This window comes from Oryza sativa, chromosome 4 (genome assembly GCF_034140825.1).
Source record: "Oryza sativa Japonica Group chromosome 4, ASM3414082v1".
NCBI lineage: Eukaryota > Viridiplantae > Streptophyta > Magnoliopsida > Poales > Poaceae > Oryza > Oryza sativa.
The window spans coordinates 12,686,630-12,829,287 of record NC_089038.1 but is presented as its reverse complement, the minus strand read 5'-3'; the positions used below and the strand labels follow the sequence as shown (position 1 = coordinate 12,829,287).

The following is a 142,658-nucleotide window of genomic DNA, read 5'->3' as shown; positions in this document are numbered from 1 at the left end:
ATGGAGAAACCAACAATCCAGTAGCTCCCTGTATTTTCATGTATATATCATACTTGATGTAATTTGCAGTAGAAGTACAGCAATTGTAGATCAATTCAAATAAAATCAGAACAACTTAATCATAATTTATTTGTGTGCTAATAGGAGCCTATCTTCAGTGTGATCTGAGATCTAAGTAATGGTACAAACTTACACTTTATGAGCTTACATATTATGACATGTAGTGCCTCATGGAAACATTTCTATATTTTTCTAGGCTGTTCCAAAGCAAAGGTTGACAGGGTTGGCAAAAGAGCAATCATACTTACAGTGACAGGTCGCTCTGGAAGCAGCATACAAAATGAGCAGTTGATGTTCTTGTTCAGCATAGACAAAGGATTGTTGCTCTCACTGTCCTCTACGTTTTCCCCAACAGCTTCAGTTATTGCAGCCCCTGCATCACCGGCATGGCCAAGAAGTTCCTGGCGACGACGAGCCTTCTCTTGGATGGACAGCACCGGATCAGCCTCAATCACACGAATCGCAGCGATGAGGCTGCTCTCCGGACGAACAACATCAGATGGCGGGTAGCTGGCTGTGACATCACCGGAGCAATCTGGACAGACCCAGTGGGCCACATCTGTAAGGGGCGGTATGCTGGAGAGGCAGGGAGTATGCCATGGCGTAGCACAGGTGCTACAACGCAGCTGCTCTACCTCTGTTGTAAGCACCTTGCATAACATGCATACACCATCACTAGAGCAGGGAAGATTTGATGGATTTGATGACGAAGCCATCTGATTACGCGGTTCTCTCCCCCTCTACTCTCCTGAACTTCTCAACTCTCTAGATTTCAAATAGCTAATTTTCAGATGTCAGACTCTCAATATCCCTAGCTTTCTCTCTATCTCTCTCTACTATATAGAACTCTTTGTCGATCTGAAGTGAGAGGAGAAGGGGATGGGGTGGGGAAGAGGTGGGACATGTGAGGTGGGAAAGGGGAGGGGGGGTGGTTTTATGCTTTCAAGAAAGGCAAACATGTTCAACATGCCTCGGATACATCTAATTTATTATGAAAGATTTGGTCATACACCCTCCCTTAATTTATAATTCTTGGACATACCCTCCTATATCATCGATATATGAGTCATATAAGGTCACTGACATATAAGCCAATAGGTTTTATCTTCAATTTTAATATAAAAGAAGGGGGTAAGTGACAAAATTTTGCATTTATTTATTCTTCACTGGGACTAGTTGGCTCTACATTAATTGCCTCTGTTTTTGCTATGCATTAATTGCCTCTATTTTTAAAGATTTTTCATTCATGGTTCACAAATGTGAAATGGTTGGACGATGTGAGAATTAATTGTTTCCTTATATGAATTTATCCTAGCCTATTTTCTAATTATGATATAGTTGGACGATGTGAGTATTAATTGCTTCCTTATATGAATTTATCCTAGTCTATTTTCTAATTATGATATGGTTGGCCGATGTGAGTATTAATTGCTTCCTTATATGAATTTATCCTAGCCTATTTTCTAATTATGATATGGTTGGCCGATGTGAGTATTAATTGCTTCCTTATAAGAATCTAATATAGCCTATTGTCTAATTATGATATGGTTGGACGATGTGAGTATTAATGGCTTCCTTTTATGAATTTATCCTAGCCTGGTTTCTATTTTTTTTGCATTAATAAATTTATTTGCATGTAAATAGCTAAGACTTGAAAAAAATATTTATCATTTCAGCACAATGCAAAATTTCATAAACATTCTAATAAATACTCCATCCACCCAAAAGTCATATTTCTTTTGTCACCAAAATCATGGAGGAATTAACTCATCCTCCACGTAACAAACTAATGAAGTATTTGCAGATAGTTGCTTGGGTTCTAGTCAACAATTTAACTATGCACATGAAAACTACAAATCTGACCATCTCAATTGGAAAAAAAACCAAAAAATAAAATATGCTTAAGAATTTTGGATAGAGGGAGTATGAAGTAGCATCCATATAGCCATCTGCACAAATTATATAATTTTGTCAAATACATTGGTGCCTATTTAAATTTGTTAGTAAGGTTAAATGTAGAATACAACCATACACGGCTATGCAATTTTTATCATGTGTTCACCATGTGTGTTCACTGTGACCTCCTGCCCTTATAGTAAAATTAACAGCAATGTATGTACAGGTAGCGCATGAGTGGAAGAACCTGCCATATGTTTTCATCCATTTCACATCTAATATTTCAGTCACTTCTTATATCCACCCTTGTCAATGATGCCTGGGGCCATAGACCCACATCGAGCCAATTGCTGCACCCCTCTCGCTCTCTCGCCTCCTCTTGCACACCGCAACCTCTAGTAGATATGCAAAGGCCGGCGTATCTATATATGGATGGTCCAAGTTAGAAGTATAAATTGATCAAATATGCATCATAATACATTAATAAAGAAGCTTTTTTTTCTTTTTTCAAAATTTTATTTTCACATATATATATACATATATATGCATTGAGCTAGGATTTTTTTAGGTGGTCCTGGGAGCACGGGGACAATGAGGACCACCCCTAGATCTGCTATGTAGACGTGTACATGAGTTCAATGAACTCATGGCCCTTCCCAGGTGGACTACACCCTAGCCACACTGTTGTTTGCCAATGGCTAGCACAAACGGACAAGCCACCATGCATGTCTTGCTTTGGTTCACCGACAGGCCGGTGGAGCCCACTCGTAGTCAGTTATTACCTACATAGTATAAGAAAACTACTTAGTTTACCACCTTAAAGAGATCAAGATTTCTATATATAGTTGTTCATGCATAACCATTATTTCTATCGACAACTTAATCAGATGTATGTATGTAGTCCTTATTTTCCTAAAACCAGAAAAGCAAAAACCCAGAAATCAGCGGCCGACTCCTGCCGATCAAATTTCGGTCCCATAACTATAGGTGACTGACGTTCAAAGCGGAAGATAACTCGGAGAGTAATTGAGTTATATAAATCAGTCATTCATCCAAATGCCACCATTGCCATCAAACCCAACCAACACAGACATCGCCATAAGGATGCCGCACCAATAGGGAACCTCTAATGAGACGCCTTGTAGCAGGCTACGACATTGGGAATGTCACTATCGATATTTCACATATCACCTCCATGATGGTGTGTGGTGCCTACTAGCGTCACCGATATCTGTGCTTGAGCGACAAATGACAGTGACGGTGGCATATGTCTGGCCGGTTGGCGGCACCACAGAAGCCCAAGCTAGAGGGCTAGCCCTCCACCGCCACATCCATCGTTGCTCCGTGTGCAGCACAGCCGCCTCCATCACTACTGTTGTCGTGTCCTCCAGACCAAGCCCGGCTGGAATTGCTAATATTCCCCCCAAAAAAATTATTTAAATGTTGAATTGCTCATGTTTGGGTCCGTGGTCATCAAAATGTTTTAAACTAGTCATTTATGAAAAATATATTCCACTTAAGCATATTTACGCTTTTGGTTCCCATGAAACATATGTCTTCGTGTGCTAACATTTTCAATTAATATATTAGCATTGTTGGATTGAATCAATGATCTTTAAATATATTTTCTCAAGATATATTCAAGTTATTTCCCTATAACAATTTCCAATTTTCAAACGATTGTTGGTAAGGATTTCTATATTGGACATTCCATTTTTTTCTGTGCAAGGTGGTTTTGGTATGCAAGAGCTTTTTCATCGTAGCAAGTGCTTCATGTGTCATCACAAGGTGACAAATATGGTCAGCTTTTCCAAGGGATGTGTAGCAAACAACAATAATAGCACAAAATTCCCATATACCAATAAAGACCTTTTTGTCTTCATCTCTACCTCTTCTTGTTCTTATGTTTGCAAACCTTTCCTCAAGTAATTGTGCAATATGTTCATATTTTGATATAATGCAAGATGTTAATATTTACAGAGAAAGATATGGAGCAAAGCAATTGATATATGTAAGATGAAACATGTTAAAATTCATTCATGATTAACCTTTCCTACAATTAGGTGATAAGGATACAATTTGTTCCTACGAGCTCTTCCAGGGGGAATGAAAGCTGTTTTAGTTGGGATTTGAAAATGAAAAGGTCGAAAAAGCCCCTTAAATCTTTGAGGCTGTTTCATTATAACCTTGAAGTAGAAAATGCCCCAACAAACAATTAGTGGCCTGGCCCCATGACTGCACTGATGAATATATGCTATAAATGCCAAGCTGGATGTGCATATCTCCAATTTGTAGTGGCCCATGACCTATTTATTAACTGTATCTGTTGTTTCTAGATACAAGAATATATCCATATTAATTATGCACATTAAAGATCATCATATATTCCAAAACTGATCCCGAAAAGAAAAAAATATCAACTTCCAGAGCAAATTAAACCAAAGCCTTGCCATTTCACTATATATGAACTATCCACAAGCCAAGGGACCCAGGTCACCTTGCGCAACATCTCCCATTCTCAACGGTGCGACCAACAGAGTTTCATGAGGATTGGGCATCTGATGCTTATGGCCCTTGCCATCCTGGCGATGAGTTCAGGTAACTTTAATTTGCACCCAACTCCAACACTGATTTGCTGAACAAGCATATCCTTCAAGAGTACTTTTTCACATAAATTTGTTGCATTTTTTGGCCACAGAAGTGCCGGCAAGCAAGTTGGCAGCGGACCAAGCGCAGAACTGCACAACGGTGGTCATATCTCCGGGTACGGCGTGTGATCCGCAGACGTGTGAGGTGGATTGCTACAGAATTTTTCGCAGGCATGGGACCTGTATTAACACTGGGTGTGCTTGCCTATTCTGCCATCCAGGGAAAAGTAACGAAGGAAGAAGCTACCAAATATAGCTTTGATATATATAATGGCTACATTTCTTTCAATGGTTCCATGGTTGCAGATGTAATAATTAAGTGAACAGTGGGAAATAGTTAACTGTCCCTGGTTTAGATTTATGATACTATCTATACATCGCTTATTTCCCCTCTTCACATCGCACAAATTTTAAGATTCGTGCAGCACCCCCCACCCCCCCACCCCCCCCCCCAAAAAAAAACTACCCCATCATCTTCTTGCACCCTCACTACGCGTGTCACCATTCTCCCCCGGATCACCCCACCTCCTCTGCCTTCCAGCCCTAGCATGCCACTGACCCACCACCCTTCTCTTCCTCTTCCCCTAGCTTCACTTTCCTCCGAACAGTAGTAGAGTGCCCCTGCACCTTCTTCCCCGTCCTTAACGATTCGCCCTAACCACTCTAGATCCCACGTCCCCGCCAACACAAGTCCACCGACCTTCTCTCCCACTGTCGAGGCTACTGGTACCACCGCCTTGCCACTCCACCATGGCCACCAGCCCACCATCCCTTACTCTCATCCTCACCTCTTATCCCTCTAAGTCGGGAACACCTCCTACTTCCTCTTCCAAGTTCATTTTTTTGTCGGGCCGGTCAAGATAGACCAACCAAATTTATTTAAGATTGAGGAATATGTACAAAATTTGCCAAGTTCATCACTCGTCGGAGCTCAACAGATAGAGGACGTACAATGAATCTAGAAGCATAATGGAAGGTAGGGAATTCGTGTGATTTGCCCCCTTAAAATGTGTAGAATGATGTATTACCATAACTGTATTTTTAACTCAGCCATCACCGACCATCAGAATTTCATTTTGTTTTGTTTTATTTTCGTGAAAAATGAGTGTTCAATGTGAAAACTGGCCCATGCCAAGTCTGGTCCAGCTGCTCCTTCTACATCATAAGAAAATTTCTGGATTCGCTACAAACCACACAACTACCTTGCATTTGTGCCAAACAAAAGAAAAAAAGGCCAATTTTTTAAAAAATGTATTTTTTTAATTTTGTCAAGATTGTTGTTCCTACTTATTCAAGCAACAGTGATAAGGTGTCTGCAACACCGATCACCAGGTTCTTTTATCGGGCGGAAGGGCATGTGACCTGAGTAGCACCTCAAGGCTCTGAGTTCAAATCTTTATATGAGCGAATTTTATATTGGGTTGTTTGATAGGCTAAGTTCCTAATGTAAAAATGTTATCTGAATTCAAATCTCCATATGAGTAAATTTCAGATTGAGTTGTTTTGAGGGGTTAAGTTTCCAATTTAAAAAGGCTCACATGCATCCGATTGGATGTAGAGGCCAGGTAAAATATAACCTTGTAAAAAAAGTTCATTTATCCGTGTTTGGGTCGGACTTGGGAGAGAGTAGAGTTGTTCGGCAAGATTATGGGAAATGGAGAGGTCGAACAAATCTAGCTCCGATGACAATACATATTTGAATCCTCATCGCAGCTGCCATCATTAAATCTCCATATTTAATTATCTTAGAGTATCCCTTTAATTTTCTTTGGAGCATGTTTCATATATTTCTCCAAACATTTGTTCCAAAAACTCAATCACTCACCAGAACCATCGATCGTATGTACTACATTTCATTGCGTGTCGTGTGTCGCAGAAACAGATGAGATCATTGTCAATATGGCCGCTGGCCGACGATGTTGCCCGGCGGGTAGTAGTCGCAGACGGCGACGGTGTCGACGCCGTTGCGGCAGGTGCGGCGCGCGCAGCCGAGCTGCGTCGTGGCGCGCCACACCACCTGCGTGTACGCGCCGCAGGTCCGGCCGGGCGGCGCCGCGCACCGGCCGGCGTCGCGGTCGTACCACCGCCGGCCGTCCGCCCAGAACGCCGCCACCTCCGCGCCGGTGTGGCGCCGGCCGTACGCCTTGAACAGGTTCCGGCCGTAGACGGCGGCGCCGTCGCCGGTGCCCCGCGCCGCGGTGGGCGGCGGCGGCCGCAGGCTGCATTCCGTCCGGAGCTCGCCGGCGTACCGCGCCGCATCCAGCTGCAGCGTCCCGTTCCACGACAGCGGCGGCACGCCCACCGCCGCGCGTGCCTCGTTGTGCACCCGCAGGAACTGCACCGGCGTCGGCTCGACGGGGGTCTGCACGGCGGAGACGGAGATGGATGCCGCCGCCACCGGCGATGCGGAGGCCCGCGGGAGGCACAGGACGGCGACGAGACAGCAGTAGAGTGGAGACATGGTGGTTTCGGGGTGAAGTTGTGGTGAACTCGCGATTGTATATATATAGCGGGGGTTCTTATTAATTAATGGCTGCCGTTTTGTGAGTCCTTTGGCTTTTAATTTGTACTTTTAACTCATGGTTTTTTACTAGGGGAGTTATGCTACACCGACTGTGAAAGTGTGAATAGCTTTCATATGCAATGGTTGACGGTCTTGCAGTTATTATATTTTGAATGTTGCATCTCTCTGGAACATCTTATGAAGCAAATTGAAACAATTTTTTATAAGTGATAAAGCATCAATTAATTATTTTCATTAAAATATAGTTATGTTAGATCTTGTTGTAAAGATTTAATTAAAAAAATACAACTATGCAATCATATTGCATTATTTGTATATGGGATTAATAATTTAAGAGAAAAAATAATTTAAACATGTTAAGAAAAGCTAGATATGCATCGATAGGGGAAAGTGAGGGTAGTATTGGATATTGCATGTAGCTGAGATGTAGGCATAGGAAGCAAGTAGCTGGCATGCAGCATTCATGCAATGAATGTGTAGAGGGGAGCGCACAGGAGGGGGACCCGATTTTTCTCTCAAAAATCCGACGCCCGATTCGTAGTTGCCTCGCAAAGATATAGTAATAAAAGAGGAGAAAATAAAATTAATGTCGGGACCTAGGGATGGAATTCCGGAATATCCGAAGAGTTTAGGCACGATGATTCGCTAGTACACGTATCACAACCTTATTATCACATCCACACAACATACACATACGTAGAAGCAATAAGATTTTCATAACTTATTAAGCACATGTGGCCGACCGACCAAATAAAAGATATAAAATGCAGTGAAATATTTTTTTTCCTTTAATTGATTTCCTCCGTAATTTCCTAATTCCTCCCATGCATTTAATATAAACAAGCATATAGAAGCAAGAAACTGAATCGATGTATTGCAGCACTAGGCAGCGAGCAAAAAGGTAACAAAGCAATGTACTATCATCATACAAGCAAGCTTGATACTCTGATAAAAGCAGAATCAGGATGGATCAGGAAAAGCCAGGGCCGGCCCTGGGGCTATGTAGCCGAGGCGATCGCTGGGGGCCCATGATGGTGGGGGGCCAACACCTAATACTAGTAGTCTAGTATCTGCCTATGGCCTACCTAGAAGCAGAAATGCCCGAGAGACGAGAGGAGTTGCAGCGTCATAGGCAACTCGACAAACGACATCGCATTGCACAGGGCACAACCGTACAGGCGCACAGAAGTGCAGATCCGATAAAACAGCCCTCACCTAGATGTGGAGACGTTGCCTTTGCTTTAGTGCAGGTGGAGGAGGCGTAGCGGAAGAGTAGGTAGAGTGCGTATCTACCAAGCACCCATGGCGGCACTGCTAGATATGGCGGGTAATATAATGCTAGCACTGGTCATTTCCAGTGGATTAAACTCGAGGAATTAGAACTATGAAGTACTTGAGACTATCTATTATTATGGTTAAATGATTTTTCGTAAGTGATGTCTGAAACACCCATCTGTAAAAAAGTTCTCAAAAGTGAATGTCTTCAATAACCACCTACGAAAACTCTTTTCATAGGTAGATGTGTCAGAGCGTCACCTGTATAAATCGGTGGGCCCCGGTTTGTTTTTAAATAGTTCAAAATATTTAAACTAGCGGACTAGTTGTCCGTAAAAAAGAATTTTGCAGACGGTTATCTGTAGAAGCCGTCCACAATAATAATTTCCAAAGTTTTGAAAATTTTATCTGAGATGTTGTCGCTGTTGTTATCCTCCTAACTAGTTTTCATGCTCTGCAGATGGAGTGGTGAAACCCTGTATGGCTAGAGTGAATGGGGAGGAGGTCATGAGGCGCAGTAAGTGAGAGCACAAGTGGGTGGCGATAAAACTCCCATTGTCCTCAGTCCCCTATTTATTAGAATAAAAATATGTGGCATGGGAGATAGAGAGGCGAGCCATGGTAGTGGAGGACGTGATCGGCGTATAGCGGTTCATCTTCCGAGGAGGAAGTGACCAGCATGGCAGCGTCCACGCAAAAACCGATTGTTTTGAATGTCGTTGAGAACATTAAGTAGTGGCGTGAGGAATACGAACCGTAACAATCATTTCATTAAAAACGTCCACGCTTGTACTGTGCTTTAATAATATATAAAAAAACAGGGAGTAGAGTTCTTCAACAATTAGAACGTGCTTCTCAGTTTTTTGACGGCTTTATATGTAGTATTAATTTGTCAAACATTTGTTCCAATGCAAGAACAAAAACGTTCTTGAAAGTTGATCACGCACGTGTTATTACACCACAACATTTTATGAGCTCGCACGTGCATGTGCTACATATATATACCGCGGCATATATATGCGTTAGTAAGGGCGCTGGCCGGCGATGTTGCCCGGCGGGTAGTACTCGCAGACGGCGACGGTGTCCAACACGAGAGGGCACGTGTCGCCCAGGCAGCGGCACAACCAGCGCGCGCACCCGATCTGCGTCGTGGCGCGCCACACCATCTGCGTGTACTCGCCGCAGCACCGCCCCGGCGGCGCCGCGCACGAGTCGCCGTCGCGGTCGTACCACCGCGCGCCCTCCGCCCAGTGCGCCGACGCGTCCGCGCCCGCGCGCACCCGCGGGCCGCTCCCCCTGTACAGGTTCCGCCCGTACAAGCCGTCGGTGCCCCACGCCCACACCGGCCGCGCCTCGCAGCTCGCCCGGAGCTCGCCGGCGTACCGCTGCGCGTCCAGCGCGATCGTCGCGTTCCACGCCAGCGGCGGCACGCCCACCGCCGCGCGGGCCTCGTTGTGAGCCCGCAGGAACTGCTCCGCCGGCAACAAACTGTTGGCCGGAGGCTCCGCGGCGGCGGACACCGAGATGGACGCCGCGGCCGGCGACGCCGACGCCAGCGACAGGACGGCGGCGAGGCAGCAGTAGAAGGGAGACATGGTGTGTTGGTTGATTAATTTGTTTGTGGAGAAGTTGTGGTGAACTCGGGGTTATTATATACTGCGGTGATTGATTAATTAATTGCTGCTGTTAATTTTGTGGGGGTTTGGCTTTTGAATTTTACTTTGTATAGTTAACTCATGGGATTTATTACCGGGGTTATGCAAGGGGGAGTGTTAATTTCGATTGATTAATGACTGTTAATAAGTTGTTTATTACTTGGATTGATCGCTCGTGGTTACGAGCAAACTAGACTCGAAAGTCGAAACTGTTGAGACGAACAAGTTCGTAATGACAATAATGCGGACATTCTTAATAGGATTTCAGCGCCATCTCTAAAAACGGCATATTCTTTTCTTTATGTTATATTTCTCGTAAATGGTGGAAGTATTGTTTCACGATTTCTCCGATTATTAGGGGATTTTACGAAAAAAACATGTGTGCGTGTCCTACATGCATGCCCTCACCGCCCATATCCAGTTGACAGAACCGGACACGAGGGGATCACCATGCACAAGGGAAACAATGCCATGGTCGCTGGAACGGCGTGCCACCGGTTCCCCTTGCCCAACTCCAAAAAAACTATATGACAACCAATCCGAGAAGCCAAAATAAATTCATGTAACTGTGAAAAGAGTGAGGGTAGGGGAGTTATGAGCTGTTGATATTATTTCCTTTCAGGTCTCAAAGTTGTATGAAGTTGTGCCTCCAATCCTCCATGAGATAGGCAAGGTAAATGTTCTACCAGGTTTATAATGATATATCCTCTAATTTCATGTTTGTGGTTGTTATGGTCATCATGTTCTGGCTTTGTATCTTCAGGTCAAAAATCCATGGCCCAATGATGATGCTCACAAACAACCTTACCCACATGCTGACATAACATAAGCAATCACAGACTAATAGACACCAATACAAAATAATACAAAATAAAAAACTCATTCTATTTATGAATCTCCATTCGAATACACGTAACATCTTGTATTTGTCCTTGGCATCTCTTTGAGTTTTGTGTCGTGGCCTCGTGGGGCAACGCTAGGTCTGTGCATACCCCAGGTTGCGTCGAGGCACAGCCATGTCTGACACCACCGCTCTCGCTGGTGCAAACAAATATGCTAGTCTGTCTGATTGCCTCTAATTTACTTCATCCTGTCGTGTAAACGTATCGTTTTGAACATTTACAAAGCCTTCAGTATAGCAATAATATCCATAGATATACATTCTTCACAAAACCTGATGATAAAATTATACTGTTTCATGCCTATTCTAAACATAAATTGTCATGTATATATCTAGTCTAAAGTATTTAAAATATATATTGATATTCTATGCTTTGAATATTGTTTGGTTCGTTGTTTTTCAGAAAAATGAATACGAGAGCATAATCTTCACAATTTAGCTCAAGACATTACAGATCAAATTGTACTAATTCAAAATTAAATTATATTTGAAGAAAATATATATAATGCACAAGCATTAGAGCACAACGGCTTATTGGGCAGAATAGTAATTCACTCGCATGCACAACGACCTACACTCTCTGTCCCATAAAAAAAATAACTTGTAAAGATGAACACATACATATATTGGTTCAAATTTGTCCGTATAAATTGATTTTTTTTAGGACGGAGTGAGTATGTGATTATTCTCCGGGGCACGGCACTATATGTATAACACGATCAGTATGGTCGGCCGGTGCCGTAGTTCCCCGGCGGGAAGTAGTCGCAGACGAGCAGCGAGTCGCCGGAGTCGCACACGATGCGGCCGCACCCGACCTGCGTCGTGTTCCGCCACACCACCTGCGTGTACCGCGTGCACGGCGACGACGACCCGGACGACGCGGCCGCCGCCGCGCCGGCGCACGTGTTGCTGCCGTAGTCGTACCGCCGCCGGCCCTCGTCCACCCACGCCGCCGCCAGCGCCGGCGCGTTCCACCGCCGCCCCTTCCCGACGAACGCGTTCTCGCCGAAGTTGAACAGCGGCGAGCGCCGCGGCGCGCAGTCGCCGCGCCGCGACGCTGCGTACCCCTTCGCGTACCGGGCGATGCCCGCGCTCCACGCCAGTGGCGCCACGCCCACCGCGCGCCGCGCCTCGTTGTGCACCGCCAGGATCCCCGCCACCGTCTGCGCGGCACGCGCGCGGCGTCCGGCGTCCGCGCCCGAGACGCCATTGCCGGCGCCGGTGGTGGCAGCGAAGCACTGGGAAGCCATTGCCAGGATTACAACGACAGCGACATGGGACACGTAGGTGTTAGACATTTTCGTCTCTTTCTTGTCTGCGACTTCTGATTGTTTTTTAGAAGGGAGAGCAATGCAAAGCATGCGATGATGGAATGTTTTGGGTTCAGATTTTGATGCGAATTTATAGACGATTTTGCGTGAGAATATTTTAAATTATTGCGATTTCTGAATTCGCGCTGTGGATGATCCAGTACGTGGATATAGCTTTGAACGCTCGCATGGCGGCTAGCTAGCTACATAATTAATTATGTGTGTGATCTAGCTTGTTCTTGCATAACTTCTTGGTACCTAAGTAACAAGAGAATCTCACACATTGTTTGATGGTGATTGTGTGATTGACCAGATAACCGATATGAAGAACATGCATGCATGATTTGTATATTTATTTGTTGAGTGTAGAGTAGGCATGCATGGTTGCTGGTTTTAGGGGCTGATGATGTGTGTGTGTTCCTGTCATTGATCACAGCTGAGAGCGAAGATTAAGCACTACGCCAGAACCCTACATCTATGACGGCACATTAGTGACGGGTTTATAAATTGGTCACAGATGACCGTCACCTTTGACGGGTCGTTAGGTTTACCGTCATTGGTGAGGCATCTAGCCGTGGCCCGTCACAGGTATCACCTCACCTGTGACGGGCCAGAATTTTAAGCCGTCACAGGTAAGACAGTGACAAGTTTGACTTCCAACCCGTCACTGGTATGACCTCATTTGTGATGGGCCAGGGAGTTACAACCCGTCACAGGTGATGGGCCGTCACCTGTGACGGATATGACTTCTGGCCCGTCATTGATTTTAAGTTTGCACCCGTCAAAGGTGATCAATTTTGACATATAAAAAAGGAACCCCCACCCCCCACCCATGGGGCCCACCGCCACCTGCTCAGTCTCTCTCCTCCTCCTCTCAGTCTCTCTTCTCTTCTTCCCACCGACCGCCGGCCTCCTTCGCCCACCTCCAAAGGTCGCCGCCTCCTTCGCCCTCCGCCCCATGGTCGCCGCCGCCGTCTCTCCGCCACCCCGTCATCGGCTCCTTCGCCTACCGCCTCCGGGTCGCTGCCTCCTTCGCCCACCACCCACGGTCGCCGCCTCCTTCCCGCCTCCACCACGCCAGATCCAGGTCATATCGAGCCAAAGACGAAGACAACGCCGGTGCCAGGACCATCGGCCAATGGGGCACCACGCGGCTGCCCAACGCCATCGACAAGCCCCTCCGTCCATCGTCGCTTATCTCCGGTCGACGACGAGCTTCTACATCCCCCAGCCTCCCCCTGACGGTCCCAGCAACCATGAACTCGGGGGCTCCAGATCCGGACACCCTGAACTCACAGGTCGCGGATCCAACCATCCCGAGTTTGGGTGCTCCAGATCCTGCGGTCCTAGCTTCAGCGATACCAGATCCGTTCGTGAGGTAAGCGGTCCGCCGTCCACACCACACCACGTCGTCGAGGTCAACCTGCCGTGGGGAGAGCAGGCGTCGGCTGTCCCCTTCCACCCCATCCTCGGTAGTCACCGTCGCCTCATCTATTTTACTCAGTTTAGTGCTAAGCAGAAGTCACCCTTTCCTTCTCTTGCATCCAGATCTGAGCTTGCAGTCAACCAATTCCGGCGTCTCCTGTGGTTCCTGTGGCTAAATCCTTGTCCAAGGATGCATCTAGCTTTAACCCCATCAAAAATCATGAGCTATTGGATCATTAGTTAGATGCTCTTTGTGTACTAGTATTTTGTTTGGATAGTGGGCATGCATGTTGTTTCGCTTTGTTTTCTTGTTCTATTTAAGTTGATGCATCACTAAATCTGTTTTTATTTTCCTTTTTAGACCTCTTACCAGAAGTTTCTTTTGGTTGTGTTCTTGCATACTCTACAAATCCCCCAATTTCTATACTAGCTGAACAAATTAGACGCTAGTTCTTTCTACAAATGGTGAGCTTCCTCTGCCAGTTGATCTATTTCCGTTTCTTTCAGATAATATTTAACTACTGACATGCATATGGATGACTATCAAGGATGGTTGAAAAGCTAGCTAATGAATACTAATCTGAGGTAAACTTATTTTTGCCTTCTCAGTCAGAGTGACCCCATTTTAATTTGTTGTTTTGGAGCAGCTTATGCTGATTATCTAGCTGTTAGGCTATTCTTGCATAGTTATATGCATTTGTAACATATCGAAGCTGTTCCTGCTACTGTCATCCCATCTGTAACATATATCTGGTTGTTAGGCTGTTAGGATATTGTTGCATTAAACTTCTCTGAATGATGTCATTACAGGCACTGGGGGCTGTACTTATGCTGATCTAATTGTAAGTTTGTATGTCATACCATATTCGTCAGGCTCAGAAACCAAAGATGGAAATGCTATGTTCAAGTTTGTGGCACTTAGGCTGTATTTCTCATTTTTCAGTATTTTGGCATCGAAGTATGTTCTCTTTTTTTTCTGGATTTATTTCTGGTGCTTTGAAGCATCGGCTTGGCTCAATTTGAGAACTTGCAATGCATGTGTGTGAATGTCTATGGATTTTCGGTGACAACTTGGAATTCATGTGATGTTAGTTTGAAACTTTTAATGCAATGGGCTGAAACTGGAGACATATATATTGCATGTGTATGTTCTGTTTTTCCAGAGGCATGGTTAGCAAATCCTAGGGGAAATTATTTTTTTTTCTAGATGTAAGCTCACCACTGATGGTTCATATTGCAAAAGCCGTCACAGGTGACCATACCAGTGACGGTTTTGCACATACATGTCGTCACAAGTGACATAGTTTTTTACTCTGAGCCGTCACAGGTGAGTCATCTATGACGGGTTGCAAAATGGCATGGGTTAGCACAGACACTTACCTCTGACGGGCCGTAGAGTTCTAGCACGTCAGAGGTGACTGTCATCAGTAATGGTCTTCCACCCGTCAAAGGTGACCGAACTCACTAGTGACCACTGATCACTGACCAAGCCTAAAGCCATCAAAGGTGAGGGTTTGGGCCCGTCACTGGTGACCTTGTCCAGTGTAGTGAAGGAAGAAGGAAGCCATTAACTTCAGTTCTTCACCAAGCGGTGCGTCATTCTATCCCTTGTTTTTTAGACATCTAGGCTCTAGCCGTCTAGCGCATAGAAAGTTTGACCGTGGATTACAGGGGGGAAACGGCCATTTCTGAAACTCTCACTTAGTTTATAAGTTTTCAGAATTTCTATAAAAATTATAGAAAGGGGTGAAAGTGATATATTTTTAAAGAAAAACTAAACCGATAGGAGAAATGTCAATTTCATTTCAATTAATTAAGCAAGAGTAAAACCCAGACACTTTACAAGGAAAAGAAAAAAACAATCTCTCAACAAGAAGAGACTCGCCAAAAGCACCTCAATCGCAGCTAGTAGAATAACCCAACACATGGAATACCACACAACTCTAACCAACTACCAACTAAACAACGATGAAACCCAACGGTGGACATCAATGTCAAGCTAGCTAAAAAAGCGGCAAACAGCTTCAACTTCGCAAAGCAAGTGTCAATGTTGCCGAGGCCTGAGCTTGCTGCCTAGTGACGCAACAGGTTTGACTCCATAGAGATCACGTCATCGTTGGCAAAGGCATCACCAAAACAACAAAACGACGCACCATTTCCTCCACCCGGCTAACACCAGTACCCCCCAGAAAGAGACTGCAATGTGTTATCGTTGCCAAGCTTCATCGCACTGTAACAATGTAACAACTTCGACTCCACCTAGCAAAGACGAACGAAGAGAGCTGGATGCCCACCACGAACAAGAAAGTAGCCAAGACGGCTAAGGCCATTCCAAACACCTAGGTGTACAGTGCTTCGGAAGCACAAGAGTCCATCAACGGCCATCGTTGCATGGGTAGATCTCTCCAAAACAGCATCCCCATGGAGGACATGACGTGAAATGCTACAACCGCTCGTCGGCCAGCGACTGGATCAAGCTTTTCACTTGGAGATTGGTAGAGACATAGAAAACACCATAAAGACCCTTCCAAGGAAGGGAATAATGCCTAACGGTGTCGACGCCAGCCAAAGGCCATGCAAGGCTTTCACTAGCGCTTTCCCATCTAGTACACAATGACCATCGCCGAATTCGAACCACCACCCTGTTCCTCCAGCCACCAAGCCCAGTCGACCAAAACAGGAATCTAACCTTAGCAGGGAAGGAGATCCATGGAGAGGAGGTTCCTTTGGCGATAACCGGGACGTTGAATCGTCGCCGCCACCCAGCCGCTTGCATCTCACACCACCATGTTAACAACCAAATTTGGTAATATCAGCATCGGGAAAGAAGATTAGATCGAAGCAAAGTCTGAGGCGGAGATCGAGTTCAGAAACAGAGCAGGAATCGGCTGGAGTCCAGATCGGCTACGATTAGGATCGGCTGGGTCTGAGTCGGACTAGGTAAGCTGATACAACCGATTCCGATAATGCAACTTGATGTATGATATTGGGTTGAATTAAGGCGCTTCAAGATGATTGCCGCACATGGATAGAGTCTTGAGAAGTCAATTGTATCTATTAATTAGGATATTTTATGTAATTTCCTTAGAGATATGCTTGGGCAAAAGTCTGCCGCAAAGACTTATAGTATCTTAGAGTTTGTTAGAGATATTAGTCGTGTCCGTTATGGGCATATCTTGTAATTCTCGGGTATAAATAGACCCGAGCCCTATGTAACTTTTAACACACACGTTCAATACAATTTCGGCGCATCGCCACCCTTTTTGCTTTAGTTTTATTTCGACGAGTTCTTGCTTTCGGGTTGAGCTGCATCGGTTTCGATCTTCAACAAAAGGTAAAACTTGTTATGACGACTTGTGTTCTCGGGATTAGTGCTTCCATCTTTGTGATACTCTGATCTCGTTTATGTAATTCGTCGAACTATCATATATCTTACATAATCTCTGGCAATACCACTATCTAATCTACAATCGGCTAACATCTGTCGGTAGAGGACAGCCGATTAGGTTAGATTTCGATGTTGACGTAGATTATATAAGATATCTACCACTCTATGAAACTTCCAGCAGCTTGATTGTCTAGATATTGTTCTTCTTTTCATACTTAATGCTGTATCAGTTGAGTTTGATCTATTAAGTCGTGCTTAAAAAATCAACCTCTAGCCTGCCTTCTAGTTGCTGATTAGGGTAGCATCAGAGTTTCAGCCGATCTTATCTGATTTAACTATATTTACTCTATATGCTTTATTGACATGTTAAATCTGCCCTTTATTTTAAGATCTTATTGCATTTAAGTATATTAGGCCTTTATTTGATATATTCTACTTGCTTTAATATCTTAGTATAGAGTGGTATCGGAGTATTAGCCGATACATGCTAGATCTATATGATCGGCTATGCTATGAACATATGTAGTCCCATTATTAATATATATTTCGATTTAAGTGATTTATACTGTCTCGGCATGGCGTCCGATCTATCCCAATCACTTGATTTAAGTATATATCGATACAAGGAGTATATATTGTGAATACTTACAGCCGATCGAGTAGATTTAGTTCCTTCTTATTTATTCATGACTGCCGATCGATACATATATAACATCGGCTCAAAGATAAATGATATGTCATCTGCACCTAGCCGATCGACTATCATTTATAGATTTAACCGCGGTTTCTTTGCTTCTATTTTTTGTTGATTACAGGATCAAATCAACTGGCATGCTCATACATTCGAAGGCGAGCTTTGGACCTGCACTGGAGTTAAGCAGATCTCCCAAGCCACGTGTTTTCTATCAACACGCTTTTGGCATGCCTGGTGGGACCTTTACGAAGTCAGCCAACAATTCTTCCTCTTGGCTGAGAAATAGCCACCACCACCATCTTGCCCAGACTCTGTTAAGGACAAGATGCTGAAGTTAGGATTGCTGACGTCAATGAAGGAAACGTCATGCCGATCGATCAAGAAAAATTCACACCCGAGCAGAAGAAAGAGTTTGAAGCAAATTTTGCAGCAAGCACGGGATCAGTTCTTGAACTCATTCATGCAGACCCGCAAGGGGACACTTGTTTAGAAGTACAAAATAAAAGTGGTCGCTGATGATCCTAGGACCAGTTCTTCTAAGGAGGGAGATGGGAAACAAGCTCCAGACGGCTCGGCTCAGCCGAGTATTAAAGGTGCTACCGACGGCTCTCTAGGAAATCAAGGCGACAATTCTCAAGGAGTCCGTGGAGTACAAGGTGACGGGGTGCATGGAGATGGTGCTCAGGGGCTACAGGGAGGAAATCTTAATCAGAATAGCGATGTGGCACAGGATTTTTCAATAACTTCCAAGATCGGGTTGATTATGTTGTGCATCATGCTTTGATCAATCAGTCTAGGGTGTTAGTCAATATCTTATCAAACATGATGAAGTCAATAGTTGATGGTTCAATAGCTGAGCATGAGGCTGTAGGCCCGGTTTATTTGCAAGGAGGTGTCTTCCCAAATTATCGGTCTTTGATTACCGATGTTCAGCCATCTACTTAGGCGGTTCCCTCCATTGCACCAACGACTCAGCCAACGGCGCCGGCATCAACTCCCCTACCTACTTCATCAGCCATGGCGCCAGGCCAGCCGGTGAACCCTCGGTTGTTAATGAGAGAGCAGCCACAGCATAGTGGGCAGGTTGCGAATCGGCTAACCCAAGATCAGGTTGCTGCCATGTTTCTCCCACCTCAACCTGTTGTTGATCCAATACAGCAACAGCCGATTCAGCAGCAGCCGATTCAGCAGACACCCCCAATTCAGCAGGTTGTATAACCAATCCAGCAACAGGCTAGGTAACCAGTTCAACAAACACCACCAAGGCAGCAGCCTCTGCAGCCGATTCAGCAAACGCCGTTAAGACAGCAAATTGTTCAGCCGATCCAGCACCAAGGTTCAATAAGCGCATCGGCCGGGTTTGCGACGCCTGATGGTCAGCCGGTGCAATAATTTTTAAATCAAGTTGTCCCAGAACACTTGGTTCACCACGTACAACCGGATGGCACATTAATGCCTCAAGTTGTCCCTGAGCACTTGGTACGTAATATCCAGCTGAATCTTCACAATTACCAAGGGGGTAACTTGAATTATCAATATCAGCCTCCTTCCCCGCAAGCCCAATATCAGCCAGGGGGATTGGCTCAACCTCAGTTTGCGTCTCAATACGGTCAGTTCGAGCCCATGCAGCAACAGTCACAAGGGGCAGCTCAACAATGACCATGGGCAGATGTAATTGCTGATGTAATGAGGGAACAGTTTGGGCTTAAACCAAAAGAGACTGGAAGCTTGTATCGGCAGCCTTACCCTGACTGGTTTGAGAGAGTTCCTCTGCCCAATCAGTTCAAAGTTCCAGACTTATCCAAATTTTTGGGACAAGATGGTGTGTCAACTTATGAGCACATTAGCCGATTCTTAGCTCAGTGTGGTGAAGCATCGGCTATAGACGCTTTGAAGGTTAGGTTGTTCCGGTTATCTTTGTCTGGATCGACTTTTACTTAGTTTTCCTCTTTGCCGTATGGGTCGATCAATAGTTGGGCCGATTTGGAGAAGCAAGTCCACAGCTATTTCTACAGTGGGGTTCATGAGATGAAATTATCTGACTTGACAGCGATTAAGCAGCGGCATGATGAACCCGTGCACGAGTATATTTAGAGATTCAGGGAGATGAGGAACAAATGCTTCAGCTTGAGTTTAACTGATGCCCAGTTAGTCGATTTGGTCTTTCAGGGTATGATTGCTCCGATTAGGGAGAAGTTCTTGTCTGAAGACTTTGATAGCTTATCACATCCGATACAGAAAGTAACCTTGCATGAACATAGGTTCGCGGAAGTTAGGAAAAGCTCTAAGAAAGTTAATCATGTTTGTCCATACATCTATGGGTTGAATGATGACGAGGACGATTCTGAAATAGCTGCAGCCGAATGGGTGAGGAGTAAAAATGTCATACCATGCCAATGGGTAAAAAGTTCTGGAAAAGAGGAGAAGTATGACTTTGGTATTACTAAAGCTGACAAGATCTTTGATCTGCTACTCCGAGAGAAGCAAATTCAACTTTCTGCTGGTCATACAATCCCATCGGCTGAGGAATTAGGCAAAAAGAGGTATTGCAAATGGCATAATTCTGGGTCCCATTCTACTAACGATTGCAAGGTTTTTAGAGAGCAGATTCAGGTGGCCATTGAGGGAGGCAAGATTAGGTTTGATGATTCCAAAAAGCCGATGAAGGTCGATGGTAACCCTTTTCCTGTTAATATGGTGCATACAGCTGGCCAAACAGCCGATAGGACCCGTGCAAGGGGTTTTTAGGTGAATTCGGCTAAGATTATCAACAAATATCAGAGGAAGTATGACAGGCAGCAGGAGAAGCATAATGAAGAATACAATGATGGTTTTGATCCTCATTGGGGTTGTGAGTTCTTTAGATTCTGCTGGAATGAAGGTATGAGGTTGCCATCTATTGAAAACTGCCTGGGTGCAGTGATATTGTCGAGAGTTCAAGCCGATCATATAATAAGGGTAATCGGCTAAGGCAGACAAGAGTTTCCGTTCATCAAAGATTAGGTCCAGTGAATCAAGATCATGGCCAAGAGGACAATGTAATCAGGAAGAATCAATGGTGTCCTTCTGGTATTTTCACGAAGAATCAGAAGAGAAGGGTTCAAAGATTGAGGAACAGGGAGCGCCTTCAGGAGGTTGAACAAGAAATTAATCATCGGCTGAAGAAAGCAAAGCCAAGGCAGGAGTGGCGTGTTAAGAATCTGGTTCCTGTAGCCGATGATGTTGCAGCCGATGAGGCAAAGAGGTTGGCAAAAGGGAAGAGTGTTGTGACGGCACCGGTTAACATGGTCTTTACCTTGCTAGCCGAATTCGGGATCGATCAAGCCGATGTCGACGAGGCGGAAGAGGAATCGGCTAAGTTGGTTCTGTCACCAGAACAGGCAGTGTTCGAGAAACCCGAGGGGACAGAGAATCAGTATCTTAAACCATTGTATATAAACGGCTACGTCAATGGGAAGCCGATGTCTAAAATGATGGTTGATGGTGAGGCCGCGGTAAATTTGATGCCTTATGCTACGTTCAGAAAGTTGGGTAGAAATGCCGAGGATTTCATCAAGACAAACATGATGCTCAAAGACTTTGGTGGTAATCCATCGGAAACCAAAGGTGTTCTGAATGTGGAGCTGACAGTCGACAGTAAGACTATTCCTACCACGTTTTTTGTCATCGATGGGAAGGGTTCTTACAGCTTGTTGCTTGGAAGGGATTGGATTCACGCCAATTGTTGCATTCCTTCAACTATGCATCAGTGTTTGATTCAATGGCAAGGCGACAAGATAGAGATCATGCCAGCCGACAGGTCAGTTAATGTTGCCAGTGCCGATTTAGCTCTTTGAGAGATGGATGGCCTTGATTGTTTATCTGAAAAAGTCTAGGATGGAGATTTTCTAAAAGTGTCCGATTCTGATATACAGCCAATCGAAGATGGAGAACCCAAGCTATTATTTTGAGGGCGTCGTGGAGGGTTCAAATGTCTACACTAAGGATACAGTAGATGATCTCGATGACAAGCAAGGTCAAGGTTTCATGTCGGCCGATGATCTGGTAGAAATAGACATAGGTCCAGGCGATCGGCCAAGGCCGACATTTATTAGTAAGAACTTATCTCCAGAGTTTAGAACCAAGCTGATAGAGCTCTTAAAAGGGTTTAGAGATTGCTTCGCTTGGGAGTATTATGAGATGCCTGGAGTTAGCCAATCGATTGTTGAAAATCGGCTACCTATCATACTAGGGGTTAGGCCGCATCAACAACCTCCGAGGAGGTACAAGGCCGATATGCTTGAACCTGTCAAAGCTGAGATTAAACGATTGTATGATGCTGGTTGTATTCGTCCTTGCCGATACACTGAATGGGTTTCTAGTATAGTTCCTGTTATCAAGAAAAACGACAAGGTCAGGGTATGCATTGTTTTCCGAAATTTGAATAAGGCCACTCCGAAAGATGAATACCCAATGCCAGTAGCCGATCAATTAGTTGATGCTGCTTCGGGACATAAGATTTTGAGTTTTATGGATGGAAACGCGGGATACAATCAAATTTTTATGGCCGAAGAAGACATTCATAAGACAGCTTTTAGGTGTCCTGGTGCAATCGGCTTATTTGAGTGGGTTGTCATGACTTTCGGCTTGAAAAGTGCTGGAGCTACATATCAAAGAGCCATGAATTACATACATCGTAATTTAATCGGCTGGTTGGTGAAGTCTACATCGATGATGTGGTTGTTAAGTCTAAAGAAATAGAGGACCATATAACCGATTTGAGGAAGGTTTTCGAGAGAACCAGAAAATATGGCCTGAAGATGAACCCGACGAAATGTGCTTTTGGTGTATCGGCTAGCCAGTTTTTGGGATTTCTTGTTCATGAAAGGGGGATCGAGGTAACTCAAAGGAGTGTTAATGCGATCAAGAAGATTTAGCCTCCAGAGAATAAGACAGAATTACAAGAGATGATCGGCAAGATAAATTTTGTTAGAAGATTTATTTCTAATTTGTCTGGAAAGTTAGAACCTTTTACACCATTGGTTGAGATTGAAAGCCGATCAGCAGTTTACTTGGGGGCAGAGCAGCAAAAGGCTTTGGATAATATTAAGGAATATCTGAGCTCTCCTCCTGTTTTGATTCCTCCACAAAAAGGAATACCGTTTAGGTTATATTTATCGGCCGGTGAGAAGTCAATCGGCTCAGTCTTGATTCAGGAGTTGGAAGGGAAGGAACGAGTTGTATTCTATCTCAGTCGTCGACTCTTGGATGCTGAAGCTCGGTACTCCCCTATGGAGAAGTTATGCTTGTGTTTGTATTTTTCGTGTACAAGGTTGAGGCATTATCTACTATCCAATGAGTGCACTGTTATATGCAAGGCCCACGTTGTCAAGGACATGCTATCGGCTCCAATATTGAAAGGAAGGGTTGAAAAGTGGATATTTTCCTTAACCGAGTTTGATCTTCGGTATGAGTCGTTGAAGGCAATTAAGGGACAAGCTATGGCCGATTTTATTGTGGAACATCATAATGATTCAATTGGCTCAGTTGATATAGTGCCGTGGACTTTATTCTTTGATAGATCGGTGTGTACTCATGGTTGTGGTATCGGTCTGGTTATAATTTCCCCTAGGGGGCATGCTTCGAGTTTGCTTATACTATTAAACCGTATGCGACTAATAATCAAGCTGAGTATGAAGCAGTGCTCAAAGGGTTGCAATTACTCAAGGAAGTTGAAGCCGATGCCATTGAAATCATGGGGGATTCTTTGCTAATAATCAGTCAATTGGCAGGAGAGTATGGATGCAAGAATGATACATTGATAGTTTATTATGAGAAGTGCCACGAACTAATGAAAGAGTTTCGGCTGGTTACTTTAAAGCATGTCTCTCGAGAACAAAATGTTGAAGCTAATGATTTAGCTCAAGGGGCGTCGGGGTATAAGCCGATGATCAAAGATGTTAAAGTTGAAATTGCAGCGATGACAGCCGATGATTGGAGGTATGATGTGCATCAATATTTGAATAATCCATCTCAATCGGCTTCTAGGAAATTAAGATATAAGCCATTAAAGTATACACTGTTGGATGATGAGGTTTATTATTGGACGATTGATGGAGTGTTACTTAAGTGCTTGAGTGCCGATCAGGCTAAAGTTGCAATCGGCGAAGTTCATGAAGGAATTTGTGGTACTCATCAATTGGCTCATAAGATGAAGTGGTTACTTTGGTGTGCAGGGTATTTTTGGCCGACAATGCTGGAGGATTGTTTCAGATATTATAAGGGGTGTCAAGATTGTCAGAAGTTTGGAGCAATTCAGCGAGCGCCGACGTCGGCTATGAATCCTATTATTAAGCCATGGCCATTCGGAGGTTGGGGAATTGATATGATCGGTATGATAAACCCACCATCGAGTAAAGGACATAAATTTATATTGGTGGCAACTGATTATTTCACCAAGTGGGTGCAGGCGATTGCTTTGAAGAAAGTTGATTCTGGGGATGCCATTCAATTAGTTCAAGAACATATAATCTACCGATTTGGTATTCCTTAAACTATTACTACAGATCAGGGTTCAATCTTCGTGTCCGATGAGTTTGTTCAGTTTGCCGATAGCATGGGTATCAAATTGTTGAATTCTTCACCTTATTATGCACAAACTAATGGGCAAGCCGAGGCGTCTAATAAAATTTTGATCAAATTGATTAAGCGGAAAATTTCTGATTATCCTCGGCAATGGCATGCTCGGTTGGCCGAAGCGTTGTGGTCTTCTAGGATGGCTTGTCATGGATCCATCCAAGTCCCTCCTTACAAACTTGTTTATGGGCATGAGGCTGTTTTGCCGTGGGAGGTTAGAATCGGCTCTCGAAGAACGGAGTTCCAAAACGATTTAACAGTCGATGAGTATTACAACCTTATGGCCGATGAGAGGGAGGATCTGGTTCAGTCACGATTGCGAGCCCTTGCAAAGGTTACCAAGGATAAGGAACGTGTTGCTCGGCATTATAATAAGAAAGTGGTACCTAAAGATTTTTCGGAAGGAGAACTTGTATGGAAGTTGGTTTTGCCGATTGGTACTCGTGATAGTAAATTTGGCAAGTGGTCGCCGAATTGGGAAGGACCGTTCCAAATTTATAAAGTTGTGTCTAAGGGAGCATATATGCTGTAAGGGCTTGATGGTGAAGTCTATGGGCGAGCGCTCAATGGCAAATATTTGAAGCAATATTACCCAAGTGTTTGGGTTAACGCATGATCGTCTAGCATTGCCGATGCATGACAGCCGATGTGTTTACATCGCCTTGAGACGGCCGATATGGTTATATCGCCCTTAGTTGTTTTTCATGGTGTAATCGGTTGTGGTTTGCCGATGTACAGTGGCTGATATTGTTATATCGCCCTTAGTTGTTTTATAATTTTACCAGTGCTTTTGACACTGTAAAATTAGGGGGGCACATATATATATCAAAATGCAATGCAAATTTTTGAGCGAATTTCAAAGTCATATTAAAAATCATATTAATCGGCACAAAGGATTGTCAAGACAGTAAAGTATTAGAACGTCTTAGCCGATTACAAAATTTCTAAGTCCTATTACACAAAAGTTATTGAGACAAGTATCGCTGGATAGCCAAAATAGCCCTTTGCCTAATTTGTTCTACTTCTTCAATAGCTTGGGCATCTTGAGCATCAGTTCCAGGGATGACTTTTAGGGACTTGGTCAAGTTCGCAACATTCTTGATAGCCGATTTCAGCCTTGTTTTTTGTTCTTCAATTGATTTTGGGAGATCGACTAGTTTTTTGTGTTCCATATCTAGCGCGGCATTGCATTCTTCAAGTTGCACCAAGAGCTCAATCTTGCGAGCTTCAAGCTGATCAATATTGGATTTGATCGGACCTTCAGATAGCTGATCAAGTTTGGTTTTTTCCTCATGCACAAGCTGCCGATTAGCTTGGATTGTGACCTCAATCTCTTTGCGCTCACGGCGTTCGGCTAGTCTTAGCTTGGCTTTTTCCAGCTTGAACTGATGTTGCTCGAGATAAGCGGCTGGAGTTAGGACATCGGCCAAATCTTCGGGAATCAGAGCCTGAATTTCATGCAGCCGTGACCTAATTGATCCACAGTCAACTACCAAGCTATCTAAAGAAGAGGCTTCTAGCCGATGAGAGATGTCTTCAAGTGTTTTTCTTACATCATCGGATAGGGGAGCTAGGGCTTTGCTTGAAGTGTCTTCGTCTGCCTCATCAAGGTAATCTCTGATATCAAAAGAGAAGATATCGGCTAGAACCTGCAGAGACAATTTCGGAAAAAGTAAGAGTTGGGTAAATTATAGCCGATCTAATTGTTGAGACAAAGGAAAACTTACTGGGATAGCAGGAGCAGCTGGTTGTTCTTCCTCCTTGATGTGATGACTCCCCACAGCCGATGGAGTCTGGTCACTTGACGATTGCTATACAGGAGGAGAAGCAAGAGGAGGCTGTAGAATAGACAAGTGTTATATAGAGCCGGTTGAGTTTGATTAAGTAAAAGAATTAAAGTCATCTTACTGGTGGAGCCGACTTGGCAATCGTTGCTGCTGGCTTTTTCTTCACAGCAGTTTTCTTTTTCTGCAACCACAAAGTCTATGAGTAATTAGCCGAAGAGGGAAGTAATTTTAGAAGATGTCAAAGAGAGATACTTACTCTTGTAAAATGAATGGGGGCAGAAGGAGTTGGAGGCGTTTGCTTGGGTGAAGCCGATGGTGTTCTTTCTGTGTCACTCATTTCGGCTACAGCCTGGTCAACATCTTCACCAATTTCCTCTGCATCTAAAGCTTGTTCAATAGATGTATCCAAGGCGGGTAGATCATCAGCCGACTTATCAGTCGGTTTAGTTTTCTTGAATTTGGCCTTTTTCTTTGGAGCTAAGACCAAGGTACTCATGGCCGATGATCTGGTTTTCCTTTTCTTGCGTGCATCGGCTAGTTCCCTGGTTAGGCCGTGAAGAAGAGTTGAAGTCTTGGGGGCATGGTAGCTGATAACAGGGGGAGATAGTCCACCTCCATTCGGAATTAGACCTTGAGCATATTCAATGTCCTTGCCACTATTACTTTGATGAGGAGGGGAGGACTCTGTTGTCTGCAAAATAGGAGAAAAAGATTAGTCAAGTAATGAATCGGCTAACTGATTATGCAATTTAGTAATGACAAAGTTTACCTGGGGTATGACGTCAGGGAATAGATCTGTCATATACATTGAAGCCGATTGATGAAATAGATGCAGCTTCCATTCACCCCACCATCTGTCAAAGTTTTTGCTTCTAAATCCTGCCAACTCAATATTATCAATGCTGCCCAGAGGGGGTCTTGGTAGGTTAAGTAGCCGATCCATCATTAGAGTGGATGTGATTTGTCCTCGGCATTGAATCTTGTCGGCAAAGAATAAGCCGATTGGGAGTTGGCCCAATCCAAGTTGTCTGGCCGAGCTCATTGGGTGATAAAACTCGTAGGAGACTTGGATGTTTCTCCCTTGGTGAATGCCGACGGGGAGGATGCATAGGCTGATTGTAGCTATAAGAACTTCTCTGGATTTTTGGAATTTTTCATGATTAATGTCTTCAAATCTAAAGTCCGATGGAAGTTCAAGGTCTGCTGAGTCTTCATAGGGAAACCAGATTCGTGCATCTTTCTTAAAACCTTCATAGGAGCTGCAGAACCAATTCTTAAGTAGCTCAGCCGATAGCTTCGCTCCAGCATCGGTTGGTGTGGATGCATATTCTCCATATGACATGCATCTGCGATGGGTGCGCTCTTCTCCATCGTCTCCTGCAATCGGCTCTGGCAGTGGGAATTCAGCTTCTGTCATAGAGGGCCGATTGACAACCTTCATGACTATCAGGACTAACCAGGTTTGCAGCAGCCACCATGGTCCGCCTGCTCCAACTATTGAGCCGACGGCTATTTTAGCCGATGCGTTGTTCAATGTTTGGTACAGATAGCCGAGATGGATTTTGCCCAAAGGAAATTCTTTCTTTGATTCTAAGGCTTCAGCTACAAATTGCCTGTTGGTTGTAGGGCCACAACTAGATCCATAGAAGGGGAACTTTTCTAACCACATGAGCAAGAAAGCTACATGTTCCCGAGGGGTAACAGACCCTTGGCCCATATATGCTGCCACATAGCCAGACTAGCCACCTATGCTTTTGGTCTTGAAGTCAAATTGGTTCTTGGTGTTCATACTCATAGGGTTAGCCAATGAAGTTACATCTAATCCAGTAATCATGGTGATGTCGATTAAAGTTGGAGTCATCGGCCCTTGGTTGAATAAGAAAGCATTGATGGTGTTGGACCAAAAGTAGGTGGCGGTAGCCATCAGAGGTTCATCCTTAGCAGAATTGGCTATGGTGAGAGCAAGCGCTTGGCCGATTCCAATCTCATCCCAGTGAACTTTCTTACTAGACGATACGCGTTGGTACCAGGTGGTCCAGCTTTTATCAGGTGTGGGTTTTTCGAGAGATGGCCAAGACTTGAAGGTATTCTTCCAGTGACCCAGGTTAGGGTTGGCTAGTCTAAAGGGGATCCGGTTGGTTTCACCAATGATGAAATCAGTGGGGTCGAGGTTGCCGATTGGGCCAAGAAAATAGTGGATTTTGTGCGAAAGGCTGGGAATCGCGACTAGGTTGAAGAGATGCTACAAATCCAAAACAACAGAGAAAAAGAGAGCAATGTAAGATAAGAGAAAATCGATCTGCTGCTAAGAAAGGGGATCAAGCCGACGGGAACTTACCTCAGCATACTCGGCTGAAGGCGCATCAGATGGGTTGGTGCAGGACGACATCGCTGCAGGCGGAAATCTCGCCGAAGATGAAGTCACCTGGAAGTCGCTTTTGCGTCGGAGGAATCGCTGGAGAGAGAGAAGACAAAGTTTCGCTTGAGCGGTGAAAACGGAAGTCACGGTGTGAGATTTCTCGAGGGTGACGTTTAATATTTAAAGCATGGCAGTAACGGTCGGAAAACGGCAAAGTGCGAACTTACTCGGGGTCGATTTACAGCAAATCCGAAACATTACCAAATATTCCGGACTTGGGGGGCATGTGTTAACAACCAAATTTGGTAATATCGGCATCGGGAAAGAATATTAGATCGAAGCAAAGTCGGAGGCGGAGATTGAGTTCAGAAACAGAGCAGGAATCGGCTGGAGTCCAGATCGGCTACGATTAGGATCGGCTGGGTCTGAGTCGGACTAGGTAAGCTGATACAACCGATTCCGATAATGCAACTTGATGTATGATATTGGGTTGAATTAAGGCGCTTCAAGATGATTGCCGCACATGGATAGAGTCTTGAGAAGTCAATTGTATCTATTAATTAGGATATTTTATGTAATTTCCTTAGAGATATGCTTGGGCAAAAGTCTGCCGTAAAGACTTATGGTATCTTAGAGTTTGTTAAAGATATTAGTCGTGTCCGTTATGGGCATATCTTGTAATTCTCGGGTATAAATAGACCCGAGCCCTATGTAACTTTTAACACACACGTTCAATACAATTTCGGCGCATCGCCACCCTTTTTGCTTTAGTTTTATTTCGACGAGTTCTTGCTTTCGGGTTGAGCTGCATCGGTTTCGATCTTCAACAAGAGGTAAAACTTGTTATGACGACTTGTGTTCTCGGGATTAGTGCTTCCATGTTTGTGATACTCTGATCTCGTTTATGTAATTCGTCGAACTATCATATATCTTACATAATCTCTGGCAATACCACTATCTAATCTACAATCGGCTAACATCTATCGGTAGAGGACAGCCGATTAGGTTAGATTTCGATATTGACTTAGATTATATAAGATATCTACCACTCTATGAAACTTCCAGCAGCTTGATTGTCTAGATATTGTTCTTCTTTTCATACTTAATGTTGTATCAGTTGAGTTTGATCTATTAAGTCATGCTTAGAAAATCAACCTCTAGCCTGCCTTCTGGTTGCCGATTAGGGTAGCATCGGAGTTTCAGCCGATCTTATCTGATTTAACTATATTTACTCTATATGCTTTATTGACATGTTAAATCTGGCATTTATTTTAAGATCTTATTGCATTTAAGTATATTAGGCCATTGTTTGATATATTCTACTTGCTTTAATATCTTAGTATAGAGTGGTATCGGAGTATTAGCCGATACATGCTAGATCTATATGATCGGCTCTGCTATGAACATATGTAGTCCCATTATTAATATATATTTCGATTTAAGTGATTTATACTGTCTCGGCATGGCGTCCGATCTATCCCAATCACTTGATTTAAGTATATATCGATACAAGGAGTATATATTGTGAATACCTACAGCCGATCGAGTAGATTTAGTTCCTTCTTGTTTATTCATGACTGCCGATCGATACATATATGACATCGGCTCAAAGATAAATGATATGTCATCGGCACCTAGCCGATCGACTATCATTTATAGATTTAACCGCGGTTTCTTTGCTTCTATTTTTTGTTGATTACAGGATCAAATCAACTGGCACGCTCATACATTCGAAGGCGAGCTTTGGACCTGCACTAGAGTTAAGCAGATCTCCCAGGTCACGTGTTTTCTGTCAACACACCAGCCCTTGAGGTTTGCTGCCAACCCGTAGAAGTCACTCATCCTCTCCACCCCGCCACCTCGCGAGGAGCAACACATCTAGCATCCTGGCTCAGAGGAGCTCGTTAGCACCATCCCCACCAACTTCCACACCGTGCACGGCCGAGGAGGATAGCTAGAGAAAGGCAGGTCCCTCGCACCGACCACGGACAAGGTGAGGAAGCCCCAGATCTAGGAGGAGCGACGGGGAATGGCCACCAAACCTGGGTCGAAAGCTGCTCCGCAATATGCCCCCCAACACACTCGCTAATAAGCTCGGTCAGCGAGTTCGCCGCACGCACCTCCCTCGTACTGCCGCCGTCGTCCGGCAACACTCTCTCCATGCCGGAGGGGCACAAAAACCGAGCCCCACCATCGCAATCCTAGCTAGCCGCTCAATTTCCGGCGGCTAGCTCCGGCTGCGTACGGTTGGGAATGGGGAGGAGGGTGGTGGCGGTAGGGCTTGCATGTCGCCCCCAGGTTAGTTGCTCGGGTGTGATAGGGGGCCTCTCCTCTCTCTCCAACTATTTTTTTAGTGAAAGTGACATTTCAAGAACAAGCTCACTTCTTTTGTGCTAGTGTACCTTCTACTCACTCCGATTCACAATGTAAGTCATTCTATCATTCCCCACATCTATTATCTATCTATCTATTATATACTAAAAGTCCAAGAAACTTCCTACAAACGCTCCTAAGCCACCATGTGTACTCCTACAAATACTCCTAAACCGCTATATGGCATCTTAACAAACCGGTAGGTCCAATATTTTTGTCTATTAGAATTTTATTAAAAAAATAACCCCACAAACTCCCCTACCCTCTCCTCTCCCCATGGGCCCATCCTTCAACTGGACGTACAACTCAAGTTCGTACGTCCGTAGGTACGTCTTCCCTCCCCTCCTATCCAATCTCTTCTTCTTTTTTCTTTAGTTATACAAATTTTTAAACAATAATAAATCTTAAATAACCATATTTTTTCTATAGTTATTTGCACGTAGTCTATCAACAATTAAAAAATATATGGTGTTCTTTAACCTATATGAAATATTTAATTTTTTATCACCTCCTAAACTTTGCATAACACGGAAAACTGTCATATAAAATAGGGAAAAATTGATAATGTAGATTACACAATCATATATCAATTCACAGAATATGCATGAACAAATTAAGTTAGATCTATTATATAACAAACTTTTCTAAGCCACCATGTGGCATCCTGCAAGCGCTACTTACTAAGACACCACGTGTCACTGTAATAAATTAGAGAAATTTCTAAAAATTTTAAGAAAAAACCAAACATCTAGACATTAATTTTCATTAAATTATGTGGACCCATTATTTACCACCATTAGATTTGTCTTTAAAAGAACTCCCTAACCCCCAAACCGGATCCAAATTGGGACTGTATGTAGCGTACGTTTTCTTAAGGATTCTTAAGGATAGTACGTGCGTACGTTAGTAACGTACATCCACCCCTTCATCCCTCAATTTCTTCATATTTTTGCACATATTTCTTCCCCTATTATCATATACTTTATTAGTTAGAAAATATATTTTTTGTGTTAAACAATTCAACAACTATAACATCTAAATCATACAACTAACTTTTAATCCGCTTATATCTTAAAATTATTTATGACTGCATCTACAGGCAAAGACCAAAATTCCACAATAATTCAACTTTGAGGAAAAAAATGACACTTTGGATTATATTTCCAGACTTTTGCGTACCGTTCAAGCAATTACAATAAATATGAAATAATATTATTATAGACTCTATCATTGTGCATAACTTCATAAGAATTAAATTATATCTACAATCATAAAATCTAAAAAAATAGCTATGAGTAATGTTCCCAAAATATATAAGTTAGAAAGCAAGAGTTATACGAAAAAAATAAGCAGCTATAACATCTCAATCATGAGATCCCCTATATCATACGAGTAATATTTTTGCTTATGTATTTTGATTATTTTACATTTAAAGACCCATATTTGGGGTTATATTATCTGACTTTTATGTGCCATTCAAACAATTATAAAATTGTGAATAGTAATGATATATATTTTATCATTGTATATAAGTTCACAATAATTCAATTAGATATGTAATGACAAAAAGGTAAAATGAACCTAATAACACTAAGTATTGTTCCAAAAATTTACTCCTCCCATTATGATATTATAATAAAGCAAAAATAACAGTAGTAGATTTGTAATGTTCACATTTTCAATATTGTATACTATGTAGGAAAAGACGAGTAAAAAAGATAGATCTTAATCAATCAATAAAGCTTTTATTTTATTTTTAGTTAATAAAGTAATAATAAGTAAAACACAATAAATGTAAAAAAATAATTATATGTACACATACTTTGTCCCATTCGACTTTCTCTTCTTCTCCTATCTCACTCAACTCCTCTATCTTATAATTTTTAACTAATTAACAAAATAATAAAAAATGATCAATAATTACAAAGCTAAATAATTATGATTCTTATGTCATAACTGTTTTTTAGTTTATTTGAACTGTTATTTTTTTTATAATTAAATAAATAATTGAAGATGCATATTACTCATATTTCACTCCATAAAAATGAAAATACTCCATTTAAGCACACACACCTATATATCCTTTGCATGGTAACCAAATAGAAAAAAAATAGAGCATTATAAAAAAAGTGACAATAAGTATTGCATCACCTCAAATCATTGTACATCCTCTGTAGCACATTTACAGTGGTATGTAACTTACGTGTTACATCTTAATTAAAAGTAAGACCTTAGAAATTATAAGAAAAGACATCTGACCATCAGTTTCCACTTAATAGGTGGATCTATTATTTTAACCAATAGATATAATATTAGAGAAAATCTTAAGCTGCCATGTGTTACGCCTTAAAATTTAGACGCAAAGGATATTAAAAATTTTGACAAAAAAAGTGGATCATCGGTTTTCACTTAAATCATTAGATGTGCACAACACAGTACTACCCATCCCCTCCCCCCCCCCCTCCTGTCTCAGCTTGAGTTCTCCACTCTCTCCTTTACCCCTCCTTTTTATAGCGAGAAATAATCAATAATATTAAAACATGCAATTTTTTAGCTGTACATCTAATTTCTAATCTAACTATTGCTCTATTCATAATTAAATCATCAATTTAAAGGTTCATAACCTCTATAGTTTGAACTGGTATAAAATAAAATTTAAAATATAAAATATCAATATGGACTAAGTTGAACTATTTGGAGAAAATCAAATAAGTTCGTACCTTTCACTAAAATTGGACCAAGCATTACATGCTCTATTTTTATAATTTTTTTAAATGCTTACATATTAATGCCCTTGCATCTATTCTATACCATGGTATAATGAGTTTCTCAGCCTATTAAGCCACACTATGGTAGCAGTATACATATAGTTAGTTGAAAATTTATATTTATTACTATTAAATTTAAATTTTTGAACTCATGTTAACTATATTTTCTTTTAGAAAAGATACTATAGGTCAAACATATTACAAGGAAGCGATGGTCTACGATATGTATTTGTTAATTTATATGTAAGTATGTAACAACTTGTGTGAATCTAAACCAACTAAAAAGAGGACTAACTTGATGGTACAAATAAAACATGTTTACTAACAATAATAGTGCTTTAGGATTTGTTAAAAAAAGCCACTAAACATTCAATTAAACAAGACAAAATATTTTACTTTTAATTTACGTTTAATTTGTTAGATATGTTTTTTCCAAACAAACTAAATAGATACTTTGAAACATGACAAATGTTTATACGGATCATAGATAATTGTTTATACGAATGAATTAAATATTATATATTTTAAAAGCTAACAAATAGTTTGGAAAAATTATCTAAGCAATGCCGATGAAGTAAAATTATGGAGAAATAGTACTTATGAAACATGGCAATGTCATTGAGTTGATATTCGATCTATGTAAGTTTTTCGAACACAATAAAATACATGCCCGCGCAATGCATGGGCTACCTTCCTAGTTCATATTAAAGTTAATGAAGTCTAGATTCATTAACATCAATATGAATATGGAAAATGCTAGAATGACTTACATTGTGAAACGGAGAAGTAGAACAAAATCATGCGAAGCTTCTAGGTGATCTTCAAGTGCGCTTAATCTTGGTTTTAGGACAAACTACGCTAGCTCTTTCTTTTATTTTATAAATAGAATGAGATATTTTGGTTCGAACGCTTAATTTGGAGTTGGATTAGCTGCATTTTAAATGCTCTTTGTTAGGCAAGATCTGCTTAGCCTTAATTACCAGGATGTCACTATAACTTGGATTGCACAGAAGTAAATTAAAAAGTAGGAGTATAAGCTTCGCTTGGGCTCAATTCAATTTACATATTCCGTAAATATTGTTACATGCCCAATCCAGCTATTCTTGAATTAAAAAAAATCCAACTATTCTTCTTCTATTTTATTTCACCATGACTTTATGTTACGACTTACAAAAAATACCTAAGTAGAATGGGCTTATATATAGTAGCAAAATTCCTTACACGCACCTACAACCTACGGACCTCACGTTCACTTTAGGACCAGTACTGTATTAAAAAGGAGTTGATTCAGCTTGTCCATATCCCGATTAATCGCTTGGTGCCTTCTCACAAAAAAAAAATATTTCTCTCAAAAAATCGCTTGGTGCCTTGGTGGTACCATAAGATTTGGACAGCCACCATAAGCTTCCCCTTTCCCAACATGGGCTGAGTGAATCAGTACGTAGTGCAATAGGCTGTTCCAGTGAGGGAGTGGAGATGCTTCCTACTTCCTCCGTTTCACGATGTAAGTCACTGTAGCTTTTCTCACATTCATATTTATGTTAATAAATCTAGATAAATATATATGTCTAGATTCATTAACATCAATATGAATGTGGAAAATGCTAGAATGACTTACATTGTGAAACGGATGGAGTATTTTGTAACATGGGAATAACTTCACTTTAAGTCTTTTATTTTTACATCAAGTTTAGATTATATCCTTCAACCACAATACATGAAATGTTGAATCCCCAACATTAAAAACCTGGTTACATAAAATCCTAAGGCAGCATGGATGGTTGTTTTGATTGACGTGGTATTCTAGTACGCAGAGGCATAAGATTCTAACACTAGAACGGATACCCTCATCTCAATCGGGCGGTAAGCCCCATCTCAATCGGGCACAGCGTCCGTCACAGGCTAGAAGTCACTGATGTAAAGAGTTATCTCAATCGGGCAAACGGCCGTCACGAATGAATATATCTCAATCGGGCCCTAAGTAAAGCCCGTCACCGATAGCTTTGACCCAGACGACCAGTCAAACTATAGCCCGTCACAGATGACCTATCTCTATCAGGCCACAACTAGCGCCCGTCACAGATGACTACTAACCTTTATCGGGCCTAAACTAGAGCCCGTCACAGATGATACTCATCTCAATCGGGCCTAAACTATAGCCCGTCATAGATGACTGATGACCTCAATCGGGCCTAAACTAGAGCCCGTCACAGATGACTGCTGACCTCAATCGGGCCAAAACTAGAGCCCGTCACAGATGACTAGTGACCTCAATCGGGCCTAAGCTAGAGCCCGTCACAGATGACCTCATCTCAATCGGGCATTTAGTTATGGCCCGTCACAGATGACTATAATCCACAAAAAAAAATTGTTTTTTGGCTAGCCTCTGGCCTTTGCTAGCCATGCCCGCTGTAAAAATAACAGAAACAAACACAGATATCCAATATCCCCAGCTCCCCAGCATCACCCATTCATACATATGCATTCACATACACAGACATCAACATATTTCACACAACCACACATTCACAGCCATCTCATATTTCACATCCATTCACATATTTCACATCCATTCAAATATTTATCATATTTTACCTGTAAAACCGAGTTAATTGGATCAAATATTTATTTAGCAAGTCTTAACATAAACATATAAAATATATACATAAATATAAGCATCACAGTGACATCATCACAGTTGCATAATAAGTGTTCATCATTGCCTAAACATAGAAGTTCAACATTGTTCATCATTTTAGTTTAAGCCTAAACATTCCTTTGGGGTTAATTATTTCGCGGAGGATGAAGCTGGCTATCTCCTCGCGAACCTCCTCAAAGCTGGTAGTCAGAGACTTGGTTATTGTGCCCTACATTGTCATAAATCCAGATTAGTTGATCGATCATATAAAAGTACTAAAATGTAGTTAGTCTATCACAATTGAGACCACCGACCTCAAACTCAGCCAAAGTCTTCACCTTTTCTCTATACAGAAGTCGCATGTTGTGGCACACATGGAATCCGCACTGGTTACCTATTTGTTGCTTCACCGGGAAGTCTTTTTTGTGGATGAGGGTGTCATGTCCTGTCTTCCTGAGGCCTCCTCTTTGCACGTATTGGGCCCACGCTTCATCTATCGCTAGTTGAATTGGGGTCCAATCATATGCGTTCTTATCAATTCTGGAGTTCAGGTAATGACATGTACTCCATTTAGGTGTTATGACCAGAAGGATCCAATGGGCACTGCGGCATTAATATAGTGAAAGTTAATTAAGTACTCAAGGAATGTGTCATGCTGTTGTGTATATTTAGTTAACACACTTACTATTGATTATAGGCACACATAATGTACTCCTTGTCTCGGCGGGACCACAAGGTGTCGTAGATGTAGTTGACCATTCATTGACGGTCATTATGGAGATTTGTGACAGTGACCACTTGTGGATCAAGGAAGGCAACTTCTGGTGCATGCTTCTGACACCATTGCCAACTTAACCTACACACAGGATCAACGATCTTGTAAGCAAGTTAAACCGATTGTTATTACCAGAATGAGTTGGGCGACAATACTTACAAGGAGTAGCACTTAAGGAGGCTTGTGTCCACCGCTCGGAGCCTGTAGAGGTCGAAAAGATCCTTGAAGTCGACCACGATATAATTTGTTGGACCAAGGAATGGCTTTCCATCGTGCTGTCCAAGGATATCGGTAGCTTTATTTGGCTTCCTGGCGTTAGATTTCTCCATGTAGTATAAGTGAAGGTCCTTGCAAGCGGTGCCCATTGCGGGAAGCACGTCATCTCCAACCAATGGCATGCCTAGTTGGAACTCCTGTGGAGCGACGTATTTCTTCTTGACCTCTTTGCCCTTAGTCTCTTCCTGGCTCTTGCCCAGATCTAGCTTTCTTGGAGCTAGAAGCGAGGCCTGCACCTTTCCTCCCCTTCCTCACCCCTTTGCTTCGGGTTTATCGAGAGTAATTCTCTAAGGGGAAGAGTGTGCCTTCCTGCTCTTCTTCATCGGTGGGGGTTCATTAATCGCCTTGCTGTCGGCCTCCGTTCGGTCCTCCCCAAAATCCGTATCGTACTGCAACTACACATTGTAAGATTGTGCATGACGATCTTGAGCAGGAGGGGCTGAAGGAGTAGAAGCGGGTCTCTTTGGTGGACGACCGCCTGGTGCAGTGGTTGGCCTCGCTGTAACCTGATCTCAATGAGGTCCTTGGGCCATTGGATGAAGGTACCACGGGCATTTCCTAGTGAGAGGACCTCGTCGTTTGGTAGATACTTCAGAGGGAACAGCTCGTATTCGGGCTTCGCCGAGTCGACTTGAACTTTTGCACAGTCGGCCCTGAGTTGCGCTCCATGCACTCTTGTCTCTGGGGTCGGCTTGTACGCAAGTCCCTCGGCTGCTGGAACAGTGAAGGTCGGCATCACCCTAACTGTGAGGGTGCAGCTCGTTGGTTCCTGTGATAGATTAATCAATTTTTTTAGAATATTATATATCATATGGATTTGTTACGTCTTTCATGTATTGAGTAAGTTCACGGTTACCGTTATGTGGTCGACGGCGCTGTCGACCGATGTTGGATTTTCCGCCAACTCAGTTGATGCGCAACTGCTGCGTTTTTCGGTGGGACTTCCTAACTCTTTGTGCGCAGCAGCAACGACGGCCTGGGGGATCTATTGCTCTTCTCGGATCTCTTGCCTAATCTTGGCCCTCATCGACTCGAGCTTTTCGTCGAATTCAGATGTCAGCTCAGCTCGTATCGACTCCTGGATCTTGGCTTCAAGGTGTGCATCTTTCTCCGCCTTGTTGGAAGTCCGCTTCTTGTACTGCCACGCGTAGTCTGGAAATCCATACTTCCAAGGAACAGAAGACCCAATGCCCCGTGTCCGTCCACGGTGTTCCTTGTTGCCCAACGCTTTCGTGAGGAGGTCGTCCTCGCGTCTTTGAGAGCAGGCCTCTTGCGAGGCTTGTTGCTCGGCAACCAACTCCTTCTGCATTACAATTTAGTGGGGTCAAATAAACTGCACGATGGGAAACAATGCGAACATCTAGTTTGACTAGACACTTACTATAGCTTCGTATACTCGTTGATCTTCTGCATTTGGCATGAAGATTGTGCCATCATCATGTTTCTGGTACCTAGCCCTGGCCCAGTTCCTAGCCCGAGGGTGTGGGATATCGCCAAACACGAGCGGTGTGCACGATTCCTCCGCTTCTTCATCCTCACGCTGCCATTCCTCTTCCTTACCGGCATATCCAGTGGTACCAAGCCGGTGCGGATGCTGGTTCCTGGTCTGGAGCAAGCGATATGCCTCGCTTCTAGCTCTGGACTCGGGGGTCGACTTCTTCGCATGGAATTCCTCCCAGACCTGTTCTGTGATCCAAGGAAATTTCTCTCTTGGATCTGGATTTGCCGGGTTGTAGACGAACTCGCCGACTAGCTTAGTTTTGAAGTTCTTCCAAGCAGTGCCCATAACCTTGAAAGCAGCCCGCCTGAGACGGTCCTCATGCTCCGCAGGATAATCAAAGCTCTCCTTGAACATTAGCCAAGCAATGTCCTTCTCTGCGGCCGGCATGAGCTTGAAGTCGTCTTACAGAATACTGAATTTCTGCCTCCCTATGACCCCGCAGATAGACCTAAATCGGCTCAATATTTTCCTTGGAGATGTCGGCAACCCTACGGCGTCCACCGCTGTTATGCGGAACCGTTCCTTAGGAATTTTGTTCCCTGTCCTAGGAGTACGTGCCCTTGAGGACCCACTAGTTGTCGTCGACATTGGTTCGCCTTGCTGAGACATTATCTACTTTTTTCCAAAAAAACAAAAAAAAACATAATTTAGTGCTACAATTTATTACAATCTATTAACCACATTTCACAATAATTTCATTAATGCACCACATTTCATCCCAACATAAATAAACCACATTTCATCCCAACATAAATAAACTACATTTCATCCCAACATGAATAAACCACATTTCATCCCAACATAAATAAATCTCATTTCATCCCAACATAAATAAATCTCATTTCATCCCAACATAAATAAACCACATTTCATCCCAACTTAAATAAACCACATTTCATCCCAACATGAATAAACCACATTTCATCCCAACATGAATAAACCACATTTCATCCCAACATGAACCACATTGCATATAAATAAAGTTAAATGAACCACATTTCATCAATTACTACAATCATCTATCACAAAATTCATAAATGCACCACATTTCATCCCAACATCGACATGTCTCACTCACAGTTCAATCACATATCATCCACATCCACATTTCAATGACATGTCATTCACAGTTAGTAGAGGGCGACGCGATGGAGGACTCACCTGAGGATGGCCGGTGGGGCTCGGCGGCGCCCGGGCTCGGTGGAGGGCGGCGCCGGTCGGTGGAGACGCCGATCGGGCAGGTCGGCACCGGGCGGGCGGCGTCGTGCTCTATGGGGGTCGGCGACGTGGGTCGGTGAGGACGCGGGCGGCGACGACGAGGAAGGCCAACACTGGTCCGATCGGTGTAAAGGCTCGGTGGCGGCGGCGGCTTCCTGCTCGGGGGGAGGGTCGTCGGTGAGGAGGCTCGGCGGCGGAGGTCTGAATGGAGGGCCGAGGAGGCTCGGTGGTGACGACGGCAGGCTTGGCGAGGGAGGACGACTGCGGTGGCGGCGGGCTCGGTGGCGACGGCGGCGGGCTCGGTGGCGACGGCGGCGGGCTTGGCGAGGGAGGATGACGGCGGCGCTAGGGTTCTAAGGAGGCGGGAAACTGTAGCGGGACTTAGAAAAATTTTCGATCCGATCTGAGAAACCCTAGTTATATTAGAGTGATGAGTCATCTCAATCGGGCTTTGCCGTAGGGCCTGTCACAGATGACTCATCGGTGACGGGCTCCATACTAATGCCCGATTGAGATGACAGTCAGGCCCGTCACGGATGACTCATCTGTGACGGGCCCTAAGATAATGCCCGATAGAGATAGATTAATCTCTATCGGGCTTGAACTAAGGCCCGTCACTGATGACTATTTTTCCATTTCCCAGATAAGTCTTTATATTTGTGAGTACAAAATATATAGCTGTTGTATAATAATTCATTTTATTAGTCATAACATATTTTCGGATAGTAAATTATTTCAAATCGAAATATGGTCAACAACAAAATTGTAGAGGTTATCAAGATCTACAACTTTTATTTTGGTCATTTGTCTATATAACTTTGTTTCCAACAGCTTGAAATTGATTTTGATAATATGACAAATCTAAACAGCATTTGTAAATACTAAATGATTTGAAATGGAAATATGGTCAACAACAAAGTTGATCCTCTCATCAAGAACTACAACTTTTATTTTGGTCATTTATCTATATAACTTTGTTTCTAACAGCTTGAAATTGATTTTCACAATATGACAAATATAATCAACATTTGTAAATACTAAATGATTTCAAATGGAAATATGGTCAACAACAAAGTTGATCCTCTCATCAAGATCTACAATTTTTATTTTGGTTACTTCTTCATCCGACAAAGTGATAGTTATATTATTCACAAAAATCACATTTCTCTCATCTGGTTTATAAATATTAACACAGATATGTCAATTTTGTAAACATTGGTACTATCACTTTGTCGGATGAAGAAGTGACTAAAATAAAAGTTGTAGATCTTGATTAGCTGTACAAGTTAGCTATTTATGGCTTTCCCATTTAAAGTCATGTAATATTTACAAATGCTGTTTAGATTTGTCATATTGTCAAAATCAATTTCAAGCTGTTGGAAACAAAGTTATATAGACAAATGACCAAAATAAAAGTTGTACATCTTGATAACCTCTACAATTTTGTTGTTGACCATATTTCGATTTGAAATCATTTACTATCCGAAAATATGTTATGACTAATAAAATGAATTATTATACAACAGCTATATATTCTGTACTCAAAAATATAAGGACTTATCTGGGAAATAGAAAAATAGTCATCGGTGACGGGCCTTAGTTCAAGCCTGATAGAGATTAATCTATCTCTATCGGGCATTATCTTAGGGCCCATCATAGATGAGTCATCCTTGACGGGCCTGAATGTCATCTCAATCGGGCATTAGTATGGAGCCCGTCACCGATGAGTCATCTGTGACGGGCCCTACGGCAAAGCCCGATTGAGATAGATTAATCTCTATCGGCCGTAAACTAAGGCCCGTCACCAATGACTCATTTTCCATCTTTCATTTGTTGTGGGTGCAAAATATATAGCAGCTGTGTAATAATTCATTTTATTAGTCATAATACATTTTCGGATAGTAAAAGATTTCAAATGGAAATATGGTCAACAACAAAGTTGTAGAGCCTTTCAAGATCTACTATTTTTATTTTGGTCATTATTCTATATAATTTTTTTCCCAATAGCTTGAAATTGATTTCGACAATATGACAAATCTAATTAACAGCATTTGTAAATACTAAATGATTTCAAATTGAAATATGGTCAACAACAAAGTTGATCATCTCATCAAGATCTACAACTTTTATTTTGGTCATTTGTAATAAAACAAAATTAGCCATATTAATGACTACATATATCAAGTCTTTGCAATAAAACAAAATACTCCATTCATTACAATAGATAAGTATAAATGCATCAGTCATAAGGTTATGCCTTCGGTATGATCTGAACGAGCATATGCCACAGACTCTTGGGGATCATCGTCAAGGTCAATGTGAGGTCTTACATGAAGATTATGGTTGTATTCTTCTTCATCGACGACGTTGTCAACTCCTACAATTTGGCGCTTTCCATCCCTCACGATGTGCATCTTCTTGTTTGAAGGGTCTTTTGTGTAGAATATCTGCTCGACCTGTTTCGCAAGTACAAATGGTTCATCGGCGTATCCCACCTTAGATAGATCTACTAAAGTGAAACCTTCCTTGTCGGCTTTGACACTAGTGCGTAGATTCACCCAACGGCAGTGGAACAAAGGAACCTTGAACTTGACGTAGTTTAGCTCCCAGATCTCCTCAATGCGGCCGTAGTATGTGTTTGACCCAACTTGATCCTGGAATGCATCTATACGGACGCCGCTGTTTTGCACTGTGCTTTTGTCATCTTGTTTGACGGTGTAAAATGTGTATCCATTTATATCGTATCCTTGCCATGTGTCTATGGTCCAAGACGGTCCCATCCCCAACAATTGTACTGTCTCATTTGGGACATCCGTGGACATTGTCACACGATTCTTGAACCATTCGTTGAACCGAGAATTATGTTCTCTGTTAATCCATGCATCAGATCGCCCCAAGTTCTCATCTCGGATTTTCGCTAAGTGCTCCTCAAAGTATGGGACAACTTCTGCCATATGTTGGAGCACAGCATAATGAGCCTGCACGTACGACGCTTGATCGGGCCTAATTCTTTTCCTTCCAATTGTGCCAACACCTGACAACCTTCCCTCGTGACGAGACGCTGGAACTCCGATAGGATCGGCATCGGACATGTAATTGACACAGAACTCAATAGCCTCCTCGGTCGTGTAACCTTTAATGATGCTCCCCTCGGGTTTAGCTCTGCTACGAATGTACGACTTTAGAACTCCCATGTACCTTTCAAACGGCCACATTTCCCTTAGAAAAGCCGGACCACATAGTTTTGTTTGCTTCACCAGATGAACAGAGAGATGAACCATTATATCAAAGAAAGACAGTGGGAAAAACATCTCCAGGTGACAGAGGGTATTCACAATATCGGTCTGCAGCCCATCTAGATCTTCAGGATCTATAACCTTCTGTCCAATTGCATTGAAGAAGGCGCACAGACGTTGGATCGTGTGACGCACTTTCGGTGGTAGAATGCCTCTGATAGCAACTGGCAAGATTTGTGTGATTAGCACGTGGCAATCGTGAGACTTCATTCCAACAAGTTTTAGATCGTCCAATTTAACATACTTACTTATCCTCGCTGAATAGCCCGATGGAACTTTAATATCCTTCAAGCATGATAACATTGCGATCTTCTCATCCTCCGACAGTGTGTGGCAGGCTGGAGGGAGGTACACTTTACCTATCTCTGCATCTCGTTTGGGCTGGAGTTCGCTGCGAATATTCATGTCCTGTAGATCAAGGCGCGCGTTCAACCCGTCCTTTGTCTTCCCGGGAATATTCAACATCAGGCCAACCAAACTCTCACACACATTCTTTTCTACATGCATGAGATCAATGCAATGACGGACATCAAGATCTTTCCAGTAAGGTAGCCGCCAAAATATGGATTTTTTTCTTCCACATACCCTTCTCCTTTGTCTTGCTACGTTTTCTTTTCTTCCCAAACTCATTGCTTATGTCCTTGACCATATTGTGGACCTCATCTCCGGACAAATCTTTGGGAGCAGGCTGAAGTTCTCTCTTACCATTAAAAATTTTCTTCTTTCTTCTAAATGTGTGACGTACCGGGAGCAACCTCCGGTGACCCATGTATACCATCTTTCGTGATTTCTTCAGCCACCGGTTTCGTGGATGTTCCTTGCAATCGGAGCATGCCTTCTTTCCTTTTATAGTTTGTCCGGAAAGATTACCGAGTGCAGGGTAGTCATTAATGGTGCAGAACAATAGAACTCTTAGCTTGAAGTTCTCCTGACCATATGCATCCCAAGTTTCCACACTTTCTTTCCAAAGAATCTCCAGATCGTCGATAACAGGCTCCAGGAATACATCGATATCATTGCCGGGTTGCCTTGGACCTTAGATTAACAAGCACAACATAATATATTTCTGTTTAAAGCATAACCATAGCGGGAGGTTATAGTTCGCAATAAGAACTGGCCAAATGCTGTGAGTACTACTCATGTCACCGAAAGGATTCATGCCATCCGTACAAAGACATATCCTCATGTTTCTAGGGTCGGCAGCAAAGTCTTTGTGTTTTCGATCTATATTCCTCCATTCAATCGAATCCGCTGGGTGTCTAAGCATACCATCATTCCTTCTTTCCGTGGCGTGCCAACGTACTAACTTCGCTTCGTTCGGGTTGGCAAAGATTCTTTTGAAACGATCAATGATAGGTAGATACCACACAACCTTTGCCGGACCACCCCTCTTTGACTTATTTCCTTCGTCAGCACTTTTCTTTCGCTTGTATCGTGAAACCTTGCAGACAGGACAAGCATCCAAGTCCGCATATTGCTTGTGGTACAATATGCAGTCGTTGGGACAAGCGTGAATTCTACGGACCTCTAACCCCAGTGGACACAGAACCTGCTTTGCTTCGTATGTCGTCTCGGGCAATGTGTTCTCAACAGGATGCATAGCCTTCAAAATTCCTAAAAGATCTGTGAAACTCTTGTCTGTCCATCCACTACTTGCCTTTACCTTCATTAGGTTCAAGGTAACTGACAACTTAGTGTGTTTTGCTTTGCATCCAGCGTACAAAGGCGTCTCGGAATCACTTACCAACCTGCTGAATTTCATTCCATCTCTCTCATTCTGGGCTAGGTCCTCAACATCACGTAACATGTCTTGCAGCAGATCGTGATCCACATCAACCATTTCACCGCCCAATGGAGAAGGTATAAACATGTCATGCTCATTTTCATCTTCCTGATTATGCACACACTTCTGTCTGCTGCTGCTCCACTTCCTGATTCTTGCTCTCCATGCTTCACCCAACATGTATAGCCCTCCATGAATCCTCGTTGTATCAGATGACCGTGTACGTCCTCTCCGCTATCAAACATATTCTCATTCTTGCAATCTGCACATGGACAACAAATGTAATCACTGTTTCTTCTTATCCGATCCTCCTCCGCGGCGTTCATAAAATTTATTACGCCCTTTCGGTACTCCGTACAATGACGTTTCAATTTTTTGGCATACATCCAACTTCGATCAATTGCTAAAAAAAACAAATTAGAGGCACATATTATAAGATCAGTATTGCAAAAGTAAGATGTGATGAAATTGCTCAATTAATGATTTATATTACTCACTTGATTGATCCATTTTGATCACTTTTGGGAATTTAATTTCTGTTTTCCTTGGAAAAAGGACAAAAAATCGCCCCCTACAGCCTCCCACCAAAATAGTGAACAGTGGGATACAGTTACACTAGGTGGTGGGGGGTATTTATACTGTGCAACAAATATCTGTAACGGCCCTAAAACAATCAACCATGACGGGCATACAAGTAATCTCTATCGGGCCTTAATAAAAGGCCGTCAAAAAAGAGTGTCATCTGTGACGGGCAATAAACTTATCTCAATCGGGCCTCTAGTTGGAGCCCGTCACAGATGACCCTCATCTGTGACGGGCTTCTTTTAGGGCCCGATTGAGATATGGTACCCTCATCTCAATCGGGCCTCAACTATAGCCCGTCACAGATAAGTGTCATCCGTGATGGGCTTTAGTTTTATGCCGATATACCATGGCTGTGCGACCATATCTCAATCGGGCGAAACTTCGGCCCGATTGAAATTACTTCCTTGTGACGGCCCGCAAATTCCAGTCTTGTTATGGGCCGTCACAGATGGAAGGATCTGTACTAGTGTAAGGTAGCCCAAGTGGCGAATCCAGGATAAAAATTGAGGATAGGCTGGACTAGAAGTCTAAATTTAAGTTGATAATGCTAAAATAAGGCACATGCCATTATCAATTCAAATGTAACACTTACATGATTTAATAGAAAAATATACTTATAAAAGAATACCTTGAGTCCTTGACTTAAGATGCTAATTTTCTTGGGCCTTAGCAAAGAGTAAAGTGAGCAGCCACCTGAATATATAAATGAGCAAAATTAGTATTGCATAAATGGTAGAAGTAAACAAATGCTAACTAAAAGAAGCAACATACCACATACCACTAAGCTGTTACAATTTATTCACGAGGAAAGGATATTTTGGGGGTTTTCAAGGCTTGGAATCGCTTCATGATTGCATTATCATCAATACTTTTGAATATCTCTCGCTCAGTATAGCATACCATCAAATCATTAAGCCAATCGTCTGATATCTTATTGGCAATCGCACGCCGTCGACGGCTCGACGCCAAAAAAAACGGAAAAAGTACACCGAAGGTCCCTCAACTTATCATCGAGTTACAAAATCATTCCTCAACTGCAAAACCAGATATCCGGTGCCCCTTAACTAATCAAAACCGGTCACAATAGGTCTTTCGGCGGTTTTGACCCTGGTTTTATTCTATGTGGCGGCTGAGTCAGCGTGGGACCAACATGGGACCCATATGTCTGGCTACCACCTCAGCCTCCTCTCTCTCTCTCTTCCCCTCTTCTCTCCCTTCCTCATCTCTCTCTCCCTTCTTTGACTCAGCCGGTGAGAGGACGAGGGCATCGGCGGCCGGCCACGGGCGATGCAGCGGTGGTGAGGGGAGGAGCTGTGGGCGGGCGGTGGGAGAGGGGCAGCGCACAGGTGGGCGGTGGAAGCGGGGACGTCCACCTCAGTGGTAGCGGCCGCATGCTCATTTCGGCGGTGGCATGGAGGTCCCTGGCGACGACGAATTCCGACTTCGCCGCAGGGCTCTCGCTGACGCTCGCTGCGTCTCTCGGAGACGCAGCTCGGCGAGCTCCATGTCTTGCCGTGCTCGTGCCTTCTCGGCTTGCGCCTTCTCCAAGCTTCGTCTTAGCTCATCAAGAAGGCGCATTGGTGCCGCCTAGGTCCTTCACCGCATGTGCCTTGCCGGCCTCCGCTTCTTCTGATCTCTTGTGGCACTCGGTGGCCTCATCCTGCACCAGGTCAAGCTCACCCTGCACTTGTTTGTGCCTCTGCACGCAGCAGTCGACACTAGAAACGGGCAAATCACAAGAAAATCAAAATGCTAATCACTGTCTAAGCTTAACCACAAGACAAGATCAGTAGCAATGGAGATCGATGTAATTTACTTCTCTCCAATCAACAGTTCATCCGAACTTGGTAACGGCGCCCTTGACGGAATCGATGGGCGCAGTACGGTGTCGATGTTCTTTTGATTTCTTGTTAAATATGTGATCCGAATTTTGGGCCCACAATATATTCGGATTAGTTTCCTAGTAGCACTTTATGTCTATCCTATTAGGTGTCTTTCTTTTATCCCCTATATATACTCTTGTAAGCCGTACAGGAAGGGGTGACGTTCCCATTGTTATTCCCCTACGTTTGTAATCAACTCCTCTATAATGATGATTGCCAGTCGGCGCCCGTGGTTTTTTCCCGTAAGGGTTTTCCACGTAAAATTTGTGTCTCCGTTGTGCATCGATTTTTATAACATCTCTGAACGAAGCGATTGTCGATCTCCGACGCCGTCGCCGGGGGCCGACCGCCTATAGGCGGCCACACGCGGCCATGGCCGAAGCACCACGTTCAGGTACTCCAAGAACTCACCCTCCATCTCATCAAACGAATTCGCCACGGCGCCCCAAGCTTAGGAATTGAGCAGGAAGCTTTCCCGCATGAGCTCCTACTGTGGATCGCATGAGTCCGTGGTGCCGCCGCCGCGTTATTCCGGAGGGAAATACTATGTAACCGCGTCCGTGTCGCCACCGGCCGCCGGACCTCCTCCCACCTCGCTCCAGTGACCTTCTCCCCACCCGCCAGCCGGATTGCCCGGAGAAGAGAAAAAGTTAGAGAGAGAGAGAGGAGGAAGGAAGGGGAGGGGGAAAAGAGAGGGTGCTGAATCCTAACATGTGGGGCTCACGTGGGTCCCACGCTGACTCAGCTGCCACGTCGGATAAAACCGGGGTCAAAACCATTTAAGGACATTAAGTGAACGGTTTTGTAAGTTGAGAGATGTCATATATATGGTTTTATGGTTAGGGACGATTTTGTAACTCGATGACAAGTTGAGGGACCTTCGGTGTACTTTTTCCACAAAAAAAAATCCCCACAGGGCAAAGCCAAGGCCAGCAGCCACGCCCACGCAGCCTCCAGACTCCAAAACCCTAAGTCAATGGATAAAATAGACAAATGGGCCAAGTGGGCTTTTGCTAAAGTGATAAATGGGCCATTTTATGCATACTGCGTACCGGTTCAGCTACCTCCATCGCTCCTGATCTTCTTCCTCGCGCCAACAGAGACAGTTCTTCACCTCTTCTCTTCTCCAAGCCTTCTCCAGCTACTCCCATGGGATAGATGCTATATAATTAATTTTTTTTTTGCAAAAATCAGATGGTAGGCTCGAGCCTGATGAAGCCTACCTCTTGGATCCGTCCTGCATGAAGGGTGAAGGCTGGTTGAAGCGCGTGAAACGAGGTGTTGAGGCGGAGCAACTGCGGCCTTACATGCTACCGGTGGGGAGGGTTAACCTGGTGGCCTTTGCCAGATATGGCTACCACATCATCGGCTAGAGCATTGCTTGGTGCCTCGTCGCCGCCCCCACAACTAGTGCTGCATCGTCACCACTACCTCCTCGACACCCCTAGTTGGCGTCGCCTCGTCTTGCCTTCCCGTCGCTGCCACAGGCCGCAGCCGACGCCCTCAGCCCACCTCCTCGCCGCCATGGCTGCTGTCAAGCTTACGGATAAGGCATGCCTCCTATCCTACGACTCATCGAATATACGCCCTCAGCCCACCTCCTCGCCGCCATGGCTGCTGTCAAGCTTACGGATAAGGCATGCCTCCTATCCTACGACTCATCGAATATACATATACGGTATACCTTCGCGCATTCGGTTCGTTCACGTATACATTAAGAAAGTTTATCTCTAATTATGGAAAATATCTCCACGAGTCAAGTGATTTCCAAAGTTCTACTTGGAGAGGATAAGGTTTATGTTATATCGTACCAGATCCGATGTCTCGAGGTTTGACTTAGAGATTAAGATGATCCACGCTATAAAAGGAACCCCTAGGCGTGGGTGGAAGAGATCGACCAAAACCGCCAACACACCCATCATAGTTTACGAAGCCGGAGTACTCGGAGCCAAGTGGCCGTGAGATCTCGTTGATCCCCATCGATTACAATCTCGTCGGAATCGTCAGTTTCGTCTACTTCTTTGTAATATGTGGTATTTTCATATAATCCCATACTAACTGGACTAGGGCTATTACCCATCGAGGGGCCTGAACCAGTATAATCTGTCTCTTTTGCTTGTTTGATGTCATACAACGCAAATCCCTGTTCCAACGTACCCCAATACTCAAATCATCCGGTCCATGAGTATTACTCGTCGACAGTGACGCGCCAGGTAGGGAGGGCTTGGTGCTTAAGGATCTGCCAATACAACTTCAAACCATCCTGACGGCAGTACCAACACCGGCGTCAACCAAGGAGTTTCAGCCTCGACACCGCTGGTCTGGACTCATGTCGGAACCATTGTCTTTCCAATCTACACCGCTACACCACCACATGGCGCCACCTCCGCCATTCACCTCGTCATCACCACCGTGATGCCTTGATGGAGGAGAGACTGAGTGCAGGGGAGAGAGAGGGGAGGAGGGAGAGAGGAGACCACAGAGAGAGCAGGGGGAAGAGAGAAGGTAGGAGTAGGAGAGTTAGAATGATAGGTTGGGCCACTTTCATTTTTGTCACGTACGTAAGAGTCTAGTCAACATGAGTGGACTAGGTCAAATTGCCATATCAGTAAAACTAACCTTCCATACTATTAGAGGACTTAATTTGAACTGTTTTTGTAAGTTGGGGGTATTGCGGTTTAGGGATGCAAATTAAATTCGAGATAAAAATTACAGCCGGAAAGTGGACTTATTCCTCGTAACATGCATGCGTCCGGAATGCAGGCCGGCCTTCTCTGATGGGTTAATCTAAACTAAACTTTCAACTCTCCCCAGGTAATTATGAACATGAAAGTTCTTATATTTGAGTTTGAAAATTTTACAATTTTAGTTGAAAATTATTCGATTTGACAGTTCAATAATTCGTGTAGAGAGTTGTCCGAGAAATACAAAATTTTATGGATAATTACCTTAATTACCATTTCGAGGAGAAAATCTGTTCAAATTGATTTGCCGAAAACTGAGAAAAACCAGTGGAAACCAAACGACATTTATAGGGATACCAACTAAAACGGCTCGGTTTTATAAGGAATAAGTTCATCTGAGGTCCCTTAACTTGTCAACGAATCCGATTTTCGTCCCTCAACTGAAAAACCATACACAATGAGTCCCTCAACTATCATAACCGGTACAGATGAGGTCCCTCGGTGGTTTTGATGACGGTTTTGGTTAACGTGACATCTACATGGCTAATTTGACTCGGTTTTCATCTGACGCGACGCTTATGTGGCAATTCGATCCAGAAAAATAATAAAACCCGTGGGACCCGCATGTCAGTTTCACACACGAAATAATAAAAAAAATCGTAGGACCTGCGTGAGCCCCACATGTCATCCTCACTCCTCCCTCCTCTCTCTATTCTCTCTCTCCCCTCCTCTCTATCCGTTCTCTCTCTCCGACCGATGGAGCAGGGCGAGCGGCGGCTGGCAAAAGCGGGCGACAGGCGGGACGGAGCGGCTGGCCGGTGGAGCAGGGCGGGGCTGCATCGGGCGTCGCGACGGACCTCGCCGCGGGGCCGGGGCTAGCCGCCGCCGCCGCCGGCAATCCGAATGACGATGGGGGAGATGGAGGCCGCCATCGCCGCCCTCCCCGCGAAGAAGGAGGCGCTGCAGGAGAATGGCTGGCCGCAGGGAATCCTCCAGTTCACCCACGGCGCTGCTTCTGCTTCTGCTGTTGCTGTTTCTGCATCATCTTGCCCTGTTAAAAAGACACAGTGCCCTTGTTCTTTCGCAATTGCAACTAGCATCTCCTTCTCTACTTCTACTCACTTCACACCTCAGCTCAGCTCATCTCCTGTCATCTCAGCTCAGCTCAGCTCAGAGAGAGAGAGAGAGAGCTGCAGGTGTGAGCTGATCACCAGGAAGCAGAGGCTTTTTTCAGATTACAGTTATATATCTGAAACAACCAGATTCAGAATCAATCAGCAAAGGTAGATGGAGTTTCTTGTTTCTTTTGTACTACTACATGACTATATCCATATCTCTTTTTCTTCTACTTCTTGTCTTTTGTTTGGTTTTGTGTGTTGTTGCTGTGTGTTTCAACAAGTCAACTGGATAGATAGATTCATAGATATTATAGTTTTTATCTGAGGTTGGAGGTTTCCCCTCTCACCCACCACACATTTTGGCACCCCAATCCTGAATTTACTGTTCAGTTCTCTTCTTCTTCTTTATCGATTGATCGTCCATGCATGCATACTGGTATATAGTGCTAGTGCTCAAGTGATCATCCTTCCTGATGGTGAATCTCTTTTGAGAAAAGAAAAGAAGAATATCTCTCTTATCTTGGCTTTTTCCTGATGATCTGAGCACTGCAATGGCCACGTCGTCATGCAGACAGGCGCCGCGGAAGCCACCGAGGCCGGAAAGGACGACGATGATGGCGATGGCGATGGCGGAGGATGGGTCGGCGTCGTGGTTTCAGTACTCAGAGGAGATGCTCCTGCCGATGCCGCCGACGCCCTTCTGCACAACGCCGGCAGTCGCCGCCGTCTGCGCTCTATGGCCCCGCGTGCCGCGGACCTGACCTAGCCCGCTGTCCCGCGTGTCGATACCCGGGGGGGGCCGGACTCAAGGGATTCATTCTTTTTCGCACTAATGGAGGACATGAATTCTGGGCAAATTATCTATGTTACAGTCTATTAAAAAAAGGACTTCTAATAAGAAATTCTTCTGCTAAAGAATAGGCTCGCCTATAAATAGAAGCTTCGGCGCACTCTATATTTTGCGGGACAAGAAAGAAAGAGTCAAAGCCATGGATATCGCTGCAAGACTATCAGCGATTCCTCAAGAAATCGCTGATATAGAAAACACTAAGCTCGAACTAGAGCAAATGCTGGGTGTCCTCGGGGAGCCTTTATTTCTGGCTTTCGTCGATCCAGCAGTGATCATACAAGATGATATAGTTCTTGTTCAGAACCAAATCCGCATTCTTGAAAACAGGAAGAAGGCGCTGCTGGAAGAACAGCAATCGCTCATCGTGATGGCTGCCCACCACGGTGACTAAAATAGAAAAAGGTAGTTACTCGTCTATCTCAACGTAAATGAACGAAGTCACTTAAGGCTTCCTACTACTACTGCTCCTTCTTACTTATTTTCCTTAAATCATAATATCTGACTATCAATACTTGTATATAATGAAATAAAACATGGTGTCCAACTTAGTGGTAAGGATTATTACTAATTATTTCCACTAGTGTTGGTGAAATATGTATATACAGGTATTTTGAGAAGAAAACACATCCGTCGAGCGACAAACTGCACCTCTGTGCATTCAGGATACATTTACACGTATTGGAGGCCCCATAAGTCAATTAAAAAACTGCAAATGGGCCCAACCATCATGCCAATGGGCTGAGGGTCTCAAAATTAGTGTCCAGGAGGAAAAACAGGTCCAACGGAGCCCTCCTGGGTTCGGCCGAACCACTTATGAGGCTGTTGATCGCGAGATTCGACGTGGACGGCCCTGATTACTTCCTGATGGTGGTTCCGGGGTAGCTTGGTTATTTCGCATAGGCTGTAACAGTCATACCTGCCTATAAAAGGAGGAGCCTACTCTCATTTCCAACACACAACTTTGAGCTGAATTACAAGAGACTCTATTGTATCTTTTGTTCATTAGAATAAGGTAGAGAGTGAGGGGAAGCTCTCGAGGAGTGCCCGGAAGTTTGGCGCTCATCCGACTTCTACCTCGATGAGTGTAGCTTCTTAGGAGGAATTCCGGAGGAGTACCGGAGCTGTCGGTACACTCTGCTCCAGGTTCGGAGAACTTCTTCTATAAAGTAAGTATTCGTGTTCCTTTCTTATGTTATTTAATTACTTTGTCTAAGTAAAATAAGATTTCCATCTCTGCGGGTTCATTGTTTAGTATTTGTACTAAGTGCTCTAGTACTAGGACTCTGGATAGAGAAGGAAGTTCCTGCGCAAGTATTAGAGTAGTAATTAATAACTTAGACGTGGTGTCTAGGTTAGAGATTACCTTCCCACGGATTTGTCAGAGATAGGCGGCAGGTGGTGACAGCCTTAAATTCCGTCCCAGTAATCCTCCATATTCGGATACATCATAAAGCTATAGCCGGAACCACGCTGGCAGACCAGCAGGGGTCGGTGCCCGAAGCAACAGATAGAAAATTACCTTTGCTTAGCTTATATAATTAACACTCATAGAAAGTCCTCTCTAGCCTACCTACCATCAGTTGTTGTCCTTGGATAGCCTTAGCCTTAGGTAGATTATACGCGTTCCCTGAGTTCGATATCCTTTTGGGGTCACCCGAAGGTTAAGTGCTACAGTGGTATTCCGTGCTCTTGCGGATTTATCTGTGGACGTAAGAAATACCAACACCCGCCGTCGGCCGCTGCCCGCCCAGCTCCTCCCCGCGCGACGCCCGCTTCTGCCGACCGCCGCTCGCCCCTCTCCATCAGCCGGAGAGAGAGAAGGGATAGGGAGAAGAGGGGAGAGAGAGGATCACATGTGGAGCCTACGTGGGTCCCACCATTTTTTATTATTTTATGTGTGGAGCTGACATGTGGGTCCCATGGGTTTTATTATTTTTCCAGATTAAATTGCCACGTAGGCGCTACATCAGTGCCACGTCAGATGAAGACCAAGTCAAATTAGCCACGTAGGCGCCACGTCAGCTAAAACCGCCCTCAAAACTGCCAAGGGATCTTATCTGCACCGGTTTTGATAGTTAAGGGACCGTTGTGTTTGGTTTTCCAGCTGAGGGACGGAAATCGGATTCGTCGACAAGTTAAGAGATCTCAGATGAGCTTATTCGTTTTTTATAAACCGATCAGTAGGGTGAACCTGTTTAACACACAGGCCGTGAACCTGGCCCAAATCCGGACTCTCGGCCTATCCACGTGAGTGGGTCGCGGGATTCAGGCCCTTCAAAAGAACAGATGCCTCCGTTGTAGAAAAAATGAAAGAAAATAAGAAAGGAAGAAACAAAGATGGTATATATCCATTTGATCGATGGCTACGTGTAGAAAAAACTCGCGTGTTAATAAGAAAAGGCATGCAAGTCCAACCTAACACTTCTCAATCCAACTATGGAATAAAACTAGACTTGGACTAGTATAAATTTTCCTTGCTACACTAGTCAAGAGTAGAAGGCGAGGCCATCCACATCATCTATGGATAAATTCAGCTGCTCCCTCTGCCCGTAGTACAAGAATTTTGTCTTTGCACTAATTTATCATAAAATATAAAATGTAAAGGCTAGATTTTTGTGGTCCTGGGACTTTATATACTATTACTATAGTTTCTTTTTCACCTATCAAATTAAGTATTATTATTTTGCCCACTGTAGTATTTTTTTACCATGACTTATCGTTCTGTTACATTGTTAATTTTTTTTTCAAAAATGGTATAATCAACATAGGAAGGAGTAGCTAGGCCATTACCCACAAGGCAAAATACTCCGAGGATGAAGTATTAGTTCCTTGTACAATGGTTTGTTTAAAACCAAAGCTGAGTGATGTATACAGATTGATTTTTTCCGTTTGGCTAAAATCAATTTTTGCATGTGGACGTGCCAGATCCGCTCCACCATTGCCCAGGCCAGATCCGCTCCGCTACCGCTGGATCCGCATGCATGAGGGGCGGAGCAGTGGCCACATCCGGCCTGGAGGGAGAGGGGGGAACCAGATCCGCTGGTGCCACGTCTCCCGCCCGCCGCATTCCCGCTCGGCGGTGGAGGAGGAGCCTCCCGCCAGCCAGCACAAGTCTCTCTTGCCTCGCTCCCGCCCGACTGTGCAAGAGGAGAAGCCGAGGAGCATCCTGCTGCTCCTGCCACCATCACTCCCACCCAGCGGTGGAGTAGGAAGTGGGAGAGGAGGAGAGAAAAATGAGTGGGGGAGGGAGTAAGGAGATAAGGTGAGAGGGTGTGGAAAAATGAAAAGAAGAGAGAGGAGAAGAGGTGAAAAAAATTTGAAGTGGCTAAGTGGGAAAAGAGAGGAGGGGAGAAAAAAAATTTTGGACGAGAGGAAGTTTTTTTTTCTTGCGGATCACTTAAGACGCCCGCATGCAAAAATAGGCTCATTTTTGCATGTGGCCCCTTAATAGGTCCACCAACGAAAATATATTTTTGCATACGAGCCTCTTGAGAAGCTGCATGCGAAAATAGAGGTTGATTTTTGCAGAAGCAACCAATTATGATCTGCCTACAACCTATAGGGGTCCTCGTACATTAAAATTGTTTTTGTATTAATGGAAATTAGCACAAAACAAATACATTAAAATCGTTCTTGTATTAATGGAAAATCGTTTTTCGTTTTTGTATTAACGAAAAATCCCTAGCACCAGCCACAAATATACTGGTAAGGCTTGTGAGCGAACATTCCCCCATCGATAATCTCGCGAATGGATCTATATATACGAGGATGATTACAGGACGCGCCATGAAGTAGTATTGTTCTATTCCCAATTTTCCATTTCTTTTCACATGATCCTCCTATACATATCAAGCTTTTTTGTTTTTTCCGCTTCCTTTTTTCATATTTATTTCTTTCGTTAGTCTTTTTTATAGTTTTATTAATGGAATTTTTAATATGAATTATTTTTTATAGTTTTATTAATGGAATTTTTAATATGAATTATTTTTTTATAGTTTTATTAATGGAATTTTTAATACAAATTATTTTTGTGGATACTTAGAATTTAGCAAGAAAAAAACTTTAAATTACCAACGAAAAATCCTTAGCACCAGCAACAAATACATCGGTAGGGCTTGTGAGTGAACTTTCACCCACCGATAATCTCGCAAACGGATCTATACGAGGATGATTAGAGGATGAACCATGAAGTGGTATTGTTCTATTCCCAGTTTTCCATTTCTTTTCACGTGATCCTCCTATACATATAAACCTTTTTTGTTTTTTCCACTTCCTTTTTTTCATATTTCTTTCTTTTGTTAGTCTTTTTTATAGTTCTATTAATGGAATTTTTTAATATGAATTATTTTTGTGGAGACTTTCTTCATACATTAACTTTATATATGCGAAGCCCAAAATATAGACTTTACATATATAGAGTTTCTATATAGATTTTATGTATATGAACTTTCAATATATAGACTTTATATATAAAATGTTTCTATATAGACTTCATGTCCATAATAAAATTTATATTTGCAATTAGAAAGTTTAGTGCATAAACTTTAATAGATATTAAAAATGCTGATCATGCAGCACCCAATATTTTTTTTGAAAAAAAGAATCCAATTGAACGAATCTAGTAAAGTAAAATTTGTGTGGCAGCATGGATTTGGTTTATAACTGAAGAAACAAAAAAAGTAATCACATAATTAGGCATGAAGAGATGTTATGCCATGCTAGACCCACCCCAAATACATAGCATACTCAAACCCCACTACCATGATATGTTTTATTTCGTTGCCTGTCACGTGGCGTGCTGCGACTCGACTTTTTTACTCATGATAATGTAACTTTTGTGGGGCTAACAACAAATCAGTCGACCAATAAAAACAATATGATATCGGGCGCTCGCTCTTTGTACAGCTTCTTTCTTCTTGATTTTTCCTCCTCTGCTGCATGCATGCTAATACAACAACTTTCTTTTTCGTATTTCTTCATGCATGTGTAACTCAACATGTTTCTTCTTTTTCTAATATAAACCTTTCTCAAACTTTAAACTATTTTTAATGGTAAATTAATGATTCAATCTGTGACCCAATTACACCATTGTGTTCTTTGATATTAAATCGTACAACAAGCTCTCACATGACTATATATTGAATAATATATATACCATATTTCTAATTGAAACATTTTTATATTATACTTGAAACATTTAATATATAATTATTGAAACATCATAAAATATTTACTGAAACATATAACACCATTACGTGTAACATTTTAAAATGCTCTAGTGAAATATCATAATATATTTATTTAAACATCTAAATACACATGATGTGAAACATTAGCCAAATAACTATTGCAACATAAAAAACTTAAAAAATATGCAATTAACATAGTCAGTTTCTAGGTGAAACATTGACTTCAACTATCGAAACATGTATATTTTTTCATCGAAATATATTTGAGTGATATCTTATTGTAAATATTTAATTGTGACAAAAATAACGGTATAATCGAATAATCGATTGGATAAGTAACATATGAGATAAAATCATTTTACGAAAACATAGGGCATCCAATGTGAACATAACAAGGGTCATAAGGTTGAGTTGGCAGCTTGTGACTAGCCTTAGGTTGTGTTCGGCAGCCTATGTTCCCAATACCTCTCCCGCATATTCTACGCGCGCGCTTTTCAAACGGCTAAACAGTGTATTTTTTATAAAAAGTTTCTATACAAGAATTGCTTAAAAAATCATATTGCTCCATTTTTGAGAAAAAATAGCTAATACTTAATTAATCACAAGCTAATGGACCACTCCGTTTTCTATGCGTAGGAGATTTGTTCCCATATTCTCCAAATGATCTCAGCCTTAAATATTGTGGAACGTAACAATAGGCCATTAAATGCTAAAGTTGACCGTAAGCTTATGGCTTGGTCACAAGAGAAAAAAAAAAGAATAAAAGTACTGCACAAAGGAGGGAGTCAATTCATTCCTTGAGTAATACTACCTCCGTCCTAAAATAGTTGTCGTTTTGAGTTTTTTTTTTATAATTTGTGGTCATTCGTCTTATTAAAAAAATATGAAATTATTATTTATTTTATTTGTGACTTGCTTTATTATCATAAGTACTTTGAGTGTAACTTATTATTTTTTATATTTGCATTAATTTTTCATACATGAAGAATGGCCAAACATTATAAGAAAAAAGTCAAAGTGATCACTAATTAGGGATGGAGGTAGTAGAAGACTTCAAAGAAGCACTGTATTTTGACTAAGTGGGACCCATCTTATTTCCTCCCATAGGTTTTAACCATTGTGGAGTTTGTTATAGCTAGTTCTTTTTCACTGAGCCCGACCGTTATATTACTACCCATTGTTACATGTACATTGAGAATGCCCTTACACCCACCAATAAGGTTGTCTATTTGCTTTGCTACTCCGTAGCAGTAGTACTCTACAGACTCATTATGCAAGCACGCGAGCATTCTGGTCTCCGAATTTTGGTGTCGACCTCAGGCGACCGGACAGAAGTAATCTCCAACTTTTGTTGGAAATTAATAATTATGTGGGACCCAACTGAGAACTGTCTAACTGCGATCAAAATCATCGTGGCAGTAAGTCAAGATGCCTGGTTAACTAATTAGGGCGTATGAACAAGTCATCGTGGCAGTGCAACTGCACTGCAACCACGTACGGTAGCACCATTCCATGGCTGTCCTCCTAAACCCTTCGTCTTCCTCAAGCAGCAAAGCAACGCCGCGGCCGCCGCAGCAGCAGCAGCTACTACTACTCTTGCTCCACTTGCTGCTCGTTGCCGTCCCCGCCACCTCTCTCACCTTCAGCTATGACGCGGACTCCTTCGTCTCCGAAGATTTCAGGCAGGAGGACGACGCCATGGTCACCGCCGGCCGGATCGAGCTGCTCGGTGAGGAGTTCGCGGCGCGGGCCAGGGGACGCGCGCTGTACAAGCGGCCGGTGCAGCTCTGGGACGGCGCCACCGGCGAGGAGGCCAGCTTCGCCGCGAGCTTCAACTTCACCATCCGGTCGGTGGCTGGCAGGGGCAACGCCCTCGCCGGCCACGGCATGACGTTCTTCCTCGCGCCGTTCATGCCCGACATGCCGCAGGAGTGCTACGAGGGATGCCTCGGCCTCTTCGACCAGAGCTTGACGAGGAACACGGCGAGCGCCACCATGGGCAACGCCTCAGGCGCCGCCAGCTTCGTCGCCGTCGAGTTCGACACGCACATGGACGGGTGGGACCCGAGCGGCCGGCACGTCGGCGTCGACATCAACAACGTCGACTCGCGCCGCGGGAACTACGTGGTCTTGCCGGAGGACAGCCTCGTCGACGCCGGCGTGATGTCCGCCACGGTGTCCTACGACAGCGGCGCGAGGCGGCTCGACGTCGCCCTCGCCATCGGCGGCGGCGCCGCAACCGCAACGTACAACCTCTCCGCGGCCGTCCACCTGCGAAGCGTGCTGCCGGAGCAGGTCGCCGTAGGCTTCTCGGCGGCCACCGGCGACCAGTTCGCCAGCAACCACACCGTGCTCTCCTTCACCTTCAGCTCGACGCTGCCGACGAGGACGACCAACCCGCCGCCGCCATCCACCTCGTCAGCCAAGACGGCTCATCTCAGCGCCGCCGTGGCCGCAGCCGGCATAGCACTGTTACTCCTCGTCCTCGCCATCACCATCCTCATTCGCCGAGCGAGGAAACGCCGCCGACGCGACGACGGCGTCTCCTACGACGACTCCCTCGACGACGACGACGAGGAGGACATGGAGTCGGGCACGGGGCCACGGCGAATCCCGTACGCGCAGCTGGCGGCGGCGACGGGCGGGTTCGCGGAGATCGGCAAGCTCGGGGAGGGTGGGTCGGGGTCTGTGTACGGCGGGCACGTGAGGGAGCTCGGGCGGGACGTGGCGATCAAGGTGTTCACCCGGGGGGCGTCCATGGAAGGGAGGAAGGAGTACAGGTCGGAGGTGACGGTGATCAGCCGGCTGCGGCACCGGAACCTGGTGCAGCTGATGGGGTGGTGCCATGGCCGCCGCCGGCTGCTGCTGGTGTACGAGCTGGTGCGCAACGGCAGCCTCGACGGCCACCTCTACAGCAACAAGGAGACCTTGACCTGGCCGCTCAGGTACGTACGTATGTGCCCATGTTACCATCGATCAGGCGTGTTCCTACCTTGACGAAGTGGCTTTTGTGGGGCCCACATCTTGGCCGCATTTACGATAGCGCTGCCTGTAGATTCCATCAACAGGGCAATTTGGCTGGACTGATGAAAATACATTAACCATGGATGGTGACGTGTCCCCGAGTCCCGGCGTCCGGGTGCATGAATTATGAGTAGATGATTGCTCCAGTCCGGCGGATTGTACCGGTAGGTAATAGTATCGGAAGGTACAAAATCAAATCTAGTCGTCTAAATTGGGAACCGGAAAAGAGAATAGGGAAGGGTATTGAACATTTGAAGTCACTCAAATTATAGTAATCAGTAAATGACAGAGGAGAGCTGCTGGATGGGAGTAAATCTCTTATGATTAACAAGGAAGGGAGCCCGCCCATTTACGTGGGCATGTATCGTAGATTGTATTTCAAAACACTATAAGGATGGAATATAAATCAGAAAACATTTTCAAAATATAAACTGAAAATAAAGCCCGCAGAGATACACTGACATCTTATTTGTTGTTCAAGAAAAAGAATGGTAAAATAAATCATACATCACTATATATATATATATATATATATATATATATATATATATATATATATATATATATATACTGTAAGGGAATGTAAATTTTCTTACAATAAAAAAGAAATATATTTACCGTAAAATAGATGGTATATTTTAATATACTACTAAATATGATAAGAATAAGAATACATCTCATATTTAAATAAAAATCATTTTGTCGTGGTCATATATAAACTCCTCTATTGTTATTGTTTTAAAAGCTATGTGCATTTTTAATAAATGAAACTGTATTAGTACCACTAAAATAAATTATATATTATTAATACACTAAAAAATAATCTACACTACTTAACTCGATGTTCATCACTTATTTCCACATCATCGACTGTATCTACCAAAGCTTTCTTATATAATGCCCTGAAACATTGGTTCCACATCGACGTAGCCGTGACCCTAAAGACCAGCCTATGGCACCATTTTAACACTTAGTTCACTATGAGCACACCCACAAAGGATTGCATTAGTAAGAATGTCACTTTAGATACATTGCCTATAGTGATCTTTTACTGACGCCACCTTAACTCAACCATATGTATATGCCTGTAATATTTACGATGGCATAGTAAACACTAGACGCTGCATTGAAGGACATGGAGGGACAAAAAGGAGGAGGTGATGAAAATAGTTATAATTTTTGCCCCCTACTTATTTTTGTATAGTATTATTTTTAACAAAATCATAGTTGAAAGGCTATTGACAACAATAAGTGCCGGTGTTTATGATTTTTGTTGATTAGTATTTCTTTCCGATTTTACTATTAATATATTGATATATTTTTTGATTTATCGTTTTTCTCCGTAGTATATGAGGTAGATAATTAAGTTTTGTCTTTTCACTGGTGGAGAAACCATCTTTGGTCGGTCGGCCCAATTCCGTAGTATATGAGGTAGATTGATTTTTAGTCCCGGTTATTTGAACCGGGACTAAAGATAGCGATCTTTAGTCCCGGATTCGTAGTCCCGGTTGGAAAACCGGGACTACAGGGGGTTATGAACCGGGACTAGAAAGCATTTCTCCACCAGTGTTTTCTGGAAAGTGAGACGATTATAAATATAGGTAGTTTGGTTTTCCATCTAATAAGTGAGAAAGAAAAAAGAAAAAAAAAGGAATGATGTGGGCCCAGTGTACGTATCAAAGTATGGACGTACTTGTTGTTTTTGGGAATACCTATACGTGCACGTACTATGCGAGTTTTTGAGATAAATTTAATTATATTTTTTATAATAGATCTAATGGCTAGAAATAATGGGCCTATCGGATTTTAAAATTTTTTAAAGCGCCACATAGCGACTTAGGAGTGTTTTTAGGAGTGCTATGTGGCGGCTTAGAAGAGTTTGTAGGAAGTTTAATGAACTTTTAGTATATAATAGATAGATGTTGATGATTCTTGTCCTACGAGAACCATAAACTACTCCATCTTAGATTATAATTCGTTTTGAATTTGATCAAAATCATTTTACTCTAAATTTAATTAAGTTTATAAACAATATAATAAGACACCAAATTATTTTCATTAAATCTATAATTGAATATATTTTTTTAATATATTTGTCTTATGTTAAAAATGTTACTATTTTTTTATAAATTTGGTTAAACTTAGAGTAGTTTAACTTTGATCAAAACTCCTTATAATTTGAAAGGTGGGAGTAATTACTACTGCCTCTATGGCTCTATCCCAATTAATCATACCCTAAAATTTGTACGTCTTAGTTTCTAAATCGATCATTATCTAACTGTTATCTATTTGCTTATTCGTGTAGAAGTAAATAACATTGTTCTATATATGTTCGTTTAGGTGTGCAGTAGTAAATGACATCGTTGTATATATGTTCGTTCATCTGTGTATGAGTAAATGACATCGTTGCATACCTCACATTAATTCAACTACACGTTTTCATATCCACATACATGCCTAGTACAACATCATGACCGATGAGGTTTACTTCTAAAAGGAGTGATATTTTTTGCGTTGATCTCGGTAACATTTGCAAATATGATAGATCAAATTGGAAAGGACGGGGAAAAATGAGTAGTACTCTGATCGAAAGTTCGATTTTATCTTCGCATAACAGTTAGTAATAAGGTGATGTATTATACAAATTACCACATCACATTTATATTCGTACTATCGTAATAGTTAGGAGTTAATTTGGAGTTTTTCTCTAAAAAGAATGCTATAAATTCACAATAACTCATATGATCTAAAAAAATCCGAAATTAAGCGCGGTATTGCACGTAAACTCATATGTAAATTCTCTGTGAAAATCAAATATACTTTCCCTGTATCTGTGTATCATATTATGTGACTAATTTTTGTCAGGTACCAGATTATTAATGGACTAGCCTCCGCGGTGCTGTACCTCCACCAGGAATGGGATCAGTGCGTCGTCCATGGCGACATCAAGCCCAGCAACATCATGCTCGACGAATCCTTCAACGCCAAGCTCGGCGACTTCGGCCTCGCGCGCCTCATCGACCACGGCATGAGCCTCCAGACCATGACCGCCGTTGCCGGCACGCCGGGCTACCTCGACCCGGAGTGCGTCATCACCGGCAAGGCCTCCACCGAGTCCGACATGTACAGCTTCGGCATCGTCCTGCTCGAGGTGGCAAGCGGGAGGCGACCAATGGTAGTGACACCTCGTGCAGCCGCTGCCACCGCGGGTGGTGGGAAGGACGACGACGACGGCGGCGGACAGGTGTTCCGCCTGGTGGAGTGGGCGTGGGAGCTCTACGGCCGGGGTGATGATGATCAGTCGTCGCTCGACGCCATCGCCGACACACGGCTCGGCGGCGCGTTCGACCGGTGGGAGATGGAGCGTGTGGTGGGCGTCGGGCTGTGGTGCGCGCACCCCGACCCGAAGGCGCGGCCGGCGATCAGGCAGGCGGCGGAGGCGTTGCAGTCGAGGAAGTTCAGGATGCCGGTGCTGCCGCCGAGGATGCCGGTGGCAGTGTACCTGCAGCCGTTCGCGGCTTCCACCATGAAGTACTACGGCGACAGCATGACCTCCGTTGGGTCGGAGGTTGTTGGTTACTCGTCGACCAGCCTTGCGACGGCGACGCTGTCGTCCAGCTCTAGCTTGCCATCGGCCATGGCTAACAATGACAGCTTGAGCCCAAGAGAATGAGGGTTTTGGTTATATTAGAAGTTGGTCAGTTGGTACTGCCGTACTGGTAGATGGCACATGGTAGATAAAGGATATACTCCCATGTTGCAATAACTCATTCCAATCTGCTTGTAATATTTGAATGAACTGGTGTCCTTCTGCTCCACTAGTGGTGAAATACCCAAGGCAAAATTTGCTACAAGACACCTAAAGTTTGTGGCATTTGCTGTGAGACATCCAAAGAACGTGTATTTTCTCGTGGACACCGTAAAAATGTGGTAATTAGCTGCTGGATATCTGCCTCATTATTTTATTATCCCTTTTATTATTTTCGGTGGAAATGGAGAGAGAAAGAGCATTGAAAGTACCAAAACACCCCTGACACTGTTTTTCTTCCAGCTTCTGTTCTTCTTTCTTCTCCTCTCACACTGCCATGCCACAGCAGACCAACGGCTCCATCTGGCAAGGGCAAGCACGATGGCATCCAGGTACATGCTAGCCCCGTGTAGCAGATGTCCCCGTTGGCCTCGTTCTGGAACGTATGTATTGACACCTGCAGCAGCAGCAATGCCAAGCCGAGCCGTGTGCAAACTGGAAAACGGCGTTGATTCGATACCCCTTAGCGAGTGCGAGCAGCACCAGCAGGAGCAGGAAGGGCCCCAAGGGGAGTAGGTATGCAGTATGCCCCTGATTTCGCTCGCACTACTGCTCCTTGCGAGGTCAAGGACGGAGAGGAAGAACAGAAGAGGGGATCTCAAAAGGGAAAAAAAATGAAAAAATGAGCCATCCCTGTCGATCCACCCGTGGCGGAAATGGCGGACGGGGCATGCGTCCCGCGCAAGGATTTGGCCGACGGCGGCGGTGCCCACTTCGCCGCTACCCCATCCGAAGCGGAGCCCTGGGGAGGACTCCTAGCAGCGGCGCGCCGCCCCGTGCTCCAGCCCAGCCAGTCCCGCACCGCCCCGTGCTCCAGCCCAGCCAGCTCCGCGCCGCCCTGTGCTCTAGTTGCTGCTGCAGCGGCGGCGCCCACTTCGCCGTTGCCCCATCCGAAGCCGCAGGAGGAAGAAGATGAACAGAGAAAGAGGGATTGACAAGTGGGCTCATGGACAAATCTGTCTTTAACCAATGTCTCTCTCCGTTTCTATCGAAAATAATAAAATAATGAGACGAGTGTCTAGCAGCTAATTACCACATTTTTACAGTGTCCACGAGAGAATACACGTTCTTTGGGTGTCTTACAGCAAACGCCACAAACTTTGAGTGTCCTGTAGCAAATTTTGCCAATACCCAATGTTAACACCAAAATTTAGTATGGCTTTTTAGTGAATTCAATTAAGGAAAGAGGTCGATTCATGTATGAAAGTTTACCAAGATCAAACTGACTTCAAAGAAAAACCGTGAAGACAGCGACTAGGCGGTTTCATATTTTTAAGTATATCCTTAAATAGACTGGATTTGTTATTTTCCTTTGGTCTTATTTTAGAGAGCCACATGGGAGTTTAATAGCGTTTGTAGGATGTTAATGGACTTTTAGTTTTTTAAATATATAATAGGTAGATAGATTAACACAGTAAAAAATTAATTGGACTAATTGTAACAATGAATTATATAGCTAATTTTTCAAAGAAAGTCAACTCTTCTACTATATAGGTACATCAGTATATTTGCTTTACAAGTAGGCCCATCCTTGGTCATGCAGTTAATTTTCTCGGCGCTGCATTTTGTTCTTTTTTTAGTATTTCGTTTGTTGCTACTCCTAACTTCCATGTTTGAGGGAATACACTGGAATTTTCCAGAACATTTTTTTACTGCTTTTTACCCACCAAATCCAACGGTTTTGCCATCTCCTTTTTCTCTATCCAATGGTGATTACGTGGAACAATCTGGTGAAGTTTCAAGATTTAGGACCCATTTGAATCAAAGGATTTATATAAAAATTTTATAGGATTCAAATTTCATACAAAATTTTTCTATTTCGTCCTTTGATTCAAACGATTGAAACTTTTCAAATCCTATGAAATTCCTATGGAATGACACATAGCATATAGATTTTGGAGGAAACTTAGCAAGAGGTCCAACCTCTTGGAAAATTTCCTTTGAATCTATCTCTCTCATATGATTTCTGTGTTTTTACCGCGGTCCAATCAAACGATCATTTTTGTATTTTTCCTATGTTTTGCAATCCTCTGTTTTACACTTCAATTCCTATTAGAATCCTGTGTTTTTTCTATTCCTCCAATCTTTTCAACTCTGCGATTCAAAGGGGTCCTTACCGTTCACTTTTATAGATAAATATATAGATATATACTCCCTCTGTCCCAAAAAATGCCAACTTCTGGCTATGTATTCGGATATAGCCTATATCGTAGATACACAGCTAGAGGTTGATTCTTTTTGGGACATAGGAAGTATGTAACATCTTTTGAGAAGTAAAAGTGTAAAAACATGTAAAGTGGGCATCCCTTTGAGGCCTTGTTAGGTTGGCCCGGGTTTGGCCGGGATTGGGCTGCAATCCCCGTGGATTGGATAGACGCGGATTGAAACCCGGCCCACAGAAAAGTTTGCATTCGGTTAATCCCGTCGCGGATTGAATCGAGGCCGATCCGGCCTTTCCCCCTCGTCCTAGGTTGGGAAAGAAACAGCTACCCATATGGAGTGGAAAAAAACCCTCGCGCACAGGAGAAGAGCAGCGCGCAGGGAAAGCGGTGGCGGTGGAGCGGACGGTTAACGAACTCGCACAGGAAAAGCAATCCAGAACGAACGCACGGATTAGAGCACGAAGGAATTGGCAACTCTATTACTGAGATATTTCTCCGATTCCGACATGAATGGAGCCACCGCCGCCTATGCCACCATGGTCGCCAAAGACAGAGTTCACCTCGTGTTCTCTCTCTCTTATCTTCCTCACCTACTCAGTTCTTCCCCCTCTCGCACGAAGAACTATTACAGGAATTAGACTTAATTACTTGGCCTAGTTAGGCCCATAGTACTTCTGGTTTATCTTGACGGGCCTTGTTGCACGGCGCACCACTTCTCCTTCAGCTGCTTCAAGTTCATCTTCCCTCCTTCCGGAATCAGCATCATCTCCAGCGTCTTTAGCAACTGACTTAGCGCCCTCGGACAGTGGTTGCTCCTTGACAATCCCCTCCCCTTGAAATTTGGCTTGTCCCCAAGCCAAAGCAGTAGGAAATCGAGTGCGTAAGTCCTCCATGTTTTCCCAAGTGGCATCCTCGGCTGCAGAATCAGACCAGCGGATCAGCACTTGAAGAACAGCATCGGTAGCCCTCTTGACCACCCTGCTATCAAGAATCTGAGAAGGAACTTGCAGAGCAGAGTTAGCTTTAGGCAACTGAAGTGATGAAAGCTCTTTATAACCCTTAGCCGCCCTTAACTGAGATACATGAAAGACAGGATGCACACTGGCAGTTGCAGGAAGCTGAAGTTTATATGCTACTGTGCCAATTTTCCGTAACACCTAAAAGGGACCAAAAAACTTGAAGGCCAATTTATGATTAGCTCGGAGTGCCACTGAGGATTGCCGATAAGGTTGAAGTTTCAGGTATACCCAATCTCCAACTGCAAAAGATCTGAAACTTCTCTTCTTGTCAGCCATATGCTTCATTTGCTGATTTGCTCTATGTAAATGCTGTTGCACCAATGCTTGCATCAGTTTCCTCTCCTTTAGCCATTCTTGCAAATCAGGAATTTCACAAGTGTCCACATTGATTCCAAAATGCCTAGGAGAGTGCCCATATAGGACTTCAAATGGGGAAGTCTTTAAAGAGGAATGGTAAGAAGTATTGTACCAATATTCAGCCAAGTGCAACCATGTGACCCATTTAGAAGGATTGGCATGAGCAAAACACCGCAGATAAATCTCAAGGCACTGGTTTACTCGTTCCGTCTGTCGATCAGACTGGGGATGGTAAGAAGTGCTCAGATTAAGTTTTGTTCCAGAAGCAGAGAAAAGATAAGTCCATAGCTGGCTAGTAAAAATTTTGTCACGATCTGATATAATCACCAATGGTAGACCATGCAACTTATAAATATTCAACATGAACACCTTGGCTACTTCAAGAGCAGTGAAAGGGTGGGCCAAAGGCAAGAAATGTGCATATTTAGAAAATTTATCCACCACAACCATTATGCAGTTATAAGATCTTTGACTTAGGCAAACCTTCAATAAAGTCCATGATGATGACTTCCCAAGATCCATCAGGAACAGGTAATGGTTGTAGAAGCCCTGGGTACTTAGATCTGTCAGGTTTTGCTTGCAGACAAGTTTGACATTGCTGTACAAAATCCTTTACTTGAGATTTCATACCCTGCCAAGCAAACAGTTTCTTGATCTTACTGTAAGTGACTGGAAAACCAGAGTGTCCCCCCATTGGACTAGCATGGAACTCAGCAATCAATTGTGACTAGAGAGAAGGATGATTACCAATCCAAATGCGCCCCTTGTACTTAATAATTCCAGACTGCAACTGAAATCCAGGTTTGCAGTCAAGCTGAACAGACAAGGCTGAAAGCAGATCAGAAGAATAGGGATCATGTTCATACCCCTTAGCAACCTCTTGCAACCAACTGGGAACACAACTAGAGATGATGGACAACTCAGAATCACTTTGAAACTTTCTTGATAGAGCATCTGCAGCAGCATTGCTGGTCCCTTTACGATAGCAAATTTTATAGTTTAAGCCCAATAACTTGGTGAAAGCCTTGTGCTGCCATGGGGTATGTAAACGCTGATCAGATAAGTGCATCAAGCTATGGTGATCAGTTAGAATTATAAATTCCCCAAGTTGCAAGTATGACCTCCAGTGATCAACTGCTAACAAGATAGCCATACATTCCTTCTCATAAGTTGATAGCCTGTCACACCCTAAAAATTCAAAATATATAAATTGTTGTTTAAATGGAATTTTTAGAAATTATTTTAAAAGCCTAGAAAAGAAGATCTAATTTTAATTAATAAATTCCAATATAAAGTGGGGCCAGATAAAATTTCATTAAATACTTTGCTTAATTCTATAATTCCTAGATTTTTCTGGGATTTATTTGAGCTAAGGAAGTATTTTTAATAAATGGAATTGCATTTAAGAAATAATTTAAATTGAAAAAGGTTTTAAAAAGTCTCTTTTGGCTTTGGGCCGAAAGTCGGCCCAAAACCCCTCTCTCTCTCTCCTCGGCCCAGCCGGCCCAGTCCGCAGCCGCAGCCGCCCGCGCGAGCGCGCTGTCGCTGACAGGTGGGTCCCACCTGTCGGGATCGTCGTCTTCCTCCGGCCGAAACCCTAGCGCGTCGCCGCCGCTTTCCAATTCGGCCGATCCTTTCCTTCTCCGGCCGAATCAATAGAAGGGAAATGATCTTCGAGATCTCCTCTACCTTTTCTCCTTTGGAAACATCGGCTAAATCGTTTGGAAATTCGTGGATTCGAGTTTGTTTCGGATTCGATTTTCCCGAACTTTCCTTCTCGTCGCCGGCCGACGTGGGCCTTCGCCGTTGCCTCCTAGCCCCTTTAAAAGGCTCCCCGGTGTCTCCTCTACCCGCCGCCACCTTTGCCTTCGCCTCTCGTCGTCGGAAACGCCCTAGCGCCGTGTGCCCTAGCGCCGCCGTCGCCGCCGTCGCTCCAGCCGTGCGCCGCCGCCGTTCCAGCCGTCGCCGTCGCTCGGGAAGACCGCCGTCGTGGTCGCCAAGTCGCCGCCGTCCTCGTCCACTCCTTCGCCGCCGCCGAAGACCGCCGGAGCACCGTCGCCGCCGTCAACCCGAAGTTTGCCGCCGCTTCCTCCTCGTCGCCGTCACCGTCCGTTCCTCTTCCGCCATCGCTTTGGTCGCCGGTGAGTTCGCCGTGCCGTCCGCTACCCGTTGGTGTCCTCCGTTCGTGCCGAAGCGCCGCCGTTCGCCGGCGAGCGTGCGCCGTCCGAGCCGCCGAGCCGCCGCCGCCGGTGGTGACGTCATCGCCGACGTCATCGTCGCCCTCTCCCGTGAGCCGGTCGTGGACCGATCGATCTCGGCCGTCTGTTTTGGATCAAGTCGATCTCGGCCGTCCGTTCGCGTGAACCGCCGCCGTGCGCTCGGTCCACCGAAACCCTAGCCCGCTGACGCAATAAATCCTCTTTTCCTTTTCAAAAAATAATTCATTATTGCGTCATAATTCAATTAAAATCAGTTTAAGTGTTTTAATCCGATTTAATCTTTAAAAATTCATAACTAATTCATCTTAGATCCGATTTAGTTGGTTCAAGTCTCTAAATTTTTCTAAAATTGAGATCTACATGTTAAAAATATCCACATGTACTGTTCATGCTTGTTTATGTGCTGTTTTGGTGATTTTGCTCTTTTCTGCTTAGATTCCGTCGTTTCCGGAGAGTCCGTTTTCGCCGGAGAAGAGTTTGAAGAGTTCCAAGGCCAGCAAGGCAAGTCACACAGATCCCAAACAACCCTTTGAGCATGTTGATCCCGTTTAAAGCTATTGTTTCTATTCAACTATTGCATTTATTTTCGAATGTCATTGGGTGGAATTAACCTATTGTTTGTTATAGCCCTTTTGTTCTTGATTACTTTATTCCTTGATACCTTGGGTTATTATAACTTGACTAGTTGAGCTTTATTTATTGGTTCAACTAGATATTAGATATAATTGCTTAGCCCTGATTAGAAACATTAGCACACTATTGGGATAACTTATGACTCACTATTATTTAATGATGGCTTAATGATAGTTCACGATGGTCAATCGTGATTGGTTAATTAATTAATGTGCCAACTAAAACCTGGTAATGGTGGGTTGTGAGCACATGGTTTTGATGGTCGTGCTCATGACAATTAAGGACCGGTTCACGAGTTTCGGTTGTGAAACATTAACCGTGCCAACCACAAGCCAGCGTGGGCAACGGCTTTATCTTTTGTATAGCATGGTTCATTGCGGGGCACCAGACTGAGAAGTGGCGGAGATAAGCCCACGGGGGTCGCTGGGGAGTCCATGCCTTGTTTATAAGGGGGTGATTATGATCCAGGAAGGTGCGCTGCAGTGGATTGTGTTATGCAAGGGGTATTGTCACAACTCTTTTCCGAGGTACCGTGGTGGTATTGAGGCACATGGTGACATGATGTGGGGTTGTGTCTTGTGGGTACAGTGGTACACCTCTGATCAGAGTAAAACTATTCGAATAGCCGTGCCCGCGGTTATGGGCGGGTCTAACAATGTCTGTCGTGATTAGTCCCACACTTCTCACCATAGTAAATGATGCTATAATTGGTAATAATTTGATTAGCTCCTGGTTTGGAATGGTACATTCCTGGTTTGGAGATAGAACTGTGCAGCCGGGATGGTTGTTCAGAATGGTTGGGCCTATACAACAGGGTATGTTGTGTAGCGTTGGATTAATATTGTTTAATACTTAACTGTTTTATTAAATTCTGAAATGTTTGCTAAATGCTGCTTTTGCAAATGAAACCCTACTATGCCATCCTTTGTTATCCTGTGCATTTGCATATTTGCTGCGTGGCTTGCTGAGTATGTCATATACTCACCTTGCAATCATTCATCAGAGGAAGAGTTCTTCAATGAGGCTGATGGTGTGGAGGATTAGGTGTAGCCTTGGTCAAGCTGCCTGTGGAGTGGAGCCGTCTGCGCCGTTTATCTTATTTTTCCGCTGCTTAGATCTTTATTGTTTGAGAGGAACTATCTACCTCTGTAATGACATTTTATTCGCTTATTAATTAGAGTAATAATTGTACTCTATTATCAATTTGTTATTGTGTGCCTCGGCTGATTCCTGGACGAGGGTTCACACACATGTAAGCGTTTGGAATTTTGGATAGAAATTCCGGGCGTGACATAGCCCTCGATTTCGGGGACCAAGTGCCTTGCTAATGTAGGCTATTGGGTGTTTGTTCTGAGACAGGACAGCCCCAATCCCTGAATCTGAAGCATCAATTTCGACAGTAAAAGGCAAACTAAAATCAGGTAATGCCAGCACTGGGGCAGAAACCAGAGCTTGTTTCAATTGTTGGAAGGCAGTTTCAGTCTCCAAAGTCCATTTATATGGCACCCCTTTTCGTAGTAACTGAGTGATTGGTTTACTGATTAATCCAAATCCTTTCACAAACTTTCTGTAATAGCCAGCCAAACCCAAGAATCCCCTGAGTTTCTTTTTGGTTGTTGGTGTTTCCCAATTAACAATCTCTTGAATCTTGCTTGGATCAGTAGATACCCCCTCTGCACTTATGACATGACCTAAGTAGGTAAGTTGCTGTTGTGCAAAAGAACACTTGGATAACTTTACTTGCCAATGATGTTGCTGCAGCAGGGTTAACACTTGCTTGAGGTGGTCAAGGTGTGAGGGCAAATCAGGGCTATAAATAAGAATGTCATCAAAAAATACCAGAGCAAACCTCCTCAGGACTGATTTAAATGTCTCATTCATGGCACCCTGAAAGGTTGCTGGAGCTCCTGTCAGTCCAAAGGACATGACCTTGTATTCATAATGACCAGTATGAGTGTGAAAGGCTGTTTTATATTCATCTCCTTCCTTCATCCTTATCTGATGATAACCAGCCTGTTTTATATTCATCTCCTTCCTTCATCCTTATTTGATGATAACCAGCCCTAAGGTCAAGTTTTGAAAACCATTTAGCCCCAGGTAATTCATCTAGCAATTCATCAATCACAGGCATGGGGTAGGAACACTTGACAGTGATGGCATTCAGTTGTCTGTAATCAATTACTAGCCTCCAAGTGCCATCCTTCTTCCTGACTAGAAGGGCTGGAGATGCAAAGGCACTCTGACTCGGTTGGATAACACCACTTTGCAACATCTCTGAAATTTGTGCCTCAATTTCATCCTTGAGGGCTGGATTGAATCTATAAGGGCGAAGGTTAACAGGCTTGGACCCAGGAAGTAAAGGAATGTGATGATCACATATTCTCTTTGGGGGTAATCCCTTGGGTCTAGGATTGACTGAATGTCATCAGGGATTTCAGTCTTTTCAGAATGAGATATAGACATCAACTGTACCATAAATAGCAGTGACCCAACCTTAGCCATTCCCAAACATTGATCAGGAGTAATAGAGGAGCATCTGTCGGTTTGATGAGTAACACCATACAGTCTGACAGGCTGCCCATCAATCACAACCTCTAGCCATTTGTTAACCCAATCCACCTGCATAGGACTAAATTGTTCTAGCCAGTCCATGCCAAGAATAGCATCATAAGAGCCCAAATTCAACAGCTTGAAGTCGCTCTTGAAATAATGACCTTGAGTCCACCAACGACACCCCAGAATTTGCTGTGTGCACTTCATAGTACCACCATCTGCTATTTTCACAGTTACAGATCTACTTAAAGGAATGAGGCCCACAAGCTTGCTGCCAATGCTCTCATCTATGAAGGAGTGTGTACTGCCTGAGTCAATCAACATAAGAATCTCTGTTCCTTGAACCCATCCCCTTAATCTAATAGATTTGGATGATTCTGTACCCCCACAAAGCTTGCTGAGATATAGCCATCAATCCTCCATCAATTGCCTCTACTGATTCAATAGGGTCTTTAGCTGTCAGGATGTCATCAGAATTACACTCAGAGCGCATTGCTTCCAATAATTCTTGGACAACATGGAGCTGGACAGAAGTAGCACATTTATGGTCTCTCCCCCATCTTTCACCACAGACAAAACAAAGACCCTTAGCCCTTCTGTAAGACTTAAGAGAAGCAAATTTGTCCTCTCTGGACTTAGCAGATTCCACTCCCTTTTTGTCATCATGTGCACTAACAGCTACAGATCTCTGTCCTGGAGGCACTGGCACATAATTGTTGAGTTTTGGTACTGGCCTGAACGCAATGTGATTATCAGACCTTCTGTGTGTAGTAGACTTATTACTTTCCAGGATTTCTTCTTGGAGCAAGGCAATTGAACAAGCTGAGTCAAGGTCCTGGGGTCTCTGTAGCATAACTGCACCCCTGACATCATCCCTGAGCCCTTCAATGAACTTAGTAACAAAATACACAGGGGTGAGAGCACTGTCATATGCCATTAGCTGGTGCATGATACTGTCAAATTGTTCAACATATTCAGTGACTGTGCTGTTCTGTTGCGCATGGAACCATTTTCTAATTAGTGCTTCCTGTATATCTCTAGTGAATCTAGCACAGATCAAGTCACACAGAGTTTGCCAAGTAATACCCATAATTTGAGAACGGATCGACTGAAGCCAAAATGCTGCATTACCACTGAAATTGAGTGTGGCCACCTTGACCCAATGCATAGGATTAATACCATAGATATCAAAGTATTGCTCACAATTGCTCTTCCACATCTGTGGGTTCTCACCATCAAACTTAGGGCAAGTCATAGGAGGAAGACTAGTACTCAGATCGGTGTGATGCTAGAAGAAGTTGGTGATTGCACAGTAGAATCCGGAGAAAATGGACTAGGTGAGATGGGAGGAGGATTCCGCTTACCATGCAACCATGGAGTTCCTTGTGCTGAAGCATCTGCAGCGGTTTCTTGTTTGATCGCGCCACCTTCCATCAGCTCCACCTTGTGGCTTAGTGTCTGCACGGACTCGCTGAGTTTTTCCACCTTCTCCTCCATCTTGGGAAGACAAATCTCCACCATCTTCTTCAGATCAGCGAGATCATCCCGAGTCCTCGCCTCCGCCTCCATTCTCTTCTTCTCATTCTCCTCAATAGTTCTCAACAAGACATCAAGTTTACTCTCCTGCGACATCCTGGAATTTGTGAGCGAACCCAACTAGATCTAGAATCCCCCGCTCCTTCCCGAACTCAGTTAACCAAGAGAAGGCAAGTTGCCTTATTGTGGAATCTGTTCTAAGAACAATTCCAATCCTCCCCCTGGAATTTTACAACCGCGCCAAGGAATTCTTGGAGCGTAGAGGCTCTGATACCAATTGTTAACGAACTTGCACAGGAAAAGCAATCCAGAATGAACGCACGGATTAGAACACGAAGGAATTGGCAACTCTATTACTGAGATATTTCTCCGATTCCGACAGGAATGGAGCCACCGCCGCCTACGCCACCATGGTCGCCAAAGACAGAGTTCACCTCGTGTTCTCTCTCTCTTATCTTCCTCACCTACTCAGTTCTTTCCCCTCTCGCACGAAGAACTATTACAGGAATTAGACTTAATTACACGGCCCAGTCAGGCCCATAGTACTTCAGGTTTATCTTGACGGGCCTTGTTGCACGGCGCACCACTTCTCCTTCAGCTGCTTCAAGTTCATCTTCCCTCCTTCCGGAATCAGCATCATCTCCAGCGTCTTCTGCAACTGACTTAGCGCCCTCGGACAGTGGTTGCTCCTTGACACGGACGTGACTGGGATTCGACGGCGCTCCGACGACGCGGCGCTCTCCCCTCCGGCGACCGTCTCCTCCGCTGGCCACCTTCTCACTTTTGAGTCTCTCTTCCTTCTCCTCTCTTCTTCCTATCCTACCTAGGGTTTGGTTCTTGGTCCTTGTTTCTTGGTTTATCTCCGTCTCCAACTGCAAGGGCTCCTCCTCATCCACCATCAAGAACAAGGCCTTGAACATGGTGCTGCTTGTCGATTGCGTATGAAGAACCCAACTGCTGGTTGCGGCTATGCCCAGCTCCTCAAATCAGATTTGAGCCGATTGTGAATTGGTGATGGATTTGGGTTCACTGTTATGCCATTTTTTTACACGGTCCACACGGAAGCGAGCTCAACTCGGAAATATATCTGTCTATCCACTATACATGATTTCTATATCTTCTTAAAATTCAGGCAACTCAAGATTCACATCTACTATACAATTGATTCTGAAACTTTGTGCATTATAATGTTCATTGCGTTATGTCTAGTAGAAGGAAAAAGAATAATTGGATGGTAGTAGTTTTGTTTTCTTCTCTATTTCTGTGATAGGTAAACTGATGTCTACTCACTGATTTTCCTTGCAGACTCCTTGAAATTGACTGGTAGGGATGTTCCATAGAATTTCTTTGATGGTAGCAGTTTCGTGATGGTGTCATTTATAGACTAATTAACTATCCAATGAAGGGTATTACTGATGTGTCATTTTAGGGATGTTGGGAGAAGTTTGGATTTTGTTGTGCATTTAGACTAATCAATCATCGAAGTCGCCACAGATGGATTCAACTTGCTCAGTATCAGTGTCTACTGATGTGTGTGCTAAAGAAACCAGTGGCCACTAATTAACCATCGAATGAATGATTAATTTTGGATAATAACACTATGCCTCCAACTGAAAATAGCTTATTTCTTGATCAGGTGTAATTGTTGACATTGTGACATGTCAGATCTTCAACAATGCCTGAATGCAGTTCATTCAGCCATCTTTAACAACCTTTCAAGCAGTTAAATGGAATCAGAACAATCTTTTTATTATATCATATAATTGGAATATTACAAGCATTTCCTGTAATTTTGGCTGGCACTACATTGGCATCAACTTTCTTGATCCAGGAAGTTGTAACATGCGTGTATATTGTTTTCTAGTTTTCTCTGAAATGGACTAATGGTACTTTTGATCTTGCTCCTACGCTGCCGTCACAGGGTACTAGCACTACTGGTTTTAGGTAAATAGTGGTAACCAAATGTACTAATAGTAGTAATACAAGTCCAGATCATAAAGAGAGCTAGCAATACGCTCCTATATTCCCTGCCAATAGCTGCTATAGTCCCTGTCAAAACGAACACAGAGTTTCTAAGAGAGGGATTGGAAGAAACAAGGGATTTAGTCCCCACAGGGTTTGAGTGAAATTGGGGGGATTCACTCAATCCCTCCCTGGTTTGCTTCCCCTTAGGATTTAATCCCTAGCAACCGAACAAGGCCTGAGGGATTAGAATCCATCTTCCGCTTTCAGCGTGCGGTTCTCCAAATTGTTTTATTTGCGTACTGCAGAGCTTCTGAGTCAGCCGTGTCGGGGAGGGATTATTTCAACTCTAAAAGTTCATTCATTACAATGTTTATATCCTCAGTCAAATTGCTGCAGTCGTATGCGTAATGATAACATATGCAAATCTGACGACGCGAAATCTAAAATGCGTGCGGTTTGAAAGGCTTGCTCGAGGTTTATCCTTTTGAATATGGGGAGAGCAAAGTCATCGTCTCTCACTCGGTCCAAAACCATGTCGGACTTCTGAGTTCTGACTTCTGTACTGCTTTTATATGCGGGCTGCGGTGAGTCCCCCCGGCTGTAATTGTACTTTGTTGTCGTTGTTTGTTCTTCTCTTCTCGGCTGCTCCGGTGCTCCCGTTCCCAAATATCATTCGCGTATTTTGCTTATAACCATAGACCATCGGTTAAGAGTTACTAATAACTTCTCATTTGCGGATGGAGGAGATAGAAGGTAATTTGCTGGAGTCCTCGATTGGATGGCTGGCGGATACCATAGTGGAGAACCTGGACAACGACAAGTTTGGCGCGTGGATTAGCCAGGTCGGGCTCGCCGATGACACCGAAAAGCTCCGGTCTGAGGTCGAGAGGGTGGAGGTGGTGGTCGGTGCTGTCAAGGGGAGGGCGATCGCGAACAAACCGCTGGCCCGATCACTCGGTCGTCTAAGGGAGGTGCTGTACGACGCCGACGACGCGGTCGACGAGCTCGAATACTACAGGCTCCAGCATCAGCTCCAAGGAGGTAAAGCGTGTACATAAAAAATACATTGTTCTTCCCTTCTTCGTAACGCAGGACGTCGTACGTACTTTCTCTGTTTCATATTATAAGAATTTTTTATATTACCCATATGCCTAGAATCTTTAACATCCATCTATATGAACTAGCAAGGTGGCCTACGCAATTGCGCGGATAGTATCCATACAAAATTATTTACATATGAGTTTACTTAAAATTTGTTAAATAGCTTCCTTGTATATTAGGACTTTAAAAGACTAACCTTATCATCTCTATTTTTCTAATTTTATAGTTTTTTAAAGTCACACTTGCCGCTACCTCTTGCTCTTTTTCACCCATTTATTTGCTTGTTCGATCTACTACGGCATCTATTCGTCCTCCTTTGAACTTTAAAATAGAACCTTATAAATTTTAGACTTAATCAACTCATTGGCTTTCATTTTTATAATTTTTAGAAGTCCCATCAAACGCCGCCACTCTACTCCACTTATGCCCGTCCGTCTCCTTCTCTCTTTATCGTCATTTGGGTTTTAAAATTCAAATATAATGATCGTCGGTGTTCACTTTTAACTTTGTAGAAGTCCCACCAAACCGTCAGCAGCTTAGCCATTATACTCCTATATGGCCCGCCCGATGTCTTCCCTTTTAATTGTCATTGTGATTTTAAAATTCGAACATGATTCTCATTATGGTTTATTTTTTTACTTTCCTGCTAACCATCGTGTTTGTGCTGCTTAACAGGTTACCCGTCATTGGGATTCTATTTGTGGTTTTGTTTATTGTTTTTACCCTTGTTGTCTTCCCTCTTTAATATCATTGAGGTTTATTTTTTTACTTTCTAGAAATCCAGCCAACCACCGTGATCGTACTACTTAACGGCCTATCCGTCGTCCCTCCTTTTGATCGCCATTGGGATTCTATTTGGGTTTTGTTTATAGTTTTTAGATGTCCCATCAACTGCTGTCACTTAATTCCTTTACGACTTTGTTGCTTCTTCCCTCTTTATTGTTATTCGTCATTGTTGCGTTTTATAGATGGATGGTGTTTATTGAAAATTTCATATTTTTTATTCCGATATTATATTATTTATAAATTATATTTATACTTGAACTCCTATAATTATTTTTATATTTTCAGAATTTAATTTGATTTTTATTTCAAATTTTAATTAAACTTATGTTATTTTTATTTTATATTTTATTCTGAATTCTAATTAATATTGTATTAGGTTCTTATATGGACTCTTCATTTAATATTGCTTATTTTTAGTTTCGAATTTCAATTATTTTTAATTTGTATTCCTACTTAAACTCTTATGTCCTTTATTTTTCTAATTTTGGGTTTTATTTTATTTTTATTCTAAATTTTAATTAATATCGTATTGGATTCTTATATGTAATCTTCTTTCAATATTACTTATTGTTTATTCCGAATTTTAGTTATTTTTAAAATGTATTCCTACTTGCACGCCTAATGTTACGTTCCTGGTCCATTTGCTCATGCATAATGATATTCTTACATTGTTTTATTCCAACTGTATTGGTTATTTGATTTTTTTTTATTTCTACCTTGAGTTAACGTGTCCTACACTGGTTAGATTTGTACTCTGTATTTGATTACAGGATCTCCATGCAAATATGTCCGACTCCTAATCCTAATCATAAAGGTTTAATTAACTTGCCATCACTCTATATAGAATATAGGTCGGTCCCAATTTTCTGTAGTCGTTTTCTAGTTGGACTCCAATATTTTTCATGTGTTAATCTGCACCATTGAAAAATCTAAACAGCTATAATCTAACGATCAAAATAGTTTCTCTTTTTCTTCGATTAATGTGGAAATTTCTAGCCCCCACAGCGAACGTGGTGTCTTCTTTTAGAGCTATTTTAATAATATAATAGATAGAATAGATAGATGTGGACAATGCTAGAAAGTCTTGTAACCTGAAAAGAGGTAGTACACTTGATTCCAATTTCCGTTGCACGTTTTAATCTTGGTTCAGATTCATGCGCGGATGAACATGGAGTAGAGCAAGCAGCGAGACCGAGTTGCAACGCTGGCATAGCGAGTAGCAGTGGTGGCAAAAAACGATCCAAGGCTTGGGAGGACTTCGATATCACGGAAAAGGAAAACGGAAAGGCGGTGAAGGCCAGATGTATCCACTGTCACACGGTGGTCAAGTGCGGTTCCGACAAAGGGACGTCAGTTTTACACAACCATCTGAAGAGTGACAATTGTAAGAAGAAACGTGAAGCAATTGGTCCGCCACCAGACCCTTCCAGGTATACTACCAATCTGTGAATGATAGCTAAAAAGAGACACCATACTGCCTTTAGATTTCTAGAAATTCCCATATCTATCTATCTATCTATATATATAAAAAAAGACAACACGATAGCTATGAAGGCTAGAAATTCCCATGTTGGCTATGAAAAAGAAAAGAATAGTACAAATAGAAATACAATCTAAAAAACAATTGAAATTCGAAATTAAAAATAAGTAATATTGGAAGAAGAATCCATATAAGAATCCATAAATTAAATTTCAGAAAAAATTCTGAAATTAGAAAAAGAAAGAAGAAAGTTCAAGTAGGAATAAATTTTGAAATAACTAAAATTCAAAATAAAAAATAAAAAAAAATCCTAAATCAGAAAAATAAAAAAGCGAGTTTTTGTACGAATACAATTTATAAATGACTAAGATTTTGTTCAAGTAGGAATACAGTATTAAAAATAATAATTAAAATTCGGAATTAAACATAAGCAATATTGGAATAAGAGTCCTTATAATAATGCATTAATACTTTATTAATTAAAATTCGGAATAAAAATTAGAAAATTATGAAAAGAAAAATAAAAAAGAGAGTTTTAGTAGGAATATAATTTTGAAATAACTAAAATTCGAAATAGAAAATAGTGAAAAAAAACAATCAATCTAGAACCCAACACGAGTTTAATTAAAATTTAAAATAAAAAATAAAATAAATTCTTATATTAGGAAAAGAAATGAGAGTTTAAGAGGAATACAATTTTTAAATAACTAAAATTTAGTCAATGTAAGAATACAATCTAATAAATAACTGAATTAAGAATTAAAAATAAGCAATACTGAAAAAAGAGTCCATATAAGAACATAATATGTGATTAATTAAAATCCAAAATATTTTTTCTGGGATTTGAAAAGGAAAAAAAAAAGAGTTTGAGTAGGAATACAATTTTGAAATGACTAAAATTCGAAATAAAAGAATATTATTGAAATAATAATCGAACACAACACGAGTTTAATTAAAATTCAAAATAAACAATAAAATAAATTCCTAAATTAGAAAAAAAATTAAGTAGAAATACAATTTATAAATAACTTAAATTTGGAATAGAAATAACGAAAGTTGAAAAAAAACAGTCCTTCTAAAGCCCAACTCGGGATTGAATTTGTTAGGGTTACAGATAAGGCATACCTCATGTCCTACGACTTACGAGATATATCGATTAGGTATACCTTCGCGTATATGGATTGTTCCTGTAAATGTCACATGGAAACTACTTCAAATTATAGAAAATATCTCTACGGGTCAAGTGATTTCCAAAATCCTACTCGGAAAGGATAGAGTTTCTGTTATACTGTACCAGGTCCGATATCCTCAAGCTTTTCTTGGGGGGCAAGATGATCCACGGTATAAAAGGGACCCCTGGGAGGGGTTCAGGGAATCGTATCTCATCTTCAACACACCTCCCGAAGTTTATGAAGCCGGAGTACACGGAGCCAACTCAGTGGGAGATCTCGTCGAATCTCTCGACTACGATCTCGTCGGTACCATCTGTTTCGACTACTCTCTTTGTAATGTGTTCTCATCATCATCAATTCCATATAAACTGGACTAGGGCTATTACCTGATAAGGGCCCTGAACCAGTATAATCTTTGTCTTTTGTCTGCTTGATGTCGTACTACATAGACCCTCGTTCCAATGTACCCCAATACTCTACTTATCCGGTCTACGAGTATCACTCGTCGACAGATTTAAATTTAGAATTAAAACAAAATTAAATTCAAAATTAGACTAGAAAAAATGCCCATGCGTTGGAACGGGTAAACAAAAATTATATCCAAGATAAAAATATTATCTGATTAGGGTTTAGTTTTTCATGATATGAGCCCTTTAAGAAAATATATTCTGAAATAAAGAAAGAAAGTTCTAAAAAAAGAAAAGAAAAATCGAAAGGAAAAAAAAGGCCTTGTCGGACCCCCGCCGGCTTGCTAGGGTATTCACGCACATAGCCCATGAAGCGCGCGCGGCCCAGCAATGCTGCGGTCCAAGGGATTTTGGACTATTTGCCACTTTCCCGGATGGCGTGTTCTCAAATGCCACTCTTCCAAAGAACTTTGCTTTTTTTACCATTGGAGAGAGATGATTTCTTTCTCATTGGCCATTTTTGAGCTGGTGAGGCGCTACGTCACCAGATATGAGGGCAAAATGACCATTTTGCCTTTCTTCTTCCTCCAGCTTGGGGTCTCTCTCCTTCAACCTTCTTCCTGCGCATGAGCTGGTGATGCCATCACCACCAATGCCAAACCATCAAGCCAAGGCCAGGACGACGTGAAGAGGACCTCGAGCGTCCCGCTGCCGAATGGCTATGGAGGAGACGAACGGCCCCTGGCTCTTCTACCACCCAATGTGCACCCTCACCTCCTGCATCGGGCAGCGAACAATGAGGCAGGGGAAGCCCTAAGGCTGGGTCTGACGCAGCCGTCGACGTCGGGGGAGAGTGGAGAAGATCCGAGAGGAGGACGACGCTCTGTGCTCAGAGGACAACGATGACATCGATGATGGAGTGAGGCACCAGCAATGGCATCACATTGCCGGACAGCCATGCCCGCTGATCCTTGATGACGTTGGCAGTAGGAATAGAGGAGGGGCTGGGGATGTAGGGAGTCGAGTGAGGGAGGGAGGAGCACAAGGCGGGGAGCTCGCCGGAGCCTAAGCAGCTCACTGGCAAGGAAAAGGAAAGATGTAAAAGGGACTGAGGAAGGGGAGGAGAAATGAATTAAGAAGAAGGACAAGATAGTCATTTTGCCCTTAGATCAGGTGACGTGGCGTCTGCCAGGCTCAAAAATGGCACACGAGCAGGAGCCCACCGCTACTCCTCGCAAATAAATATGCATATCTATTTCTAATGTGATGCTAATTTTATTTCATATCATATTTTAGGGTCTCAAATATCACAAATATAAATATGCAACGCTAATTTAAATATACATATGTAGAAATGAAAACAACACAATTTAGTTTTTTTATTTTACACCATTATATTAGATTTATTATTTAAAAATAAAAAAATTATCGTATATACGGATACATGAGAAACATATAGCTATTAACCAGAAAAAGTACTCCATACGTACATATGATTTAAAGAACAATGATGATTACGTATCATTTGCCGGAACAATAGAAAACATACTTATAATAAAGCCAAAAAGATTGGGAGTCCTAAAAATAGAATTTTGTTCAATTTAAAGATAAAATATAATAATCTTGAAATTTACACAAATATAATATAAAATGTCCAATCAATGCTTTTTAAGTGTTCTATCTTTTAAATTATTTTAAAATTATATATCCAATTTGTGATCCCGTTGTATTCCTTTAAATCAATAAATTGATAATGTCTATAGCCCTAAATACATCAAAACATATGGAACCGACAAGTAATAATTAAGGATTTTTAAAATCTCTACAACAATAAGGAGGGCAGGCAGCAGGCGGGCTGTAGATGAGTATAGTGGCGAAGCCACTAACGATTTGATGAGACTTATAAAAAGTAAAAAAGGAATACAAACAATAATTATATTCTAATTTTAAAATCCAAATGACAATAAAGAGAGGTGGTAGTGGACGGCCGTAGAGTAGTAAATTGGTGATGTTTAAAGATACTTCTAAAAATTATGAAAACGAAACCCAACAAGACAATAAACTCTAAAAACTATAAGGCCTAATTTATAAAGTTCTAAAGAGGATGAATAGAAACAGAGGTAGATCGAGTAAGCAAAAAAAAAGTGTCAAAAGAGTAAGGGGTAGCGACTAGCATGGCTTTTAAAGAAAATATAAAATTATTAGAATCAAGGGAATAAAATTTTAAATAAAATTATATGTAAAAATATATGATTTTAAATTGATGCTAGCCGCGCAATTGCGCGGGCTGCCCAACTAGTTTTGTTCAATTTAAAGATAAAATATAATAATCTTGAAATTTACACAAATATAATATAAAATGTCCAATCAATGCTTTTTAAGTGTTCTATCTTTTAAATTATTTTAAAATTATATATCCAATTTGTGATCCCGTTGTATTCCTTTAAATCAATAAATTGATAATGTCTATAGCCCAAAATACATCAAAACATATGGAACCGACAAGTAATAATTAACGCTATGATAATAATTTCACATCATATCTTAGGTGTAAAAAAACTTGATGAATATACAATGCTAATTTAAATGTACATACGTATTCTCCAAATTACTAAAGGTGTCTCATGTCGTTAGAAAGAATAGGTGTTGAAAAGAAACCAGACACTGAACTAACGTGCATTACACTATAGATATCTGTCAAAAATATAATACGGTACTTTGGAGATTATCGTGCTAGTATTTTAAAAAATTACTTTGTCTCAGTTACATATAAATTATTCTATTGTTTTAGAATAAAATTTAACTCCTCCGATTTATGTGACAGAGGAAGTATAAGTAATATAAATCATCTTTGGCTAGATGAAGTAGTATCATTAGCTATTGCCCACATTGATATAGATGTTAATGAATCTAGACACCTATGTGTCTAGATTGATAGGTGTCTAGATTCATTAACATTTATATAAATGTGGGCAATGCTAGAAAGTCTTATAATATAAAATGGATGAAGTATATTTTTAATAGAAAATATATTTTAGAAATATATAATAAAATTAAAATGCTACTTAAAGTAATCTATGGCATACAAAATAAAAAATGTTATATAAGTTCGGAAACTCGAAAAATTTTAAAAATAGAATCACACATAATACAAATAGCTACGAACCAACTCCATTATTGTGACACGTTTGTTTCTAAGAAATTTAAGGATATACAGTTTCTAGTAGTAATACGACCAAACCAGTTATTAACAAATACACGTTTAAAATAGATTAAATAAATATTTCAAAAATATCATCCACACATAAATATTCGTAATAAAAATTCTAACAACATTAAACAACATGTCCGTGCGTATACACAGGCTACATTCCTAGTAACTATAATAAGTCCATTTGCCCTTTGGTATGGATTAATAGTCAACTAATGCATTAAAGATTTTACTATGACCACTACTAATAAAAAAAGGGTGCGATAAGAGTAATTTGAGGATGATGTAACCCGCTTTAAAAATTTTATTTCTATATAAGGAACATCTTTTTAAGTTATCGCATATGTAGATGCGTTTTAGCGCGTCAGCCATTATGATGTAGATCATGGTAATAAAAGTCAAATATAAAAACGGAGAATTGAAGCTCTGTAATCTTCAATAGAATGTTTACGTAGCCACATAAGGCACGTACTTCCTCCGTTCCACAATATAAGTCATTCTAGCATTTACTATATTCATATTGATGTTAATGAATCTAGATCTAGATTCATTAACATCAATATGAATGTGGGAAATGGTAAAATGACTTACATTATGAAACGGAGGGAGTAGCTCTTAATTCCGCTGAGTTAACCGTCTGCGTTTATCTGCTTAAGATCGTGTTATATCGCTGACTTTGCTAATTGCCGAACCACGATCACATTCTTTTGCAGTGCCGGTGAGGGTGCACCAAATGCACCTGGTAATTCAGTTGGCAGAAAAAGGATGAGGATGGATGGCACTTCAACACTCCACGAGGCAGTTAGCACGCATCCTTGGAACAGGGGTGAACTCTCCAACATGATCCAACATATGACTCATCAGTTACAAGAGGCTGTAAATGGGGTTATGAGGCTATGTGGGTATGCAAGTTTAAATCAGAGGTGTGAGAGTACACCCCTGGCCCCAAATGCAATAACATCATCTTATCCTCTTGAGCCCAAAATGTATGGGAGAGATGCAGAGATGGAATCCATCAAAAATCTAATCATGGGAAATAAATCCAATGACATAACCGTCCTACCAATTGTAGGCATAGGAGGGATAGGGAAAACCACTCTGTCCCAACATGTTTATAATGATCCGGAAATCGGAAATCAGTTTGAGATCAAGATATGGGTCCATGTATCTGATAAATTTGATGTGGTTAGGATCACAAGGGAGATTTTAGGGTGTGTCTCCAACCGAAGTTACCAAGGAATAAGCAACTTTAACATGCTTCAGCAGGATCTTGAGAAACACATGAAATCTAAGAAGTTTCTGATTGTTTTGGATGATGTCTGGGATGTCACTACAGAAGACTGTTGGAACAAACTACTGGGTCCTTTAAGACCTAATCATGTGAATGCATCAGAAGTGACAGGTAATATGATCATTGTGACAACTCGAATACTGACTGTCGCTCAAAGGTGTGGAACGGCAGGATCAATAAATTTAGAAGCTCTGGAAGATGGTGATATATGGTCACTATTTAAAGCATATGCATTTAGTACTGATCAACATGGTAGTAATCAAAATTTAGAGAATCTTGGGAGGAAAACAATTAAGGAGCTAAAAGGCAACCCCTTGGCAGCAAAAACTGTGGGCTCCCTACTACGAAGAAATCTTACTGAAGACCATTGGATCAACATTATAGAGAACAAAGAATGGCAATCCCTGAAACATACTGATGGCATCATGCATGTGCTGAAGTTCAGTTATGATTATCTACCTAACCAGCTACAGCAATCTTTCTCTTATTGTTCTCTTTTCCCCAAGGGTTACTCTTTCAGTAAAGCACAACTGATAAAAATATGGATTGCTCAAGGATTTGTGGAAAAATCCAGTGAGAAGTTCGAGCACAAAGGATGGGAATATCTAACTGAGTTGGTGAACTCGGGTTTCTTTCAGCAAGCTGAAAGTTGGTGGTCTTCATCAGTAGTTTTTGTTATGCATGATCTTATGCATGATTTAGCACGACTGGTTTCACAAACAGAATGTGCAACTATAGATGGATCAGAGTGCAGAGAGTTAGCACCGAGTATACGTCATTTGTCGATAGTAACTAATTCTGCATACTGCAAGTATCAAAATGGAAAATTATCTCGTAATGAGGAATTTGAGAAAAGTTTGATGAAAGTTATGTCAAGGAGTAAGTTGAGGACATTGGTACTAATTGGGCAATATAACCATCATTTTTTTAAATCCTTCCAAGATGCTTTCAGGGAGGCTCAGCATTTGCGACTGCTGCATATCACTGCAGCTTATGCTGATCTTGATTCCTTCCTTTCCAGTTTGGCGAACACTACCCATCTCAGGTATCTAAGATTTAAGAACAAAGAGTCCCATGGAGCTTTTCATCTTCTCTTAGAAAGAGTGACCCACGAAGCTTTGCCCCATGCTCTGAGCAAGTGCTACCATCTTCAAGTACTAGATATTGGTTCATATGGAAGTCCCCTTATACCTGATGACATAAATAATCTTGTCAGCCTGCGGCATCTTGCCCAAAAGGGAGTGTGTTCTTCCATTGCTAGCATAGGAGAAATGGCCTCACTTCAGAAGCTAACAAATTTCAAGGTTGAGAATTCTATTGGCTTTGAGATAACACAACTTCAATGCATGAGCGAGCCCGTAGAACCGGGTGTGTCTCGACTTGAAAACGTTACAACTCAGCAAGAGGCCAGTGGAGCAAGCCTGAAAAGCAACCATTGCTTGGAGGGACTACATTTGTTCTGGAAGGGTGTACGGAATGGATATGACAGTGACGGGAATAGATACGACAGTGGTGGGAGCTCTGAAAATGAATGCGATGGTAACATGATATCCGAACCTTCTATGCACTCAGAAACAGAAGGGGAGAGATTGCAAATGAGTGATAGCAATGGTGCCCCTAGTTTAGATCATATTCTAGACATAGCAAGTGAGGAGCTTGAAGGTCTTGAACCCCATCACAACCTCAAGTATCTACGGATATCTTGGTACAATGGAACTAAAGCCCCAACTTGGCTTTCCACTTCACTTACCTATCTGCAAACACTTCGTCTAGAAAATTGTGCAGAATGGCATACACTTTCTTTAGAAGGGCTATCATTGCTTAGAAAGCTTGTGTTGATCGAGATGAAGAATGCATCGGTGCTCTCAATCCGTTCACCGCAGGATATTATTTTAATTGGAATGCAAAACTTGCATACGTGCTCTTGCACTTCCATGGTGGACTTCAACTCCAGTTTAAGGATCCTGAAGATTAAAAGGTGCCCGGTTCTGAAGGTCTTTCCGTTGTTTGAGAACTGCCGTAACTTGGGGTGCTCATGGTTGCCCCACCTCAGCAACCTCACCATCGATGATTGTCCTGATTTCACTGTGCCTCATCCTTTTCCCCCTTCAACTACTGTTTCAGAGTTCTTCATCAATGGAATTTCAACACTTCCAACGATGAGGTCAAACGAAGGAATATTTTATATTAGGAGTAACTCATTTTCTGATAAGCTGACAGCGATGGATAAAACAGTGTTGCCCTACCACAACCTTAGTAGGTTTGTAACTACTTTGCATATATCACAATGCCGAAATCTGAGATATATTTCGTTGGAAGGACTCAGGCAACTGATCCATTTGAAGAGGCTGAAGATAGACGAGTGTCAAAATCTTTTCTCTTCAGATGTTCCGCAAGAGCCTACTTCTACCCGTGAAGACATGGTAGCTGGAATTGGAAATCGCAATGACCGCCCATCTCTTGAACTTGTCAGTATTACAGAATGTGGAATAACGGGGAAGTGGCTATCTCAGATACTGCAACATGTGCAGGGCGTACAGGAATTGACATTAAGAAATTGCCTGGCGGTAACGAGACTATCGATGGGAGAGGAGGAAAAGTGTCAACTAGAGCTTTTGTTAGATCTTGAGGCTTCCTCGTCAAGACATCCAAGTGACGCTTCGATAAGCTCAGCTGAAGACGGACTCCTGCGAATTCCGTTAAATCTCGTCTCCTCTCTGAAGAAGATTCATTGCAGTTGTTCAGACAAATCTCGCAATTTCAGCTTGTCTTCTGTGCATAACGGCAAAAATGATGACCAGGCGAGCGTACATGATTATTCCCTACAAACGGCGCTACCCTGTTTTATAGGGAAGCCCGTCCGCCTCAAAAAATTACTAGTGCAGAACAACGCAAGTTTGGAATGTCTGCAGTTGCAATGCTGCACGGCACTTGAAGAGTTGGAGATTCGAGAATGTTCACAGCTCACCAAAATAGAGGTCTCGCAATCCCTCTGCAATCTCAGGTTTTTGAAAGTATACAAATGCCCCAGCTTGTCCCCATCTTTTCTTTGGTTTCCAGGGCGGGTTGATGAGTTATTCCCTCGATTGGAAAGACTAGAGATCGATGATCCCAGAATCCTTTCTACATCGTTCTTCAAGTACCTTGGCTCCCTCAAACGCCTAGAGCTTGAAAAACACAGACGCGGAGAGGAGAGACTATTGGATGAGCAAGAGAAAGCGCTTCAGCACCTCTCGTCCCTGCAAGAGCTCAAATTTGCGTGCAGCGAATTCATAGATTTTCCTGCCGGATTACACCGCCTTCCCTCACTCAAGAGGTTGGAGATTTGGCATTGTACTCGCATCACAAGGTTGCCAGAAGAGGGCCTCCCACCATCTCTGGAAGAACTCGATATCAATTTATGCAGCAAAGAGCTAACTTACCAATGCAGAATGCTACCAAGCAATCTGAACGTACAAATTAAGCAATACACAAGGGTCCGGCGGTGATGTACGAGATTGCCATATCATGTAGAAACTAGAGTAGACGTGTCTACTTAATTTTTCTATCATTTTTGTCTATTTTTCCGCTCCCACAATACTCCATGTGGTTTTTTACATCATGGTTCTCGGCTTCTAGCAACATTGTGATAACACTACCCTCATCTCATTCTCTATTGTCAGATCAGATTTTATTTTATCTGACAGACGGTTTATTGTGATAGACACTACTAGACGTCGAGACTATTTAATGGAAAAAAAGTGTGGCAAGCTGTTCAATGAACAATATGTGATTTGATTACTGGAGAGCTAACAGGAGCCAAGAACAAAGCATGTTGCTATTACTATTGCCATTACCACCTCACCGTTGTACACTTCATCAGCACATCATCACTATTGTTAGCCAAGAAAGCATCAATGACATCAGCATTTTCACCGTTCAACAATTTGCAGCCCGTCGATTCTTGTTGGAGTTGTTGCAGATCGATAAATCTTCCACTGTGTCTCGACATCCATCTCATCAATATGCAGCTCGATCTCACCACCAAGTGGCGGACCTAGGTATTTTGTCGTGGGTGTGCCCACACAATCCTCAAGAGCCGAATCAGAGTCACTCATACACACAAGTACACAAATAGGGTAAAAGATCTTAGTTTACCCCCAAGTATGGAATAGATAGTGTAGGTCATGTCTTACATAAGACAAACAATGAAAAGAAATTATGTTTATAAGATGGTTTTTGTAGCTTAGAAATTGCTTGCACGCATCATCATTCATTCATGTCTAATCTTAAAGAAAATTTCTCTCAATGACGTTACTAATCTTTATGCACTTGATCATCTTCATTTTTATCTTCCTACAAGGAAAACGAACGCTCATTTGATCGATTCAATTTAATCTAAATCACAAACCTAGGTCCTCTTTGAACTTATTGTTTTCACATTTCATGAATATGAATCATCCAGAGAAAGTAAATTCGCATGCGCCGTGCCACGCCGCCAAATGGCCAACAGGAAAGTACGAGACTGGAGATGAGAAACAGAGAAAACTAGTGAAGTACCCTACAAGCGCACGTGCATGCCCGATGGATTTGTGTGCTGGTGAGTCAGACTATGCCGCTAGGCCTTGGGCTTTTTTTTCTGCATTTATATGTGGAATAAATTCATTTGAGGTCCCTTAACTTTACACCAAATCCGATTTTCGTCCTTCATGATGAGGACACAACTAGCTCGGATATAACCTTGACTATCTTATGTATTACTCAACCAAATGTGCATATGTTCTATATTGGATTTACTTGTTATATATTTGAACAAACATTGCTACACAATGAGTTTCGTGTGTTTTTTTTGTTTACAGAGATACTTGCTTTGGTGAAGGAAAAGAGACCGAGCGTAACGAATGCATGGATGATCAAAGAAGTTGATTGGGGACCAAACTAAGACCTTCTCCAAGTCTACTTCCATCTCACCATGTCACTTTTGGTCTATAGAAGACAAGAGATAAAGTTTTACACGTTTTGCATTCGGATTCGGGCCTCCTGATAGCATCAACTTCAAATGGACCTAACCGCTGATCTAGAAGGATTTTCGGTGCCTATGAGTACTTGTTAGAAAGCTTATGGAGTCTACTTTCATATGGTTTTGGTCCCGTGTTAAAATTCCTACCGAGCTGCCGGGAATCTGCAAAATAAGCCACGTATTTCATCCAGTCCGAATCTGATTTGGGTTTTGGGCCTTGTAATTGTGTCATGGACTTAGCCCAAGGGGGTGTGCGCCCTAGGGCAACCCTAGGACATCCCTAATTATATTTGTTCAGTAGTCGTCATCGTTTTAAGTCGGTTTTTGCTTAGATTAATCTGTCAAGAATAGTATCGCCGCTAGATCGGTTTGTGGAACCCCAAATTCGAGTGCTTAATCATTCATATGCAATTGTGTTGCAATCTATCTCGTTCTTGCTTGTGTTCTTCGATTCGCATGTAGGGATTAGCCTTCTCGGCGAGATTAACCGGGTTTCGGCACGGTTGATAACCAGATGAGACGTGGTGCTGCGATTTGCGGGGCTAAGTAGCGTGTTCGTTCAGAAACCGGATCGAGTTTTGTCGCCATATTGTTGATTATACGTACCAAATATTGTGCTCATGTTGTAAAAAAATTTTTTTACCCCCTTTCCATTTCGAATACCCAATCTTAAAATCCTGGGCCTGCCCCTGAAGGGAACAATCACGATTCCATGGAACACTAAGGTAGCTTGTTAACTTCCCCAGGAATCTAGAGGATCACTTAATAAATTTCTAGTTGGATTATATAAGTTGTTCAGTACATCAAACTTATATGCATATAGAATTGTATATGTGTGATGAAGCTTATTGGCAAAATTTGCTATGAGACATCCAAAAAATATATAATTAGCTGAGGTACACCGCAAGAACGCGTACATGCTGTGGGACACCGAAAAAACTGGTAATTAGCCTGCTGGACACCCATGACATTATTTTATAATATCTAAGAAAAATGAGAGAGAAACAGTTACAAAAGTATGATTTTATCCTTGCCTGCCAAGCCCTACTCGCATATAGCAACTGCACCCCCAGTCGCCGTCGCCGGCTAGGCGACTCTCTGGTGTTTCAGGTGTGGGGGAGGGGGGGGAGGGAGTATGCACACCTAGGCACGGACTACGCATCATTCCCACACTCGTCGCTACTTCAGCGCGAGGGCCACGTTGGCGCTCATGCTCTGCCACACACCACACTTGCAGGCGAGCGCAACGTGGACCACCTCCTGGTTCATGTCTTGGCCACCACGACGTCAGTGCTATATGCGAGACACACATGGCAAATAAGGGCAAAATCATACTTTCATGACTATTTCTCTCTTCATTTGCTCTAGTTATAATAAAATAATATTGCATGTGCTCAGTAGCTAACTACCAGTTTTTTACGATGTCCCACAACAGATATGTGTTCTTGCAATGTCTTCAAGCTGATTACACGTTTTTTAATGTCCTATAATAAATGTTGCCAAACTTATTTGCATATAGAATTCTCATGGAAACATATTCGTTCTCTTCGCTCCCATTACAATAGAAGGAGATCGTTAAAAGTGCATATATGTGTAGTTAGAGTTAGAGTCAAACACGAACCATGGATACAAGGTATAATCATAGAGATAAATCTATTCTAGCATATATTTTACACCAGTTTTTATCTTCTCTCTGTAGTCAATGCAATACAATATAATACAACTGATTATAGGGTTTGTCTATATTTGATATTTTCCATGGAAATGCGCATGTGCAAGAAAATCTCGATTTCTGCGCGCCATCCCTTAGTCGCAGGTGGTTCGAAGAACACATGCGGATACGAGTTATCGACGGCTTACAAAAATGTTTTTTTAGCAGTGTTAACTTCGCCAGAGAAAGATAGAGTACTACGTCACTAAATCATTTTCAAATTGGATTAGTCGTTTACCTACCCTGTTTGTTGACTTCTCCAAGAAGCTAGAGGATCACTTAATCAATTTCAAGTTGGATTAAATATGTAGTTCAGTACATGAAACTTATTTGTATATAGAATTGTACGTGTGTGATGAATTGGACTACTAAGCTACCACATCCATCCCATTTTAAACGTAGTCATCTCTGTCCCATTGTCCCATTTAAGCCGTCATGAGTTTTCGTGTCCAACTTTAATAGTTCGTTTTATTTAATTTTTTTATGATTAGTATTTTTATTGTTATTAGATGATAAAAATATGAATAGTAATTTATGCATGGCTTCTATTTTTTATTTTTTTAAAAAAAAATTATATAAGACGGACAATCAAAATTGAATACGTAAACTCATGACTACGTTTAAAATAGAACGGAGGGAGTACTGGTTTAGACGGTCATCCGTCGGTACTTTGCACTCTCTTATAAGTACGACACTAGACACTGCGTACAATGGCATTGCATGCTCACAAGTCACAAACCATGGGCAACGCCATGCTGCTGCTCCTGCCCTTGCTCTCCCTGATCATGTCCTCCGGCTCCCTGGCCCTGAACCAGGACTTCTGCGTCGGCGACCTGGCCCGCGGCGACACGCCGGCCGGCTACCCGTGCAAGCCCGAGGCCACCGTCACCGCCGAAGACTTCTGCTACCGCGGCCTAGTCACCACCGGCCCGACCGTCAACCCCTTCAACATCGCCCTGTCCTCGGCCTTCTCCACTAGGTAAATGATTACAATTTCGGCTCGAAATTATCGTAAATTAGGACACCTGGCTCCTCCCCCTATCCTAATGATTATCTCATCGGAATTTTTTAGTTTTTTTAAATTGATCAAAATTTGTTAAGATTTAGTTAAAAGTACTAAAATTTTGTAAAATTCAAAATGTTACCGAAATTTTTGACCGAAATCGAAAGTGCAAACCAGGTTTCCCGGCGTGAACGGGCTCGACATCTCCGCCGCACGTGTCGACTTCTCCCCCGGCGGCATCGTGCCGCTGCACTCCCACCCGAGCGGCACCGAGCTCATCTACGTCGTTGAGGGGACCCTGTCCGCCGGATTCATCAGCTCTACATCCAACAAGGTGTACACCAGCACGCTCCGCAAGGGCGACCTCATGGTGTTCCCGCAGGGCCTCCTGCACTTCCAGATCAACGACAACGGTGGCGGCGGCGACGGCAACAACGCGACGGCGGCCATGGCGGTCTCCTTCTACAGCAGCTCCAACCCCGGCCTGCAGATCATGGACTTCGCGCTCTTCGCCAACAACCTCCCAACCGATGTCCTGAGCAAGGTCACCGTGCTGGACGACCTGGAGATCAGGAAGCTCAAGTCACTGTTTCGTGGGACCGGATAATCCATCGGTTCTTAATTTGGTCACCTCACGACCGGCAGGGTCGGTCAACATGAATCGGTCGTCGTCGTACGCCCGCCATTGTGTGATTCAATAAATGTACCATCGTGTCTTTGTAAATTCCAGCTTAATTTGCAGTTTGACTCTTCCTTTGTCCCGGGAACGTCCGACCCAAAAATAAATAATTGACACGCAACTTCGATTGAAAATTGTCATACTCATTTGCATTTTTATCTCTAGCTATACCAACTCAGTTTTCAACCAGACTATATACTAGAAAATCAACGTGCACGTTGACGTTGACGCCTAAGTTAGTTAGCACGTGCATAATATTTATAAGAGCATTTCCTAAGGGGCTCTCCAAGCCAAATTTTATCTAGCGAAGGAAAAAATTAGCCTTCAACAACATCTCCATCCAGCTAGCTAGACTATATGGCTGACCAAATTGTTTACACCTAAATTTGGCACCTATGGACGAAATAGGGGAAAATTGTTAAAGTTTGGAAAGTGACGGGTTTCCTTACTCGGGAAGGCAGGTTTTGTGTTTTCTTTGGTTTCTATCCCGAGTTGGATGTAGAGAAGGGCCTGTAGAGAGCAAGACCAACCCCTATTTAAGGGACAAGGCCGGTCCATTGTAAAACCCCCGAATACAATCTATTTGAATCGTTCTTTTACTATGTTTTCTATTTTACCTTAGTTTTAGTCCATCTTTGTCGGTTTGCGCCGTAAACCGTCTGCCGCCGCTACGAGAGTGCGGTACCTCTTTGTAGGTTTGTCCTGAAAACCTTCCGTTGTGCCCACGAGACGGGTAGTTATCCTCATATCAATCTAAATCGGCCTAGAGGCTGATTTTGATCTCTAAATCGGCTCCGCTAGCTGGTTTAGCTTTTCTTTTTGCAAAACCCATCTTGATTTGGCCCTTTGGCTAGATCGAGGTGGTTGGCGACTCCATATCACCGCAAGGCGTTTAGGTGTTGCGATCGTGCTTGTCGACTTGTCAAAAAAGTTGCCAACACAAATATTCCTCCCGGCTGGCTAAATTTGGTTAGCCACAGCCACTTGCCAATAGCTGGCCAAATACTCCCCTCGTCGCCTCCTCCTCTCTTACGCAACAGTGAGGAGTAGGAGCAGCAGTGCCGCGAGCCCACCGTTGCCGCCCCCTCTGCTGCAACGGCAAAGAGCAGCCCCGCTGTTGAGAGCCCCCTTGCTGCCTACCCCCTTCCAGAGACTAGGTCGATGGGGCAGGCGGCCACCATCCTCCTCATGCACCATCCGTCACAGCTGCCGCCATCCCTCCAAGCCATCTCTCTCTACAGCACCTGCCCTCCAGCACCGAGCCTCCTCATCCGTTGTCGTTTGTTGTTGCCTTCCCGCCGTCCTCCCCTATAGTATGTCACACCCAGAAATTCACGAACCAGAATCGTCACGCTTGTAAATTTACTAGTAATTTCCGAGCGTGTCAAGTTGGTATTAGAGTCATCTTGACTGTAGGATAAGCCAAATGGTCAAACCATAATGACAAATTTTCCGAAAACTTTATTTGTGAAAATTTTCCCTTTCTTCCTTCTCCATAATTCTTTGCAAATCATTTTATCAATCTCCCCTTCCTCCTTCAACTTGAATAGTTGTTAAGCTTTCTGGAGAAACTTGAAGATGCCAAAGTCAAGTCAAGTGTATCGTGGAACAAGAAGATGTGGTTGAACTGAAGAACTGAAGTATCGAGCTTTCGAGATGGAATGAAGTTTTGGATACTACCTTAGAATCTAAACCACTCTTTTGCAAGAGTATAACATTTGTTGCTTGGTTGTGTGTAGGTATGGTAGCATTTTCATCATTGACGAGCGTGTAACTGTACTAGGTTGTTTGCTTAATCAACTTGAACAATATAATATTTTACACACATCAGACCAGTGGAAACATGGTTAAGGTCTTATCTTTAGTGTAACCCCTCTCCTTCTACCCTCTCCAAATCTACAACAGATGGTGAACACTCGCGCCAGTGGAAAGTGGAAATAATAACAACGATGAGAACCCAACCATCACACAAGTCTTGGCTCAATAGACTCAGCTCATGAACATGATGATGTAGCAGATGGATAACCAGTTTGACCAAGGTAACAACAATCCTCCGCCCCAGAAAAAGTTAGCTGAATTTCTTTGTGTGAGGCCACCTACATTCTCTAGCACTACCAACCTTATTGAAGCTAGTGACTAGTTGCATGCTATCGAGAAGAAGTTGGGACTGCTCCAGTGCACGGATCAGGAGAAAGTCATTTTTGCTTCGCATCAGTTGCATGGACCTACTTTAGAATGATGGGATCACTTCCGAATGAACAGAGTAGAAGAACAACCAATCAACTTGACTGACTTCACTAAAGGATTCAAGAAGACATACATACCTGCAGGAGTTGTTGCTTTGAAGAAGTGCGAGTTTAGGACACTAAAACAAAAGGATCACACTGTGAGAGAGTATTATCTTCACGAGTTTAGCTGTCTAGCATGTTATGCTCCAAAAGATGTGCGTACTGATGAAGAAAGATCGGAGAAGTTCTTGGAGGGACTAAATGATAAGATGTCAGTTAAGTTGATTTCCGATGACTATATATGCGTTGATTTCCGATGACTATATATGCTGATCACTGGTGGATAGCTGCAAGAGGGGAATGTTGGTTTCAAAGGAAGCACAGGGTAGTAGCCAGAGGCAACGTATCAAGCCACTCCAAATTGAGGAATCAAGTTCTACCTCTCAAGAATAGTCGCAATAGTTCAAGAATGGTGGTGAGATCAACTCAGAGAATAATGCGGGCAATGAAGTCAGCAACGAGCAAACTCCTCAATCAATACCAGCTTAGCCAAATTAGCCTCAAGAAGACAACGGTAATGGAAGGAAGCAGTTGGTGTGTTTCAACTGTTATGAGTCAAGTCACTTTGTAAGAGAGTGTTCGAAGCTGAAGCATCAGATGTCACAAGGTCAAGTCAACAACATTGTCGTCATAGGAGCCAATGTCGTGCCAATTGCGTCTTCAAGTGATAAAACTCAGCCATCAGTTCCAAAGCAGCAGTAGCTTCCTTTTGGCCTTAGAATAATTATTAGAGTAATGAAATAAGATAGAATGCAGTTTACATATGCCCTTTTCTTTCTAGTTGTTCCAAATCTCTGGACGAGATTCCTGGTAAGGGGGTAAATCTGTCACACCTTGATTTTCGTTTTAAGGACATATAAATTATTCCTAGAATTTTCATTAAATTTCATTATTTACAACTGAAGTTAAATTTGGGAAATAAAATTTCCTAAGTAAAACATGGTCTGATTTAATTTTTGTTAAATTCTCCTTGATGAACTATACTCTCTAAAAATTTTTCGGATTTTTATAGCTCAGTTACTAATTTTAATAATACAAACAACATTTCAGTAATTATTTAAGTTAAAAAGGTAATAAATCCTCTTCCCAGTCTTGGCCGAGTTGGGCCCATTTCCTTCCATCTCTCCCCGTCGGCCCAGCTCGAGCCAGCAGCCCCTCCTCATCCCTCGGAGCAAGTCCGTTGTCCTCCCTCCTTCAACCGGCCCAAGAAAGAAACAAAAGTCTACTTCACGTTCCCCATGCTACACTGACGGCCCTAACCTCCAGCCGGCCTCCCTCCCGTGCCCGTGCGCCACACCACCGCCTTGTCCGCTCGATTCGGCTTCCTCATTGCCTCCTCTTCCAAATTTATCGCGGGAATGGAATCCCTCAATCTCTTCTTCTTTAATTGTCACGTCCGAACTAATTTACACATACAATTCTCGTCAAAGAATCAACCGAGGTACACAAATCAATAATTTAATAAACAAATTCATCAATATAATATCGTTAAATACTTACAAAAGAAAAGAAAACAGCACCGGACAGATGATCTAGAGATGGCTTCAGCTACACTCCCATAGGCAGCTTAAGTGAGGTATAAGCCAAATGTTTTTTGCTTCGCTACTTTCTTCAACTGAGGTTTATTTATTATTGCAAGAGTGAGCACATGAAATACTCAGCAAGCCACACAAATATGCAAGTGCACAGGAATAACAAAGGATGGCATAATAAAGGGTTCATTTGCAAAAGTAGTATTTAGCAAATATTTGAGAGTAGTAAAACATTAGAGTAATTAATCATCAATATTAATCAACACTGAAGTACACCAATGCTGCACAGGCCTAACCATCTCTGAACAACTAACCCCAGTTGCACAGATCTAAACTCCATAACAGTAGCTAACAAATTATAATCACCAATTATTATTATTAATGAATAGTGCGGTACTAATCACAAAAAACATTGCTAGGCCCACCCATGACCGTGGGCGCAGCAATTCGAATAGTTTTATTTTGGCCAGAGGTGTACAAATTTACCCACAAAACACTAATTCTACACATGTTGCCATGCCCCGAAATACCGCCATGGTATTGCAAAGGGGAAAACTTTGACAAGACCATTTGCATAACATGCCCAACCGAATGACACCCACTAAGCATCTGTCTCCGGTAGGGATGGCCAGTTCCCTAACAGGGAGACTACCTAATGCCCAAACAGTGGACTTAATTGTCTATCACCTATCACCTGTGGACTTAGTTGTCTGCCACGATAAAAACACAACATACCGTGGCATCTGTCGTTGGTCATATTATACTACAGATCTAAGTCGTTGCCTATTCTTGCTCGTGGTTAATATGGTTAATGCTTCACAACACTAGCTCGTAAACTAGTCCTTAGTTGTCATGAGGACGTCCAACACACTATGTGCTCACAACTCACCATTAGTAAAATTTTATTTGTCAAGTTAATAAACCAAGCACTACCAATCAGCACTACCAATCGTCACGAGATATCACTAATTAATCATCATTAATCATGAGGGAAGCATTAATTATTCCCACATAAATGACACTAAAGTGTCTAAGCATGGCAAAGCAAATTATACTAAATACTCCCTCCATCTACTTTTGATAGTCATACTTCATCTTGACACACAGACCAAGGATAAGTGATTCTACTTATCATCCATTTAAATATGCTACTAGTAATTCCTCGTAAACAAGCGATTCATTAATATTTACATTTCTCGATGCTCATGCAACCAATCTGGTGTGGAAGAATGAAGAGTCATGCATTAAATCTAAGAAAGTCATTAAGATGATAAGTTGTTGGATTGAAATATGCCTATTAAAAATAAAATTTTCAGATTTGGAAATATGACTATCAAAAATAGATGGAGGGAGTATCTAGTTGGACCAATGTATAAAGTCCAAACTAGTCAAAGTATAATCTAGGTTAACAAGGAATAAGGTAATCAGTACAAATTAGCTATACAAAGGAATATGTGTTCACACCACACAATGACATTAAAAAAATGAACATTTGAAATAAATAGAGAATTTAAATATAAGATCAACATGCTCAAAGGGATTGTATATGTTTGGGATCTGTCTTGCAATAATCGGTCTTCAATTAATCTTCTGAAACTCTTCCAATGCACTCATAAACCTCCAAAACGACAGAATTAAATGACAAGCTAACAGGCAAAACGAGAAAAAAGAATAAAAAAACTCCAAATAAATAGTACATAAAAAGTAAACAAACATGTAGAGCATGATTTTATAAGAATTATAAGACTTGAACAGCCTCATTCCAACTTCATATGAATTAGTTATGAATTTTACAAGGTTTAATCCAATTAAACCTATTAAAGAAAAGATTACTTCAAATTAATTGGATGGCAGAGGGGGAAAATGATGACGGCAGAGCTCGGTTTGACTAAGTTGACAGAGTATCAACGGATTAGATCACTCGAGGATGGATGAAGGGCTGACATCGATTGACTGGATTTTGACTATATCGGACGGCTCAGATTGAACTCGATCTAGGGTTTAGAGATGGCGCCACATGGTGACACCGGATTTTGACCTATATTGGATGGGAGCGACGTAATGGCGGTGACGTGGACAGCCACACAGGCTCGATGGCCGGTCGGCTCTAGACCCACACGATAATTTGAAAAACAACATAATGCATATAATTTGAAACGAGATAAATTTGTAAGTTGGGATCAACATGTTCAAAACATGTTCAAGGGTATATTTGCCTTTACCCATGGGATTTTCACACTGAACTTCACCTGCAATAGCAACTTCCTCGGCGGCAACGTCTACATGATCTTAAAAGGGATAAAAACAAATAAACAAAAAGAAAAGGCAGAAAAATAACAACAAATAAAATAACTAATTAAATCGGAAGATAGAGCTCAACTTTTGAAGAATTAACTTAAGAAAATAAACAGGTCAATTCGGAGTTCGGATGGAGGAGATATAACAATTGGAAGATTGAATTTTGAGATAATTTGGATGGAAAGGTAAACGAAGATTTGTGGACTGTCTCTTTAGTAATTCTGGAACAAGATATTATTTTTGGAGAACTGATGAGCATGATCCACCCATCAGTGGGATGGTATGTGCCTAATAGGTCTTATCGGGAAAAAATAGTGGATAGAAAATTTGGAAGACACAGAGCACGATATGTCACTATTAGAAAATTAGTTGTTGCTGACAGTCAAAATAGAGTTTCGCTGGTGGCCAGAAGTGTCACCAGCGACTAACGGCCAGTGAAAATAATGCATTTTCACTAGCGGCCGGCTGGCCAGCGAAAATTGAGTTTCGCAACCGGACATGCTTAATTAGACAGCCGCTAGCAAAAATGGTGCGGCAAGCTAAAGAGGACCATCGGTGATAACAATTTTGGGGATAAAAAAAATCAAAATCGGTGTTGCAGGCCGCCATAGCCGTAACCACCACTGGTCGCCATGGCTGCAAATACAGCCCGCGGTGGCCACCGCCTGCCAAAGCCCACACCGCGGTCACCAGGTGGTAGAGGGGAGGGGATTGGAGGAGCCCAGGCGTCATCGTCGTGGTAGCCGTCGTCGTCATCATGGCAGCCACCGTCCATGGAGGATCCGTTGTTGCGGCCCAGCGGAAAAGAGGAGGACGACGCAGGAAGCCATGGCGGAGAGGAGGAGGCCACGCGCCGCCGGTGGGAGGCAGGGGAAGAGGGAGAGGACCCGAGGGGCAGAGAGGAGGAGAACCGCCCCCGCCGCCAGATCTGTGCCACCGTGACCAACCATGGTCGAGGTCGCTTCATCCATCACCGAGCCGCAACCCTAGCCACCGGATCCGTGCCACAGTGACCCGCCACTGGATCCACGCCCCTCCGACTTGCCGCCACCGAATCCACCCCCCTCCAACCTGCCGCCGCTGGATCCATGCCCCTCCAACCTGCTGCCACTGGATCCACGTCCCCTCCCCTCTGGCTAGATCTGGGAAAGGGAGAGGAGGGTCGGGTCACCATCACCGCTCCCAGGAGCGTGGCCGCCCAGTCGTCGAGGCCACGTGCGCTGGACCGCGTCGCTGCCTCCCCTACACTCTGCCGCTGAGCTCCGCCACGCGCTGCCGCCTGCCGTTGAGATATGGGGAGCCGAGAGAAGTTGCGAGAGATAAAGAGGGAGACAAGTCGTGAGAGAGAGAGAGAGAGTCGCTGCTGAGATGGATATGGGGAGCCGAGAAAAAAAAGAGGAAGTTAAAATTTCAGTTCCGCACGCGCTCCCACATTTTTTGCTAGCGGAAGTTAAAAGGAAGATAAAGAACTGAGATGGATTTTTGCTAGCGGTGGCTTAGGTGGGCCGCCAGCAAAAAGGGTGCATCTTCATTGACAGTCCTCTTAACTTGGCCGCCAACGAAGATCCATTTTCGCTAACAGTGCTAGGTGAGGAAGAAAAAGCTGAGAATGGAATATGGCTGCAGAGGCAGTGGTGCAACGATGGGTGGTCAACGACAAGGAGGTGGTGCCAATGGACGGCCTATGGTCTACGGTTGATGATGGCGTCGACTGAAATTTCGGAGGTAGCAGCCTATGCTCTCCAGATGATGGCAAACAGCGAGAGACAGCACCAGATGGTGGAGGTGAAGCCGGAGGGTTGGAAGATGGTAGAGGTAGTACCAGGAAAAAAATGGTGGTGGTAGTGCCAACAACGACGTGGTTTGGGAACAGTGAAGTGGCGGCGGTTTGACAACGAGGCGTTGGCGAGGATAACAGTGGTGGCATCTCCGATCCTTTGGATAGTATAAAGAACAATGATGCACACAACCACTGGGATGGCGTTGGAAGAAACAGAGTGGTGGGCCTGGTTGATGAAGGAGCTACTGCTATCGGAAGATGGAAACTTAGAATGAACAGGGAATATTTTTAGAATGTTCCACTGGAATTTCTGAAATAAAAGTATTATTTTTGCATGAGATTAATATAGGAAGAACAAGGGACCAGCGGGTAGGGGTGACATAGTGACGATGGCACAACCACCGGTAGTTTGATGGTGCTAGGAACAAAAGAAAAGACCGACTTAAGGAAGACAACAACGTACGGTCGCTAGATGAGAAGATGGAATTGACTAAGATAATGTCACTTAGCTATGACAGTGGCGTTGATCAATGATGTAGAAGAAGGAAGATGGGAGTAGACTGATACTCACCAACGATGCAACCGCCATGGACGACGTGTGGGGATGACAACTGTAGCCCCTGGCAGCAGGACGACGTGCGTGCGCACGATGCGTCACGGTATAGGCGCAGAAATGGAGAGGATGCGGTGGCACTAGTCAGCTGATGAAGATGGCGGATGGCATAGGCAGCCAAGGGGATGAAGGCGAAGCAACGGACTGAGTCGTCGGCACATCCGCTACATCGGGACAGAGATGCAATGGCAGCTTGGATCAAGGCGGCTCTAGCGATGGGGAAGAAGCTGACGACATCTCAGCGTGCGTTAATAAAAAGAAAAGGGCAGCAGCACTAGGAAGAGAAGATAGCAATAGGGTAATCACCGGTGGTAGAAGGAACTTCTGGAGTTGAGGTGTCAAGGCTGCGTTGGGTGCTGATGCTGACATTGCCAAGGAGGAGAAGATCGAAGGGAGAGGTAGTAGACTTAAAAGGGGGAATGTTCGTTTAAGTGGGCCAGAATGGGCCTTGTAAGCGTGAGTGGTTATTCGACCCAAGTGCCAGACTGTAAGCGTGTGTGGGGAGTGAGTGGGAGTGATAAAACTGAACACGCAACTCCTGTAAACCTTTTTATCGATTTAGAACTTGGCGGTGGCGATTGGCGGCGGCAGCGGCGGAATTCGTTGGAAATCCCCGTCGATATACCTTGTGTGTCTCCAGTTCTGAATCCTAGTTTAGGCAGCTATCAATTTGGTATCAGAGCCCTCAGATCTTCTTGGTTTCTTGAATTCCCTTGGTCGAGCCGTAAAATTCCATGAGATAGGTGGGGATCCGCTGTTTACAGTGATATTCCGCAAAAGCCTTTTGGGGCTCCCTTGATCTGGTTGGCTAGATTCGGGGTAGGAACCAGCGATCATCCTGGAGCGACCTCGGTATACCACTAAGCAAGCGGCTCAAATCATGGCTCAAGATGGGAAACTCGATCTCTTGTTGAAGATGATGGAGGAGGCCGAGAAGGAGCGGGAGGAGATGGATAGGAAGCGCGAGGAGTCGGAGGCCCTGAATCTTGTGGAGTTGCAGCTGTTGAAGCTTGCGATGGAGTCCCGCATACCCTTGGTGGAGAAACAGGTGAGCGAGTTGGGGGGTTCTGCGAATGATTTGGCGAAGAGGGTGAATTCCTTGCAGGCAAGTGTGGAGAAATGTCAGCGGGAAGTTCAGCAGAACGCGCTATACAAAGGGGAATCCAGCCAAGGACCAACTCAATTCCCAAATGATGATGACCTCAATGGAAACTCACCGAATCCTTTCCTGTTCACACCCCAACAAGGATGGCGAAATCCTCCGCAGTTCAATTCTGTAAGCCCATTTACTCCTGAGAACTCGGGTTGTCCAATCTTTGATTCTGGAATGGCTAGTATTGGTGGCAATGTCCCTTCTATGTCTTGCCCTCAGTTTGATGGAGAAAATCCCCAGATGTGGAGAGATAACTGTGAAATTTATTTTGAGGTCTATGGGGTACATCCTGCTAATTGGGTTAAGGTTGCTCTGCTGAATTTCACTGGAAGTGCTTCGTTCTGGTTGCAATCTGTTAGGAATGAGTTGGTAGGGATTTCCTGGTTGGAGTTATGTGATAGAGTGTGCCGTAAGTTTACAAGGGATAGGCAAGAAATTCTTATTAGACTGTGGTTTCATGTAGCGCAGACAGGCAGTGTGACTGAGTATGTGGAGAGATTTGATAGTCTCATGCATCAGCTGTTGGCGTATGACAATGCCCTTACACCAAGGTACTTCCTAACTAAGTTTGTGGATGGCTTGAAGGATGACATTAGAGGGGCAGTTATGCTTCAGAGACCGGTGGACCTTATGGAGCTTGCTTAATGGCATTGCTACAGGAAGAAATATTGGAAGGAAGCAGAAAACCAAGTTACAGGAAATCTGATGGAACCAATTTCAACAAGGTGTTTTCCCGACCTACTCAGCCAACTGTTTGGCCAAAAAGTCCTGCTCAGACTACTGGAGATGACAGGAAGCTGATTGAGTCAGGGAAGATAAGGTCTTGGCTCTGAAATCTTACAGGAGGGCTGAAGGGTTGTGTTTTACATGTGGAGAACGATGGAGTAAGGACCACAAATGTTCCCAAACTGTGCAGTTGCATGTGGTAGAGGAATTGTTGGAAGCATTTCAAGGTGATATGGAAGAAGAAGTTAATGGACTTGATTCCTCCCAGAAAGACTCCTTGATGGCGCTTTTGGCTAGTGCTTGTAACGGCACAGATTCTACTCATTCTTTCAGAGTCAAGGGGTTGATACAGGGGACTAAATTACTGATGCTTATTGACTCTGGCAGTTCTCATTCCTTCTTAGATGAGAATATTGTTCAGACAATGCAAGGAGTTACATCCCTTCCACAACCTGTTAAGGTTAAGGTTGCTAGTGGTGAAGTTCTGATTTGTGACAAACAATTACCGGATTATGCTTGGTGGCTTCAGGGGAGATGTTATAGAACCAACTTTAAATTGCTTTCCCTGCCTGGGTATGATGCCATCCTGGGGATAGACTGGTTACAAGGGCTGGGAGTCATGAGAATAATTTGGGTTCAAAAGTGGTTGGAATATGAGATCAATGGAAGTCCAGTTAGGATTCAAGGGGTGATGCCCAAGGTTGATGCCTGTCCTCTAATATCTGGAGATAAACTCATGGGCTTGTGCAAAATGGGAGCTCTTATGCATCTGTTTCAGATTACCAGTGAAACCGACATACATAAACCTGAGATTCCCATTATGATACAAGAAGTGATGAATGAATTCAATTCAGTTTTTGAAGAACCACAAGGACTGCCACCTAGGAGGCGTTGTGACCATTCCATTCCATTAATTCCTGGGTCTAAGCCGGTCAACCTTCGGCCCTATGGATACAATCCAGCCCAGAAGGATGAAATTGAACAGCAAGTACGAGATATGTTAAAGTCTGGAGTTATTCATCCTAGTGTTAGTCCGTATTCATCTCTGGCATTGCTAGTTAATAAGAAAGATGGCACCTGGAGGCTTTGTGTGGATCATAGACTGCTTAATGCTATCACCATCAAGAGCAAATACCCCCTGCCTGTTATTGATGAACTTTTAGATGAATTGGCCGGCACAGGTTGGTTTTCTAAGTTGGATTTGAGGGCGGGATATCATCAAATCAGGTTGGTTGCTGGAGAGGAACCTAAGACCGCCTTTCAAACTCATTTTGGGCACTTTGAGTATCGGGTGATGTCCTTTGGGTTGACAGGGGCACTTGCAACCTTCCAAGGAGCTATGAATGAAACCTTGGCTTCGGTCTTAAGGAAGTGCGCCTTGGTGTTCTTTGATGACATACTGATTTACAGTCCAACCTTGGAAGCTCATGCTCAAGATCTTAGAACTGTCTTGCAACTCTTGCAGGATCATCAGTGGAAGGTGAAATTGAGCAAGTGCTCTTTTGCTCTGAAGGAACTCAATTATTTAGGGCATACTATTGGAGTGGCTGGAGTTTCCACTGACCCTAGCAAGGTACAAGATATTGTCAATTGGGCTATTCCTACTACCTTAAAGAAGTTGAGGGGATTCTTGGGAATAGCTGGGTATTATCACAAATTCGTGAAGAATTTTGGTGTGATTAGTAAACCACTCACAAACCTGTTAAGAAAAGGGGTTGAGTTTGTGTGGACTCCGGAGGTGCATGAGTCCTTCGAGCAATTTAAGAAAGCTTTGGCTTCAGCTCCTGTTCTTGCTCTTCCGGATTTTACTAAACCTTCTGTCATTGAGACTGATGCTAGTGAGATCGGAATTGGTGCAGTTTTGTCCCAGGATAAACACCCCATTGCTTATATGAGTAAGGCATTGGGTCCTCGTACTAGGGGGTTATCCACTTATGAAAAAGAATGCTTGGCAATCCTATTGGCAATTGAGCATTGGCGGTCCTACCTTCAGTATGCAGAGTTCACTATACTCACTGACCACAAGAGCTTGATGAATCTTACTGATCAGCGCTTGCATACTCCTTGGCAACAAAAGGCCTATACAAAGTTGCTAGGGCTGCAGTTCAAAATTTGTTACAAGAAAGGAATCCACAATGAAGCAGCTGATGCCCGGTCCAGATGTGACCATAACTCTTCTTTGGAGGTGGTTGCTATTTCGGTTTGTAAGCCCACTTGGCTGGAAGAGGTTGTTAATGGGTATTTGAAGGATGCCAAGGCTACTTAGTTACTGTCTGAATTAGCCATTCACTCTAAGGCTGACTCTCCATACCAACTTAAGGATGGTCTTATTCGATACAGAGGACGAATCTGGTTGGGACAGAATATTGAGTTGCAATAGAAAATTTTTAGTGCCTTGCATGACAGTAGCATCGGTGGGCATTCCGGATTTCCTGTGACTTATCGAAGGATCAAGGCCCTTTTTGCTTGGCCTGGTATGAAGAAACAGATCAAGCTCAAGGTGAAGGAGTGCTCTATTTGTCAGCAAGCGAAGCCGGATCGTTCTAAGTACCCCGGGTTATTGCAACCCTTGCCGGTTCCATTGGGAGCTTGGCAAATTGTCACGATGGATTTTATCGAAGGGCTTCCAACCTCCAGGCGATTCAACTGTATTATGGTGGTGGTTGATAAGCTATCTAGGTATGCCCATTTTTTACGGCTAGCTCATCCATTATCTGCCGCAGACGTTGCTCAGTTGTACATGGAAGGAGTTTTTAGACTGCATGGTTTACCCCTGGCCATAGTTTCTGATAGAGATCGCATCTTTACTAGCCACTTTTGGAAGCAGCTGTTTAACAGTGTGGGCACTAAACTTCATATGAGTACTGCATACCACCCTCAGACGGATGGACAGACTGAACGTGTGAATCAGTGCTTGGAGACTTATTTGCGTTGTTTTACTCATTCCTGTCCAACTAAATGGTCCACCTGGCTATATTTGGGCTGAGTATTGGTACAATACTAGCTATCACTCCACACTGAATAAAACCCCTTTCGAAGTATTGTATGGGCATATTCCTAACCAATTGGGCATTACTGTTAACTCTTGTGAACTTCCAAATGTCCAGCAGTTGTTGAATGAATGAGGGTTAATGATACAACTCTTGCAGCAACATTTGAACAGAGCACAACAGTTTATGAAGAGCCAAGCTGACAAGAAAAGAAGTTTTAGAGCTTTTGCAGTGGGAGATTGGGTCTATTTGAAGTTACAGCCATATGTCCAAACTTCAGTAGCAGCCAGGGCTAATCACAAGCTGAGTTTCAAGTTCTTTGGTCCTTATGAAATTCAAGAGAAGATTGGTGTTGTAGCATACCGTTTAGTCCTTCCGGCGAGCAGCTCTATTCACCCTGTTTTTCATGTCTCGCAGCTCAAAGCAGCTCAAGGTTTTAAAGGGGATGCTTCTGTTCATCTTCCTGTTCAGTCTTCTACTAAACAAGTTCCTGTGGCTATTCTGGATACTAGGGTGCGCAAGTCAGGTATGTCTGTTATTCCTCAGGTGCTTATACATTGGTCTGATGATGTGATCGCCAATGCAACTTGGGAAGACTTGGAAGATCTTCGTACTCGTTTCCCAAGAGCACTGGCTTGGGGGCAATCCAGTTTTCAAGGGGGGAACATTGTCAAGGCTGCGTTGGGTGCTGATGCTGACATTGCCAAGGAGGAGAAGATCGAAGGGAGAGGTAGTAGACTTAAAAGGGGGAATGTTCGTTTAAGTGGACCAGAATGGGCATTGTAAGCCTGAGTGGTTATTCGGCCCAAGTGCCAGACTGTAAGCGTGTGTGGGGAGTGAGTGGGAGTGATAAAACTAAACACACAACTCCTGTAAACCTTTTTATCGATTTAGAACTTGGTAGTGGCGATTGGCGGCGGCGGAATTCGTTGGAAATCCCCGTCGATATATCTTGTGTGTCTCCAGTTCTGAATCCTAGTTTAGGCAGCTATCATGAGGGCGAGAGGGTGGCACCATTCCACGATGGCAGCAGCACCTCTGCACGAAGGCGACAACGACAACACATGGGAGAGGACCGGGGATTAACCACTGATGAGGACATTGAGGTGGCAGCTATGTTGGAAACTGGGCAACGATGATATTGTTTGTGATCTGCGAATATAACCAAAATGGTTTTCTCACACTAGATGATGATTAGGGAGGAAGAACGTGAAAGCGGCGCAGGTGCTTACCACGATAGAGAGGTGGCAGCAATGCCGGGTGGTTGACAACAAGTTGATGGCGATGGTGGATGGCTTGATGGAAGACGGCGCAGGAAGTGGGGAAGACGACAGAGGTGGATGGCATAACAGTGCTGCGCCATTCGCTGGTAATTGAGAGATCTCCCAACGATGGTAGCAGTGCTGGAAATGAGACGACCATCATGCCGGCTCGATCTTCCCATGGAGCAGCTCGTGCTTGCGATGACAGCGGCAACATTGGTGCTCACTCGATCGGACTGCAACACAACCGCGTCTACTCGATGTCCCGAGGCAGGAACCTAGGCCGGATTATAGTGAGCAGCAATAGCAGCAAGACATGGTCCGGTGGACGACGATGGAGAGAGAGGCGGCAGTGCAAGTTCGCAGCGAACGGCCGGTGGAGGGATGCAGGCGTGTCGCCGGAGGTGAGGAAGATGCATGGGAGGTGGCCTTGGCCTTGGTGTTGACCGGCGGCGGCGACGGCACGGTGTGGCAGGAACGGTGGTCTGCAAAGGGAAAAGGAGGGGGTGCTGGATCTACTTATAGAGGAGGACAGGGAGTTGAGCGGCCAGCCGGAAGATGTTTATTCATTTTTTTAGCTGAGACGATGGAAATTGAGGTGACTGACTGATGATGGTTACTCATTTTTTGGCTTTGGTGGAGAAAATTGATGGAGGGGTTTCGCCGGGGATTTGGCTGGTGATGTGATGGCACGGCCGGGGCTAGCTGAAGCGCGCAGGCGGGCTGGTTCGAACTGCATGCGAGGAAATGAGATATGGGGCTTCGGCCTCCTGCTGATGGGACTTCGGCCTCCTGCTGGCCAGAGGAAGAAGATGACCGATCGAGAAGGAAGAAAGAAAAGATGAACAGCCGGGAGACAAGATCCAACTCATCAAAAGAGATTCAATTTTCGGCATTCAACAAGTGAAATTGATGATGGAGAGGAAAGGATTAGGGAATTTCTGTTAGCTTCAGCTATAATCATGTGTCGTATTATCGGTTACTGTAACGTGTCTAGTGTTGTCGTTTCTTCAGTTTCGTCAGACTCTGTTTCGGCGTCTGTTTCTCTGTTTCTTTTTCCTGTAAGCCGAGTCTTCCGGGTCGTGCGTCGTGTGCGAGTCATCCGGATTTCAGTGTCGTGGTCGCATCGTCGTGGATGATGGCGTAGTGGTGTCAGTTTGAGTCTGTACATATTTGCTATATATATGAGCATCAGAAAACGTCGCTGGTTGGTTCGCGACACCAAAAACTCTGTTCGTGTTCATCGTCTTTCCAATTCAGAGAATTCGCGTGAGAGAGAGAGTGAGGATTCACAATCTTGGGCTTTGCTATCATTTGGTATCAGAGCCATGTCCGCTCCCGCCAGCGGTTCGTCTCGCACTCACCGGCGAACAGGCCGCCGGCTCTCGCCGTCTCCGCCGCGCGTGAGCGGGCGACAGCTCGTCGTGCAGCGGATTGTTAAGGAAGATGGCTCCGTCTACTATCCAATACTCAGACGCTCAAATTACTCCGATTGGGCGGTGTTGATGCGAGTCAATCTCCAGGCTCAAGGTCTGTGGGATGCTGTCGACACCGGCGATGTCCCGTATCAGGAAGATTGCCAGGCGCTTTCAGCCATCTTGCGAGCGGTGCCGGCTGAGATGGTCCGGCCGCTTGCCGAGAAGGACAGCGCCAAAGACGCCTGGGATGCGCTCAAATCCATGCGAGTAGGCGCAGATCGTGTTAAGGAGTCCCGAGCACAGAAGCTGCGCCAAACTTTTGAGTCCATGCGATTCAAGAATGGCGAACACCTGGAGGATTTCAGCCTTCGTCTCCAGTCCTTGGAGATGATCTGTCTGAAGAGAAGGTTGTTTGAAAATTGCTTCGCGTCGTTCCCCGGAGGTATCGCCAAATGGCTCTATCGATTGAAACCTTGATTGATCTCACTGTTTGATGAATTTTTATACCAAAATTCATAGAAAAAATAATATATCATTGGGCATTAATTTGCAGCCCAATTTTACGAAATACACGTGAAACATGTCTCTACGACATGTGGGACCAGAAAATTCAAATATCATACAATGTTCAAACATATTCAAAATTGGACTCGTTTTGTTGTATGTTTTGATTGGAAAATAATGGTTCCAACAGAATTCATATTTGATATATGATTAGGGAGATATAAACATTTGAAGGAGATCAACCAGTGTTAACCTCGTATATCCTTAATTTGTTTGCTGCTCCTCACCGGTTGGTAATTATCCTTATGGCAGTGTTTGGCAAATGTCTAAAGGAAATGATTTCCCACTCATCTTTAAATCCTAACCATTTATTCTCCCTCATCCATTTAATCCTAACCCTTCATTCATTTCCTAATCCCAATCCCACCCCTCATTTCCCATTATCCAAACACACCCTATGAGGTGTGGGATCCACCGTCAATTAGCCAAGTTAATCCTCGTGATTATCTCCAGCACACACACGTTCTTTTTATCTGGAGCACAAAATTCTTTTTATCACGCGCAGGTCGTTGGATTAACAGACGCGCTGGCTTATCCAGAGAATTAACGCTTGATTTCGCTGGCTTGCTGAAATCTCGGAAGGGATTAGGCGAGGACTCCGTCGCCTCTACTCTTATATAAGGCGCTGTCCCTCACGACGCAGGAGGTGGGAGAAAATCCCCGGCGCAGAGGCGGCTGGCAGAGGAGAAGACGTAGGTAGGCAACTATGCTGTGTGCTCTGATCTGCTTATAGTTTCACAAACCCATATCCAACATATACACAATTTACACGTCGTCACCGAGAAGCACACATAGACGGCGGACCGCTGCGCGGCTCAGCAGCAATATGCCTTAGAGAGCCGCCGGCGCTGATGGCATCTCTGCCGGCGAGTCGTCCGTCCTGAATAACAAGCAGATCGATCTTGTTTTTCGTCAAGAAAATATCATCAGTGGTGTGCAGACGAGTCCGATCCTCGTGGGGTTGGACCGTCTAAGTTATCAAATATTGGAGTTGGATATTTATTTGTATAAACTTAGGATGAGTTTGAGCCTTATTGGCATCAGACCAACCATGATTTACACATATTTATATTCTCGTTCATGATAAAAAATCGGATGCGCATATTTATAAACTTGGGATGAGTTTGAGCCTTATTGGCATCGGACCAACCATAATTTATGCATATTGATGTTCTCGCTCATGATAAAATATCGGATGTGCATATTTACTTGTATAAACTTGGGATGAGTTTGAGTCTAATCGGCATCGGACCAACCATGATTTATACATATTTATATTCATACCGGAACAATTATAGATTTGCCTTGTGCATGTCATGTGCGGGAGCAATTCCTTCTCTCTCTAAATTCTACCAGATGGATGGGAGCAACTCTCAAAATTCTTGAAGACAACAAAAACAATGCTCGCCAGGAGGGCAAGGCATGCAGATTTACAACACACGTCGACATCATGGCCGAGTGTCGACGAGATGAAATGGCCAATTTATCAATATTTGTGCTATGTCCGAGACCGACGAGTCCGGATAACATATTGGCTAAAGCTGACAAGGCTGCAGTCATTAACTCATTCCATTTGTCTATGACCGACGAGGTTAGATGAAACCATGGCCGAGTGTCGACAAGGCCAGGTCACTATACTATTAACACGTCTAAAATGGACGGGAACTGGATATACCGTTGCTGGGCACCGACGAGGCAAAAGCAATCACAAAATCCATGTTTGATGAAGGCCGGGGCACATGAGTGGGCACCGATGAGGCAAAGGTCACCCGCTTCACCAAATTCCCTCCGTATACTAACATGATGATAGTGTATTGTGACTGGGTTTTGGCAAAACAAAGCCATCAGTTCCACATTCACTATATTCACCGTTAAATCTGAACCAACCTCAACCTTCGGCGAGCAACCAAATTTTGATGTTGACGATCACAAAGCGCAGCTTAATCGGAGGTGTTCCATAGGCTCGCTCCTATAGATGTAATTAACCGGCCGCCTCATTGCTAGCGCCGGGAATCAGCGGACTGCACGGAATCTCCTGTCAAGATACCTCTCCATTAAGCATTCCTCACGAAGGCAAAAGGCGAACTCCTACAGGAGCCCTCATGTATTTGTAAACATTCATGTTAATGAATCATGATTAATAAAAAGGCAATACAGGGTTTCCCTATTTTCTGTGTGTTCGTTGTTTTGTTTTCATCAAACACTGACCTTGCTTTCTATTGAGGATCTGACTGGCCGGCTTCTCACCGTCGACGATCACCCCGACTCTGATGGCGAGGACGCGGGTCAGGTGCTCTTCAGCGAAAAGGAGGCCCCTGCTCACTCAAACAAGGAAGCTGGGCAGAACTCAGCCGGGGGGAGGGCGTCCAGCTCACGGCAACCACACCGCAGCAGGCGCGAGCGCGACGGCAACGGCTCCGACGGCAAGTCAGGTTCGTCCCAAGCGGCAAACCGCAATGTGTCCAAGGACAAATGCCGGTACTGTGGCAAACTTGGTCACTGGGCCAAGGACTGTTGCAAGGCGAAGCGAGACCGCGAGAAACTGGCTCAGGCAAACCTTCTCATCACCGAGCCTGCTCAAGCCGCGGACGAAGGGGAGCCGACACTGCTGATGGCGCAAGTGTGCGAGCTTGCCCCTGCTACCGATCCTGTCATTACTGACGGGGAGGTGACACTGAAGGAGGAACGTGCTCACGTTTCTCTTCAGGATGAAGGAAAGCCCGTTGATCTAGACTGGATCCTTGACACGGGCGCTTCAAATCACATGACGGGCTACCGTGATGTGTTCTCCGAGCTTCACACCACCGTGCGCGGCACTGTCAAGTTTGGTGATGCGTCGAGAGTCTGGATTGAAGGACGAGGCATGGTGCTGTTCGCTTGCAAGAATGGTGACCACTGCGCGCTCACTAGCGTCTACTACATCCCCAAGCTTCGGAGCAACATGGTCAGCCTTGGCTAGCTTGATGAGGCGCATTGCAAGACGGTGATCGAGGATGGTGTTCTCACTTTGCATGATCCACAGCGACAGCTGCTGTGTAGGGTGCGCCAAGGAGTTGGGCGCCTCTACGTTCTCCACGTCGAGCTGGCGCAACCGGTTTCCCTTCTCGCAAAGGGGAAGGATCAAGCCTGGGTCTGGCACGCTAGATACGGTGTCACGCCCAGAAATTTTCGAATAGAATTCCAAGCAGAATGTGCATTAAAATCCCCGTCCAGGACCGGCCGGGGTACACAAACGACAAAGTTGACATACAGATCCACGTCTTACAAACATTATAAAAGTTTTACATAAATGCAGCGGAAAAACAAAAGATAACTGGAGCTAAGCCTTGACTTGAACTACAGCGGGAACACCACTCCACAGGCATCCTCGATGGCACGGACGAAGCCTACTCCTCGGAGAAACCACCATCTGACGCATACTCAAACTCTGGGGTTTGGGGAAAATAGAGCAAGACTGAGTATTACCAACTGTACTCAGCAAGTCATACCGGAATAGGGGTATGATGCAGGGAATTATCAAGGGATAGCTATAATGGTTCATTTGCATAAAACGAGCATTTATAAACAGAAGTTGAAAGCAGTAAAGCAGTTGTAACAATTAATCAATATTAATCATCCACTGTCCAACGCTATACCACATTGCAACAGGCCCAACCATCCACCTATACTATCCAATTTCATTAGACTAAACTAGGGTGAGACTAATCACGGTGAATCTGGTTGATCGCCCATAACCACGGGCACGGCCATTTGAATAGTTTTACTCTGATCAGAGGTGTACAACTGTACCCACAAGACACAACCCCACGACACGTTTTCGTGCGCCGGCATGCCACCACGACATACTAGAAAGAGGCCGTGACAGGACCCTTCGCATAACCCCCTCTAACCAAGCACACCACACCTCAGGTTTCACCCCCACTCCTCGCAAGGCCGTGGGCAGTCCCCTCTCGTGCCTAGATGAATCCGGAAGCCGCATAGGCCATCGCAGGACCCATCCAAACTCCATCACGCCCACCCTTGCCTGGATGCGTCAGGTAGAGGAAAGCTACACTACAAGCCCAGCCGTTGCCCACACTGGCTTGTGGTAAGTATGATAAGTTCTTACAGGGCATCCCGCGAACCGGTCCTTAACTGCTATGGGTGCGACCAACAAAACCATGCACCCACAGCCCACCATGTGATTTATTTTAATTAACCAATACCGAAGCGGTGGCACTAATCCAACATTACCATTAGAATCTACAGTCTATACATTAATAGGATTTTCCCCTTTGTGTGCTAGTTGAACAAAGCATGGCTAAGCAATCCCTAGTCCAATATCTAGTCATGTTATAACCCAAGCTAACAAAGGAGCATGGTACCAAAATAGCATGGCTGTAACAGTAGGTAAACATCACATAGTATTATTGTAAAACAATGCAGTATTTGAAGGAAAACATTAGAACATTTGCAATATAGGATCAACATGTTCAAGTGACCGGCATGACTTGCCTTGCTCTACTGCTGGAGGAACCTCGACGACTATCTCGAAGTACACCGGAGCGTCGGAAGAGCCGGAATCTAAGTGACATACATAGCAAACAATACAAACACGCTATAATACTACTGAAACAGAGAACAAAACCAATTTTAATGGATTCTACATATTTTTCTTGATTTACTAAGACTTGAATGGGTTTAAACGGAGCTCGGATGAATTAGTTATGAATTTTAGAAGATTCACTGTGTTTTTACTATAAACAGAAAAATCCTTAATTGAATTATTGCGCAATAAATGCCCAGGGCTGACGTCATCAAAGGGAGCGGGTGGCGCCGACATGCGGGGCCCGCATGTCAGCGGCGCAAGGGGAGAGGGAGGGGGCGCCGGCACGTGGGCCCCACGGGTCAGCGGCACAAAGCGGCCGGTCCACCGTGGACTGGGGCCACGCGGGTGGTCCACCGCCGGTCCACGGGACCGACGGTCCGGATCGGCCTCGGGCCGATCGGACGGCGCAGGGAGCAGCCGCCGGGCTTGGCTCGGCTTCAAAGCCGGCCGGCCGGCCATGGCTAGAGGCGGCGGCGTGCATGACCACCGGCGGCGACCGGCGGCGGCGGACGGCGCGAAGGCGGCGGCGCACAGCCGGAGCAGCGGCGCGGCCAAAAGCAATGGCGCACGCGGGAAGGGGAAGGAAAGGAAGGGGGAGGGATTCCTCACCGGAGGGGACGGCGGCGACCGGCGGCAGAAAACGAGGGAGGCGGCGAAGTCCGGCGATGCCGAGGTGCGGACGAGTGACGGCGACACCTAGGGGAGGGGAGGACAGGAATTAGCGCAGAGGAAAAAACCCCACGGTGGCCATCCATGTCGGCCGGAGTCGGAGGGGAGAGGGGACTCACCGGCGACGCGAGGGAAATGTGGTCTTGGTGGGATTTCGGCAACGCAAGGCGGCGGCTGGGAAAGATCTTGCGGCGGCGAAGCTAGTGGTGACGGCGGCTTAGCGCGGCGGCGGCTCTAGCGGGGGCAGCACGTGGCCGTAGTGCGGTGGCAAGCGGTGGCGCTGGCGGCGAGCGGCGCGAGCTCGGTAGGAAGCACGGGAGGGAGCGGCGAGAGCGGAAAGGGAAAGAGGAGGCTCGGGGCAGCGATTTATAGGTGCGGGATGGGTGGAAACGGCCGGGAAAGCCTCCTTTTTGACCTGCGACGTGGGGTGGAGAGAGAGATAATGGGGGGATTCAAAATGCGAATCCCGCCCCTTGCGAGCGCGCGCGCGGGCCGGGAGACGCGGGGGAGACGGCGGCGACGTGGGGAGGACGCGGGGACGGCGCGGCGTGGGCGCGGCAGGAGCGGAGGAGGTGGGTGCGGCGGTTTCGGCGGCGGTTGCCGACCTGGGGCGGGCGGCCGGAGGAAGGGGACGACCTCGACAGGTGGGACCCACCTGTCGGCGTCCCGGAGAGAGAGAGGGGCGGCTTGGGCCGGCCCACAAGGAGGAAAAGAGCGCGCGCAGCGGCGGGCGGACTAGGCCGACGGCCCAAGAAGAGGAAAAAGGAGGGAAAAGAAAAAGAAAAGGAAGAAAGGATTTATCCTGGGATTTAAAATTGCATGTGCTCAATTTTAATTGGTTAAAATTATTTCTAGGGCTCTCAAAATTCCACTAAAAATCTTGTTAGCAAATTTCGACATGTAGAACTCAAGAAAAATTCCACATGCCAATTCCGATTATTATTTGCATTGGTTTATTAGGGTTTACTCTTGCTTTTACACCGATATTTTCTTGGGACCATTTATAAATTCAATTTAGGCTTGGGAGGAGAACTTCAGGGTGTGACAAACCTACCCCCTTAAACGGAATCTCGGCCCCGAGATTCGGAGGAGCTGGCGAAGAGGTGCGGATGGGCGGCCTTCAACTCATCTTCTCTTTCCCAGGTTGCTTCCTCCTCTGAATGGTGGCTCCACTAAACCCGGCAAAACCTGGTGACCTTGTTTCTAGTCCTCCTTTCGCTGGTCTCAAGGATGCGAACTGGCTTCTCCACGTAGGTCAGATCTTCCTGGATATCGATGTGCTCTGAATCGGCTTGTTCTTCGGGTACCCTCAAGCACTTCTTTAATTGGGACACGTGGAACACGTCATGGATACCGATCATATTGAATGGAAGTTCTAGCTGATAAGCAACTTCTCCTCTTCGTTCCAAGATTTTGTATGGTCCCACGAAGCGTGGTGCCAACTTGCCTTTGGTTTGAAAACGGTGTACTCCCCGGAGCGGAGTAACACGAAGGTACACGTAATCCCCGGCTTCAAAAGTGAGCTCCCTTCGGCGGTTGTCCGCGTAGCTCTTCTGTCGAGACTGGGCAATTCTTAGCCTCTCTCTGACGGTCCTGACTTTCTCTTCCGCTTCCGTTAGCACTTATGTTCCGAACAGTTGACGTTCGCCTGTTTGATATCAGAAGAGAGGTGTGCGGCACTTCCGGCCGTACAACGCTTCGAACGGTGCCATTTGAAGACTAGCCTGGTAGCTGTTGTTGTAAGAGAACTCCGCATACGGCAAGCTTTTGTCCCAAGCTCCACCAAAATCAAGTGCACAAGCCCTTAACATGTCCTCCAATATTTGATTGACTCGCTCGGTCTGACCATCGGTCTGCGGATGGTAGGCTGTGCTGAAATTCAACCGGGTTCCCAATTCCTCTTGCAATTTCTGCCAGAACTTTGAAGTGAATTGGCTCCCTCGATCAGATACTATCTTTTTGGGTACTCCATGTAGACACATGATTCGCAAGAGGTAGAGCTCTGCCAACCTTTTGCCCGTATAAGTAGTGTGCACTGGGATGAAATGAGCGACTTTGGTAAGCCGATCCACAACTACCTATATCGAATCGTGGCCAGATCATGTCCTGGGCAGACCTGTTATGAAATCCATTCCAATTTCTTCCCATTTCCATTCCGGGATCTGAAGAGGTTGTAATAGTCCTGCGGGCCTCTGATGTTCTGTTTTAACTCGCTGACAAACATCGCAGAGCGTGACGAATTCAGCTATTTCCCTCCTCATGCTGGCCCACCAAAATTTTTATTTGAGATCTTGATACATCTTGGTACTACCCGGATGAATGGAGTATTGAGTCTGATGAGCCTCGGTGAGTATCAGATCCTTCAGCTCTTTGTCATCAGGCATGTGCAATCTTTCTCCCATCCAGACTGTGCCATGTTCATCCTCAAGGAAGTCCCGGGCTTTTCCGACCCTCATATTCTTTTTCAGTTCAGCTATCTCAAGATCCGTCACTTGAGCTGCTCTGACTTGATCCACGAGCGTAGGCCGTGCTTCTAGAGTGGCTACGAACCTGTGTTCAACGATTCCCACGTTGAGACGTTCAAGCTCCTGCTGCAATTCTTCACACATGTCCTCGGTGCATAGGGCATTGCAGTAGCTTTTCCTGCTTAAAGCATCTGCCACCACATTGGCTTTACCCGGATGGTAGTGAATGCTCATGTCATAATCTTTGATTAGTTCCAGCCATCTTCGTTGTCGGAGATTTAGATCCGGTTGGGTGAAGATGTATTTCAGACTCTTGTGGTCCGTATATACTTCACAGCGGTTGCCAATCAGATAGTGCCTCCAGATCTTCAAAGCATGTACCACTGCTGCCAATTCCAGGTCATGAGTTGGATAATTCCCTTCATGTGGACGCAACTGCCGCGAGGCATAAGCGACCACTCTGCCCTCTTGCATTAGAACACATCCAAGCCCGTGGCGAGATGCGTTGCAATAGACTCGGAAGTCTTTTGTCTAGTCGGGCAGAATCAGAACTACGGCGGATACTAATTTCTTCTTGAGCTCCTCAAAACTCTTGTCACACTCAGCTGTCCATTTAAACTTCTCATCTTTCTAAAGCAACTGAGTGATGGGTCGGGCGATCCTGGAGAAGTTTTCAATGAATCGGCGGTAATAACCCGCAAGTCCAAGAAAACTCTGAATCTGTGACACGGTCTTAGGTGGGGTCCATTTGGTAACTGACTCCACATTCGATGGATCAACTGCCACGCCTTGAGCTGTAATAACGTGACCCAGAAATTTGACTTCCGACAACCAGAAGTCACACTTGCTGAACTTGGCATATAACTGGTGCTCCTTCAACTTCTCGAGTACCCGACAGAGATGTTGCTCATGTTCTTCTTCGGACTTTGAATAGATAAGTATGTCGTCGATGAATACCACAACAAACTTGTCCAGAAATTCCATGAACACTTTGTTCATCAGATTCATGAAGAATGCGGGTGCGTTGGTAAGTCCGAAAGACATAAGCGTGCACTCATACAACCCATACCGAGTGGTGAAGGCTTTCTTCGGAATATCCTCTTCCCGAATTCTCAACTGGTGATAGCCTGATCGCAGGTCTATCTTAGAAAACACTTTAGCTCTTTTCAGCTGATCAAACAAATCATCGATCCGCGGCAAAGGATATTTGTTCTTGATTGTGACCTCATTGAGTGCGCGGTAATCGACACACATTCTCTTCGTCTTGTCCTTCTTCTCCACAAAAATGACCGGAGCACCCCAAGGTGAAATACTTGGTCGAATGTACCCTTTCTGCAGCTGCTCATCAACCTGCTTCTTGACCTCTGCTAGCTCGTTGACTGCCATCCTGTACGGTCTCTTGTAAATTGGAGCGGTTCCCGGTGCCAAATCAATCCGGAATTCAATCTCTCTCTTGGGTGGCATGGTAGTGAGGTCTTCAGTAAACACTTCTGGGTACTCGCAGACTATGGGGATATCTTCCAATTTCCTCGAACTCTTCCCCTCGGTGACCACTGGGATTTCCACCTCAATCTGATTCAAGGAGACCCCTTGCTTTGGTGAGACTAGTGATTTGTGTTGGCAACATTTTGTGACAAGTCGACAAGCACAATCGCAACACCTAAACGCCTTGCGGTGACATGGAGTCGCCAACCACCTCGATCTAGCCAAAGGACCAAATCAAGATGGGTTTTGTAGAAAGAAAAGCTAAACCGGCTAGCGGAGCCGATTTAGAGATCAAAATCAGCCTCTAGGCCGATTTAGATCGATATGAGGATAACTACCCGTCTCGTGGGCAAAACGGAAGTTTTACAGGACAAACCTACAAAGAGGTGTCGCACTCTCGCTGCGGCGGCGGATGGTTTACAGCGCAAACCGACAAAGATGGACTAAACTAGGGTAAAATAGAAAACATAGTTAAAAAACGATTCAAGTAGATTGTATTCGGGGGTTTTACAATGAACCGGCCTTGTCCCTTATATAGGGGTTGGTCTTGCCCTCTACAGGCCCTCCTTCACGTCCAATTCGGGATAGAAACCAATGGAAACACGAAACATGCCTTCCTGAGCAAGGAAACCCGAGACCCGACGAAAACAGAGTCGGACTCAGACCCTCACGGTCTGACCGCCTACATAACTGCGGTCAGACCGGCCCTACTAGCCGGTCAGACCGCCCACATACCTATGGTCTGACCGGCCCTAGTGAAGGAAACCCGACACTTTCCAAACTTTGGCAATTTTTCCCTATTTCGTCCATAGGTGCCAAATTTGGGTGTAAACACATGCCCCCCTGCCTTTTTGGTGAACATACGTGAACCTAAAAGCATAGAACATGTTATCTCAGGGCGATAATCCAATTACCGGCCATAGGACTTCCTAAGCATCTTACCAAATGCTCGGGAAGTATTTCTTCAAGCTATTTCCCATTAATTGCTCTTTGAAAACACCGTCTTGAAGTGTCTTCATCTCCTTCAAAGTCTTTAAACGCTTGTCGATGACGTCTTCAAAATTGCTTCCCATCAAGGTCTTGTAATCGTCAACCGACAAGTCGTCTTGCTTGAAATACCGAAGAGAGCCAAGATTTACCTCAACTGGCAAAACGGCAATTTTAACAATGTTTTATTACTCGACTCGGCTTATCCATTAGCCTGAGCGTAGTAAAGAGAAGAACTCAACAACTTAATATCATAAGATTCGGCAAAACTTCTCACTTCCTTGGACATAAAAGAAGCTCCTTTAATGTTTGAGGAATACCGAATCTATGAACGATATGCTTCAAAATAAAGCCAATTACCTCCGTAGTAATATTCTCGAGCGGCACGGCTTCGGCTCACTTAGTGAAGTAACCCATTGCAACTAGCACGAACCAATGCCCTTTTGATGACGAAGGATAAATTTGACCAATGAAATCCAAAGCCCAACCTTGGAACGGCCATGGTTTGATGATAATATTCAATATAGTGATAGGCGCTAATTTGAACATTGTCGATCCGTTAACAAGCTTCACTCCCTCTATAGCATTTGAAACAATCATCAATTATTTTCGGCCAATGAAACTCCACTCTCCTAAGCAACCAATTTATCTTACGGCCGATTGATGAATTCCACGAATTCCTTCATGTACCTCTCCCATAGCCACTTTAGATTGATCTTCATCTAAGCACTTTAACAAGACACCATCTATGTTTCGGCGATACAATATTTGAACACTTGCCACCGAATCTTTCGATCAACCTTAAGTGTAGGATCTTTTAAATATCTAATCAAAGGAATTCTCCAAGCTATTTCTAACTCATGGGCACAAATGTCCGAATAATTAATTCGGCCTTTTAATCAATTGTAACGTGCCCCCCAGCCTCCTGTCTGGGATCGGTCAGACCGGACACGCAATGCCGGTCAGACCACCCTGTCTGCCCGGTCAGACCGGCCATGCAGAGCCGGTTAGACCGCGGGTACCACCAGTCAGACCGGCCGTGCAATGCCGGTCAGACCACCCCTGATCTATGACTTTGCCAACTTCATCCAAACTTTTGAAATCAAGCATCGGCCTTTAGTATATAATTTTTCTTCACATAATAGCCAGATGCTTAGTGTATCAAATTATTGGACCAAAATTCCTTCTCTCTATACATATGAAAAATCATAACATTCAACTAATATGTCTAGATGAATACTAATTCAATTGGCTGTTGAAACAATAATCATCATGGCATCACAACACTTAGCCAATTGAAGTATGATCAATAATGAATCACCAAAGTCATATGTGTCACATGCATAGATTCCAATAAACTAAAAATGTAAGTAATCGGCTTGAGCATGTATGCAAAATATTAACAATGCCAATGTTCCTAAAGAAAACCACTCTAGAGCAAACCATCACAGTGACCATTGATATTAGCCGAATTACTAGTAGGCAAAACTTTCATGGTGCAATAAATATGAAATCTATATCTTATATGGTGATCCATAAAAACACATATGATTTGGCTTTAAATAAATATCAAAGAGTCATGAGCCAAATCATACCTCAAACAAATTATATGCCATCCTACCAATTCTACTTCCTAGAACTGGCATTTGCAACATGTATGTATAATATCAATTTGATAAGCAAAAACACACATGTTCTAGATAGCAAGCAATATTCTAATAACATGGCATAGGCATATAATATAATGGTAAACACAATAAACCCATATCTTGCCTTAGCATCCAACAAACGGCGGCTCAAAGATATGATGTCGTATCCATCGCCGTTCATCTTCTCTTGGTTCCTTCACGAGCATATTAATGTCTTGCCCCCCAAGCAAAATCGGCTTTCTTGATTGCACGATTTCGAAGGCAAGATGAATACCGTACTAACATCCATAGCATCATGTGAAGGAGACTTATCTCTAATGACCGATGATTCTTCTCTCATCAAATTGGATTTATCACTACTACTATGGGAAATCACCGGTCTCTTAACTTTTACTTCTTTAGATCTCCACACTTGCTTAGGTGTCGTTCGAAGCTCTAAATTGTTACATGTTTTGTTCTCCACATCTTTGGCCTCCTTTTCTTTTTGACCTATGGCCCGAAGACGCTGTAGCCTCCTCTTTTGAGAGCGAGATAAGCCAGAAGGTATCCACTTCGGCTGTGGTTGTTTTCCAGGAGCTAAACAATGATTCTTGATATTTTTTGTCGAAGTGGAAGCTCCTATGTTGCTCTCAATTTTCCCACTCTTCTCCAATGCCCCCCGGTCAGACCGGCCTCTGAGCCCGGTCAGACCGGCCACAAGCCGTCGGTCAGACCGGCCGGTAAGGTCGGTTAGACCGGCCATAGACTGGCGGTTAGACCGGCCAGCTGTCTCGGTTAGACCCCCAATGTTGGCAGTCACGGCATCAGCTTCAATCTCCTTTGCCTGCGTGGTTTCCACCGCATCTCCAGTAGGTACATGAACCTCTTGAGACTCCTCTTTGGCAGCAACGACCTCCGGAGCTTTGGCTTCTTTCCTCACCCACACCTTCTTCACCTTTTTCATTTTTTTCACCTTTGATCCACCGGACCGATTCTCTTGTGGAAAACAGTCTTGTCTTGAGTTAGATGAACGATTTGGCACTGTCCTAGGTGATTCCTTCCACTCCTGATAATGCGGCATAAGTGGTTGATGCATCCACGGCACGTAATACATAAAAGGATAACCAAACGGTGACATTGGATATGGATACCATGGCATCACAACCGGAGGTTTATATGGAGTTGGTATGGTTGATGGCTCCGATTGCTTTAATGTTTGACTAAATCTCTTCCTACGAGATGATCTTGGTCTTTTCGAATCACTAGTTTGGTTATCAAATCGTTAACCGGCTAATCCTTTCTTGTATTTAGCCATAAGCATCTCAAAAGTGAGCTTCGGCTTTTTGGTCTTTTGGGAATTAGATGACCCATCCTTTGCAACTTTATGATATTCGGCATTCGCATTTTTTATCCTATTCTTGGGCCGAAGATCCCCAATAATAACACTTTTCCCTTTCTTTTTGTCTACATCAATAGGACTAACAGGGAGAGAATCACTAACAATTCCGGTCTTAGGCATAGATGTAACCGAAATAGTTTCACAAGTGACCGGTGAAGTATCAATCGGTCTTTGCTCCATTAAGCTTGCATCTTTGAAATAACCATGAAACTCATGCTCCATTTGTGACCATGTAGAAATTGAATTAGGAGCAAGTAAACTATACCATGTAGATGCAAAGTTTGACAAAGAAAGAGGAAACAACTTTAACTTAAGCAAATCATCATTACCGGCCTTACCACATTGATCAATAAATTGGCCGATATGCTCCATTGTTGTTCTAGCATCCTCACCTGTGAATTTTGTGAAGTTGGGCACCTTAAATCCTTGCGGGTATGGGACCGAATCTACGTGTTCAGGATACGATCTTTGATATGTATGCATAGTTACTTTGGATTCTATCTCACTACTATCCTGCAAGACATTGTCACTATCTTTTCCAACATCTACATGACCGATTTGTAATTCGGTCTTAGGTGACAATGCTATTTCACTTGAGCTTGTAATACAATCCGAACCGTCATTTAGTTCGGCTATATCTTCGATGGCATTATTCTCTAAGCTAGCAACACAATCCGAACCATTACTTGGTTCGGCTATTCCATCATTGTCTAAACTAGTGACACAATCCAAACCAACACTTGGTTCGGCTATATTGATTATTGCGTTATCATCCAAACTAGTAAGACAGTCCGGACCAACATTTGATTCGGCTATACTTGTCACGGCATCATTGCACAAATTATTAACACAATCCGAATTATCGCTAGGTTCGGCTATACATGTTATTGCACTATCATCTAAACTAGCATTTAAGCTATTGTCATCCACTCGGCTTTCCTGAGTCAGAGCTTCATGCAACACATGATCAATATCAAGAAATATCTGGCCATTCAATTTCTCTTTAATAGAATCAAGCAATCCATCATATGAAATGTTGGCCAAATCTTTGTCAGTTATTTTCAAACTAAAACATCGGCTTTTAATTTCTCTAAACCTTTCAATATAATCAACGACAGATTCATTGTATTTTTGCCTAACCGATGTTATATCAGACAACCTATGCTCAGTTTTACCAGTGCAAAAATGATCATGAAATTGTTCTTCTAATTGAGCCCAAGTATGAATAGAATTTGCCGGTAAAGAAGTAAACCATGTAAAAGCATTACCGGATAAAGATAAAGAAAACAAGCGCAATTTAAAAGTATCACTATTAGCCTCACCACATTGCGCTAAAAATTGACCTACATGCTCCCATGTGGTCTTACCATCCTCACCACTAAATTTGGCAAATTCGGGAACTCTATAATTTCTAGGAAACGGCACATTATCATAATAATCAGGATATGGCTTTTTGTAAGCTCTAGCACGATTCCTAGTTTCAATCCCGAATCTATTTCTCATAATATCACTAATCACATTCTCTATGTTATTAGGCCCTTGTGGATTTGGTGGTGGGTTTGGTAGCCTAATAGGCTGGGTTTGTGGCGCAATATGATTATATTGGCCTTGCCTAGTATCGGGAGGATATCCCCTAGAAACATCATTATAAGCATTAGGAATATGTGGGGGAACTTGAGGATTAATAGTAGCAGTAGATACAGGAGGATCAAATGTTCTAAAGTGGTACAAATAACTAGCGTTAGTCGTTGGATCTATACCCTGAATCGGGACAATTGCACCGGTCTGACCGGCCCAGGGCCCGGTCTGACCAGCGTCCTGTTGCGCGGTCGGACCGGCCTGAGAGCCGGTCTGACCGGCCGTCTGGCCGGTCGGACCGACGGCTATGTTATGGTCTGACCGGCCGTCAGGCCCGGTCGGACCGACCGTGAATACCGTCGCGTCGGTTTTACTACCCATCGGATCTATAGGAGATTGATCAACAGTGGTATAGGCTTTATCCTTTAATGTGTAATCATCCATAAAAGCACCTAGCCTACTCCTTAAAAACCCATCAACCTTCTCCTTAAACATTAAATCTAATCTATCTTTAAAATTAGCCATAGATGAATCTTTTGTAGATGCAATTTGTTCGTTGATAGATTGCGATACCTCGTCATTACTTACCACGTCGGGAGCGAGCATAGGACGTGGCCCGGGCTTGATGATCACAACTTGATGAGTCCTAGTAGTTAATCTCATCAACGCCTCCCGTGTGAGCTCGTTGATGTACTCCTCCACAGCTTTACGATCCTCTCCTTCGAAGTCATCCAATGTGACCGGCATCACATTAGATGGCTCCACCTCCGTTCTGGATGATGGCTTCGTCATGGCGAAGTCGAAGTCGAGTTGACGATGAACGGATCTCGTCCCCAGCGGAGTCGCCAAAAATCATGTTGGCACCTTTTTGTGACAAGTCGACAAGCACGATCGCAACACCTAAACGCCTTGCGGTGATATGGAGTCGCCAACCACCTCGATCTAGCCAAAGAGCCAAATCAAGATGGGTTTTGTATAAAGAAAAGCTAAACCGGCTAGTGGAGCCGATTTAGAGATCAAAATCAGCCTCTAGGCCGATTTAGATCGATATGAGGATAACTACCCGTCTCGTGGGTAAAACGGAAGGTTTTCAGGAGAAACCTACAAAGAGGTGTCGCACTCTCGCAGCGGCGGCAGACTGTTTACAGCGCAAACCGACAAAGATGGACTAAACTAGGGTAAAATAGAAAACATAGTAAAAGAACGATTCAAGTAGATTGTATGTCACGACCGGAAATAACCCAACGGGCGTTCCTTACGTGAGTGCATTATTCCTTGTCCCAGGAGGCAAGGTACACCAAAAGTTGATACAGATCAGAGTTCAACAAGCGGAAGCGTAAATAGTTAATTTATTACATGGGCAGCGAAGGCCCAGCACACACAAAGACAAACGAGAAACAGCGGAAGACTAGGGCGACGACCACAGGCGTTTGACGGCAGGCACGAGCTAGACACCAAAACCTTCATCTTCCAGAGACTCCTCTTCTGGGTTTGGGAAAAAAATTGAGCAAGACTGAGTACAACCACCGTACTCAACAAGACACACCCACAAGTGCATAATAAATGCAAGGGAGTACAAGGGAGTTATAATATAAAGGGTTAGGGTTGCAGTAAACAGCATTTAAAGATACTTAGTTGCTCAAAGCTATTTTGTAAACACGATTCTAGAACTATACAATATTATTTATCAAGGCCGTGAACCCACACGAACCTGCCTTAACCCAAGGCCTACGATGATTCAGACCGAACCGGCAACCCGACCCTGGGTCCCAGCTCGTCCCAAGCCAACCCAGGCCAACCATTCCACATTTTAGTTGTTAAGCAGGTTTTAAGAATTAAAACACTAACTTGGGTACATTGCTCGGCTTGCCCATAACCGAGGGCGCGGCTATTCGAATAGATTATACTCTGATCAGAGGTGTACATCTTTACCCACAAGACACATCTTCCTCACATGCAACCACGTGCCACATACCACCACGGTATACAGACGGAAGACGTGACATAGTTTCCAACCCATCCTAGCCATAGACAAGAGTACCGACCCAATCCCACCTACGGCCGGAACCCCCGGGACAGGTAGGCAGGACTGAGCCCCTAGCAGCAGGACACCGACCCTGTGCCATGACATCTCGACTACCGGGCCGCAGCTCGTGTAGCCTTCATTTGCCCTGGAGATGTCCATCGACCCCCGACTTCGTCCATCTCCATCCGTGTACTTTTGTTTATAACCAGACTGAGCCACAAACTAAGCCTTACCCACTAGACATGTGAAAGTACGGTAGTGCTTTGCAACAGAGGCCCGAAGACCGGTCCTTATTTGGCCGAGGTGCTACTATCAAAACCATGCACCCCGAGCCCAGCCTAAAACCATTTTTGGGGATTTTGAATAGAGGGGGCGGTGTGAATCCAATTCCACAATACTCCAACAATTCCAAAGTGTCCAGGTGATATGAATATCCCAAAGTCTAGAGTTGTAAAACCGCCTAATGTTACCTAATTAAATAGCGAAGCATCTACCTAAAATCATACTAGTGGTACCATGAGTAGAGTGTCCACTAGCTGGGGTTTTGTTTATTCTAGGGTGAACAAGGAAATAATAACAATAACAATAATAAGGTCATAACAAAGGTAAATAGGCATGGCTAGATAAAACAGTGATAACGCGGGAATTTAAATAAAGCGATAATGCAATAATTTTAAAGCAACATAATTTTATAAACTGGGATTCAATATGTTCAAGGATGATGTGACTTGCCTTGCTCGCTTTCCCAAACGCCGGCTTCAACTTCCACGAAGAGCGGATCTTCCAAAGCTGCAGCGTCTACACGATCAACGGAAAAGAAAAGGCTTTTACTCTAATAAACTCCATATAACAAGCAGAAACAAAGCACAAAAATGGGTTCTTGACTTCTTAAGGAAAAATTAGAGACTTGAACGGTCCAATTCCGAGTTCAAATGGCCAAGTTATGGCCATTTGAAGTTTATATGCTCTTTAAATGAATATTTGCGAATTTCTTCATTTAAATTTTAATTTAAAATGGATTTATTGCGTCAGCCGAGGGGAGGGGCGCGCGGACCGGGTCCACGGGGGTGGGGCCCACGCGGCAGCCCCACGGTCCACGGTGGACCGGGCGCACCCGGGCTCACACCGGCCGGCGCCGTGGGTCCCACGCGTCAGCCGCACCCGAGGACGCGGGCGGCTGACAGCCGGGCCCCACGCGGCAGCCGCACGGTGCGCCCGAAGGCGGCCACGCCGGCGCAGCGGCGGGAGGCGGCGCGCCCGCGCCCCTATGGTCGCCGGCGGCGGCCATAGGCACGGCGGAGCGGCGGCCGAGAGAGGGGAAGGGAAGGGGGAAAAGAAGCGGCGGTCCACGGCTCACCCCGGGTCGACGGCGACGACGGAAACGGCGACCGGAGCGGAGGAAGGCGGCGGCGCGGCTCGGGTGGACGGGGTCGACGGTGCTCCGGCGGTCGGCGAGCAAAACGGAGGAGTGGACGAGGTCGCCGGGGATGCGGTGAAGCCGAAGGTGGCGACGCCGAGGCGGGAGGTGGTCCGGGGCGACGACGGCGGCGGACCGGAGCTCGGCGGTGACGGCGGAGAGAGAGAGCGACGGCGCGAGCTCGATTCCGACGGGGAGAGAGGGCGGCGAGTGGCGGAAACGGTGAAGGGAGGCACGGGGAAGGTTTATATAGGATTGGGAGGGGGAGGGAGCTGCCGGACGAGGGGGAAACGGGCGCGGAAGATCCGGTCGCCATTGATGGCGCCGGCGAGGTTAGGGGAGAGGTTTCCAAACGAATCCGAGGGAGAGAGGGAGGGAAAAATGGGGGGAAAGAGGGAGGGAATCACGGGAAATATTTCCCCCCCCCCCACTTTATTGCGCGCGTGGACGGCGGGAGGCGGTGGGATTCGTGGCGGCGGCGGCGCTAGGGCACGGGCGAGGCGGCGGGAGCGGCGGGAGGAAGGGGATGACGGGTGGGGGTGGCGGGCGGGCCCGCCCGTCAGCGGCACGCGCGCGGGGAGGAGGCCGAATGGGCCGCGGGGGAGAGGAGAGAGAGGGAGAGAGATGGGCCGAGCCGGCCCAAGAGGGGGAGGAGGGGGAAAAAGACTTTTTAGGTTTTTTCTTTTTATAAAACCTTTTTAACTTTGTTTATTTCTTCTTAATTATTATTTGTGCTCTGAAAATTCCACTAAAATTTATTTACGCATTTTAGGCTTTTAATGATGTGACTTGCCTTGCTCGCTTTCCCAAACGCCGGCTTCAACCTCCACGAAGAGCGGATCTTCCGAAGCTGCAGCGTCTACACGACCAACGGAAAAGAAATGGCTTTTACTCTACTAAACTCCATATAACAAGCAGAAACAAAGCACAAAAATGGGTTCTTGGCTTCTTAAGGAAAAATTAGAGACTTGAACGGTCCAATTCCGAGTTCAAATGGCCAAGTTATGGCCATTTGAAGTTTATATGCTCTTTAAATGGATATTTATGAATTTCTTCATTTAAATTTTAATTTAAAATCGGATTTATTGCGTCAGCCGAGGGGAGGGGCGCGCGGACCGGGTCCACGGGAGTGGGGCCCACGCGGCAGCCTCACGGTCCACGGTGGACCGGGTGCACGCGGCTTACGCCGGCCGGCGCCGTGGGTCCCACGCGTCAGCCGCACCCGAGGGCGCGGGCGGCTGACGGCCGGGCCCCACATGGCAGCCGCGGGGCGCGCCCGAAGGCGGCCACGCCGGCACAGCCGACGGGAGGCGGCGCACCCGCGCCCCGATGGTCGCCGCCGGCGACCACCGGAGCGGCGGAGCGGCGCCCGAGAGAGGGGAGGGAAGGGGAAAGTGAAACGGCGGTCCACGGCTCACCCCGGGTCGACGGCGACGACGGGAACGGCGACCGGAGCGGAGGAAGGCGGCGGCGCGGCTCGGGTCGACGAGGACGGCGGAGTTCCGGCGGTCGGCGGGCGAAACGGAGGGGTGGACGAGGTCGGCGAGGTTGCGGTGAACCCGAAGAAGGCGACGCCGAAACGGGAGAGGGTCCGGGGCAACGACGGCGGCGGACCGGAGCTCGGCGGCGACGGCAGAGAGAGAGAACGACGGCGCGAGCTCGATTCCGAAGGGGACAGAGAGCGGCGAGTGGCGGAAACGGTGGAGGGAGGCACGGGGAGTGTTTATATAGTGTTGGGAGGGGGAGAGAACGGCCGGATGAGGGGGAATCGGCCACGGAAGGTCCGGCCGCCATTGATGCGCCGGCGAAGTTAGGGGGAAACTTTCCGAACGAATCCGAGGGAGAGAGAGAGGGAAAAGTGGGGGGAAAGAGGGAGGGAATCACGGGGAGTGATTTCCCTCTCTTTATTGCGCGCGGGGACGGCGGGAGGCGGCGGGATTCGCGGCGGCGGCGGCGCTAGGGCACGGGCGAGGCGGCGGGAGCAGCGGGAGGAAGGGGATGACGGGTGGGCCCCACCCGTCAGCGAGGGTGGCGGGCGGGCCCGCCCGTCAGCGGCACGCGCGCGCGGGGAGGGGGCCGATTGGGCCGCGGGGGAGAGGAGAGAGAGGGAGGGAGGTGGGCCGAGCCGGCCCAAGAGGGAGAGGGGGAGGGAAAAGAAACTTTTTAGGGTTTTTCTTTTTATAAAACCTTTTTAACTTTGTTTATTTCTTCTTAATTATTATTTGTGCTCTGAAAATTCCACTAAAATTTATTTACGCATTTTAGGCTTTTAGGAAATATACAAAAATCCTCCAAGCCTTATTCGACTTTTAACTTTGCACATTTTAATTGTTGGAGGCTTTCACATGGATTTTACTTATTCTATGCACAATTTTGAGGATGTATTTTAGAGTCGTTTTTGGACGCGACAAACCTACCCCCCTTAAACGGAATCTCGACCCCGAGATTCGGAAGAACTGGCGAAGAGATCAGGATGGGCTGCCTTCAGCTCGTCTTCACGCTCCCAGGTAGCTTCCTCTTCGGCGTGGTTGCTCCACTGGACCTTGCAAAAACGGATTACCCGGTTCCTGGTCCTGCCCTCCATGGTGTCCAGGATTTTCACTGGCCTCTCCACGTAGGTCAAGTCTTCGCGAACTTCAATTTGCTCTAAGTCGGCCTGCTCGGATGGCACTCGAAGGCATTTCTTGAGTTGCGACACATGGAACACATCATGCACGTTGCCCAAGGAGGCGGGCAGCTCCAACTGGTAAGCGACTTCTCCGCGTCGGGCAACGATACGAAAAGGACCCACATACCGAGGTGCGAGCTTCCCTTTTGTCCGAAACCTGTGTACACCCCGCAATGGCGTGACCCGAAGGTATACAAAATCGTCCACTGCGAATTCCAGGTCACGGCGACGGTTATCTGCATAACTTTTCTGCCGGGACTGTGCCACCTTTAGATTATCCCGAATGGTTCTGACTTTAGCTTCAGCTTCTCTCAGGATATCAGTCCCGAACACTTGGCTTTCCCCAACTTGATCCCACAAGAGCGGTGTCCGGCATTTGCGTCCATACAACGCTTCATAGGGTGCCATTTGTATGCTAGCTTGGTATCTGTTATTGTAGGAGAACTCGGCATAGGGGAGACTCTTATCCCAGGTCTTCCCGAAATCCAGGACACATGCGCGAAGCATATCTTCTAGGATCTGATTTAGATGCTCGGTCTACCCATCTGTCTGCGGGTGGTATGCGGTGCTGAAGTTTAATCGGGTACCCAGCTCTTCTTGGAGCTTCTTCCAAAAGTGAGAGGTGAATTGGCTTCCCCTATCAGATACGATTTTCTTGGGAACGCCATGGAGACTCACGATCCTAGCGAAGTAGAGCTCGGCTAGTTTGTTCCCTCCATAGGTGGTCTTCATAGGAATAAATCGAGCTACCTTGGTTAATCGATCCACCACTACCCATATGGAATCATATCCACCTTGGGTCTTTGGAAGTCCGGTGATGAAATCCATCCCAATTTCATCCCATTTCCATTCAGGTACTTGGAGAGATTGGAGGAGTCCGGCCGGTCGTTGGTGCTCTGACTTGACACGCTGGCACACATCACAAAGGGCCACGAACTCTGCAATTTCCCGCTTCATACTAACCCACCAGTATTTCTCCTTCAAGTCTAAGTACATCTTCGTACTGCCAGGGTGGATGGATTAAGGACTTTCGTGAGCTTCCTGAAGTATCAGCTGTTTAAGTTCTCTGTTATCTGGAACGCATACCCGATTTCCGTTCCATAGGGTTCCGTGTTCATCCTCTGTGAAACCAGCGGCTTTACCCTGTTTCATATTCTTGAGGAGTCCATGCATGTCCGGGTCGTTCTTCTGAGCCTCGCGGATTTGATCGAGCAAGGTGGGCTTGGCTTCCAACGCAGCCAAGAATCCGCGACCAACTATGCTTAGGTTCAGGGCTTCCATCTGTTGACTAAGTTCGAGTGGAATGCCACGGACATTAAGAGTGTTGCAATGGCTTTTTCGACTTAGAGCGTCGGCAACCACGTTGGCCTTACCAGGATGATAGTAAATTCCCACATCATAATCCTTGATGAGTTCTAACCATCTCCTTTGCCGAAGATTCAGGTCCGACTGAGTGAAGATGTATTTCAAACTCTTATGATCGGTATATATTTCACAGCGATTCCCAATGAGATAGTGCCGCCAGATTTTTAGAGCATGAACCACCGCAGCTAACTCCAAATCATGGGTGGGGTAGTTGCCTTCATGAGGCCGTAGCTGGCGTGAGGCATAGGCCACCACATGACCATCCTGCATGAGCACGCACCCCAATCCTTGGCGCGAAGCGTCACAATACACCATGAAATCCTTGCGAGTATCCGGCAAGATTAACACTAGCGAGGAAACCAGCTTTTCTTTGAGAGTTTTGAACGCCTTCTCGCATTGCGGGCTCCACACAAATTTCTCTTCTTTCTTCAACAACTGTGTCATGGGTCGAGCGATTTTGGAGAAGTTCTCGATGAACCTCCGGTAGTATCCTGCCAAACCTAAGAAACTGCGGACTTGAGTGACTCTCTTGGGTTGCTTCCAATCGGTAACGGCGGTCACTGTTTCGGGGTCCACAGCAACTCCTTTAGCAGATATCACGTGCCCTAAGAATTTGACTTCGGACAACCAGAACTCACACTTGCTAAGTTTGGCATACAATTGATGTTCCCGCAACTTTCCCAATACCAGACGGAGATGGTGCTGATGGTCTTCCTCGGATTGTGAGTATATCAGAATGTCATCAATGAAAACCACAACAAACTTATCCAAGTATTCCATGAACACTTTGTTCATTAAGTTCATGAAAAAGGCAGGTGCATTGGTTAAACCGAATGACATCACCGTGAATTCATACAGTCCGTATCGCGTGGTGAATGCGGTCTTCGGAATATCTTCTTCCCTAATGCGCAACTGGTGATATCCGGAACGAAGATCAATCTTGGAGAATACAGTGGCACCTTTAAGCTGATCGAACAGATCATCGATCCGGGGAAGAGGGTACTTGTTCTTGATGGTGACTTCATTGAGAGCTCTGTAGTCAACGCACATCCTCTTCGTCTTGTCTTTCTTCTCCACAAAAATCACAGGAGCACCCCAGGGGGAAGTACTCGGACGTATATACCCCTTTTCTTTCAACTCTTCCAACTATTTCTTGACTTCGGCCAATTCATTTGCTGCCATACGGTAGGGTCGCTTGTACAGAGGAGTGGTTCCTGGAGCAAGATCTATCCGGAACTCAATCTCTCGCTTGGGCGGCATACCGGGTAGTTCTTCCGGAAACACGTCTCCGAACTCTCTGACGATGGGGATTTCTGACAGTCCTATCTGATGGAGTTCTGAACTACTGACAGAGGTTGGGGGTGCAAAGAAAACAACCGGTTGTTCCGGCTCTCGGTACAGAGTGACAGTGCGTCTCGCACAATCCACCACTCCTTGGAATTGAGCCAACCAATTCATCCCAAGGATCACATCCAAGTTCTTGGTGTCTAGCAGAATCAGATCCGAGGGAAAAGGAATCCCCTGAATTTCTATGGGGACGGCAGGGCTATAATACTTTGCTGTCATAACCCCTCCAGGGGTGGTGATGAGCAGAGGGTTCCTAAGCCTTTCTACCCCCAACTGATTTCTCCCCACGAATGGCACAGATATAAACGAGTGGGAAGCTCCAGAGTCGAACAGAATGGTAGCAGGGATGGAATGAATGAGGAACATACCAATGATGACGTCTGGAGTTGTCAGCACGTCCTCGGCCGTCACATGGTTCACACGACCCCGAATGACATCCTTACCACCGTTGTTGGAGCGGGGAGGCGCTTGGCCTTGCTGACGCCTCGGCTTTGGGCACTTATCCGCAAAGTGCCCGGGCTCGAAGCAGTTGAAGCACAGACGCTGCGGACCTTGAGCGTCCCTGCGGCCTTGACCAGGCTGCACAGTTGGCGTAGGAGGACGGGGCGCACGAGTCCCTTGTTGATTCTGCTACTGCTGCGGCTGTGGGACGCGCACCATGAATTGAGGTCGAGGCGCGGAGCGAGGTTGCTGCTGCTGTTGTTGCTGCTGCGAGGAGGATCCCCCTGGATAGGGATTGGTGTAGCGGACCCTTTGGTTAGCACCCTGTTGATTGCGGAAATTCGCCAAGCGGCGCTTGTGCGACTCCAGTTCCTTGTGCTTGGCTTCCAAGCGGATGCTTTTGTCCACCAGACGTTGGAAATCCGGATAGTCCCCGGAGACTAGACGGACGGACAGCTCAGGGTCCATTCCTGCCAAGAACTTCTCTTGCTTCTCCTCATCTTCCCGCACATCCTCCGGGGCATAACGGGCCAGGTTGTTGAACTCATGCAAATACTCCATCACGGAGCGGTTGCCTTGCTTTAACTCTCGGAATTCCCTTTTCTTAAGGGCCACGACTCCGGCGGGCACATGGGTTCTCCGGAAAGCGGCGGTGAAACGGGCCCAAGTAATAGGTTGCCCCTCTGGCTGCGTAGCCTGGAAATGGTCCCACCATAGAGATGCGGGCCCCTGCAGCTGGTGGGCGGCGAAGATGACTTTCTCCTCATCGCTGCACTGCACAGTGTCTAGCTTTTTCCCCACGGCATGCAACCAATCCAACGCATCCACGGGGTTGTTGGAGCTAGAGAAGGTAGGTGGGCGGATGCGTAGGAACTCGGCGAGTTTAGAGTGTTGTGGGGGTGGTGGTGGAGTATTATGTTGTGGCGAATTTTGGAGGTGGTGGAGGAAAGCAGTCATCATGTTGGCCTGCTGGGCGAGGATTTGGGTGAGAATGGCGTTGGTGTCTGGTGGTGGTGGTGGAGGCGGAGGAGGAGGTGGAGGTGGGCTGCCCTGGTGGTGATGGTTGCTGCCTTCAGGTTGGTTGCCATCACCGGTATTAGCACTTCTCCTGGTCGTCACCATCTGAAAACCCCACACAGAACCAGCAAATAGAGAGAGCTGGCAATTAAAGCTAACCACCCACGACTACCATAATTCTTGAATTTATTACTGCTATTAAATTGGTTCATTAAAGTTCAAGTTGCTTAGGCAAATAAAATAAAGGCAGGCTCCGACACAGTTATGCCACACACCGGCATAACCATGCCCCACACAACCCAACAAGAAGACAAACGAGAAAGAACACACGCGCAAGCCTACTAACTGCTCGTCTACCGCTGCGACGGGCCAGGACGGAAGGTGAGCAACAGCGCATCCTCCGTGCTACCAACGCCGGAGGCTTCCCCCTCCTGGGGAACCACGGGCGCGGACTCGGCACGAGGGGTCTCGACGAAGCAGGTCCACGCCAGGGACTGACGAACAAGCTCGGGCCTGGAGGTGCTCTTGCGGGCGGTGATCTTCTGGCTGCGGCAGACGCGGCGACGCTTGGGGCGACAGACCTCTCCCTGGGCGATCTTGAGCTGATGCAGCTGCGCCTCCACCGCGTCTAGGTCCTTCTTGAGCTGCAGGTTCTCTTGACGCAGCTCCAGGATCTTCATGTTGTTCTCGACCATCCCACGGCGCACCATCTGATGGAAGTCGATACGAGCCGCGTCGTACGCCTCCACCATGCGCGCTAGGTGCATGATGGTAGCGTCATCCTCCGAGCTAGCATCCCGGAAGGTGGCGTAGTCGCGGGCTCCTCCGCGGCGAGGGTGGTAGCGGTAGGGCGAGTGCTGCAACTCGTCCGGGTAGCGCTGGTGAAGAGTGCCGATGGCGAGGAGAGCGGCGCTCTAGCAAGCGGCGGGGAAAGAATCTCCACCCGCGGTGACTGCCAGCGAAGTCCGCTCGGGAGAGCCGGCGAGGATCACTGCAGTGACCTCCCAAGCAGCGTGGGGCTCTGCTTCGTCACCCTCCTGCTCCGGAAGCGGCCTGCCCTGGTAGTCCACTCCATGTGGATACCCCAGGACAACGCACATGCCCCGCAGCTCCAAGACGAAACCAGTCATGTCCAAACCACGACGGGTGACGCTACCGGCCATCTACAAACAAAAACAAAAAGAAAAGCAACATTTAAAAAAAAATCAGATTTTGGCGATAAATGAAGCAGCAAGACAGAGAAAGACTAGAGGGTTTTCACAAATAACAGAGGATTTTTATTTCGAAAATACTGCAAAGGCTTGGGATCTACGGCTCGTCCTAGGGTCAAGGGGGCTCTGATACCAACTTGTCACGACCGGAAATAACCCAACGGGCGTTCCTTACGTGCGTGCATTAATCCTTGTCCCAGGAGGCAAGGTACACCAAAAGTTGATACAATTCAGAGTTTAACAAGCGGAAGCGTAAATAGTTAATCTATTACATGGGCAGCGAAGGCCCAGCACACACAAAGACAAACGAGAAACAGCGGAAGACTAGGGCGACGACCACAGGCACTTGACGGCAGGCACGAGCTAGACACCGAAGCCTTCATCCTCCAGGAACTCCTCTTCTGGGTTTGGGAAAAATTGAGCAAGACTGAGTACAACCACCGTACTCAACAAGACACACCCACAAGTGCAGAATAAATGCAAGGGAGTACAAAGGAGTTATACTATAAAGGGTTAGGGTTGCAGTAAACAGCATTTAAAGACATTAGTTGCTCAGGGCTATTTTGCAAACACGATTCTAGTACTATGCAATATTATTTATCAAGGCCGTGAACCCACACGAACCTGCCTTAACCCAAGGCCTACGATGATTCAGACCGAACTGGCAACCCGACCCTGGGTCCCAGCTCGTCCCAAGCCAACCCAGGCCAACCATTCCACATTTTAGTTGTTAAGCAGATTTTAAGAATTAAAACACTAACTTGGGTACATTGCTCGGCTTGGACATAACCGAGGGCGCGGCTATTCGAATAGATTATACTCTGATCAGAGGTGTACATCTTTACCCACAAGACACATCTTCCTCACGTGTAACCACGTGCCACATACCACCACGGTATACAGACGGAAGACGTGACATAGTTTCCAACCCATCCTAGCCATAGACAAGAGTACCGACCCAATCCCACCTACGGCCGGAACCCCCGGGACAGGCAGGCAGGACTGAGCCCCTAGCAGCAGGACACCGGCCCTGTGCCATGACATCTCGACTACCGGGCCGCAGCTCGTGTAGCCTTCATTTGCCCTGGAGATGTCCATCGACCCCCGACTTCTTCCATCTCCATCCGTGTACTTTTGTTTATAACTAGACTGAGCCACAAACTAAGCCTTACCCACTAGACATGTGGAAGTACGGTAGTGCTTTGCAACAGAGGCCCGAAGACCGGTCCTTATATGGCCGAGGTGCTACTATCAAAACCATGCACCCCGAGCCCAGCCTAAAACCATTTTTGGGGATTTTGAATAGAAGGAGCGGTGTGAAGCCAATTCCACAATAACCAAACCATTCCATAGTGTCCAGGTGATATGAATATTCCCAAAGTCTAGAGTTGTAAAACCGCCTAATGTTACCTAATTAAAAGCGAAGCATCTACCTAAAATTATACTAGGGGTACCATGAGTAGAGGGTCCACTAGTTGGGGTTTTGTTTATTCTAGGGTGAACAAGGTAATAATAACAATAACAATAATAATAAGGTCATAACAAAGGTAAATAGGCATGGCTAAATAAAACAGTGATAACGCGGGAATTTAAATAAAGCGATAATGCAATAAGTTAAATCAACATAATTTTACAAACTGGGATTCAATATGTTCAAAGATGATGTGACTTGCCTTGCTCGCTTTCCCAAACGCCGGCTTCAACCTCCACGAAGAGCGGATCTTCCGAAGCTGCAGCGTCTACACGACCAACGGAAAAGAAACGGCTTTTACTCTACTAAACTCTATATAACAAGCAGAAACAAAGCACAAAAATGGGTTCTTGGCTTCTTAAGGAAAAATTAGAGACTTGAACGGTCCAATTCCGAGTTCAAATGGCCAAGTTATGGCCATTTGAAGTTTATATGCTCTTTAAATGGATATTTACGAATTTCTTCATTTAAATTTTAATTTAAAATCGGATTTATTGCGTCAGCCGAGGGGAGGGGCGCGCGGACCGGGTCCACGGGAGTGGGGCCCACGCGGCAGCCTCACGGTCCACGGTGGACTGGGTGCACGCGGCTTACGCCGGCCGGCGCCGTGGGTCCCACGCGTCAGCCGCACCCGAGGGCGCGGGCGGCTGACGGCCGGGCCCCACATGGCAGCCGCGGGGCGCGCCCGAAGGCGGCCACGCCGGCACAGCCGACGGGAGGCGGCGCACCCGCGCCCCGATGGTCGCCGCCGGCGACCACCGGCGCGGCGGAGCAGCGCCCGAGAGAGGGGAGGGAAGGGGGAAGTGAAACGGCGGTCCACGGCTCACCCCGGGTCGACGGCGACGACGGGAACGGCGACCGGAGCGGAGGAAGGCGGCGGCGCGGCTCGGGTCGACGAGGACGGCGGCGTTCCGGCGGTCGGCGGGCGAAACAGAGGGGTGGACGAGGTCGGCGAGGTTGCGGCGAACCCGAAGAAGGCGACGCCGAAACGGGAGAGGGTCCGGGGCGACGACGGCGGCGGACCGGAGCTCGGCGGCGACGGCGGAGAGAGAGAACGACGGCGCGAGCTCGATTCCGACGGGGAGAGAGAGCGGCGAGTGGCGGAAACGGTGGAGGGAGGCACGGGGAGTGTTTATATAGTGTTGGGAGGGGGAGAGAACGGCCGGATGAGGGGGAATCGCCCGCGGAAGATCCGGCCGCCATTGATGCGCCGGCGAAGTTAGGGGGAAACTTTCCGAATGAATCCGAGGGAGAGAGAGAGGGAAAAGTGGGGGGAAAGAGGGAGGGAATCACGGGGAGTGATTTCCCCCTCTTTATTGCGCGCGGGGACGGCGGGAGGCGGCGGGATTCGCGGCGGCGGCGGCGCTAGGGCACGGGCGAGGCGGCGGGAGCGGCGGGAGGAAGGGGATGACGGGTGGGCCCCACCCGTCAGCGAGGGTGGCGGGGGGGGCCGCCCGTCAGCGGCACGCGCGCGCGGGGAGGGGGCCGATTGGGCCGCGGGGGAGAGGAGAGAGAGGGAGGGAGGTGGGCCGAGCCGGCCCAAGAGGGAGAGGGGGAGGGAAAAGAAACTTTTTAGGGTTTTTCTTTTTATAAAACCTTTTTAACTTTGTTTATTTCTTCTTAATTATTATTTGTGCTCTGAAAATTCCACTAAAATTTATTTACGCATTTTAGGCTTTTAGGAAATATACAAAAATCCTCCAAGCCTTATTCGACTTTTAACTTTGCACATTTTAATTGTTGGAGGCTTTCACATGGATTTTACTTATTCTATGCACAATTTTGAGGATGTATTTTAGAGTCGTTTTGGGACACGACAGTACTAAGCTCTTCTTTTCTTAACCCATGCATCCCCACAAATTTCTTTGAAATGAAAGAATGCGTTGCACCAGAATCAAAAAGTACTATTGCAGGGATTGAGTTAACAGGAAACGTACCCAGTACGACCTCTGGTGCTGCTTGCGCCTCCTCTGCGGACGCGTGGTTGACACGAGCCTGGACAAACCTTAGCCCGGCACGCCTTGGCTTCGGGCATTTGTCAGCGAAGTGGCCAAGCTCGCCATAGTTGAAGCAGGACCCTGGCTTTGTCCCAGCCTCCATCTTGGCTTGAGCGGATGGAACTGACTGTGCTGGTGCCATTGGTGGGCGCGGAGCTGCACTGAGGTTGGGCTGACCTCCCTGGTGGTTCTGGCTGCCACTGGCGCCCTGGTGGAAGCTGCTTGAGTTGAAAGGGCGGTGCTGGAGGACGATCATGGTGGTAGGTCCACCTTGCTGTCCGGGAGTGAAGCGCGGTTGCTGGTGGCTCCCTTGGTTGGACCGGAACTGCGCCGCCTTTCTCTTCCTGTCCATTTTGTTGCGCTGATCCTCCTGACGGATTGCCTTGTCAACCAGCCTCTCAAAGTCGGCGTAGTCTCCAGAGATTAACTGGTTGGTCAGCTCGTCATCCAGGCCTCCTAGGAACTTCTCCTGCTTCTCTGCGTCAGTGCGGACATCCTCTGGTGCATATCGCGCTAGGCGATTGAACTCATGGAGATACTCAGTCACTGTCCTGTTGCCCTGGTGGAGTGCCCGGAATTCCCTCTTCTTCTGTGCCACGACCGCGTCTGGCACCTGCGCCTTTCTGAAGCTGCGACAGAACTCCGCCCAAGTGACTTCAGTGCCTGGCGGGCGGGTGGCCATGTGATTGTCCCACCAAGCTGACGCGGAACCCTGGAGCTGGTGTGTGGCAAAGGCGACCTTCTCCTGATCATTGCACTGCAGGAGATTTAGTTTCTTCTCTATGGCATGGAGCCAGTCATTCGCCTCCATGGGGTTGGTGGTGCAAGAGAAGGTGGGTGGCCTGACGCGTAGAAACTCCGGCAACTTGGACTGAGGGGGAGGGGGACCAAACTGCTGCTGCTGTTGCTCGTCTTGCTGCTGCATCCTCTGGTGCATCTGCTGGTGCTGCTGCTGCATCATGGCTGCCATCATCTGAGTCTGATGAGCCATTACTTGGGCCAGAGTCGGATTCTCGGGGAGTGGTGGCGGACCATTGCTGGAATCGCTGTTGGGATGCACACCGTCAGTGCGTTCTTTGCCGTTGCTGCCCTCGCCTGTTGTGCGGCTACCATTCCTGGTGTAGACCATCTGGAGGAAGAGCAGACGGGGGGGTAGAAAAGAAGAAAAACAGATGCTCAGGAACTAAGCTTTATTATATAGGAATTTAAACTGCAATTGTTCTGATCTGAATTAAAACACTTAAAACAGCAAGCAAAATCCTTATTAAGACAGCCATATCATAGGCACATGATATCGACCGTCGACTGACCCACAAGCGAGCAGACCTAAACACACAAACTAACAGGCAAATACTAAACAGTCGATAAACTAATGGAAAGCGAGCCTAATGCTCGGAACGGCTCCTGCGGTCGGTGGAGTCGAAGGCGTCCTCCTGCTTGTCACCAGGTCCCTCTGAGCGGCTCCTGGAGTCTGGCAGATACGTCTCGCCGCTGCCCGGCTCTGAGCCACTGGAACTGCTGCTGCTGTGGTCGCGGCTGCCACTGGGAGTGGCAGGCAACCAACCGCCGTTGCCACTGGCTGGGCCCCTGACGGCTGATGCTGGAGCGAAGGAGAGAGCGGACACGGGAGCTGACACTGGAACATGAGCTGGGACTGGCTCTGGAGCTGCAGGAGCTGCGGCAAC

The 142,658-nt window shown here is 44.8% G+C and overlaps 12 protein-coding genes and 1 long non-coding RNA gene across 13 annotated transcripts in view; 7 read left to right on the top strand and 6 right to left on the bottom strand.

Annotated features, from left to right (window-relative positions):
- Window positions 1-952, bottom strand: part of LOC9266770 (E3 ubiquitin-protein ligase ORTHRUS 2) — a 4,998-nt gene extending 4,046 nt beyond the window's left edge. Inside the window, exon 1 of the mRNA XM_015779521.3 lies at window positions 309-952. Coding sequence (XP_015635007.1) covers window positions 309-776 — 468 coding nt within the window. The 5' untranslated portion in view covers window positions 777-952. The remainder of the gene's footprint in view (window positions 1-308) is intronic.
- Window positions 953-4,393: 3,441 nt separating this feature from the next.
- Window positions 4,394-4,965, top strand: LOC112938580 (uncharacterized). The gene is made up of 2 exons (XR_003241727.2): window positions 4,394-4,554; window positions 4,655-4,965. It is a non-coding gene; the product is annotated as an uncharacterized lncRNA (long non-coding RNA).
- A 1,390-nt stretch (window positions 4,966-6,355) lies between these two features.
- Window positions 6,356-7,076, bottom strand: LOC107275323 (pathogenesis-related protein PRB1-3). The gene has a single exon (XM_015779940.3). The coding sequence runs from the start codon at window positions 7,063-7,065 to the stop codon at window positions 6,499-6,501; it is 567 nt and encodes a 188-aa protein (XP_015635426.1). The 5' UTR covers window positions 7,066-7,076; the 3' UTR covers window positions 6,356-6,498.
- Window positions 7,077-9,252: 2,176 nt separating this feature from the next.
- LOC4335393 (pathogenesis-related protein PRMS) lies at window positions 9,253-10,023 on the bottom strand. Its single transcript, XM_015779912.3, has one exon. It carries the CDS (start codon window positions 9,996-9,998, stop codon window positions 9,426-9,428), a length of 573 nt encoding a protein of 190 aa, XP_015635398.1. The 5' UTR covers window positions 9,999-10,023; the 3' UTR covers window positions 9,253-9,425.
- A 1,396-nt stretch (window positions 10,024-11,419) lies between these two features.
- LOC4335392 (pathogenesis-related protein 1) lies at window positions 11,420-12,328 on the bottom strand. Its single transcript, XM_015779861.3, has one exon. It carries the CDS (start codon window positions 12,318-12,320, stop codon window positions 11,679-11,681), a length of 642 nt encoding a protein of 213 aa, XP_015635347.2. The 5' UTR covers window positions 12,321-12,328; the 3' UTR covers window positions 11,420-11,678.
- A 13,028-nt stretch (window positions 12,329-25,356) lies between these two features.
- LOC136356179 (MICOS complex subunit mic60-like) lies at window positions 25,357-28,567 on the bottom strand. Its single transcript, XM_066309762.1, has 7 exons — window positions 28,517-28,567; window positions 28,324-28,420; window positions 26,948-26,973; window positions 26,435-26,869; window positions 26,300-26,359; window positions 26,119-26,202; window positions 25,357-26,040 (listed from the first exon to the last, which is right to left on the bottom strand). The coding sequence occupies exons 1-7, from the start codon at window positions 28,565-28,567 to the stop codon at window positions 25,357-25,359; spliced, it is 1,437 nt and encodes a 478-aa protein (XP_066165859.1).
- A 22,146-nt stretch (window positions 28,568-50,713) lies between these two features.
- Window positions 50,714-53,203, top strand: LOC107278497 (uncharacterized). Its single transcript, XM_015778398.3, has 2 exons — window positions 50,714-51,600; window positions 52,007-53,203. Exons 1-2 carry the CDS (start codon window positions 51,221-51,223, stop codon window positions 52,194-52,196), a joined length of 570 nt encoding a protein of 189 aa, XP_015633884.2. The 5' UTR covers window positions 50,714-51,220; the 3' UTR covers window positions 52,197-53,203.
- Window positions 53,204-58,867: 5,664 nt separating this feature from the next.
- Window positions 58,868-64,466, top strand: LOC4335391 (L-type lectin-domain containing receptor kinase IX.1). The gene is made up of 2 exons (XM_015778396.3): window positions 58,868-60,419; window positions 63,364-64,466. The coding sequence occupies exons 1-2, from the start codon at window positions 58,987-58,989 to the stop codon at window positions 64,169-64,171; spliced, it is 2,241 nt and encodes a 746-aa protein (XP_015633882.1). The 5' UTR covers window positions 58,868-58,986; the 3' UTR covers window positions 64,172-64,466.
- An 8,205-nt stretch (window positions 64,467-72,671) lies between these two features.
- Window positions 72,672-75,705, bottom strand: LOC136356178 (uncharacterized). Its single transcript, XM_066309761.1, has 5 exons — window positions 75,308-75,705; window positions 74,561-74,882; window positions 73,633-74,468; window positions 73,207-73,553; window positions 72,672-73,111 (listed from the first exon to the last, which is right to left on the bottom strand). The coding sequence occupies exons 1-5, from the start codon at window positions 75,703-75,705 to the stop codon at window positions 72,672-72,674; spliced, it is 2,343 nt and encodes a 780-aa protein (XP_066165858.1).
- A 1,782-nt stretch (window positions 75,706-77,487) lies between these two features.
- LOC136356177 (putative disease resistance protein RGA4) lies at window positions 77,488-91,119 on the top strand. Its single transcript, XM_066309760.1, has 6 exons — window positions 77,488-77,791; window positions 79,788-80,067; window positions 85,621-88,765; window positions 89,464-89,650; window positions 90,643-90,777; window positions 91,037-91,119. The coding sequence occupies exons 1-6, from the start codon at window positions 77,488-77,490 to the stop codon at window positions 91,117-91,119; spliced, it is 4,134 nt and encodes a 1,377-aa protein (XP_066165857.1).
- A 2,473-nt stretch (window positions 91,120-93,592) lies between these two features.
- On the top strand, window positions 93,593-94,730 carry LOC4335390 (germin-like protein 8-14). The gene is made up of 2 exons (XM_015778751.3): window positions 93,593-93,887; window positions 94,089-94,730. The coding sequence occupies exons 1-2, from the start codon at window positions 93,619-93,621 to the stop codon at window positions 94,516-94,518; spliced, it is 699 nt and encodes a 232-aa protein (XP_015634237.1). The 5' UTR covers window positions 93,593-93,618; the 3' UTR covers window positions 94,519-94,730.
- A 9,251-nt stretch (window positions 94,731-103,981) lies between these two features.
- On the top strand, window positions 103,982-109,109 carry LOC136356176 (uncharacterized). The gene is made up of 6 exons (XM_066309759.1): window positions 103,982-104,623; window positions 104,723-104,805; window positions 104,914-104,979; window positions 105,098-107,180; window positions 108,130-108,700; window positions 108,865-109,109. The coding sequence occupies exons 1-6, from the start codon at window positions 103,982-103,984 to the stop codon at window positions 109,107-109,109; spliced, it is 3,690 nt and encodes a 1,229-aa protein (XP_066165856.1).
- A 1,451-nt stretch (window positions 109,110-110,560) lies between these two features.
- On the top strand, window positions 110,561-114,173 carry LOC107280612 (uncharacterized). Its single transcript, XM_015779278.1, has 2 exons — window positions 110,561-110,917; window positions 113,439-114,173. The coding sequence occupies exons 1-2, from the start codon at window positions 110,561-110,563 to the stop codon at window positions 114,171-114,173; spliced, it is 1,092 nt and encodes a 363-aa protein (XP_015634764.1).
- The last annotated feature ends 28,485 nt before the right edge of the window (window positions 114,174-142,658 follow it).

Bases quoted from the DNA above. Each gene is read 5' to 3' on its own strand.
- LOC4335393 (XM_015779912.3), bottom strand. From the start codon at position 9,998: ATGTCTCCCTTCTACTGCTGCCTCGCCGCCGTCCTGTCGCTGGCGTCG.
- LOC136356176 (XM_066309759.1), top strand. From the start codon at position 103,982: ATGGCTCAAGATGGGAAACTCGATCTCTTGTTGAAGATGATGGAGGAG. The intron at 104,624-104,722 runs GTAGGGATTTCC...CATGTAGCGCAG, and splicing joins AATCTGTTAGGAATGAGTTG to ACAGGCAGTGTGACTGAGTA. The intron at 104,806-104,913 runs GTACTTCCTAAC...GCATTGCTACAG, and splicing joins GACAATGCCCTTACACCAAG to GAAGAAATATTGGAAGGAAG.
- LOC136356177 (XM_066309760.1), top strand. From the start codon at position 77,488: ATGGAGGAGATAGAAGGTAATTTGCTGGAGTCCTCGATTGGATGGCTG. The intron at 77,792-79,787 runs GTAAAGCGTGTA...ATCTTGGTTCAG, and splicing joins CCAGCATCAGCTCCAAGGAG to ATTCATGCGCGGATGAACAT. The intron at 90,778-91,036 runs GTGAGTCAGACT...TTTTGTTTACAG, and splicing joins CCCGATGGATTTGTGTGCTG to AGATACTTGCTTTGGTGAAG.
- LOC136356178 (XM_066309761.1), bottom strand. From the start codon at position 75,705: ATGTTCAAGGCCTTGTTCTTGATGGTGGATGAGGAGGAGCCCTTGCAG. The intron at 74,883-75,307 runs GTAATTAAGTCT...CACAAATTCCAG, and splicing joins TATGGGCCTGACTGGGCCGT to GATGTCGCAGGAGAGTAAAC. The intron at 74,469-74,560 runs GTGCAATCACCA...GAGAACCCACAG, and splicing joins CATTTTCTCCGGATTCTACT to ATGTGGAAGAGCAATTGTGA.
- LOC136356179 (XM_066309762.1), bottom strand. From the start codon at position 28,567: ATGTCGTCCTGCACCAACCCATCTGATGCGCCTTCAGCCGAGTATGCT. The intron at 26,870-26,947 runs GTAAACTTTGTC...CCTATTTTGCAG, and splicing joins TCCCTGACGTCATACCCCAG to ACAACAGAGTCCTCCCCTCC. The intron at 26,360-26,434 runs GTAAGTATCTCT...TTGTGGTTGCAG, and splicing joins CCCCCATTCATTTTACAAGA to AAAAAGAAAACTGCTGTGAA.
- LOC107275323 (XM_015779940.3), bottom strand. From the start codon at position 7,065: ATGTCTCCACTCTACTGCTGTCTCGTCGCCGTCCTGTGCCTCCCGCGG.
- LOC107280612 (XM_015779278.1), top strand. From the start codon at position 110,561: ATGTCCGCTCCCGCCAGCGGTTCGTCTCGCACTCACCGGCGAACAGGC. The intron at 110,918-113,438 runs GTAGGCGCAGAT...CTTTCTATTGAG, and splicing joins ATGCGCTCAAATCCATGCGA to GATCTGACTGGCCGGCTTCT.
- LOC107278497 (XM_015778398.3), top strand. From the start codon at position 51,221: ATGACGATGGGGGAGATGGAGGCCGCCATCGCCGCCCTCCCCGCGAAG. The intron at 51,601-52,006 runs GTAGATGGAGTT...GTCGTCATGCAG, and splicing joins TTCAGAATCAATCAGCAAAG to ACAGGCGCCGCGGAAGCCAC.
- LOC4335391 (XM_015778396.3), top strand. From the start codon at position 58,987: ATGGCTGTCCTCCTAAACCCTTCGTCTTCCTCAAGCAGCAAAGCAACG. The intron at 60,420-63,363 runs GTACGTACGTAT...AATTTTTGTCAG, and splicing joins ACCTTGACCTGGCCGCTCAG to GTACCAGATTATTAATGGAC.
- LOC4335390 (XM_015778751.3), top strand. From the start codon at position 93,619: ATGGCATTGCATGCTCACAAGTCACAAACCATGGGCAACGCCATGCTG. The intron at 93,888-94,088 runs GTAAATGATTAC...AGTGCAAACCAG, and splicing joins TCCTCGGCCTTCTCCACTAG to GTTTCCCGGCGTGAACGGGC.
- LOC4335392 (XM_015779861.3), bottom strand. From the start codon at position 12,320: ATGCTTTGCATTGCTCTCCCTTCTAAAAAACAATCAGAAGTCGCAGAC.